The sequence below is a fragment of the Globicephala melas genome, chromosome 3 (genome assembly GCF_963455315.2).
Source record: "Globicephala melas chromosome 3, mGloMel1.2, whole genome shotgun sequence".
Taxonomy (NCBI): Eukaryota; Metazoa; Chordata; class Mammalia; order Artiodactyla; family Delphinidae; genus Globicephala; species Globicephala melas.
Genome location: NC_083316.1, coordinates 135,532,526 through 135,676,704, shown reverse-complemented (window position 1 = coordinate 135,676,704; position 144,179 = coordinate 135,532,526). Strand labels below are relative to the sequence as shown.

General features: G+C 41.5%; 2 protein-coding genes and 1 pseudogene across 6 annotated transcripts; 2 read left to right on the top strand and 1 right to left on the bottom strand.

The window, feature by feature from the left end:
• The first annotated feature begins 28,319 nt into the window (after window positions 1–28,319).
• On the top strand, window positions 28,320–61,490 carry PWWP2A (PWWP domain containing 2A). Of its 4 annotated transcripts, XM_030841226.2 has the most exons (4): window positions 28,320–28,999; window positions 46,224–47,185; window positions 56,663–56,782; window positions 59,267–61,490. In XM_030841226.2, exons 1-4 carry the CDS (start codon window positions 28,404–28,406, stop codon window positions 59,278–59,280), a joined length of 1,692 nt encoding a protein of 563 aa, XP_030697086.1. In that variant the 5' UTR covers window positions 28,320–28,403; the 3' UTR covers window positions 59,281–61,490. The 4 variants fall into 4 exon arrangements, with proteins under 4 accessions (XP_030697086.1, XP_030697089.1, XP_030697081.1 ...); XM_030841229.2 differs by lacking the exon at window positions 56,663–56,782; XM_030841221.2 differs by lacking the exons at window positions 56,663–56,782; window positions 59,267–61,490 and having other exon boundaries at window positions 46,224–48,886.
• A 7,256-nt stretch (window positions 61,491–68,746) lies between these two features.
• On the bottom strand, window positions 68,747–142,076 carry TTC1 (tetratricopeptide repeat domain 1). 2 transcript variants are annotated; one of them, XM_030841233.3, is made up of 9 exons: window positions 141,923–142,076; window positions 121,832–122,045; window positions 120,360–120,724; window positions 89,696–89,756; window positions 88,351–88,463; window positions 84,857–84,893; window positions 80,139–80,287; window positions 77,859–77,913; window positions 68,747–69,375 (listed from the first exon to the last, which is right to left on the bottom strand). In XM_030841233.3, the coding sequence occupies exons 3-9, from the start codon at window positions 120,690–120,692 to the stop codon at window positions 69,242–69,244; spliced, it is 882 nt and encodes a 293-aa protein (XP_030697093.1). In that variant the 5' UTR covers window positions 120,693–120,724; window positions 121,832–122,045; window positions 141,923–142,076; the 3' UTR covers window positions 68,747–69,241. The 2 variants fall into 2 exon arrangements, with proteins under 2 accessions (XP_030697093.1, XP_030697092.1); XM_030841232.3 differs by having other exon boundaries at window positions 121,806–122,045; window positions 141,923–142,075.
• LOC115844279 (large ribosomal subunit protein uL13 pseudogene) lies at window positions 107,451–108,062 on the top strand (annotated as a pseudogene).
• Window positions 142,077–144,179: the final 2,103 nt, after the last annotated feature.

Here is a 144,179-nt window from a genome sequence, read left to right as displayed (position 1 = left end):
TGAGCCTGTACTCTAGAGCCTGCAAGCCATAACTACTGAGCCCACATGCCACAACTACTGAAGCCCACGCACCTAGAGCCTGTGCTCCACAACTAGAGAAGCCATCGCAATGAGAAGCCCGTGAACCGCAATGAAGAGTAGCCCCCGCTCGAGGAAACTAGAGCAAGTCCGCGCACAGCGACAAAGACCCAACACAGCCAAAAATAAATAAATACATAAAACTTCTTAAAAAAATGTTTAAAAATAAAGGCACTGTCCTTCCTAGCTTGTCATGGGTCCTAGTCAATACTCAGGTCATTTGGAGTCCCAAATCATTCAGTCCTTTAAAAAAAAAAATGACCTTTGTCTAGAAAGAAAGAAAGGAAGGAAGGGAGGGAGGGAAGGAGGGAAGAAGAAAGGAAGGGAGGGATGGGGGAGGGAGAGAGATGAAGGGAGGAAGGAAAGAATGAGTAAAGACGCTCCACTTTTCCCCCAGTTTCTGCTTCTGAGCTGCTGTCAGAAGAGAGGTCTTGGCTGGCCTTGCCTCCATTCTCAGGGCAAAATTTTTTGTCTTGATTCTGTCCTTTTCAGCTTCCCCATGTGGCTACTTGTCCAAGGCCCTGCTTTGGCCACCTCTGGGAATTCAGAGCCAGGTCTAGCAAGTGTGTATCCTAGATACCTTGGAAAAAGAAAAAGACCGTGATGAGAGATGAGCTAGAAATAGCAGAAGTGTTCAGTGAGGGAGCAGGCAGACGCAAGCAAAGGCCACAGCTGCTTTTGTATGTCCTCTGGAGAATGTTCATCGGAAAAAGCTAGAGCCTTATTAGAACAGTCTTTAGACTGAATTGCAGAAAGGGAAAGATTGATTAAAGAAAGGAAACACTGTGTTGTATGCCTCCTGCCCGGTATGATGCATCATGGGAGATTGTTTCATGTATATCAGGTCATCTAATCTTCATAATATTCTTGAGGGTGATAATTACTAGCCTACATAGCAGATGGGAGAACTGGAGTCCACAGAGGATAAGTGATGGAGCCAGGATGTAATCTCAGGGGTACCTTGCCTCTCTCTGATGGCTGGTGCTTGGTCATGTTGCCTGGATATTCTGTTCAGGCCTGCCCAGGCAGGCATTAGCTCTAGTCTCCAGCAGGTGAACTGTGGGTGTGGCTGCTCCACAGGCCATTAATTAAACCATCAATCAATCAACCACCATAATAGGAATTAGTCAAGAGTTTCAACTATGGAGCTTGACTGCTTGGGTTTGAATCTGGGCTTTACAATTGACTAGTGTGGTGGGTTTGAGCCTTTTCGACTCTTAAGTGACCACTTGGTCTTTCTATGCCTCAGTTTGTTCATCTGTGAAATGGGAATTAGGTCGTTGTAAGGATTAAGTGAGTTAATATCTGTGAAGTGCTCAGCGCAGAACCTGGCACATAGTAGGAGGTCTATAAAGATTAGCTATAATTTACTGAGCACCCACTACATGCTAGGCCTGGGGCTAGAGTTTGGAGATAAGCAACACAAGGCCTAGTCCTTGCTCTCTTTGGTCCAGTGCAGGGGGAAACAACAAATAATAATCACAAGTAAGGGGCTTCCCTGGTGGCACAATGGTTAAGAGTCTGCCTGCCAATGCAGGGGACATGGGTTCGAGCCCTGGCCCAGGAAGATCCCACATGCCACAGAGCAACTAAGCCCGTGCGCCACAACTACTGAGCCTGTGCTCTAGAGCTCACGTGCCACAACTACTGAGCCCACGTGCCACAACTACTGAAGCCTGCGTGCCTAGAGCCTGTGCTCTGCAACAAGAGAAGCCACTACAATGAGAAGCCTGCACACCGCAACGAAGAGTACCCCCGCTTGCTACAACCAGAGAAAGCCCGCACACAGCAACAAAGACCCAATGCAGCCAAAAATAAATAAATTTTAAAAATAAAAATCACAAGTAAATAGGAAAAGCTTTGTGGGAAGTTGTGATCTGAGAGATGGAGGGGTATATGCTAAAGAGGCAAGGAGGAGCATGCAGGGTTCCAGGCTGAGTGAAAGGTATATTCCTGGGCTTGAAAGATATTATTAGATCATCTGGGTTTTTGAGACCCTTTCTGTTAAGAATCCTCTGAGCTTGTGCGCTGGTTTCCATTACTCCAAAGACAAAGTCACATCCTGAAGGCTGATATTTGGACCAAAGTCTTCACAAAGATCAGCAATGGTTCTACCAAAGATTCTTCTAGGGAAGTAACAAAATATGATTAGTACTGGGTCCAAGCCAAGTGAGTGGTTAAAAAGGTGAGTTTGGATTAAGACCAAACTGGGCCTAAGTCTTCAACTTTTGGTGGGTTTCAGGTCACCTGTGGAGACTTTTCAGTCCATCCCAGGGCCAGACTCTGGGAAATCCTGAGTTGGTGACTTCAGGTGGGGTCTGGTAATCTCCATTTTCTCATGCTTAGCAAGGGATGAAAACCATAATGCTCTCACTTTGGATGCCACCTCCATCACCTGCCATCTGGGTGACCTTGGGCAAGTTTTGTAACCTCTTTGAGACTCAGTTTCTTCAATTAGATTAATAATATCTACCCATAGGGCTATCATAAAGATGAAATAATATTAATACACAGAAACATTTCTATTAACACAGTCCTTGGCATGTGGTAAACATTCCAAATATGGGAGTTATTTTTATTTTTAATTTTTTTGCGGTACGCGGGCCTCTCACTGTTGTGGCCTCTCCCGTTGCGGAGCACAGGCTCCGGACGCTCAGGCTCAGCGGCCATGGCTCATGGGCCCCGCTGCTCCGCGGCATGTGGGATCCTCCCGGACTGGGGCACGAACCCGTGTCCCCTGCATTAGCAGGCAGACTCTCAACCACTGCGCCACCAGGGAAGCCCAGGTGTTATTTTTATTAACATTTTTGGCCAACAGTGAATTATTCTTTTTAAGCTTGGCAATGGGCATGGGAATCCTGATCCATTGCAGGCTGTCAGTGGTTCATATACCAGTGGCCAGATGGATCAGAGATATTTTTATATTACGTTCTTGTCCTTCCCTTCTCAGTTTCTCTTCTTTGAACTCCTGACTTGAGTGAACATAACAGCACTCTGGCCTTAGGGGAACGTCAGGGCAAGAGTGAATTCATTCCTTCTACAAATCTTTGTTGAGGCCTACTGACAGCTAGAGACTTATCTAGGTGCAGGGGTGGGGACAGTGGGGGAGGGGTACAGAAGAGACAACAATCATTTCCTATAGTGATCAGTGATGAAAAGAAAAGAAAACAGGGCTTCCCTGGTGGCACAGTGCTTAAGAATCCGCCTGCCAGTGCAGGGGACGCAGGTTCAAGCCCTGGTCTGGGAAGATCCCACATGCCACGGAGCAACTAAGCCCGTGCACCACAGCTACTGAGCCCACGTGCCACAACTACTGAAGCCCACATGCCTAGAGCCCGTGCTCCACAACAAGAGAAGCCACCGCAGTGAGAAACCCCTGCACCGCAACGAAGAATAGCCTCTGCTCGCTGCAACTAGAGAATGCCTGCGCGCAGCAGCGAAGACCCAATGCAGCCAAAAATAAAATAAATAAATATTAAAAAAAAGAAAACAAGTAAAGGGGAGTAAGTAAAGAAAGGAAAGGGGGAGGTGCAGAGTCAATAAATTATCATGCTTCCTTCAAATTAGTCACTTTGAGCTGCTTTACACTTAGTCCAAAGATATTGATATTATTCATTATGATTTTCCTTCTCTTGGAATAGCTTTCAAAGACCACAGCACATACTTTTGAATACTCTTTATAGTGGCCAATGTTTATCCATTAAGGGAAAAATATCCTTATGGAAAAAAATTTTTTTAATTGAAGTTTAGTTGATTTACAATGTTGTGTTAATTTCTGCTGTAGAGCAAAGTGACTCAGTTTATATACATATATATATGTATACTTTTTAAAATATTCTTTTTCATTATGGTTTATTCCAGGACATTGAATATAGTTCCCTGTGCTATACAGTAGGACCTTGTTGTCCATCCATTCTGTATGTAATAGTTTGCATCTACTAACCGCAAACTCCCAATCCATCCCTCCCCCACCCTCCCTCCCCCTTGGCAACCACAAGTCTGTTCTCTATGTCTGTGAGGCTGTTTCTGCTTTGTATATAGGTTCATTTGTCATATTTTAGATTCCACATATAAGTGATATCATATGGTATTTGTCTTTCTCTTTCTGACTTACTTCATTTAGTATGATTATCTCTAGTTGCTGCCATGTTGCTGCAAATGGCATTATTTTGTTCTTTTTTATGGCTGAGTAGTATTCTATTGTATATATGTACCACATCTTCTTTATCCATTCATCTGTGGATGGACATTTATGTTGTTTCCATGTCTTGGCTATTGTGAATACTGCTGCTATAAAGATAGGGGTGCATGTATCTTTTTGAATTAGAGTTTTGTCTGGATATATTCCCAGGAGTGAGATTGGTGGATCCCAATTATTTTTAGTTTTCTGAGGAACCTCCATACTGTTTTCCTCAGTGGCTGCACCAACTTCCATTCCCACCAGCAGTGTAGGAGGGTTCCCTTTTCTCTAAACCCTCTCCAGCATTTGTTATTTGTAGACTTTTTAATGATGGCCATTCTGACTGGTGTGAGATGGTACCTCTTTGTAGTTTCGATTTGCATTTCTCTAAAAATTAGCAATGTTGAGCATCTTTTCACATGCCTATTGGCCATCTGTATTTCTTCTTTGGAGAAATGTCTATTTAGGTCTTCCACCCATTTTCGAATGGATTGTTTTTTTGTTGTTGTTGAGTTGTATGAGCTGTTTGTATATTTTGGAAATTAAGCCCTTGTCGGTTGCATAATTTGCAAATATTTTCTCCCATTCTGTAGGTTGTCTTTTAGTTTTGTTTATGGTTGCCTTTGCTGTGCAAAATCTTGTAAGTTTGATTAGGTACCATTTGTTTATTTTTGTTTTTATTTCTGTTGCCTTGGGAGACTGACCTAAGAAAACACTGGTACAATTTATGTCAGAGAATGTTTTGCCTATGTTCTCTTCTAGGATTTTTATGGTGTCTTGTCTTATATTTAAGTCATTAAGCCATTTTGAGTTTTTTTGTGTGTGTGCATGGAGGGAGGGTGTGTTCTTCATTGATTTACATGCAGCTGTCCAAATTTCCCGGCAACACTTGCTGAAGAAACTGTCTTTTTCTCATTTTATATTCTTGCCTCCTTTATCAAAGATTAATTGACTGTAGGTGTGTAGGTTTATTTCTGGGCTCTCTATTCTGTTCCATTGGTCCATATGTATGTTTTTGTGCCAATACAACACTGTTTTGATTACTATAGCTTTGTAGTATTGTCTGAAGTCTGGGAGGGTTATATCTCCTGCTTTGTTCTTCTTCCTCAGGATTACTTTGGCAATCCTGGGTCTTTTATGGTTCCATATAAATTTGAGGATTATTTGTTCTAGTTCTGTGAAAAATGTCATGGGTAATTTGATAGGGATCATGTTAAACCTGTATATTGCTTTGGGTAGTGTGGCCATTTAAAAAATATTAATTCTTCCAATCCAAGAGCGTGGGATATCTTTCCATTTCTTTGAATCATCTTTAATTTCCTTTATTCATGTTTTATAGCTCTCAGCATATAAGTCTGTCACCTCCTTGGTCAGGTTTATTCCTTATGAAAAATTTTAATCATGCAGAAAAATAGAAGAAAAATTACAATGGCTTCTATTTCTAACATTCAAATATTAAATATTCAAATGTAAAATATTAATATTTTAGAGTATTTATTCCCAGGAATTTTTATGCATTTAAACATTATCGTAGTACTTTCTATCCTTTTAGACTTATGTCATAAGCACTTTTCATGTTAATGCAAATCTTTATGAATACAACTTTTAAAGTTGCATAATATACCATTGAGTGGCCATATTATAATTAATTTACCAAACCTTGTTGGTGAAATTTAGGTTGTTCCTTTTCCCTCCCCTTTAATAAAGTACATAGTGAGGAATTTCCCTTGTGATCCAGTGGCTAAGACTCCACACTCCCAATGCAGGGGGCCTGGGTTCGATTCCTGGTCAGGGAACTAGACCCTGCATGCCACAACTAAAATACCCCGCATGCCGCAACTAAAAGACCCCGCATACTGCAACTAAAAGACCCTGCAAGCTGCAACTAAGACCCAGTGCAGCCAAATAAATAAAGAAAGAATTTTTTTTTTTAAAAGCTGCCTCGGACTTCCCTGGTAGCACAGTGGTTAAGAATCTGCCTGCCAATGCAGGGGACACGGGTTCGATCCCTAGTCTGGGAAGATCCCACATGCTGTGGAACAACTAAGACTGTGTGCCACAACTACTGAGCCTGCGCTCTAGAGCCTGTGCTCCACAACAAGAGAAGTCACCACAATGAGAAGCCCACACACCGCAACAAATAGTAGTTCCCGGGCTTCCCTGGTGGCGCAGTGGTTGAGAGTCCGCCTGCCAATGCAGGGGACACGGGTTCGTGCCCCAGTCCGGGAGGATCCCACATGCCGCGGAGCGACTGGGCCCGTGAGCCATGTCTGCTGGGCCTGTGCGTCCAGAGCCTGTGCTCCGCAACGGGAGAGGCCACAACAGTGAGAGGCCCGCGTACCGCCAAAAAAAAAAAAAAAAAGAGTAGTCCCCTCTCGCCACAACTAGAGAAACTCGCGTGCAGCAATGAAGACCCAAAGCAGCCAAAAATAAATAAATAAATAATTTTTTTAAAAAAAGAAAAGAAAATTAAGGACTTTGTATATATTATCAAATTGCTATTCAAAAGGGAAACATCAAATTGCAGAGGCTTGAGTGCCTGAAGGAAAGCTCATCTCACTCACATTTGATATCATCATTTCTTTCATCTCTACAAGTTTGCTGGCGAAGGCATGGTCTCTCATTTTTGTTTTAATTGGAATTTTGGCCCCATCACTTACTAGCCATGACATGACCTTGGGCAAACTAGTTTCGAGTTCTAAGCTTTGGAGTCTGATAGACCAGTTTTGGGGTCTTGGCTCAACCATCACCAGCTGTGTGACATGGGCAAATCACTTCACTTCCCTTAGCCTCAGTTTCCTCATTTGTATGATGAATAAGAGTTGCCATGATTCCATGATGATTCCATGTTTGCAAAGCATCTACCAAGCAATAGTCATTATAATCACAAGCCCAATATGACTAAAAGACATAAGGGCCTACCCTTATACTTGTGGCTTTAAAATGCTAGCCTCCCTAATCACCCACCCTGCAAATCTGCAACTTCAGGATTTGAATTTGGAGGTTAATGCCAAGCAGGTTTCCCCTCAACTTTCAACGTCAAGTGTGATCTCCCTGAGGGCTGAGCTCTGAGAGCTGAAAGCCAGAAGGTGGACAAGTTAGAAATCAATTGTTGATCAGGCATGGGAAGCTCGTTTCTAAATCCCCTGTCAGGTGGAAAGAGGGCTGAAGTGGAGTGGCCTCCAGGGCCAGGCACTGCCTGGAAGGATGCGGATGAAGCCGGGTGTGAAAAAGAGGCAGGCAGCCCAACTACAGCCTGGACTTCTCTAGAGCTTCCTCATCAGAAGGGAAAATCCAAAGGGCTAGTTAGATAGAAATCCCTCTTTCATATTCATGCAGGATGAAGGCAGAGGTGTTGATTTCCTTTTAAGTACATGTGTCACTTCAACTGTAACTACCTTTCTCCAAATTCAAGTACAGACTGGGCTGGGGAGGGAAAGGATATAAATCTATAATGGAATTCAAAAAAAAACAACAACAACAACAACAAAAACTCATCAAACTTACAACCTAACGCAAACTGCAATCACTTCCTAGGACAGTTATGGGGAGGTAGAACTGATAGAGAACAGGCTTTGGTTGACCAGATGTGGGTTCTCATAAAGGAAATTCATATATCAGGACCCACAAAATGGAGGCTGCCCCAGTGGCCCAGCCCAAGTCACAAATCTAAACCTAAGTCAGCCCCCATCTTTTAAAAACAATCTATCCCGGGCTTCCCTGGTGTGCAGTGGTTAAGAATCCGCCTGCCAATGCAGGGGACACAGGTTCTAGCCCTGGTCCGGGAAGATCCCACATGCCATGGAGCAGCTAAGCCCGTGAGCCACAACTACTGAGCCTGTGCTCTAGAGCCCACAAGCCACAACTACTGAAGCCCATGTGCCTAAAGCCCGTGCTCTGCACCAAGAGAAGCCACCACAATGAGAAGCTCGAGCACCGCAACGAAGCGTAGCCCCTGCTCGCTGCAACTAGAGAAAGCCCGAGCGCAGCAACGCAGACCCAACGCAGCCAAAATTAATTAATTAATTAAAAAAAAATAAAAACAACCTATCCCTCAGAGTGAAAAACAATATAAAATAGTGGGATTTTCAAATAAGGTTCAATGAGAATACCTTTCTACTTTGTGACTCAACCTCTTTCGAGTTTAATGGGCTAAGATCTTTGATCTAAATTACAAGGACAAGGGGAGTTCCTTGGCGGTCCAGTGGTTAGGACTTGGAGCTTTCATTGCTGTAGCCCCAGTTTCAGTCCCTGATTGTGGAACTAAGATTCTGCAAGCTGAGCGGCCAAAAAAAAGAAGAAAAAAATTTACAAAGGCACATAAAGGTCATGCCCGATGGAGAAGTAACCCTTGAATTCCCTGACCAACCCGAATCGCAATTATTATGTGCTCTACAATTTGCTATAGATAGTATTGAAGATGTTTCACCCTAGGAGTTTTCTGGAGTTCCCCAGAATCTGTGGGCAAATTTATCATCAGACATTGGAAAATCAAGAGTGCTGAACCCATAAAAATACACTCTACCAAACCTTTGCCTAAATCGATTCAACATCCACTAACATCAGAGGCTACACAAGGACTCATCCCCATTGTTGAATCTTTAATTTTACAAGGGTTAAATTTTACAAGGGCTGGCTGCACCAGCCCTTTTAACACTCCCATCCTCCCAATTAAAAAGCTAAGTGGGTGGGGCTTCCCTGGTGGCGCAGTGGTTGAGAATCTGCCTGCCAATGCAGGGGGCACGGGTTCGAGCCCTGGTCTGGGAAGATCCCACATGCCGCGGAGCAACTAGGCCTGTGAGCCATAACTACTGAGCCTGCGCGTCTGCAGCCTGTGCTCCGCAACAAGAGAGGCCGCGATAGTGAGAGACCCGCGCACCGCGACGAAGAGTGGCTCCCGCTTGCTGCAACTAGAGAAAGCCCTTGCACAGAAACGAAAACCCAACACAGCCAAAAATAAATATAAAAATTAAAAAAAAAAAAGCAAAGTGGGCAAGGATGGCGATTTGTCCAAGACCTAAGGGCGATAAATAAAATTGTGATTCCTCATCTTCCAGTGGTACCCAACCCAAAGACGTTATTATCACAGGTCCCACCAACTGCCAGTGTTTCACAGTGGTAGACTTCAGCTCATCTTTCTTCAGCATCCCTCTGGACTCAAATCACCAACATTTTTGCCTTTCCTGGAACAATCGGCAATATACTTGGACCATAATGCCTCAGGGACTTACTGGAACTTACACATATTTTCCCAAGCCCTCTAGCAAGATCTGAGCACCCTACATTCCCTAACTTTTACAGTATGTGGATGATCTGTTGCTGTGTTCTTCCACACAGGAAGACTCTAAATTAGACTCAATATATTTACTCCAACAGTCTGCAAGCAAAGGTCACAAGTCCTCAAAGGAAAAACTTGAGTTTTGCGATCAGGTTATTTGCTATTTAAGACATGATTTACAGCTCTAAGGGAGGTTCTTCCCTGGTGGTGCAGTGGTTAAGAATCTGCCTGCCAATGCAGGGTACACGGGTTCTAAGCCCTAGTCCGGGAAGATCCCATATGCTGTGGAGCAACTAAGTCCGTGTGCCACAACTACTGAGCCTGCGCTCTAGAGCCCACGAGCCACAACTACTGAGCCCACGAGCCACAACTACTGAGCCCACAAGCCACAACTACTGAGCCCATGTACCACAATTATTGAAGCCCGCACTGTAGCACCCAAGAGAAGCCACCACAATAAGAAGCCTGCGCACCACGACGAAGAGTAGCCCCCGCTCGCTGCAACTACAGAAGGCCCGTGCACAGCAACGAAGACCCAAGGCAGCCAAAAATAAATAAATTACAAAAAAAAAAGCACTAGGGGATTTCACTTTTCTCTAAAGTACATACAATGAATACAAAACTGTCCAAAACCTACCACAAAAAAACAACTTAGAGAGGTTTTAGGCCTGGCAGGATATTGCAGGCTTTGGGTTCCTAATTCTTCCTCAAAAGCTTCCCTGCTTTATGAACTCACCAAAACCACACCAGAACCCCCATCATGGGAAGACAAAAACAAACAAGCACCTACTGACCTTAAGACAGCCCTCCAAAATCCTCCGGCACTGGGTCTACCCAACTATGACAAATCTTTGACCATAGTCATCCAAGAAAGGAATAATCAGGCTTTAGGAATGTTAACTCAAGACTGCAGTGGAAGAATGAGACCTGCCGAATATTACAGCAGGCCGCCAAACTCAGTAGCCAGAGTTGACCCAAATCAGCTTAAGGCAGTCGCAGCTGCAACTCAGTTAATAGAAGCCTCAACAGATCTGACCTTAGGAGAGGTATTTATCTTCCAACATTTTCTGCTGTTGTTCTAAGATCAGCATCTTTCCTCAAGTAGGCCCACTACTTATGGACTCCTCCTTTGTTTTTTTTTTAAGGTCTTTATTGAATTTGTTACAATATTGCTTCTGTTTTATGTTTTGGTTTTTTTGGCTGCAAGGCATGTGGGATCTCAGTGTTAAGCCAGGTTCTCGAGTTCGTGTGCCCGACTCCTAGTGAGGTCAAACAAACTGAAACGTGGGAGTTTGGAGCAGAGAAAGGTTTATTGCAAGGCCATGCAAGGAGACCAGGTGGCTCACGCCCTGAAAACCCTCGAGCTCCCCGAAGGGTTTTGGCAAAGTATTTTTAAAGGCCAGGAACGGGGCGGGGTGGGGGGCGGGGGTCGCAGGGTATGTGACCAGCTTGTACCCAGTTCTCTGATTGGCTGGTGGTGAGGCAGCAGGGTGGTGTCACAGGGGTTAACATTATCAGGCCTTAGGCTCCAGGAGGCCTGGAGCTATGTGCTCATGGTCAAGTAGTTCTTCCATTTGGTGGCGGGGAGTGGTTCACATCTGCAAAACAACTCAGGAAATGTGCATCAAATACTATTACCTAGGTACTTCAGAACAGGGCTGAAGCAGAGGATGTGGGGAAGCACTGTCCCGGGAAGGCCCCATAGGGTCCTGCTCGCTTATATTAGCTCCCCGACCAGGGATCGAACCCGCATCCCCTCCACTGAACGGTGAAGTTTTAACCACTGGACCACCGGGGAAGTCCCTGGACTCCTACCTTTTTTTTAAAAATATTTTAAACTGCTTAGTTCGTAATATGTATGTATGTATGTATTTATTTTTGGCTGTGTTGGGTCTTCGTCGCTGTGTGCGGGCTTTCTCTAGTTGCAGTGAGTGGGTGCTACTTTTTGTTGCGGTGCGCGGGCTTCTCATTGCAGTGGCTTCTCTTGTTGCGGAGCACGGGCTCTAGGTGCACAGGCTCAGTAGTTGTGGCTCATGGGCTCTAGAGCACAGGCTCAGTAGTGGTGGCGCACGGGCTTCGTTGCTCCACGGTATGTGGGATCTTCCTGGACCAGAGCTCGACCCCGTGTCCCCTGCATTGGCAGGTGGATGCTGTTTTTTTTTTTTTTTTGCGGTACGCGGGCCTCTCACTGTTGTGGCCTCTCCCATTGTGGAGCACAGACTCCGGACGCTCAGGCTCAGCGGCCATGGCTCACGGGACCAGCCGCTCCGCGGCATGTGGGATCTTCCTGGACCGGGGCACGAACTTATGCCCCTGCATCGGCAGGTGGACTCTCAACCACTGCACCACCAGGGAAGCCCGGCAGGTGGATTCTTAACCACTGCACCACCAGGGAAATCCTGGACTCCTGCTTTTATGTCCATCTAACATACATCTTAAACTCTGCGATGTTTGGGGGTTTTTTAATTAATTAATTTTAAAAAAAGGTTTTTAAAAATTTTTTGGCCTTACCGTGAGGCATGAGGGATCTTAGTTCCCCGACCAGGGATCAAACCTGTTCCCCCCTGCAGTGGAAGCACGGAGTCCTAACCACTGGACCGCTAGGGAATTCCCTTTTCTTTCTTTTTTGAATTTTATTTTATTTATTTTTTTATACAGCAGGTTCTTATTAGTTATCTATTTTATACATATTAGTGTATATATGTCAATCCCAATCTCCCAAAGGGAATTCCGTTTTTAAAATTTTTTTTTTTTTTTTTTTGCGGTACGTGGGCCTCTCACTGCTGTGGCCTCTCCCATTGCGGAGCACAGGCTCCAGATGCGCAGGCTCAGAGGCCGTGGCTCACGGGCCCAGCCGGTCCGCGGCATGTGGGATCTTGCCGGACCGGGGCACGAACCCGCGTCCCCCGCATCGGCAGGCGGACTCTCAACCACTCTGCCACCAGGGAAGCCCCCCTTTTTTAATTTTAATTTTTGTTTAATTTTTATTTTTGGTGCAACGTTCTTAATCCTCCTGCCTTACTTCCCTTATCAGATGCGGAAAAAGAACATGTCTGTGAGACCGTCACTTTCCAATTAGTTACCCCACATCCAGATCTAAAGGACATAGGCCTACATAACCTAAATTTAATTCTCTGTGTAGATGGGTCTTTTACCGAAAATAAACAGGGAAAATATCAAGCTGGTGGTGCAGTCCCTACTCAATATGAGTTCATTGAACACAGACCTTTCCCACAAGGTAATTCAGCACAACAGGCAGAATTATTTGCCTTGACCAGAAGAGCCTGCGTGATCGCTTGAGAAAAATTAGTTGACATTTACACTGATAGCTGCTGTGCCTTTGGTGTGGAATATGGCTTTGGAATGTTATGGAAACAAAGAGGTTTTCCAGCTTCAAGCGGCACTCCTATTCAGAAGAGGGTATAAGTAGAAGCACTTCTCTCTGCCATTCTCCTCCCTTCTAAACTCGCTCTCATGAAGATCAAGGCTCACACTAAAAGAACTGAGCCCGAATACCAGAGAAAGGCATAGGCAGATTTTCATGCCAAAGCCACTGCGTCCGCAGAGATGGATGAAATTTACTGCGTGGTTCAAATGTCCATTAATATTCTAACTCAGCCTCCAACATCATAGGTCATCATTTTACAACACACTTCTTCGCCTCCTGGGGAACACCGATACTGGAAATCAAAGGGTCTTATATAAGTAAGACCTCCAAACTCTGGGAGAGTCAGGATGGCCACTTGGTTCTCCCATAATCTCTCAGGGTACCACTTCTCCATACCTTATGTTCCATGACACACCATGGGAACAGAAAAAAGCTTTTACAAGGTATCAGCACGTTTCTCACTTGGCATGTCCACTTCTTATAAGAGAAAGAATAAGTTTTTTTTAAAGAATTTACCTATTTCTTTTTCTACAAGGAAAACTTTTCTAAAGTTATTTATTTATTTATTTTTAATATTTATTTATTTGTCTGCACTGGGTCTTAGTTGCAGCGTGCAGGATCTTTTAGTTGCAGCAGGTAGTATCTAGTTCCCTGACCAGGGATTGAACCCAGGCCCCGTGCACTGGGAGCGCAGAGTCTTAACCAGTGGACCACCAGGGAAGTCCCTTTAAAGTTTTTAAATGTAGCTTTGATATGATACTGTAAATGGAATGATGAACTTCAAAGTGCCTATAAAGTTAAAATTGAACTTATGATATTTATTTTTTGACCGTTAAAAAGTTTTCTTTTAATAACGCAACAGGTAAATAAAATTCAGACCTTTCTGATTAGAATAAAGAACTAATTTACTGGGGGGGAAAAAGGTCCAAATTATGCCATAAGGCTGTAACTATAGTTTTTTTTTTTTTTTTTTTTGTGGTATGCGGGCCTCTCACTGTTGTGGCCTCCCCTGTTGCGTAGCATAGGCTCCGGATGCACAGGCTCAGCGGCCGTGGCTCAGTGGCCATGGCTCACGGGCCCAGCCGCTCCGCGGCATGTGGGATCTTCCCGGACCGGGACACGAACCCATGTCCCCTGCATCGGCAGGCGGACTCTCAACCACTGCGCCACCAGGGAAGCCCTGCAACTATAGTTTTTAATCGGTGCTTAACCTGTCAAATTTATAATCCTAGTAAAACCATCCAAGTTTCGGGGGAATAACTCCACCCCCAAAAGTACAATTTGAACATTTGTAACTCCCCTCAATTTGTATTATCGAACCAAACAGGAATTACCAGGAGGCATTCATGATTCAGAATTCCCTTCCTTTAGCAGATCCCTCCTCCTCTGGCTTGAAGTAAGTGCAAAGGAAGTTATGATCAGGAATCTTTCCTTAACTCCCGAAGACATCACAGAATCTGCTGCTAAAGGAATAGCTGTCCAACAAAAATCCCTGGACTCCCTGGCCAAAATTGTTGTTAACAGGATAGCCCTTGATTATCTTTTAGATGAGCAAGGAGGTATCTGTGCTGTGCCCAACACCACTTTCTGCACTTGGATTAATAGTCTGAGGAAGTTGAGACTCAGCTACATATCACTGAGCAAGCCATTTGGTTTGTGACTCCTTCAACAGGGTCTTTCTTTGATTTTTCTGATCTGAGTTGGTTTGGGTCATGGCACCTTGGCCTCAGAGTCAGAGTGCCCTCCAAATGTTGGGTACCATCCTGCTTATAATCATTCTAATAGTCTCCCTTGTGTGCTATGTTCTCTCAAAGGCTATAAATGAATGCATGCAGCCGCTGGGGACCAGACAAATGATCTCCCTTTGCCTAGAACGCCAAAAATGGCATGAATTCCAGTCAGAGATCCAACCTGACACCAGCATTCACAAAAAGCAGTAGCTCAGAGCTGAGTTAACACCTTAAATTTTGATCAATACTCTAGTACAACTGAGAGTATTGATCAAAAGTGGGGAATTGATAAAGGACATTCCTATATCGGTACCCACAAAATGGAGGCTGCCCAGTGGCCTGGCCCAAGTTACAAATCTAAACCTGAGTCAGCCCACATGGACTGGAAACACCTCACTGTCTAGGAAACCTAACTACACCAATAACAGCTAAATCCAGTTCACCTTATCCTAGAAAACAGGACCTGCTGGCCTTATAAGGAATCCCTGACCTCCTAGCCAATCATGCCCTGTTTCTGCATTGCCTCATCTAATGCTCTGTAAAACTCGCTTTTGCCCAGAATCCCTCAGAAGGAGTGCTGCACTGCTTGTGAGGCACTGTGCTCCCCCAATCCATGGGTTGTTTTCCCTTAAGTAAAGGACATGATACTCATTACAAAATTGTATTATTTTTGTCATTTGACAGTTCAAATCCTGTTACCTGAAAAATGGGTTTGCCTCTTGGTGGGTGTTGAACCAAAGACACACCAAGCCACAGGTGGTGAGAAGGACGGATTTATTATTACTTGCAGGAAGTAAGGAGATCACTGGGGATCTTTCCCAAAGCAGTGTCTCCCCAACAGCAAAATTGGGGAATTTTCAAGCTAAGTGTACATGCATATTCATGAAGGGGCTTGAGCAAAGGAGGATTCACTGTAGAATTGGGGCCAAGGTCACAGAGTCTAAGCTTTAGTTGATTGAAGTCAGGAGGGTCAACATCATCATTCCATTCCCCACCTGGGTGGAGGCCTTAGTTCTTGAAGAACTCAAAGATATATTGTTATGTATATCCCTTGAGGAGGAACTAGGACTTTGCTTTATCACTGCAGTGTTGTTTGACTGCCTTTTCTCTGCTCCTGCATTCCTTTGTTCTTGAAGATCATTGATTACTGAGACCTGTTCAAGGGCAAGCATTGTGGCCAGGCTTAGATTACAAAATGGCTTAGGCCAAAATGGCTTCTCTAACGTCAAGAAAGCCATTCCCGGTTCTCTTTCTCCAGGGACCCTGTAACCTATCTTCTTAAAATCCTACAGCCAGAGCCTCAGTCTCCTCATCTGTTAAAGGGTGATAATAGTACTGACCTCATAGATTTTACAGAACTGAATAAGATGAAGCATATATTATCCCAGTGCCTGCAAAATAATAAACTTTTAAATAAACACTGCTTTTTTTTTTTTTTAGGGGAGACAGTTGTGGGCGTCAATGTACTGTTTTACATAGTTGAAACTTTCAATTTTATTCTTATTAAAGACGTCTTTTCTTTATGAAATGATGATAGTACATAATAATAGTGATTTGGTGACCTTACCTGGGAAAATGAAGGGTTGGCATCCCTAAGCTTGTCCTCCACCAGTGAAATGTAGATAACGATACTTTCCAGATAATGTTGTTGTGATAATTAAGCGAGAGAAATGTGAGGAGGTGTCCTGCGTAGGTCAGCTGAGCTGGAATTAAAGTTTTCTATACTAGCTCAGCCTTAGAGAAATACAATGTGAGCCACATATATAACTGAAAATTTTCTGGTAGCTGTATTAAAAACATCGAAAGAAATGGGTAGGGGACTTCCCTGGCAGTCCAGTGATTAAGACTTCACCTTCCAATGCATGGGGTGCGGGTTCAATCCCCGGTCATGGAGCTAAGATCCCACATGCCTTGGGGCCAAAAATACCAAAACATAAAACAGAAGGAATATTGTAACTAATTCAATAAAGACTTTAAAAATGGTCCACATCAAAAATCTTAAAAAAAAAAAGAAATGGGTAAGATTAACTCTAATAATATATTTTATTTTTAAAATTTATTTATTTATTTATTTTTGGCTGCATTGGGTTTTGATTGCTGCTCCGTGCCCCACAGTGGAAGCACCGGGTCTTAACCACTGGACCACCAGGGAAGTCCTAATTCTGCATTCCTAGATCTAGGTGCTAACAGTTACTGAGCTATGCTTACTATGATTTTGGTTCTGTGTTAAGCACTTCATATATGTTATATAATTTAAAAAACAAGTCCTAGAGGAAGGTAGTTATTATTTTTTTAAAATTTATTTATTTATTTTTGGCTGCGTTGGGTCTTTGTTGCTGTGCACGGGCTTTCTCTAGTTGCGGCGAGCAGGGGCTACTCTTCATTGCGGTGCGCGGGCTTCTCACTGCGGTGGCTTCTCTTGTCCCGGAGCACGGGCTCTAGGCACGTGGGCTTCCGTAGTCATGGCACGCGGGCTCAGTAGTTGTGGCTTGCAGGCTCTAGAGCACAGGCTCAGTAGTTGTGGTGTAGGGGCTTACTTGCTCCGTGGCATGTGGGATCTTCCTGGACCAGGCCTCGAACCCGTGTCCCCTGAATTTGCAAGCAGATTCTTAACCACTGAGCCACCAGAGAAGTCCCAATGTATTTTATTTAAAATATCATTCCAGGGACTTCTCTGGCAGTCTAGTGGTTAAGACTCCCTGCTTCCACTGCAGGGGGCATGGGTTTGATCCCTGGTCAGGGAACTAAGATCCCATATGCCACATGGTGCAGCCAAAAAAAAATCATTCCAATGGGAAATCAGTATAAAAATTATCAATGTGATATTTATTTTTTAAATTTAATTGTTTATTTTTATTGAAGTATAGTTGATTTACAGTGTTGTGTTAATTACTGCTGTACAGCAAAATGATTCAGTTATACATATATATACATTATTATTATTATTATTATTATTGTTTTATTGGTACGCGGGCCTCTCACTGTTGTGGCCTCTCCCATTGCGGAGCACAGGCTGCGGACGCGCAGGCTCAGCGGCCATGGCTCACGGGCCCAGCCGCTCCGCGGCATATGGGGTCTTCCCGGACCGGGGCACGAACCCGCGTCCTCCGCATCGGCAGGCAGACTGTCAACCACTGTGCCACCAGGGAAGCCCTATATACATTCTGTTTTTATATATTCTTTTCCATTATGGTTTATCATAGGATGTTGAGTATAGTTCTCTGTGCTATACAATAGGACCTTGTTGTTTCCAATGGGATATTTTATAATATTTTTCTCGTACCAAGTCTTTAAGATGCAGTGTGTGTTTTATATTTACATCACATCTCAATTTGGACCAGGTACATTTCATGTTTCCAGTAACCACACGAGGCTGGCGGCCACCGTGTTGGGCAGCATAACTCTGGAGGTATTAGCAGCAAGGCTATAGAAAGATACAGATTTCCACTCTTCCCTTGTCTGAATCTTTTAAAAATGTGAAATCAAGCTATGAAAAGCATCTTTCAAATTCACCTTCCTCTCTTTGGAATGTCATTTTTTTCAAGTGCTCTGTTCCTTGGCTGACACAAAGGAAAGGCTTTGGGCTCTGGGTGAACCTGGAAGAGGGGTGTAGATTTTCTCTTTTTGTGTGTGACCAGAAGTTCTAGCAGGAGAGAGTACTTTCTAATTTTGGAATAACAGAAACCACTTATTAACCCTCAGGCGCAGTGCTAAGTGATTTACATGCATTACTTTATTTAATCCTCACAATGACTTATGAAGTAGGTTCTATTATCATGTTTTTACAGATGGAGAACTAGAGGCTCAGAGAAGTTAAGTAACCTGCCCAAAGTCACACAGCAGGGAAATGGCAGTGAATCTGAAGTCATTTCCTGTACTAATGAGCTATTGTGCCATCCTTTATCATTAGTAAATTGCAGAGTTAGCATTCAAATTCACCTGACTCCAAGTTTACCCATTCAAACACTCACTGAAGAGGCAGGTTTCTCAATTTAAAAGGGAATAATAAGAGTCACTTTGCAGGGTAATTTTAGGGATTAAATGAGCTAATTTACTTGCAAATCTGTACTGGAAATGGAAGTGTTTTGTCTCACTACAGGAACTCTAGTTCTAGACTTTCACTAGGGGCTCATCACGATCTGATTACCATAAATTCCATAACGTTTAGTAACAGTCCCAGAAAGTATGCCCAGTGCTTGGCACAAAAGGCCAAGAAGTTAGAAAATCTGGGGTGAGAACATGGGCTGTACGTGCACCCCGATGATGGAGTGCAGTGAGCAGTTGGCCAGGAGTCAGGGCTGTCATATTCCAGTCGTGGCTGTCTCTCGAAGGGCTGAGAAACCTTGGGCAAGTCCTTTCGCCTCTGTAAACCGAGGGGACAGAACCACAAGGGGTCTGAACCCCTCTCCAGTTCTGAACCTTCCCTGTGCACGGCAGAGGACCGCCTGCCCGCCATGCGCCACCCCCCTACTCTCCTCCCCCCCCGACACGCCCTGACTCCCCCCACCCCCGCCCCCCGTCCCGCAGTTTAAAGGCCCAGTGCGTCAGCCACATGCACTTGGTGCCTGTTCCGCAGTGGGCGGAAAACGCAGAGGTGGTCTTATTATGAATGAATATCCAGCAGAAACCATTGGGTTGAGGTTTCAGAGAGAAGTCACTATGGTGACCAAAGCAGAGAGAAGGAGCGCAGGCTCCAAGAGCCCTTCAAGGTTTCTAGTCTTTCGTTCTCGGACTCTGCCGGGCTCCCCCCACGGCTAGCTCTGCTGAGTTAAGTGCCTCAAGGTCAAGGGAACAAAGAGAGGATGACAACTAAATTGGCTTGTCTGTTCCCTTCTTCGTCAGCATCCACAGACCTGGGTGGAGTGGGCTGAGTCTGGAAGGAATTCGGATTTGGATACGGGGGCCAACACTTACAGAAGAGGGTCGCCTCTGAGGGTTCAGGGACTGTTGGGGGGGGGGGCGGGGAGGGCGTGGAAGCGGCACCACCTCCAATGCAGCAACGTGAAGACAGCCAAGGTCTGTGAGCTCCCTATGAATCATTTACAATCCTTGAAAAACACTTTTGGGACTTGCTTCTTGCTTTCACCCAGTAAACACACGAGAGCAAAGAAACGATGTCTTGTGGGCCAAAGGAAAACGGAAAGGGCAGGCTGGTGGAGCCTCTGGCTTCTAGGATGGGGACTCCTGTTCCTTCTCCCATCAGATCCCAGGCAACGGAGTCATGCACACCCTGTCCAGGCAGCCCATGTTTGAAACCTTCCTATTACAAGGCTACCCAGGCTCCATTTTATTCACTTATTTATGTATTTATTTGCTGAAGTAAGATTTTAAACATTTTCCGTAAGAAATACATGTTCATTGTAGAAAAATGAGAAAATTAGGATAACTGGGACATGTAGATGGGCAAAAAGAAAAAAAAAACCCACAGTGATCCTACTTCCTAGAAATAACCATTCATTTAGTCATTTGTTTATGAGTCCTACAAATATTTTTGAAGGCCTACTGTACTCCAGGCACTGTGCTCTGTAGGAGAGGTGCAAATGGTGCACAAGACAGACATCACAGGGTTTTTTTTCTATGTCTAGCTGTACATACATTCCTTCCTAAAAACTCTCTGCTGTTTTAAAAACAAACAAATACAAATAAAACAGAGAGTAGGAATTTGGTATAAAAATGAACCAAAGCTACTTAGAACTGAATATTCAGTTCATTTTTCATTTGCATATATAGCAAGTGTGTAGTGAGAGAAATTACGGGGGGTAAACACTGAAATAGCTGTGTGGAAGTGAATAGCCATGAACCAAATGTTAAGACCAGGGCCTGGCCTGCAGCTTCTGGCTCAGAATTTACACTGGACTAACCAAATGACCTCCATGCTCCCGCCCAGGCCTCCAGACCTTTGGGAGGGATAATAAGAATAGTTACTGCTTCTTAGACCTGGTCCAGTTTTTTTGAGGTAGAGATGATTATTATCATTTGATGTAGAGATGACGAAACCAAGACAGAGAGAAACTGTGATGACACAGAAGCAATTCTGTCAAAATGATCATGCTTTCATGGTTTTTCAAGAATGGATGGCATATCACATGTACCTCTTTAGCTGAGGTTTCCACCCATTTTTCAGAAAGCTTCACTTAAGTCTGTCAGAACAAATGATAGTCTTTCCAGAAAAAAACACAGGGAACTCTTTAAATGAGCAAATAGATATTACTCTTTGGTCCCTATACTTACTAGCTGTGTGACCTTGGGCAACTTACTTAACCTCTCTGTGCCTCAGTTTCCTAATCTGTAATGGTGATAATTATGCGATGTACCTCATAGGGATATAAAAGGCTTAATTGATTTAAGGCCTGATGTGAAGTAAGCACTTGATAACTATTAGATATTACTTGTCCCAGCATTGTGCTAAGGAAGCTATAAAATAAAGTTCTTACTTTACAAGGGTCTAAAAATCTAATAATAGCTATCACATTTGAAATGATGGCAGAACCCAACCTAGAGGAATGTCAAGTAAATACAAGTTCTTAGAATTTTTTGATGGGGTGGGTACAATCAGGGGTGTTTAGAATCTAAGGTCAGGTTTTGTTTTTGTTTTTTCACATTTTTTATTTTTAAGGTCAGATTTAACCTGTGGGCTTGGAACTAGAAGGCTAGACACAAAAATGCACACTGATATGCCATTTACCCAAGGATCCTGTCCCAGGGGATGTCTGAGGAAATACAAAAAACAGCCAAAAGATCTAAGTTGCTGAGAGCACATTCTTTGGAGACTGAGGGGCCCAGTCTTTAGCTTTGGAAGCTTTCTTTAACCTCTCCGAGACTCCCTTTCTTGCTGGGTTGTTGCAAAGATCAGGGTTCATTTCTGCAGGACATGAAGCATGAACCCTGACCAACCATTAGGGTTTGCCTAGGACTGTCCCACTTTTAACACTGAACATCCTGTGTACGAGGAAACCCTTCAGTCACAGACAAACTGAGATGATCAGCTTAGAACTACTCCCTCCCTTGGGGTCCATTTTTAAGGAACTACGTTGATATGGTAGCTGTTGAGAATATACAGAGAGGGGAGGGGAGCATGTGAAAGGACACTCGAGACCTTAGAGGAAGATGTCTCAGGACAGTGCCCACCTTTGATGTGCTTGATCCCCCCCCCAGGCTCATCTGGCTGCTGTCTCAGCCTGACACATAGTAGGTGCTCAATAATGGTTGGGTCAATGATGGCTCTCCTTATAGGGATTGTCCTCAATACCGGGATTTACTTCTGTAATATGATGGCCTCTTCCACCTGCCAGTTTGAAGTGAGGATCTGTTACGAGGGAGCAGGTAGCGTGGGGTGGAAAGCATCCACATCGAACAAGAGGCTTTAGCAGCGTCTGTGGATGAGTATGTTGGGGTGGGGGGAGGTTTGGGGAAACATCTTGAATACTTTTCCTTTTCATGTTTTAAAAACTTGAAATGATGTGACCCTTAGCTCCCAAGGATCCCTGCCTCTTGGTATTCATGCCCCTGTATGATCTTCTCCCCTTGTGTTTGGGCTGGATCTAGTGACTTCCTTCTGAACCGAATACAGCACAAGTGACAGGCTGCCTCTTCTGAGATTAGGCTATAAAAGACTGTGACTTCTCTCTTCCTTGCATCATTTCTCTCTGGCTCTTCTCATATGCTTGCTCTGATGAAGCGAGCTCTAAATCACAAACTGTTCTATGGAGAGGGCCACTTGGCAAGCTGAGCACAGCCACTGAGGAACTGAATCCTGCAAAGATCATATGAATGAGCTTAAAAGTGGGCCCTTCCCTAGTCAAACTTTCAGAAGAGACTGCAGCCCCTGCTGGCATCTTGATTATAGCCTGGAGAGAGACCCAAAATAGAGGACCCACCTAAGCCATGCCTGGATTTCTGCCCCGAGACACTATAGAATAAATATATGTTGTTTAAGACACTTAGCAGTAAAAGATAACTAATACAAAACTGTACACAGAAAAGCACATATGTGCACAGCTTGATGAATTTTTATAAGCTGAACCTTCCTGTATAACTAGTGAGTAGATGAAAAACAGAAAATTATCAGAATCCCAGAAAACTCCACTCGTATTCCCTTTTAGTCACTCCCTGTACTGCCCCCCTCCCCCTGCCTAGAATAACCTCTATCTTGACTTCTAACAGCATAAATTTGTTTTGCTTGTTTTCATATTTTATATAAATGTGATCACACAGTATGTAAAACATAGCTTTTTAGCGGATTCTTGGAGAGATCCCTCAATACATTGAGAACTGCTGAGACACATGGAGAGAGAGCCAGTGATTGACATGTCTGTTAGTAGTTCTCTATCACGATCTTGGTCTGGAAGTGGGCGATCTGATTTTAGAAGAGAAATATTGGTTACTTGGACAAAAATAGGCCTAGAACAGGAGGAGCAATTTACTCGGCACTGTGGCTTCTCAGCCACGTGCTGTCAGTTAGTTCCTTTTGTCCTGAGTCTCCACTACCCATGCTTTGTCTGTCGATAATTTGATTTCCTGAGAGTCCAGGCCCAGAAAACAAAAACAAAACCTACTAAGCCATAAGTAGCCATTTATCCCTCTTCATGTCACCCCAGTGTCTGGGTTTTTACTTAGTCTCTCACAAGTTTGGTTATTGGGAGTCAGAGCCCCTGGAGTACGATCATCCCCAGATGCAATGATAATTCTGCATTTCTTTTTTTTTTTGGCTGTGCTACACAGCATGTGGGATCTTAGTTTCCAGACCAGGGATTGAACCCCCGTGCCCCACAGTGGAAGCACCGAGTCTTAACCACTGGACCACCAGGGAAGTCCTAATTCTGCATTTCTGGATGTAGGTGCTAACAATTATTGAGCTATGCTCACTATGATTTTGGTTCTATATTAAACACTTCATATATGTTACATAATTTAAAAAACAAGTCCTAGAGGAAGGTAGTTATTATTATTATTTTAAAATTTATTTATTTATTTTTGGTGCATTGGGTCCTTGTTGCTGCGCACAGGCTTTCTCTAGTTGCAGTGAGCGGGGGCTACTCTTCGTTGTGGTGCGCGGGCTTCTCATTGCAGTGGCTTCTCTTGTTGCGGAGCACAGGCTCTAGGTGTGCGGGCTTCAGTAGCTGTGGCACGCGGGCTCAGTAGTTGTGGCTCACGGGTTCTAGAGCGCAGGCTTACTAGTTGTTGCACACAGGCTTACTTGCTCCGCGGCATGTGGGATCTTCCCGGACCAGGCCTTGAACCTGTGTGGGCCTGCATTGGCAGGCGGATTCTTAACCACTGTGCCACCAGGGAAGTCCTGGAAGGTAGTTATTATTAAGACATTTTATAAATGAAGTTAAGCAACTTGCCTAAGATTATGCCCAGATCATACGCTAGTCAGAGCCCAACTGAGGAGTCACATACAGGTTCATTCGTTCTACTTTCTGAGTTTTTAGCCACCAACCTGTAGTATGCACAGAGCTCAGAGATCAAAGTCGGCTTGTGACAGTGAGGATGCACTTGGGTAGTCAGCTGGATTCCTTATCCCTGCCATTCATCTATCCACCCCTCCATCCACCCTTCCATCCATCTATTCAACGATTTGTCCAATCAACCAGCTGTTCATCTGTTACAGTCTGAATGTTTGTGTCCCTCCAAAATTCATTTGCTGAACTCTTAACCATCCAGGTGGTTATTAGGAGGAGGGGCTTTTGGGAGGTGATTAGGTCATGAGGACAGGGCCTTTATGAAAGAGACGAATGCACTTATAAAAGAGGGCCAAGATGGGCTTCCCTGGTGGCGCAGTGGTTGAGAGTCCGCCTGCCGATGCAGGGGACACGGGTTTGTGCCCCGGTCCGGGAAGATCCCACATGCTGTGGACCAGCTGGGGCCGTGAGCCATGGCCGCTGAGCCTGTGCATCCGGAGCCTGTGCTCCGCAACGGGAGAGACCACAACAGTGAGAGGCCTGCGTACCGCCAAAAAAAAAAAAAAAAGAGGTCCAAGAGAGCGCCCTTGCCTCCTTCTGCCAATGAACATACAATAAGAATTCTGCAGCCTGGAAGAGGGCCCTCACCTGACTGTGCTGGCACCCTGTTCTTGTATTTTCAGGCTCCAGAGCTGTAAGAAATAAATTTCTGTTGTTTATAAGCCACTCAGTCTGTGGCATTTTGTTCTAGCAGTATGAATGGACTAAGACATCATCCAACCTTCCAATCATTCATGAAAACCTCTATCCATTCAGCACCAAATATCATGTGGCTATCCATTCCACAAATACCAAGGGCCTCTTCTATGCTGATCCTATGCCAGGAGGAGACAGAAGGCAGGAGAGACTAGGATACAACAGCACATGTAAAAGCTGGGGTCCCAGTATATATGGAACCCTCCGAGGACAGAATCTCATTTTTGTATTTGCAGTACATAAAATATGATTTGACTCCTGTCTTCCTTTCCAACCTTATCTCCGCTACTTATCTTCTTGCTTATGCCTCCTCAACCACATTGGTCTCTTCCTGTTTCTGGAGTAAGCCAAGCCCTCTTTTGCCACAGGACTTTAGCAATTGCTGCTCCTTTTAACCCAAGTGTTCATTCAACAATGTCAATAGCTGGCTCCTTCTTTTTTTTTTTTTTTTTTTTTAATTATTTATTTATTTATGGCTGTGTTGGGTCTTCATTTCTGTGTGAGGGCTTTCTCCAGTTGTGGCAAGCGGGGGCCACTCTTCATCGCGGTGCGCGGGCCTCTCACTGTTGCAGCCTCTCCTGTTGCGGAGCACAAGCTCCAGACCCGCAGGCTCAGTAGTTGTGGCTCATGGGCCCAGTTGCTCCGTGGCATGTGGGATCCTCCCGGACCAGGGCCCGAACCCGTGTCCCCTGCATTGGCAGGCAGATTCTCAACCACTGTGCCACCAGGGAAGCCCAGCTGGCTCCTTCTTATCCTTTGCATTTTAGTTAAAATAGCTTGTCTTCAGAGAGGTCTTTTCTGACCACCTTATCTGAATGAGACACTCTCTGCCCCTCCCCCAGCTATTCCCTATCACCTCACCCTGTTGATTTCTTTTATGGCATTGCTCATAATCTGTGAATCATGTTATTTATTCACTGCTTATTTTCTAGCTCCCTAACTAGAAAAATAACTCCAAGGAGGCTTTCATGTTCTTTCTGCATGGCTTCTAACTGCCTAGCCCAGTAACTGACATATAGTAGGCCTTGAATATTTATCTGTGGAATAAATCGATGAAAGATCTTCCCAGTATTAGAAAGCTTGAAGAATAGTAGAGAACAGACCTTGAAAGATAAAGTAGGAACAGAGAGGGCCTTGAATGACAAGCAGAAGAGGATACACTTGATGTGAACATAGGGAGCCAGTAGAGGATCTTGAGTTGCAGGCTGAAAATGGTGATTTAGAAGGGTGACTTGATATGCCACCATCTGCTATAAATCCTTAATTTAAATGATTTACTGCAGCGTCTTGCAATGAATTACTGCAAGAGGTAATCAGGTCGTAGGACCTGAACTGTATTTTTCTCCATGTGGGATACTATACAATGTGGGAACTCAGTATGGGTCTACACGTTTCATAGGACTATGTGTTATGTTTAATTAATTATGTTGAAATATAGAAAATTGATCATGGCAAAAACTCTGTAAGGTGGGATCCATGGCTGTTTTCTGCAGGCATCTAGCCTGCAGGGGATAAATTATTTGTTCAGTGAATGAGTGAAACAATCATGTACTTGGAAAGACCTGGGTTCTATAGGATCTGCTGCTAGCTATCTGTGTGACTGACAAGAAGACCTTTAACCTGGCTAAGGATCAGTTTCCTCACTTGTAAAAGAGGGAGAAGACTTAACTCACAGGATTTTAAATGAGAGCTTATGGGAAAATCTCTGGTACAGAGTGGACACTCAGTAAATTTATTTCCTTCTGTTACTTTGCAGATGCTGATCCTGCCCTGACTGGGATTTCCTACGTGCCTTTCCCAAGAGCCCCAGGGCTTGAAATAGAGCATATGGTAATAGTTACTTTTTCCCATTTTCAGTCCTTTCAATGTAAAACTGGAATTTCTTTTCTTTTTGCTATTTTAGTTTTTTAATTGAAGTATAGTTGATTTATAATGTGTTAGTTATAGGTGTATAGCAAAGTGATTCAGATACATATATATATATATATTCTTTTTCAGATTCTTTTCCATTATAGGTTATTACAAGATATTGAGTATAGTTCCCTGTGCTATACAATAGGTCCTTGCTGTTTATCTATTTTATACATACTAGTGTGTATCTGTTAATCCCAATCTCCTAATTTATCTCCCCCCCCAAAAAAAACAAAAACAAAACTGGAATTCTGACTATGCAACTTACTAGCTGAGTGACCTTCAGCACCCTTTATGTGCCTCAATTTCTTTATTTATAAGATGGGTATAATAGTACCTGCCTTATAGTAGTATTGTAAGGATTAAATGAGGTGTTATACTAAATGTTTGTACTAGTGCTTGGCACATAGGGGGTGCCCAATAAATGTTGGCTGTAATTAGTCTTTAGAATTTCATTTTTTACTCCCCCTCATGTTGGCAACTTTTCTCTCCTCGCTCCTGCACGCATTCTCAGTGCTTACAATCTCTTCTGGAGAAAAGGCTCACTCTGAGTCTTTTGAAAGAAACAGGTTCAGCAGATTCTTCCAGACAAAACAAATCAAGAAACTTAAAGTGGGAATAGAGAAGTAGAGGCATTAGGACGATGCAGAGGCTTTTTGCACCTGTGGCAGACGAGCGGCAAGGAAAGATAAAGGCTGAAGCAAGTAACCAGGTGCGACCACTTTCCAGTGAATTTGGGTTGAAAATTGGTGTTCACTTGGAAGTTCAGCAGTGCCTCTGTACTGCTCTCTGGAACATTCATCAGCTTAATCCAGTGTGCATGGTATCCTTCCTGTTTTCATTAGCATTTTCCTACTTTGAAATAAGTAGGTACATTGTTCCTAGAAAGTGGAGAGAACTCAAGGAAACACCCCTTGTGTGGGAGCTGAAGTGGCTGCCATGAGGTTATGGAGAACGTCTTGCACATCATTTTATCCCCAGCACCTAGCACAGTGCCTAGCATAGGAGGAGCTCAAAAACTGTTTGTAGAATTATCTTCAAACTTTAGTTGTCCTTCCCAAAGAAGCCTGTCGTGCCCACACGCGGCTACAAGCAGGTCCGCGCCCAGAAATAACATTTATTCTAAGGACCTCTGCGCAGAGATTCTTGGGAAGCGGTTCCCCTCCCTCATTACCTCGTTACTCCTCCCCTCCGTAGCCTTTGAAAGAACAGGCACGCCACGTGATTCCCTCCTTTATCCCACCTCTGAAACCCTGGCTGATAATGGGCAGGAGCATAGGCCAACCATAAGACTACATTTTCTCTTCCATCCAATAGAAAGAGGCAATAAGTATAAGGCTCAGCTTTTTGACTTCCCCCCGCCCCCTTTGAGCCCGCCCCACACTCCTCCTCTAAGATTCGACATTTGACAACTAGTCCGGCCAATGAGAAGTTCCTACTCTGTATGGGAGGGATGGACTGACTGGATGATAGACGTCCCCACCTGGCCAATGGAATATTGCAAGTGCGGGAGGGCTGTAGGACAGAACCAATGGCGCGGTGCCAATAACAAGCATCGGGGTAAGGGCGGGACAAAACTGTTCGCTGGAGGGAGGGGAAGGCCCAGGGAACCTAGCAGCGCTGCCGCCGCCGCCGCTGTAGACTGACTGAGTTGGAGGAGAGAGAAGCCAGGAAGAAAATGGCGGCCGTAGCTGCAGAGGCGGCAGCGACTGCAGCGTCCCCCGGGGAGGGGGGCGCCGGCGAGGCCGAGCCGGAGATGGAGCCCATTCCCGGCAGCGAGGCCGGCACTGACCCCCTCCCGGTCACGGCCACTGAAGCGTCTGTGCCGGACGGCGAGGCCGACGGGCAGCAGTCCTCTCCTCAGGCCGACGAGCCGCCGTTCCCGCCGCCGCCGCCGCCGCCGCCACCGCCGCCGGGGGAGCTAGCCCGCAGCCCGGAGGCGGCGGGGCCGGAGCTGCAGCCTGAGGAGAAGCTACCCGCCCGGGTGGTGGAGCCGGCGGCAGCCGCGCCACAGGAAGGGCCTGGCCTTTCACCTTCCCCTGCATCGCCGCCCGAGGAGCCCGCGGCTCCCGAGGAGCGCCAGGAACCGCCGCTGCCCCAGCCCTCAGCCCCGGCGCTCGTGCCGCCGGCGGGTGGGGACTCCGCAGTGTCGCAACTGATCCCCGGTTCGGAGGTGCGGGTCACGCTGGACCACATCATTGAGGACGCGCTCGTCGTGTCGTTCCGCCTCGGGGAGAAGCTTTTCTCCGGGGTCCTCATGGATCTGTCCAAAAGGTACCGCTCCCGCCCCCAGCACGCCCCGGTCCGCTCGGTCCCCGGGGAGGGAGCGAGCCCGGGCGGCCCCTTCACGCCGGGCTCCCGCCTCTCCGGCGCCCAGCTGCCTGCGCCGCCCTCGGGTCCCGCGTGGCGCGTGGCGCGCGTTCCGAGTGGGGCAGGCGCGCGGGGCTGTCAGAGGGCGGTCCCTGCCCCAGGTGGGCGCCTGCGAGGCAGGTGTGCCGCCGGGTGGGGGGGGGGGCCGCGGGTGCTTGACGGGCTCGCGGGTCTCACCCCCACCCCCCGGCAACCCCGGCCTCCTTCCGTGACCTGGCCCTGGCTCACCCACACTGCGGCGGGTGGGTCAGTGCAAAACGCAGAAGGATTTTCGCAGAGAACGCGGTGCTGGGTACGGGAGATTGCGCTGTTCTCAAATTAACCTTTAACTTTAATGAGGTCGGAGAAAGGGGTGTGAGCATTGGGGTTCCCAAAAGGTTAACTGCCGCTCCTTATAAAGGGAAGAACGTTTATTAAAAATGAGCTCTTCGACTGTTATTCTTACGGTTAGAACTAATTCCCCCTAGCACATTTGGCTAATTGGCTAATGATAACTTTAAGAAAAGTCTAAAGAAGAGATGGGATTTTTTATTAAACCTTTAATATCAAGATGGTGTGGTATAAAAGTGTCAAGATACTGACTTCTAAAACTGTAGATACAGTTTAAATGGTTGAGTTCACCCACAAACCTCTTGTTTTAGCACATTTTCATTTTTAAATTTAAATTGTTTATGGGCATTGCTTTAAACAGATGAAGATACTCTGTTCTAAGTCTAGAGTTAACCTTTTTATTCTCTTCTTTTGCAGATATGAAGTGCAGAGACTCCCATTCACGGCTCTCCATTCTGTTTCCTGCAACAGCACACACTCTGATGGTATCTCACCTGTTGAGAAATGGCTTATTTTAGTACGTTTTACTTGTAACTGCTTGCCCTCCCATCAAGACACAAGAATCTTCTCATTTGGGGAAGAAAGCCATTTAAAATACATAATTGAAGTATGGGAAAAGATGGCAGCCTTTACAGTTACTTCAAATATTGTTAAATCTCAAAAAAATTTTTTTACTTAGTTTTTTTTTTTCTTTAAAGAATTTTGGGTTAGGACTTTTGCACTTTTTTTTTCGGAATTATAAAGCAGAATAAGACCAGTACTGATGTATTTAATAATAGCAAGAGAGAATGTATGTTCAGTAGTGTGTATGCTATTGAATCAAACAGAAGCGAAGGCCAGTGATTGTGTGAGAATCTGGATTTCAAATCTGCAAAAGGGAGGTGCAAAAAGGTAAGTTGTTTCTGGAAATGGAATGGACAGTGCTGTCCTCTTTTGAAGTGCTCATTGTCTTGGTGTTTTGTTTTTTAAAATTTTCTTTCATAGGGAAAGCCATTCGTTTTTTGAGTTTTGGTCTGTTTTACCTACAGTGCTTATAAACAGCAGCTTCTTTTGTTGGGGGTGCTGTTCTTATTATGAACCTTTTGCAATTTAATGTTTTGAAGTGAAAGGATCCTGTCATTAAAGTATTTTTTAAAACGCCATTAAGGGAACCATATCAACTTTTCATTCAACAAATATTTATTGAGCACATCTGTATAAGGCACCCTCCTAGCTATTCTGAATTTTATATGTATGAGACACAGTCTGTGCCTTCTAGAAGTTTATATGGGAGTCACACACATTGTGGAAGTGGTGAGGAAATAAAGCAGTGGTTTTAAAATTTAGCACTTCAAGGAATTATTATTGGACCAGTGATTGACTAGTTCAGTATCTTTTTTTCATAATTTAATATAATTTGGAAAAATAGATCTGCCAATATATTTTGTAATCTGTGCTTACGTTGATTGCATACTTTCATGCACAGTTTTGGGGTTAACCGATGATCCAGGAGATAACTCTTTACAGACTTTACCAAGACCGTGACTGTAGTCATCAGTTGCTTTAAAAATAGTTTGTATCAGGAATTCCCTGGCGGTCCAGTGGTTAGCACTCTGTACTCTCTGCCCGGACCCAGGTTCCATCCCTGGTTGGGGAACTAAGACCCCGCAAGGCGGCACAGCCAAAAAATAAATAAATAAAAAATAAAATAATAGTTTGTATCCTATTTGAATTGGCCATTGAATGAAACCATTAGGTAGAAATAACGAGGGCTTCCTCTTATATGGGAAAAGAATATGAAAAAGAATAGATATATGTATATGTATAACTAAATCGCTTTGCTGTACACCTGAAACTAACACAATATTGTATATCAACTATACTCCAATATAAAATAAAAATTAAAGCAAGAGCTTCCTACTGAGTGCCTGTTAAGTACCAGGCTTTGTACCGCATGCTTTAACCTCCATAACTCTGGTGGTATTTTTCATTTATATAGGAGGAAATTGAAGTTCCTTCAGTTTGGCTAGCTTGTAAATGGCAAAGTAAGGGCTCAGATGTAAGTTGGATCTGATTTTAAAGTCTATGCTTTTTCTAATTTCATATTAGGAAGGTAGTTGGGCTGGCAGATTTCCTGTTAAGCAGTAAGTAAAGAATTGCATATTTCTGAAATATAGTGCTTATCTTGATGTTAATAGCTATATGGGATAATACAGAGGTTGTGTATGGGTGTTGGAGCCAAAGAGATTCTTTAGTCAGCTCATAGCCATAGAAGCTGCTCTGGAGACTCCCCATTTCCTTAGCTGTCTATTGGGAATGTAGTAGGCTCTGAGGTCTTGGTTCTTGCCTCTTCAGTGAGATAATCAGGAAAGAATTAACATTTGGGAGGCTACTAGGTGCATCAATGTATGTGTGCTTTTCTCCGGTCTTCCAAGGGTCCAGTTACTGCTTTTATTAATTTTTTTATTCTGACATCATGCACGGTACAGAAATGTCTTAGGGTTGTCCAGCATGTAGAAAAAGTGTTGGATCTTAGAGTACAGGATTTCATATACATGTGGATTAATCAGGAGTTTGCTTTTGTAAGCATTTGTTGGACATTCTTCACCTTCCTGTTATTGTATTATTTTTTTGCCTTATTTTTAGAATTATTTGATGAACACATTTTGAAGAGACTCTTTTTGTGGAAAAAAGGAGCAGGACACATGTAATTTTAAGAAAACCAAAACCTAAAGAGAAGAAAATGGTACTAAATAGTAGATTGATCTGGACAGTGTCAGGGTACTGGGTGCTGACTTGTAGCACCTGCCTCTTCAATTAACACCATGACTTTGAGCAAATCTCTGTGCCTCGCTGGGCTTCAGTCTCTAGTGTGTATGAGGCTAATTCATTTTGAGTTTAGGCAGTTCACTTTAAGCACAAATAAGCAAACAAACTTAATGCCTCAGTTTATATAGATAAAGTGAATAGGGTGACCAGGTGGTCTGGTTTTCCTGTACCATCCTGGTTTGATTCTTACCTCCTTTCTTCATTCAAAGTAGCTTGCTTTGGCAAATAAATGACTTGGTCACCTTAAAAATGAGGATATTTGAATATCTGTTTAAAAATGGATTTTATGTAGTGGAGTATTTATTTGAATGCTTTTAAGTTGAGGTATGCATTGCATTCTCTAGTTTATTCTAGGCCTCTCCACTATTGTTTTATACGCAGCTCTCTTAGGTGGTTTAAATTACCTGCCTACTGAATTCATTAGCAATGTCTAATGAGAGTAGTCTAATACTAGTAGATAAAGTAGATAATCAACTAACTCACAAATTCAGTTTGGTCTTCCTATTCTCTTTTGTTCCTTAACCTTATGCTTTTGAAATTTTGACATAGGTACATTTGTTTCTTCATTTAGCATTATATAATAAGCATTCCTTCAGGTTGCTAAACTATCTTATTTTAGACAGAATAATCAGTGGTTGTACCATAATATTTGTTTAATTTTCTTATTATGGTAAATTAACATCCATGTATAATATATTATGGTAAATGAATGTCCCTTGCTTTGACATTTATCAGCTGTTAGCCAAATGTGTTTCATCGTATGCCCATCTCCAATGGATTATTTTGAAGCAAATCCTAAACATATAATTTTACCATAAGTATTTCAGTAGAGATCTGTAAAACGATAAGAACTTTAAAAATTCAATTGTACTACTGTTGTCACACTGAAATTAATAGCAACAATTCCTTTACATCATCATGTGCAGTGTCTCAAAATCAACATCTAAGTTTTGTTCAAATTAGAAATCAAGTAAAGTTTATGCATTGCAGTTGTTTGAGAAGTTTCCTGAGTTTTTCATCTGTAGTTCTCCTGCCATTACTTTTATTTCCTTGCAGTTGATTTGTTAATCCATAGACTTTTTTTTTTTTTTTTTTTTTTTTTTGCGGTATGCAGGCCTCTCACTGCTGTGGCCTCTCCCATTGCGGTGCTCCTGACGCACAGGCTCAGCAGCCATGGCTTACAGGCCCAGCCGCTCCACGGCATGTGGGATCCTCCCGGACCGGGGCACGAACCCGTGTCCCCTGCATCGGCAGGTGGACTATCAACCACTGCACCACCAGGGAAGCCCTCCATAGACTTTTTTTGGTAGAATTTTCCACATTCTGGATTTTTTTCCGATTGCATCCCCTTGGATGCATTTCCATAACGTTTTTAAAATAGGCCTTTTCCCTCAAGAGCAAACAGAAGGGACAGCTGTAGTCCCCTAAGGGCCTTGTTTTGGGTCAGTAGAAATGGTACGATATCTCTTGCCTGCCTGCAAACTTCTAGGCCTATCCCTTAAACACACCTCCAACTTTAGTAATTCCAAACCTAGAAGAATTTAACCAGCCTTCAGCCCAGTCCTCTGAAATGGTAGTTTCTCAGTCTTCTCAGTCTATTCTTGAAGGGACATATTTAATGGGACCTGTGGTTGCTTCCTACAAGAGGGATCATTTAAACTGTTTGTTACTGTTCTCCACATCTTTAAAGTTATAAAGCTGCTTTGAAATCCTGAGAAACCTTTCTGATTCCATTTTTTTGGTACGTGATACGAATTAAGGGATCATGAAGTAAATGCTTATGCTTAAAAACCCTTGTGCATTTTAATTTTGTGGTACATGCTTATTAAAGGTTGTAGCTGGTTGTATTTCAGAATTGATCTTTTACAAATACTGCCTTTTCTGTGTGTGTATGCGGGTTGCATTAAAAAGAATTGAGGTGATTTCTTTAGAAATCTTCAGATTTCACTAAGTTCTTAAGACAAGTTGTAGATTTACTTGTTTTTTTAAGGAAATATAAACCAAGACAATGATTTTTTTTCTTTACAGAGATCATGAAACGTATGGTGCAATAGCCCTACTTTTGGTGGGAAAAATATACAGCCATTCTGGTGAAGCAGTGAGTAGTGGTATGAGTAGCTTATAGTAAGTGTCCAGGTTGAGAATTTAGGCCCTCAAGTAGTATGCTTGAATGATTGTGTTGAGTTGTACCTATTTAAAACACTTTTAATATTTTTTGATGATTATTCTGCTTATACCCCAAGATGTTGATAAAGGGTTTCCACAGTGAAATAGCATTGAGACAAGTGCTAATCACCTTCTGACCCAGGCAGCTTTAGGACACCTACTGCTGTACTAGTATATACAGTATTGAGAGTGAGCTGTTCATCACTTGTTGGACTGCAGTGATTTATTTTTTTTGGAAATGATTAGTTGTTGGACATTAAAAGTCTAGTTTGAATGTAAGGACTCTGTGTAACATCACAGTATTAAATAAATTTCATGAACTAGGTAACTAGATGTGTTACACACAAATTATTCCAGGCATGTTTTATTGGAGTTGGGTATCTAATAAGGTTAATTTTCAGCCTTTTATGTGTAAATAAGACCATACTTCACAGTGTACTGTTTTAAAGCAAAGCTCCTGATGAAACTAGGTTTAATCTTCATAAGATCAGTTTTTCTGTGGGGGGCCATTAAAGAATTTGTGTATTATGTGTTCATCTTCTCTGTTACGGCTGAGTTAATTTCACATTGATTAAAAATGAAAGATGTTCTTAGTAGTTATTTGTGCCTCTGAAGTGCATCCTTATTTCTTGATATTTATTCGTCCTGTTCTACCTTAATTCCCAGATTAATTCAGGCACACCAGCAGAACAGAGCTTGCTATAGTGGCAGATCTTGCAGGAAAGTGGAGGTTAAGTTATACTCTGGGTGCATTTAATATAGAATGTTTTGGCTAAACATCTTTTGGGCAGTTGTTCTCAAAACAAATGTGCTTAAGATTTCTGAGCTCCACTCTACCAGTTTGTTTTTAACAAGGTGATTCCGATGCAGATGATTCTTAGAGCATATTTGGAGATAACTGACTTAGGGGATAGTTTTGCCAAAATAATGGGACCGTAAATTTGTTAAACCTGTTTTTTAAGTTGTTGGGTAATTTGATTGGAATGTAATTGTAAAGTAAGCAGTACATATGGAGATGGGCCACTTGGGTGGCAGATCCAGATACTTTTTGTAGAACTGGTAATTAGACTTGCAAATTGTTTCTTAAATCTGGCTGCCCGCTAGAAATTTAAGTAGTCCATAATTTTTGTCTCTCTCCCTTTGTACCAAGTGGCCTTAAAACAGAATAATGTTTTTTTAGCTTTTTAAAACACATACCTTCTATAGTATTTGACTTCACTTTTCTGCCTATTCCCACCATCTAGGAAGGTTGCCAAGTTTTACTTTGTAATTAATAATAGCTACTATGTATTTCCCACTCCTGTTTTAGGCACTGTGCACTTTGTGTACATTGTTTCATTTTACTCTAGAAAATCGAATGAAGTAAATTCTATTAATACCCATTTCACAGATAAAGACAGGAAAGCTCAGAGAGATTAAATTGCCTAAAACTATAAGTGGTAGATATTAGTAGGTGTATCGAAGATGCCTTTTTGCTTATGGAATAAGATGAACAGCTGGGAGTCACAGCAGTTTGTGAGAGTTACGTTTTGTTATTTGACTAGGAAAGCACTGAGAAATTGAAGATGCTTTTCTGAATGATGTACAATTCTCTAAGGTTTGATAACAACCCTGTTCTAATACATTTCTATATTTTGCCATTACCATGTAGCTTATGATTTTGGTGGGGAGTTACCCTGGTAGGTAGAAATGGCAGAGCGCTCTGTTCCTCACTCAACCAGGAATAGCTGCTTGGTTTTAAAATAAGAATTGCTCTTCAGTTCAATTTAGTGAATTCTTCAGGCATTTTTGAAAATGGGGTTTCTTCTTCATATATGGTCCTAGGTCTTAAATGTTTTGCCTTGGTTGGCCTGGCCCTGGCAACAGTGGAGTCCACTTCATCATGGGAGGAATCACAAAATGTCAGATTTGAATTTTGTTGAGCTCGAGATCAGCATTAAGTGCTGGATGATTGAATTGGAAAAGAATTTAAAGACTAACATATAGTAAGTTGTTGGACAACCTGTTTTTGGTAAAATAGAAATAGTGAAATAAATTGAATAATTTGCCTTTTAGAAAAAGTCCATCTGTTGAGAAATAACTTAGACCTCTGTGTGGTAGACTCTATTGGACATAATACAAAAGAAATATCAAAAGTACATAGAAATCATACTGGAAACATAGAGAACGTAAAACTGCTTATTGGTGTCTTAGGGCCAGGACCAAGGGAATTCTTTTCAAGTGTTTGAAAGCTGTGATGAGTATTTATGTTAATAATTAAAAAGATTCTTTTATATCAGTGTTCATTTTCTTGGGAAAATGTCAAGTATCTTTCTCTAAGTGATGTTGTACAAAAGTGAAGTCAACATCTGTCTGCTCTTAAAAGTATTTTGCCACTTTGTGGTCATTATTTTCTTGGATGGTTATTTTAAAAGAAGAATTTACTGTTAGGGAGTTAAATAGTATGAGTACCATACAGATGTTGTGACTATTTTTGCTTTTAAAAAGGCTGAAGCGTCAGTGTTTTCTCTATAGTTGTTTCCATCTTTATTTCCAAAATATCCAGGTAAGTTGTTTTTAGAGGATTGTTTGAAGGTACGTGAGTGGGAGCTTAAAATCTGAATTATTCAGGTTTAACTTCTTTTTTCCCTCCCTCCAAAAGCAAAGCTATATTTGTAAAAGGGGATTGCATAGACTTTTTAAAAGATTGAGTAAATTCTTATGGTTACAGAGATGTTCTTTTAAGACTTTTATGCAGCCCACCCTCAGTTAATTTTAAAAGATACTTCCTGGCATTCTTGTTCATAATTGGTGGATGTTTTGTTTGTATGTTGATAAAGTCATCCTCCCTCCCTCCTCACCCATTTGGGTACCCACAGTCCCTGCAGATTGCCCTTGTAATACTTGGGGCTTTTAATTAAAAACACCATCCATTCACTTAGTTAACAAAGTTGAGTATGTTTTAATTTTACTCTAATAATAATTACCATGTATCATGCCTGCTTACTGTGTACTAGGCTGTATGGTAAGCAATTATGTATATTAATTAATCTTGAAGTTAATCTTGACAATTCTGTCAAGTTACTTAACTGCAATTCCAATAGCCAAAAAGCTCTGAAAACTGAACTTCCTGTTAATTTTTTGGTGGCAGACCCTAACCTGACTGAAATTATGTGAGCATATTGTATGTATTTATCCCATTTAGCGTGAATGTTCTTTCATTTCATTTTACTGCTGAAATAGTAATATGCTTGATGATAGGGTGCTTATTATCTTTTGAAAACTGGGAAAATTCTGAATTCTGAAGCCTGTTCACCTCCATGGGGTTCAGAAAAGAGTATGTGTACCTGTCAGCTCCTCCACTTCCTTAGTGGGGCGTGGAGGTGGAGGGAAGGGCGTTAAGTAACTTGACGTGAGGGAAGCAGTAATAGTAGTAGTAGTGGTTAAGAACCTGACTGGGCCGACTGCCTGGGTTCATGTCCTGGCTCTACTGCTCACTAGCTGTGTGATCTTGGGAAGGCCACTACATTCTGTGCTTTAGTTTCATCAGCTATAAATTGTGATGATTAAATCAACTGATGCAAATAAGTACGTATTTAGAATAGTGCCTGGCACATAGTAAATGCTATGTAGTTGTTAGCTAATAATACTTCTATGAAGTAGCTACTAAGTGGCAGCACTAAGATGACAGCAGCTATTATAGTCACTTAAATGGGTTTGCTTGAATAGCCACTCAACCTAAATGTATTGTGGCCTACAGTATAATCTGCATCTTCAAAATACCTTGAAAAAGTCTGTGGAAGCTTCAGGTAATACTGGTGAAGTATGACTTTTCCCTTTTAATAAGGAAGGATGACATATTTTACGAGAGAATGAGATAACTAGGAGTTTTGTGATGGATGGTAGGGGATGTGTCTCAATCTTTTCTTCCCAATACCCCTTGGGGCAGGTGGCTTATGAGGAAATTATGGGCTTTGTCATGAAGAGAAAGTTATAGTCTCATTAGGGAAATTTAGTCCTTACAGTCTCTCTGCTTCTTACATGCTTCTAAATCATAATTGAGGGACTTCCCTGGTGGTCCAGTGGTTAAGAATCCGACTTCCAATGGAGGGGACTAGGGTTCGATACCTGGTCGGGGAACTAAGATCCCACATTGCCGCAGGGCAACTAAGCCCTCGCATGAACTAAGCCCGCGAACGAACTAAGCACGAACTAAGCCCCGCACGCTCTAGAGCCTGCCGGTCACCAACTACTGAGCCCGTGTGCTCTGGAGCCTGCACGCCACAATTAGAGAGAAGCCCTCGTGCCACAATGAAAGATCCCACGAGCCACCTAATACTCGATGCATCCAAATAAATAAAAATTAAAAAAACCATAATCGAGAAGGGCTCACATTTGAGAATGACATACTTCAAAGTTAGGGAAAGGAAGATGTTTTTGTGTTCTTTGTACTTATTAAATGGTGGAAACAGACTAGTACAGCTAAACTTTTTAACAAAGTGATGTACACTTTTGGTCCCATCACTATATTTAATCAGAAGCCTTCACTGGTCTTGTCTTTTTAAGAGACTAGTATTTTTTTTTAACATCTTTATTGGAGTATAATTGCTTTACAATGGTGTGTTAGTTTCTGCTTTATAACTAAGTGAATCAGCTATACATATATCCCCATATCCCCTCCCTCTTGCGTCTCCTTCTCTCCCACCCTCCCTATCCCACCCCTCTAGGTGGTCACAAACCACAGAGCTGATCTCCCTGTGCTATGCGACTGCTTCCCACTAGCTATCTATTTTACATTTGGTAGTGTATATATGTCCATGCCACTCTCTCACTTAGTCCCAGCTTACCCTTCCCCCTCCCTGTATCCTCAAGTCCATTCTCTAAGTCTGCCTCTTTACTCCTGTCCTGCCCCTAGGTTCCTCAGAACCATTATTTATTTATTTATTTTTGAGACTAGTATTCTTCATCCATCACACTCTTACCTAACCCTCCCTTAATACACTCACCAACATGCCCTCTTTTTCCACCAGATGGTTATCTGTATTTTATTGCTTGTTTAAGTCTCTGAATCCTTACCTGTCTCCTGTGGAGGGGAGCTGTTTGCTGACTGGTAATTCCTACGCTGCATCTTTTCACCTGTTGGCTTTTCTGCACCTCAGTGTTTCACTTTTTTAAACTAACTTAAGTTGGTTACCAACATTCAGAAATGGGCAACCACTCTGCCTCTACTGTTTTGCTTAATGTGCTTGGACCCTTCCAGGTGTAGTCAGTTTCCTGCAAAGCTCATTGCCTAATCACTAATCCTCAGTGCTTTCTTTCCCTCTAGTCTATAGCCTCTTTTGGCAGTGACTGTGGTCTCACCTACTGCAGTTAGGTCCTAGGGTTGGGACCTAGTTTTATACTATGTGACTAATTAGCATACTTGTATTTGAATAGATTTTGCGCTTAGTGATACTTCAGGTGAGTTTGCTGGCATTTACGCTTAAGTAGAACAAATCTTTTTTATATACTTTCTTTGCTTGAAAGTTTTTTTTTTTTCTTGGCCATGCCACAGCATGTGGGATCTTAGTTCCCCAACCAGGGATCAAACCCGTGCTCCCTGCAATAGATGCCTGGAGTCTTAACCACTGGACCGCCAGAGAAGTCCCTCCTTGAAAGTTTTGATGGAACTGAGGTGTAACTAAATTTAAGGTTATACTTTTAAAAATAATTTTTAAACTTTATTTTGAAATAATTTCAAAGCAGAGAACTCAAACTCTTTATCTAGATGCACTGATTTTACTTGAGTATTTATTTCCCAGGATGAAAGATATTCTCGTACATAACCACAATATAGTTTTCAAATTCAGGAAACATTGATAAGAGAACTTTTATCTGTTTTGTAGCCCATATTTCATTACTCTGTCAATTTTCTCAGAAATGTCCTTTAAAACTTTTTTCGTCCAGTAAAAGATCATGTATTATGGCATTTAGTTGCAATATAATATAGAATATATGTAATGGGGACTCTTTCTCAATTTAGGGTTGTCTGATACTTGCTTAGGAGAGGCTCAGGTTATACACACAATGTTGTGTGCTCAGGGCACCATATCTGTGGGCATGTGATCTTCATGTGCCCTCATTGGTGAATGTTCACTTGAGTCCTTCCTCAGGTCAGGGTGTTGTCCTGTTATTCTCCAGTGTAATTACTATTTCCCCTGGACTAATAATTCCTTTACTATCATGGAAATACACTGCTTCTCATCAAACTTGCCCCTCTTCATTAGGTAGATAGACAATTAAAAACATTTTTAATTGTGGTAAAAAACATAAAATATACCATTTTAATCTTTTTTTTTTTTTTTTTGCGCGGTACGCGGGCCTCTCACTGTTGTGGCCTCTCCCATCACGGAGCACAGGCTCTGGATGCACAGGCTCAGCGGCCATGGCTCACGGGCCTAGCCGCTCCGTGGCATGTGGGGTGGCATGTGGGATCTTCCCAGACCGGGGCACGAGCCCGTGTCCCCTGCATCAGCAGGCGGACTCTCAACCACTGCGCCACCAGGGAAGCCCATTTTAATCATTTTTAAGTGTATATAGTTCAGCAGTGTTAAGTACATTCGCATTGTTGTGAAGCAGATCTCCAGAACTTTTTATCTTGCAGAGCTAAAACTCTATACCCCTTAAACAACTCCTGATTTTTCTCTCCCCCAAGTCCCCGGCAACCATTCTACTTTTTCTTTCTATAAATTTGACTACTTCAGATATCTTATATAAGTGGAATCATACACTATCTTTTTGTGATGGACTTATTTCACTTAGCATAATATTTTCAAGGTTCATACATGTTGTAGCATGTGACAGGATTTCTTCTTGAAGGCTGAATAGTGTTGCATTGTATGTATGTACCACATTTTGTTTATCCATTTGTCTTTTAAGAGGCATTTGGGCTGTTTCTACGTTTTGGCTATGGTGAATGCTACTATGTACATGGGTGTGCAGATATCTCTTTGAGATCCTTTTTTCTCAATTATTTTGGCTATATACCCAGAAGTGGATGTGTGGCTTGTATTTTTAATTTTTTGAGGCGTAGATATACATTTTATTTTGTAAAATTTTCTATTGTGAACTAATTTCATTTGTCCTGAGATTAAACTCTGCCATAATAACCAATCTTGCAGAGATGCAATGTGAAACAGGATAAGCTTGCTTCACAGTTTTCCCTCCTTTATGATTGAACCTGTTGCTAATTTAAGGAGGGAGGTAGTTTCTGAAAACATCTGCTTGAAATGAAATACATCTAGATTTTTTTTAAATGAGTTAGTTGCATGTAATTTTTTCCTACTGTAGCTTCTTTAAGAGAAAAGAATTAAAGAGAGGGAAAGCTTTCTTTTTGTCTTTCCTTGATATATTTATTGGAGGGAGGTTTGGTCCAGAAAGAACATTGGGGCCTGTCTCAACTAACACGCCTGAACTTTTTTTCTGAGCATTTGTTTCCCATTTACATTAGCTGAAGATTCTTTTTTCTTTTTTTTTTTTTTTTTTGCGGTACGCGGGCGTCTCACTGTTGCGGCCTCTCCCGTTGCGGAGCACAGGCTCTGGACGCGCAGGCTCAGCGGCCATGGCTCATGGGCCCAGCCGCTCCGCGGCATGTGGGATCTTCCCGGACCGGGGCACGAACCTGTGTCCCCTGCATCGGCAGGCGGACTCTCAACCACTGTGCCACCAGGGAAGCCCGCTGAAGATTCTTTTTCACAGTGATTTTCTCTTGCTTTGACACAAAAATAACTAGGAAGCCCCAGTATTCTCCCTCCTCAGAATTTTGACACTCACTACTCCTAAATTATTAAGATGATAGCTAGTTTTAAAACTTTTTATAGATTCACAGGAATTTGCAAAAATAGTGCCGAGAGGTCTCATATATTTTACCTAGTTTTCCCAAAAAGCTATTTTAAATTAAGCCATAATACCTGAGTAATTTTCCTTTAGAAATTTTGGGTACAAAAAGTTGTAAATGGGTAAGGGTTAGAATGAGTCACTAATACATTAATAAATACACTCATGCTGCACAAAGAAGGGGAGGGGAAGGAGCAGAGATAGTTTGAGTCTTACTACTCAACTCATGGAGTATTTGTAAAAAGTTCTTTTAGGAAAAGCTCAAGCAAGGGACACTAGTCAGCTTTGCACATCTCCACTGATCATTAAATTCTTCCTCTGCTGAGGTCACTCTTTGGTGAGCATTCATATGGGACATAAATATCTTCACCTTAGAAAAAGCTAAAGCAGACATGCTTGCTAAAAATTTAGATCCTGGGTTCCACCCTAGGAGAGTCTTACCATTCAGTCTTGGGGCAGGGCTTAAGAATCTCCATTTTCAAACATCACCGAGTGTTGTTGTGTTGCAGATTTCCCCGACTATATTTGAGAAATTAGATTTTAGGGGTTTTAGGAGACCATAATTTGGTTGCTACTTTATATTCTTATTAAGGTAATAGTTTCATAAGTCAGTGGCTTTCAAACTTTTGAGCATAGTTACAGATATATTTTATCTGTAGACTCCTGTATATACATAGATACATGAAACAGATTCATTGCAGTTACATACACTTACACTGTTTTTTAATTTAAATCATAGCTGTGACCCATGAAATTGGATTTCGCAACCAACCTCTCCACAGTCAGTTTGAAAACATGGCCATGGTATTAAATGTTTTCCATGGAAGGGAAACAGAATGATTACTAAGATGGAGTGGGACACTGATTTCCCTTTTCCTCTTACAATAATTTATCCTTCTGGTCTTTGAGGAAGTTTTATTATTAGTTAAAAATATTTTTCTACCTAGAGTCTGTCATACAGAGTGAAGTAAGTCAGAAAAACAAATACCGTATGCTAACACATATATATGGAATCTTAAAAAAAAAAAGGGTACTGATGAACCTAGTGGCAGGGCAGGAATAAAGACGTAGACACAGAGAATGGACTTGAGGACACAGTGGGGGGAAGGGTAAGCTGGGACGACGTGAGAGTAGCATCAACATATATACACTACCAGATGTAAAATAGCTAGTGGGAAGCAGCCACATAGCACAGGGAGATCACAGCTCGGTGCTTTGTGACCACCTAGAGGGGTGGGATAGGGAGAGTAGGAGGGAGATGCAAGAGGGAGGGGATATGGGGATATATGTATATGTATAGCTGATTCACTTTGGTATACAGCAGAAACTAACACAACATTGTAAAGCAATTATATTCCAATAAAGATGTTAAAAATGAATTAAAAAAAATTTTTTTTCTGCTTTTGCCAATCCACTACCCACAATTACCAGTCTTTTTATTTTCCCTTTTTCTTTTGGTGCCTGCAGTTTCCATTCATCATTACACAGTTAAGTGCCTCCCTATGTTATTAAAAACATTTAATCCTTGTATTTTATATTCTTAAGAAGGAAAGGCAAGGAAGAAGAAAAACCCAGAAGTGATATTAATGTTCTTATTAAACTCCATGAAGGTAGACGTATCAGATTTCACAGCTTATTTGATATAAACAGCTTTAAAGTAATTGGCTGGATCATCCTCACATTGAGATAATGAATTAGAGTTACAGAAAGGATCCCAAACTCTGGTAAATTATTAGTTGAAAGTAAGATCATATTACTTAAATGAAGTAAATTAAATAAAGTTTAGCCAAGAAAAATGGCTAACATTTGTTGACCTATTAATCCTCCCCTGAATTCTCTAAGGTAGGAAATAGTGTTACTCCCTTTTACATATGCAAAAACTGAATTTAGAGAGGTTTAGTACTGCTTCAGGATACAAAGTTGGTAAAAAAACCTTTAAGATGCTCGAGGTTTAGTTATTCCTAATAAGAGGAGGAAATTTATTATCTCAGTTATGGAAACAAGTGAAAGTGTAATGGGACAAAATGATGGCTTCTTATACAAGTTAGAAAATTTTATTGTTAATACAAATAGTGGTCTCATCTCATAAGTTATATTGTTTTATGTAGCTCTAGATGAAAACACAAGAATAACCTTTGTCTTCCTGTCACCTTGAAAAAGTGGTTGTTGAGCACCTCCATATAAGCTAAGGCCAGATGCTCAAAGTGCCTTGCAGTTAAGTAGTCAGGAAGCAAACACTTGGGTACGAAATACGATGCTAGAATAGAAAGCTATTTATTTATTTATTTATTTTTAATTGAAGTATAGTTGAATTGAAAGCTACTTTTTGCAAAGTTTGGTATAGTGAGGAATGTGTCCTTCCTTTGTGGATTAGCCCAGACCCAAACTTGTCCCACTCCAGGTAAAAAGGCTTTCCTCTTCCTTTGTGGTTTGTATTTGCTAAAAGTTGTTGGTTTGTGGTAGCCAAGCTAACAAGACTTAAAGAAAAAAACCATTTAGGTGTTGGAACCAGATATCCTGGTGTTGGCTCTTCCTATATCCCTAACCAAGTTTAGGTGTATCTGCAGCCCTAAGAACTTAATCTCAAGATTTCTTTCCAACAAAGAATTCTGTACCTTTTTGGGGACGTAAAGACATTTTAGAGACTCTGAGAACCAAGACTCATTGTCCAGAAAAAGAGAACTTTACAAAACATTTGCATCTAATAATGTCAGGGGTTCTACCCGACTACTTGAAGCCAGTCCTTAGGTTCTAAGCACCTCTGCTTTAGAGGATTGGTGTTAGAATTGTATTGTGTTCAGTACTGTTTGACTCAGTGAGTGCCTAAAATTAGCATGTTAGCATGTACATGATGAAATCATTTGGTAGTCTGATTTTATTTTTATATGCAGGAATCTGAGTATAGCAAGTTTAGATTTAAGGGTTCTTGATGTTTAGCCCAGGCAGATTAAACCACAGTTATTTCTAAGTCTACAGGAGAAACAAGGTTATTTGACCCCTGTTTTATTAGAAACTGATAATTGTAGAGATTTGTGTTCTATACCAGTGCTTTGCAAACTGGGTCTGGACCTGTAAGGGAGTTTTGAAATCCATTTAATGCATCTGACTAGCATCAAAACAAATGAAAATAGACCAGGGTAGAAAAAAATATAATTATGTATCACATAATATAAGGTCAAGTATTTAATGAAACTTTTGCTTAAGTGTGTGTATTTATGTGCATGCATGTATACATGCATAAACATTTTATTGGATTGCAATGTGAAAATATTTCTTAATGTATGATGTGATTTTAAAAAGCTAGAAAGCTATAGCCTTATAACTGTCTGCTTTTGAGGTTATTTGAGTATCTGAATTTCTAGTATTTTTGTGGTTTTTTTCTTGGGGGGGTGGCTGGGTTGGATGAAGGCCTTAAGACTTAGTTAGGGTAGAACAGTAGAGAAGCAAATGCCTTTGAATCTTTATAGTGTTTAAACAATAAAGTTGAGTTGGAATTTTACTGATTCAATATTTTGGGGTAGTTAGGGCTATATTTGTTTTGTGAAGCTTTTGAAAGCCATTATAACCAGAGGAAGATACGTATGTTACAAATTTATAGTTGCATTTACTAGACATGTTGTCTATAGTTGAGCGAACATTATATCAAATGATATTAACTATTAAGCTATCTGATAGAACATCCTTACTGATTCAAGACTGGAAAGATCTATTTTAAATAACATCAGCTATTATGGCATTGCTTAGAGCAACTATTGAGTATTTCTTTTTGAGTGTAGACCTAAAATGTAAGCCCCCCAAAAATGGAGGGCTTTAGCACTCGGGGAGGTTGTCTTTAGGTTTTTGGTTTTGTTTTTTAAAGTGAAATAGTTTTCAGGAAAGGTCATATAAATAAACATTAGGTGGTGTTTCAAGAAACTGAATTATAGATACTAACTTAATGGCTTCTTTTCTCCTTTCATTTCTTTCAAAGGTTTGGGCCCCATGGGATCCCTGTGACAGTATTTCCCAAAAGGGAATATAAGGATAAACCTGAAGCCATGCAGCTCCAAAATAATACATTCCAAGGGACAGATGTCAAGCGTGACGTGAATGGTGCTGTTCCCGAAGACCCTCCTCCTGTCCCGCCTCCTGAGCTGAGCTTGGCCGAAAGCCTGTGGACTTGCAAACCACCACCTCTCTTCCATGAAGGAGCACCTTATCCTCCCCCTTTGTTTATCAGGGACACATATAACCAATCAATACCTCAGCCACCTCCTCGGAAAATTAAGCGACCCAAACGAAAAATGTACAGGGAAGAACCTACTTCAATAATGAATGCTATTAAACTACGACCCAGACAAGTCTTGTGTGACAAGTGTAAAAACAGTGTCGTTGCTGAAAAAAAAGAAATTAGAAAAGGTAGTAGTGCAAGTGACTCTTCTAAATATGAAGATAAAAAACGGAGAAATGAAAGTGTAACTACTGTGAACAAAAAACTGAAAACTGACCATAAGGTGGATGGGAAAAACCAAAATGAAAGCCAGAAAAGAAATGCTGTGGTTAAGGTTTCAAATATTGCTCACAGCAGAGGCAGAGTAGTCAAAGTTTCTGCTCAGGCAAATACATCAAAAGCTCAGTTAAGTACTAAAAAAGTGCTCCAGAATAAGAACATGGATCATGCAAAAGCTCGGGAAGTGCTGAAAATTGCCAAAGAAAAGGCACAGAAGAAGCAAAATGAAACCTCTACGTCCAAAAATGCACATTCAAAAGTCCATTTCACACGTCGATACCAGAATCCTAGCTCAGGTTCCCTTCCACCCCGGGTTCGTTTAAAACCACAGAGGTACAGGAATGAAGAAAATGACTCTTCTCTGAAGACAGGACTGGAGAAAATGCGGAGCGGCAAGATGGCACCAAAGCCCCAGTCCCGCTGCACCTCTACCCGCTCAGCAGGTGAGGCCCCTTCAGAAAATCAGAGTCCCTCCAAAGGCCCTGAAGAGGCCAGCAGTGAGGTTCAGGACACAACTGAAGTGCTTGTGCCTGGTGAGCAGGATGAACCACAGACACTGGGCAAAAAGGGCAGCAAAAGCAATGTCTCTGTTTACATGACCCTAAATCAAAAGAAGTCTGACTCTTCCAGTGCTTCAGTGTGTAGCATTGATAGCACAGATGATTTGAAATCCTCCAACTCTGAGTGTAGTTCTTCTGAAAGCTTTGATTTTCCTCCAGGCTGTATGCATGCACCTTCCACATCCTCTACTTCCTCCTCTTCAAAGGAAGAGAAAAAGCTCAGTAATTCCTTGAAAATGAAAGTCTTTTCCAAAAACGTCTCTAAGTGCGTCACACCAGACGGCAGGACCATATGTGTAGGGGACATTGTTTGGGCCAAGATATATGGCTTCCCCTGGTGGCCAGCCCGTATTCTTACTATAACTGTGAGCCGGAAAGATAACGGCCTTTTAGTCCGACAGGAGGCCCGTATTTCATGGTTCGGGTCTCCAACAACATCTTTCCTGGCTCTTTCGCAACTCTCCCCCTTTTTAGAAAACTTCCAGTCACGCTTTAATAAGAAGAGAAAGGGCCTGTATCGCAAGGCTATCACAGAGGCAGCTAAGGCTGCCCAACAGCTGACCCCTGAAGTGCGGGCTCTGTTGACACAGTTTGAAACGTGAACATGGACAGTAAGGTAGGCAAGAACCTTTGGAAGGTGCCACAGATTTTCTAGTCTAGTTAGGGGTAACTACGAGATAGCTTGGCCAAATTGGGGAGAGAACTTGCACTCAGTTGGCTGCTTTTTTATACTTAACCTTACAGCCATTTTTAGACTGAGAAGCTTAAACTGAACAAGCAATCAAATTTTGTCTTAAGGAAGTGAGATTTTAGTATTTTTCAGTTTTGAAGTCTAAAACCACCCCAAGGCATAGGAGCCATAGCCTCAACTGAAAATGAATTTTTGCAGGGACTGTTAATTGCCATTTGTACCTAGTACTGTGTGTATGTGTATACGTATATACACACATGTAAATATATGTGTGTGTGTACGCATAGATACATGTATCAAATAAAGCCTGTCACTATGTGACACAGGTTGCATATCTGGGATCATAGTAAGGGCGGGTGAGCTAGGGGGAATAGTGAGGATATTTAATGACTACTTGTTTTTTAATTAATGAACACTTAGCCTTTCTATGTGCATAATGGCATGGGAGTTTGATACGTAAGATGTTTGACAAACTGAGATGCTTGCTGTTGAATTGCACGCTGGGGAAATAGCCCAGTATTTGGGATTAAGACTGTCAAGGCTGGCTAGGTCTGAATCATCGCTCTCTCTCTTGTCCAGTGGGGACTTAACAAAAACTTTCAGACTTCTGGTTTGGGACGTTAGATAGGTTTGTCTTTGGATATGTAAATAGGTGATTGCTAAATTTGGTCAGATTTCTCCTGACTGGCTCTTCCTAAATTCTTAGGATACGTCCTGGTAAATTACACTTTGTGAATTAATTGTCATATATGTAATTGTTGCATTTTGGATGTACCTAGTTTGATAATTTTTAAAAAATATTTCCATTTAAGGTATCTGTTTGCAGGTCAGAAAATGAGAAAATGTAATTGTGTAATGCTCTGAAATGTAAAAAAAAACAAGTTGTAAATAAAATCGACTAAATCCAAATTATTTGTGTGTGTTTCTCAAAAAGCTTTGAAAAATTTCAAGATGGTAGAAAATTATTCTTTGTAATAGTGTATAGAGGAGATGAAAAAAATCACTTATTTTCCTATTTGCCCTATCAGGGAATATATAATCTGAGCATGATAAAATTCAAATAAGTGACTAATCAATATATTCTTAAAATGAGGTTTTGTAGTATAGAGGTCTGATATACTTCTAGACTTGAGACCCTCCTGCAGCCAATTTCTCATATAAGTGTATGGATTTTAATTATTTCATTTTTAGCTTTAATATTTCATCACATGCTTCTTTTTCTTTTTTTTCTTTTTTTACATTTGTGTAATTAAAATCAGTCTCTTCTGCTTTATCTTCTGCCTCAGGTATCATTGTTTTTGGGGCTTGTAACTTAGCTCACTATTTTTCTACATGGTCCATCTGTCCCTAAGATTTGATTTCTTATTTTCCATTTTTAGCTTTGTATTGTTAGTGAAAAATCTGATTGATTGCCTGTGGAGGCAAGTTTGTCCCAAGATTTTTTAAGTTGCTTTCATATTTTAGGCTCCAACTTAGCTTTTAAATGTGATACAATGTCAGTTTGACACTTTTGGAAACTTGGAACTTTTAAAGAGAGCAACTTTTTATGGATTTCTAAGTAATGCAGTTGAAATATCTTAGTTACTATGGAATTAATTATGAAAAGATTAATGGAGATTGAAAATCAGTAGTCTTCGGTCAGCTTCCTTAAGGTAATGTACCAATTTCTGCAAAAGCAAGTGGAATTTCTTCTGGGGAACTCAGTCAATGCTTTTTGATTATAATAAACACACAATTAAAAAAAAATGTTTCACTTGAATAGAACATATTCTTTCCTGCAAACAGAAATATAGTATTTTAAAAATTCTTTGATTATAACAGGTTGAAAGAAGTTCATAGTGTGATTGAGGGGTTTTAAGGAAGTATCTTAAAAGATTTTCAGAGAACTTGTTTCAGATTAGTGAATTTGTTCGTGCAGATATTTTCGAAAGTTTGAAATCTAAGGTTCAGGAAGATTTAAACCAGGCAAAGCAAAGAGTCACCTAAGTTATGTAATTCTAAGGCTTTGGGTAATGATCCAGGTGAGTTTTATCCTAACATAGAAATGGTTTTGACAGTGGATACTTCTGATGTAGTTAAGTGCTTGGGCAGATGTGCTCTTGTGGGATAAACTAAATTTGATTTGTTTCAGAAGCCATGGAGAAAAAGAAGAAAGAAAAAGATAAAATCATGATTGTTGAGTATAAAAGTAACAATTTGATATAGTCCATACCTTTGAAGAAAAGGTTGAAGCATAATCACAAATGTGCATGATCTCTTATGCCAAATAATCCCTCTGTTTTAAACCAGCAGTCTGGCATATTTCATCTGAAGTTTCTATAGGGAAACAAGTTTGAAAGAATTTCTGTAATCTTAAAGATGTACTGTGTGTTCTAAACACTAAACCAATAGCTGCATACTAAACAGTGTTTTCAAACAGAAATTTCTTAAGCAGCTAAGATATATTTGTCCAGTATCCACTGTAGATGGAGATAGAGTTGAATTGGGTAATTGTAGCCATTTTTCTCTTACATTTCTCTTTAACAACAACAAAAAAGGAGACACTGAACTCTTTATATGGAGACAACCAAATGGGTATTTGTTTTCCCCCTTGCAGAGAGAAAACTAGGCTTAGGCCAGATCTCTAGTGGTCTAAGAAAAGTGATTAGAATAGGATTAGCAAGGGGGAGAAACTAAGGGAAGTAAGAGCTGTGAAAGCTAAAGATGTCTTTATTTCTAGAAATCTTTGGAAATGTAAAGCATCAGAGTGTTTTTGTCTTTCAGTTTTCTAGAATTTATAGACCAGAAAAGGTCTCTTCTGTAAGTTTGGAAGGGACTCTTTATAGATGTGGAACCAGAGACCTGAGATATCAGTGAGACCAAGAAAGTAGAATTCACTAGTCTGAAGCCTATTTACAGGACTAGATGGTGTGTCCCTACTTGGTTTTCATGGGGAAAATCTATAAATAGTAATTTTAGATTGGTGCTAAGTAGCAAAGACAACAGACAGGAATATAGATATGAAGATGGACTGTGGGCAAAGGATATGGAACTTACTAAAATCAGCTAAATGAATATCTTCATTAGCGGGTCTGAATTTCTAATTTAAAAAATAGAGTTGCACCCCTATTTGAGCAGGTTGTACTTACTATTGGTTATGTTGAAGATACACATTTAAATTCTTTTATATACATACATATTCTTTAATATAAAATAACTGAATTGAGAATTGGAAATACCTTAAGAAACCTATAATTTGGATCTAAAATTAGATTTTTCCTTTTAAGTTGTGAATTTTTTCTATAGCTTGTGCTGCACTGGTTCACATTTGGTAGTACTCGTAGCAGAGAAGAGATTGGCAGATGTCTAGAGAAGTTGATAATGTTTAAATTCAGGTCAGTGTTTTGATCTGTATCCGGTGATGGCCTCCAACAGGGAATTTGCCAGAGAGAATTCTGAAGACCCTGTTTCTAAGTTGGGACAAATTTAGTGTTTGCTTTGGAATTGTATTAATATGGTTGCTATTAAAACAATTAAAATGCCTGATAGAGGGAATTCAGAAATAGAACAGGAGGCTGGTGCCTTGCCAATAGCCAGGAGAAATAAAACAGCTAAGCTGCCTTAATTACTTTTACCTGGTTCTGACTTAGTTACTAGGCTCTTAATATTCTGTATTTACAGTTTGTGTACATTTACTGTACTCCATTCAACAAAGAATGAATAGAAGTAAAAAAAATGAAAGTTTCAGTAGTTTAAGTCATATAGGTGATCTATATATTTTTAGTTTTCCAGGATATCTTGGTGTTTTTACCATGGATAGTTGATACTGAGATCAGAGGAGAAACAGCTCAACTCATTTGTTTATTCTTCACTCAAGAGATTTAACCTTTATAGACTCAAACAGGGTTTTTTTCCGGTTTACTTTCTTTGGGACTTTAGGTGGAAATCATTTTTTCCCTTCATATTAATAGAGAATTGTAATTTGCTGGTTTGTTTTTTTTGGTATTTAAAAAATTATTAAATATACCTAACATACAGTTTACCATTTTTACCGTAAGTACAGTTTTGTGGCACTAAGTACATCCATGTTGTTGTGTAGTCATCACTACCATCCATCTGTAATTTGTTTTTTGATAGAAATCTTTTAAGTTTGGATGGTATTGTTCTGGCAGCCTGGCTTCCAGCATTCCTTCCTAATCAACCTGCAGTCCTGCACAGGGCTAATGGTGCCCCCCATTTTTTTTTTTTTTTTCTTTTTTTGCGGTATGCAGGCCTCTCACTGTTGTGGCTTCTCCCTTTGTGGAGCACAGGCTCTGGACACGCAGGCTCAGTGGCCATGGCTCACGGGCCTAGCTGCTCCACGGCATGTGGGATCTTCCCGGATCGGGGCACGAACCCATGTCCCCTGCATCGGCAGGCGGACTCTCAACCACTGCGCCACCAGGGAAGCCCGGTGCCCCCCATTTTTAACAACTATCCCTACCTCTTGGTAAAATTTTTAGGTCTATTAGTATGACTGCATTTACCTATTAAATACTCTTTTAACAGTAGGTTTTAGGTTAAAACCATCACCTCCTAATGACAAAAACAATTTTGTGAATATGGAAACCATTTAAATGATTTTAGTAATGGAGTTAATTAAATTAGTTTCCAAAACTTTATTTATTTACATACCATCACACTCTTTACCATATTTTCACATGTGTACCGTTTTTCCACTTTTTATGTCAGTACTACCAATGGAAAACAAATATGCCTTGACATGTAGATAATTCTGTTAAAATTCTAAGATCATCTTGTATACTACACTTTGGTAGTAATTTGAATTTTTATATCATGCCTTAAAATCCATCTTGGATAGAATCAAATTTTAATGTATCTAATCTCTGAAAAAACTAATTGCCAAACTTGAATTTTTTCTTATAGATTCCTATGTTAGCATAAATTAAAGATTGGTTGTGGGGATATGTAAAGGAAATGAAGAAAATAGACTCAAAAGTTACCAGGATTTATCATAATAGTGAATTTCTGAGTCAGATTCTCATTTTCAACTGAATAAATTACATGGCTGTAGTATATGGTCTAAGCTGTGGGCCTTCTTCCGTTAGACACTTTGGTTTGTAAAACAATTTCATAAAACTTTGATGTTGAAAACTGGCCAGTTCTAAAATTAACTTGTCTTAAAAGTTGGTTTAAAAGTGCATGAAATATTTCTTCTTTAAATTCCTGATATTTGTAAGATCTCGTTAAAAATAAGTTGAAAACACAGCCATTATTTAAATATGGAATTTTCCTTGTATCATAAGAATGTGACAGTTAACCTTTTGTTGCCTTAGAAGTCTTAGTGCCAGAAACCTCCTTATAATTTTTTCTATCCAGTGTGGTTATCTAGAAGGAATACCAGATCCCCCATAGCCAAAGTGTTAAGGCTGTGTTATAATCACACTTTTTCCTTTTCATGTAAACTAAAAAACTTGTAATTTTAACACATATCAAGTTTTAGCAAGAGCTTGTTTTTTAAATATTTAAGATAATTTTGTAACCCTCAGTATCCCTCACTCAGTTTTCTGCAGCACAAAGATTCTCTTAAAAGCTACTGAAAAGTCCTGGAAGGAATACATTTTTCCCCCCAGGTAAAGTATAATAGGGGTTTTTTGGGCTTGCCTGGGGAGACTTTTTTTTTTTTTTAATAGAACTGTGAGAGGATCATCCTGTTCAGTGTAAATGATAGAAATACTTATGAGAATGTAACTTGCCAGTGATGCAGGTGAGTTGGAGTGTCCGTTAACATTTTTGCACTAATAGTCCTCGGTATCAGTCTTTTTATTGAGCAAAGGATCACTTTTTGTTCACTTTTCAGGCACATGGTTGAAAGTACAGGCTCTTGAGCCAGATTTCCTAGGCAAAGCCTGACTTGGATCTGCCACTTACAAGCTGTGTGATCCTAGGCAGGTTACCTCAGTGTCATGATCTGTGAGATGGGGGAGAGAAGTAGTACCTCTTCAAAAGGTAATTGTGAGAATTTAAATGTTTAAAACAATACAGTGCCTGGCGCAAGACTTACGTATATACTTGCTGTCATTACCACAACTAGCGCTGTCTGTATGTGGCATAGAAATTTCATTCTGGTAGCTTTTGATAGTATCTTTCTTCAACATACACGCAGTATAAATTTAAAAAATGTTACAGCGACGTTATTCTTATCTGAAATTTCCAATAATCATAGTATGCTGATCATCCACAGATATCTAGAAGTAGGCATGGTCTGACTAGTCCCAACAGGCATTTGCGGAGGGCAGCTGGGTTGGAGGTCACGGGGAATATGGTGAGGGGAGAAGTCCACTGACATTTCAACTCTTGAATGAGGAAAAGGAATTATGATTCAGACACTTACGTACTAATGATCAGTAACCATCTGAGAAGCCCAGCACACCCCAGATCCTTTCAAAGGCATGAGAAGTATCTGAGCTGGCGGGGCTCAGTGGAGTAGAGGTCCCTCTTAGGAGGAATTTCCAAAGGTATTAGAACCACAGAGCTGTACTTGTCAGCTTCTAAGTAGTGTAAATAAGCTTTTTTGTACATATACTTGTGTTTTCCTGGAACCCTGGTGTTTTATTATTTTAATATCTTGCCAAATGGTGAAAAAGTGGACATTAATTTGAACATCCCCTTTTATTGCCACTGGTATGATTAGATTGTTTCCCATTTGCAGGAGGGAAATACCTCACATTCCAAGGCCTTGATCTGTGTGCGTCGTGGCCATATTTTCCAGAGGGTAGTCATTTCTACCCATGGCTCCTGTTTGAGATGCTGTTGATTACAAACCTATGATTTCCCCTCACCGTTTAGTTTTTAGCAGGGAATCCGGCTGGGAGTGGCACATCTTGGTGTTTGTCCTGGTATGCTGGGAAGAACTATGTGCAGTTTGTCTAAAACCCTAACGAAATAACTGGTTAGAAAAATAGCATTAGGGTGGAAAACCAGAATGTCTATTGTAAAATGAGGCACTATCCTTTTCCTGGTTGTTCATGTTGCATCACGCTACATTGTATTAAGAGAAAATTTATATTGAGTGTTCAGGAAGATAGTAATCTTAATTCTTTAGTTTTTAATTCTGGGCTTTGCTCTAAGAGTATGACCTCTACTTCCTTCTTTCATGCACTCTACAAAGGAGACTGAAGGTTCTTACCGTGTTCTGATTTGCCCCTTTATATCTCTGCTGCCTCCCAGGAGTAGTTGCCATTGTTGAATGTAAGCTTTCTCTTAAAGGACAAAACAAGTAATTTCCAGTGAAATCACTGCCTTTCATGAGGATCTCCTTCCATTTACTGCCTCACTGCTGGGGCTTCCTGGCACTTCCTCATGGATCCTGCAAGTGTGGTCAGTTTCTAAAGAAAAACCTTGAGACCCTAAAAAGCATTGAGGGGATACTCATCTTAAACATTAGCACAAAAGACTCATGGGCCAGGCTCTGTGGACTGGGGTCTCGCATGTTACCATTTTACACGGCATTTCTGGGCACTGGAGGGGTAAATGCACAGGAATAAGATCATTCTTTGATTTGACTCTCCTCTTGCCTAGAAGTGAAAAGGAGATTCTTTAGAATGATTGTTGAAACCTAAGTTTTAACCATGGAGGGGGAGGTTCAAAAGATGAATTCTTTGTGCGTTCATATTTCTGGTTTTCTTGTGTGACAGCTGTTGGATTGTAGCTAATAGTATATTTAAGTTTTCCCATGAACAAAAGGGTAAATAACCTCATTATTAAACCACATTTAAGAAAATTGTTCTCCTCTGAGTTAAAATTCAGAAGTAATCATGTTTCTTTATAGATCAGGTGTATAAAGTTTCTCCTTTTCAGTGTCAGAAAAGCCTTTTTTTTTTAAGGTTTTGATTAGCTACTGCTTCTGATTCAGCATTAAAAAAATATTACAGGGACTGGACATTATCTAAATCAGTGATCCCACAGTTGCCTACACTGACATGATAGATGAGTTTTTTCTTATTTATACTGTACTTAAAGTAGGGAAAGTAAGGAAACAAGCAAATAGGTTAATAAAAAATAAGGCTTAAAATAGTAATCCTTCATTTGCTTAGTATTTGAAGTCTCTGTTCTGAAAGCCTAAGAGAAAGCTTACCTTGTCAAACTTATTTCAAGTAGGTGTTACCTCACTAAGTTCAGGTGCTGAATAGTATGCACAGGTGCCATTGGCATTAAGGAGAAAGGGGAGGGATTCAGGCAGTTTTGGTGATTCTTCAAAATGGTGTCTCTGAGCTCATTAATGATATGATATAGATAGGGATGACAACTTTGGCCCTTATTGAATACTGAGAAGGTCAGGACTACTCCATCACTAGGCTAGTGTTAGGCCAGTAAAAATTTTTTGTCAGAAGCATTAAATTGTGAGTTAGCATTGGAGGGCAACATCTTCATGAGCCTTAAGGCATTTTGCAGCTCAACTGACTTGGGCTGGAGAGTGCCCTCTCCTGGACAAGACTGGTGTGTACACACCTCGTCTTCCTTTAGTACCAGAGCTTCACGTTGTGTGAAGCCAGCAAGTTATCTAGAATAAATTCATTATAAAAATTCACCTGAATTTTGGTCTTATTTTTAAATTTTTTTTTTTGGTAAAATGGGTGAAAAAGAACTCAAATGCTCTATTTTTGTTAACTTGGTTTTTTCTACCATAGGTCTCAACAAATGGCAGCTATTACATCAGACAGTGACGAGTGCTGCTGCTCCCTTACAGTGTCTGACAGACCACTGTGGATTCAGACTGGGAGCATTGACGTTAACAGTGAAACGGGCAGGTCTGTCTGTGTTAAGCCCTGCCACAAAGTGAAGAGGGCTTCATGTCATCACTTACCATTCCCAAAGTAGATTAGGCTAGACGTAAAAGAATGCACTAGTTCTTTTTCCTTTGTTTTCACTGACCTTGGTAGCTGGGTGTACCTCATGTTGGTGATAATTTTCATTGAGTGAAAATAGCTTTCAGTCAATATTACCTGTTGTGTTTAAAAAAAAAAAAAAAGGTAGAGCCGGCCTCCTGAGAGCTTCCATAAATCCAGAGGAATTTCTCGTAGGGTGGTAGAAGTTGGGTGTCAGATTGCAGAATTATGTCAAGTAGCAACTGAGTCTCCATGGAAAGTCAACTAGTGGATTTATCTTTTCACTCTCTCAGTCTTTCTTCGTCACTTTTATACTCATCACTTTAACTTCTCAGATAGTCATTACTTAATATAAAGAATATATATGTATATCGGTATATGAACATATATATATTCTTAATTAAATCAACCTCAAAACCATTGTCATTTACATAAGGCATGTCAAAACTTAGAGGGTGGCAAAAGATAATGCTGAGGTGTAGTTGTAATTAAGTACATTTGTTAAAACCTCCTTAGATAATGCTCAGAATCCTTATTTGGGGCTCTTACATGGCAGGAAGGGTTTAGGGATTTTTGTTGTGCTGCTTTTTGAACTTAGGATCTTTTCTTTGCTTTCTTGAAATAAGGCTATTTAACTCTGGTGTTTGAAGCTAGTGAAGAGCTGTAATTGGACTGTATCATTGTGTATGAGCTATAATTTGCAAACTGGGTCAGAATGGCACATTTTGGATCAGAGATTAAGGCTGGGGTATTTTGGACTCTTAGCTCTATAGGAGTTGTAGCTACCTGGTGACCCCTTGAGGGAACAGCATTTTCAATTTTCTGCACCTCCAACAGGAGTAGTAGTAAGATCTGCTTCAATCTTTGGCTTTTCTGCCAACTGGAATAGGCCTCACTAAGGTTGAAGCCAACTATTGAAAGTCATAAGCAGAAGGAAATGGAGTTGTACATGGAACTGGCTGTTTACCTTTTCTTCTCTTTCAGTTTATAAAATGGGGATGTTTACTTGCAAATTTCCATATGAGTCTAAATTTATTAGTATTAATGATCATATAATATCTTACTTTTAGAAAAAAACTTTTCTTAGCTCAGTGTCAAATTTTAAAACCATGTTAATGATTCTGTTGCTTTAGTAATAAGCAGGGACTGCTGTTGTTTTGATGTGTGCTAGAAGCAATTTTTCATTGCTTGAGAAGAAATGTGATAGAATGCCCTGTGAAATTTATTTTATAGGCCTTGATCCAATAAGTGAATGAAATATGGCAGCACTGGAACGTTAACATAAGATCAAGAGTTCTATCAAAGAATGAGAAATACATCTACTTTGAAGTGTTTCATAGTCAAATATTGGGAAGGATGGGGGTGGGTTTTTTTTCCTTTTTCCTTTTTGCATTTTTGTTTTGTCTGTTATTATTCCACTGAAGATACCATATCTTTGGTTTAAAAATACATTTGACCAAAAGTAATCAATCATTATTCTTTCCACGGATCACCTCTTATAGAATTCAAACTCTTATTGGTACTTAGGCTCCCAGGTTTGAGAGGCATAACCAGGGATTGTAGAGCGTTTTAGTGGGATTCTACTACTTCTTGATATCAAAGGGAGGTCGGTAATGTTGGGCATTCTGGTCATGCTACTTGGCAGTAACTTCGATAAGCCTTGCCCTTTATAAATGTTCTGCTCAGAGCCCGGCTTTTTGTTGAAGTTATGGTGCAGAGTGCCTCTGCTGATAACTTGGTTTGCTGTTGTAACAAGGGACACTGGTCAATGGAACCAGTGTACCTAAGTTCTCTTCCAGTAACAAAATGGTGCTCTTGATGCCTTCTGATGTGCTGTGTGTGTCTACCTCTGGGGAGGCACCCTCCACCCCCCCCCCGTTGTGCTCTTGCACATATGTAGACAGTGTCACCTGCAGCTGATTTTTCCATAGTCTGGTTTTGTATATAAATTTGCTTCTTAAGACTGTGCTAGAGGAAGGCTGCTGGCGTTTCATAGTCCACAGCGGCGAAGCTGACTTGCAGACTTTTACATTGTTACTTACTTGTGAAATGGCAGCATAAAGAACAAAGCTAAAATTCCCTTTATTAGGCAAATATTCATAAAGTATTTATTTAAAAAAATACACTCAAGTGCAGATTGATTACGTGAAGGTGAAAACCATTTTATTTGTGTTGGAATTTGGCCAGATATACTTCAGAAAGAACATGAATGCTTCTGCTGGTTTACAGTGGCAGTAAGTTGTTTTCTCAAAAAACCTACACGGGTCAGGTTTAACTGATTTAAAGTAAAAAATCAGGTGTGATCCCACAGTCTATATAGGGCTTAATTTAAACAAGGACATCATTTTTCTTATATAATTACTTGTGCTTAACTACATTTTCTTCCTTTTCTTTACTGTATTTCAGCACAAAGACATTAGCAGGCTGCTGGTTTCATGGACCTGTACCACAATGACAGAGAACACCAGAGCATCAGGACTGAATGAAATTGGAGACTCAGATTTTTAAAGCTGCACTAAGAAGTAAATATGCAGGCAGTGGTTAAAACCAACAGTCTATAAAGGGGCACTTGCAAATTGTGCTATATTAAACCGAAGAAAAGGTATTAGGGGAATATTTTATAAAAAAACTATTGCAATAAATTATGCATGAGATGAGGAGAAAAGTGATGTGAAATACGCAAAGAACTCTCTTGAATTTTATGTGTGAAGAATCACTGACAGTACCTTCTTTTGAACATGAAGTTCTTCTCAGTACAGTTTGGACACGCCTGAAAGGCATGAGATGATGACAGAAATGCTGAATTATTTTTCATATTAAAACTTTGTGCTTTCTCCAAGGTTTAATCAGCTCAGATATGAACAAAGGTATTTCTAAAATGGCTCTTCTAATGAAACAGCAATAGTCACAAATGCCGAGGCCAATGTTTCCTTCAGGATGCCAGTGGAAACAGAAAAGATTATCTAACAAACACATCCTACTAAAAGGATGGCAAAGTGTCCCCAACCCACTAAGAAAACTTGGATCTTTAGTAAAGCAGGGCTATATTATCTTAAATATACATTTGCTTGTTAGAACATATTAAGATGTATTTATTTGCCACCAGTATTTAATATTTTGTGCACACTTTCATAACTACATTCTTACCTTTCAAATTCTGACTCAAAGTGGATCAGGCTAGTGTTGATCTTGGAGTGAAAATGTACTCTAAGAGCCAGTTCTTAATTCTGCTGAGCTGGAAAGGCTTGTACTATTCTCCCTATCCTTACTGATTTCTGAACTAGTTCAGAAAAGGTGATAATATCTGAATTTTGATGTTGACCTCTCTCCACAGAGAGCCTCTCTTTCTAAGTGCAAGAAATCCTCACAGGTGTCAGATGGGACTTGACCCTGGGGAACAAGCAGCAGGAACAGACGCATAAAGATGGTGAACTTTTCATGCATAAAGTATGAATTCTTATTAATGGAGACGGTAATGTTCTTCTTGTCTGTGAAAAATACATATTATGAAAAACCTTAATTTTTCTTTTTTAATGAATGGAGAAAACATTGATGAGAAAACCAGATGGACCTGTTAGTACTACATTTTTAAGGCATTTTATATTTGATGGTGCCATACTTTTAATAATAAACCTGAAGTTTTTTAGTGGCAATACTGATTTATTTTTTAAACCAGAAAGATAATCCATATTGATTACTTAATACAAAAAAAGGAGAAAAATAGAAAATGCATTTGAAGCAACATAACTTGAGCATTTGGCTCAAGTGTTCAAGCTTTGCATAATCTTACAGTATAGGTTTGGAATTACTTATTAACCCCACACTCAAGAGTAACAAAAAGTTCTGGGTGAGTTTTAGAATATTTACTATACCTGACTAGGATTTGTTTTACAACTCAAGAAAAGGTAGGCAGTCTTGCTTCTAGCCAGTTAATGCAAATCCTAATTACACTGTAAGTAACTAAAAGTCTAGACTGCATTCTGAAATTGTCTTTATGGAAAATCATTGATCATGAAGTCATTACACATTTGATCAAGTCTGAAAAAGCTCAGGAACTGTAGCAGCAGGGCGTTCTAAAGATGATGCACACTTCAGTGGCGCCCTGCTCTCTGGCCCCAGAGCTTAGGCTCGGGTCCCTCTTGTTCTTTCAGATATGTAACCCAGCAGTACCTTTCAGGCTCACTTCAAGAATCAGATAACTCCCAGGTCATAGCAGATTTTGTGTAATCAAAAATTCTAATTGCAGAGTGATGGAAATGACCAAGAAGTAATATAAAGGCAAAAGAACTGGGAGAGATCAGGTTTTAAGTATCTAAATATTTTTTAAGACAATTCTCAGTGGTGTTTGTTTGTTATAAACCAGATTTTCATTTTTTTTAAAAATGAAACTTGGTGGTATTTAAAATCTAGACATACCATGTTGCTATTTCACTTTCACTGCTTTAGTTGCTTAATATTTAAGCTTTGCTTCATGCTTCCTTTGTCTGTATTTCAAATCTTCACAAGCCTATTTCATTTTGTAGACCTGAATGACAAAAATTGTTTCTCACCTAAACTATGCTGAGACCTAAATGTTAAAGAATGTTGTGCAACATTTATCCAATAAAGTCTTGATTTTTTTTTAAATTTAGTTATTTAAAAACTATTCATTTACTTTTTAGGAGTTAGTTAGGTTTTAAAGGTTATTTTTTAAATTGTTAAAATTCAACCACTTGTCCTTGAGGGAGCTGTTTTAACTAGCACTGCTTCCTTAGGAGAACAACCTGTAGTTTTTAATCACTGGGAGATTCAGTGGGATGTCTTTATGAGGATAGAGGATAGAGGAAAGGAGAATAGTTTAACTAGGAACCTGTGCACCAACATTACTGTTTTCTTTTCTGATGGAAACGAATAACCCATCATTCAGAGTTGGATGTAATTAAACAAACATCTACTGCTGGGCTTGTCCTAATTTTAATTAGCCTTGCCCTTATGGATAAATGGTTACTTCTTTAAAAGCCCAGTACATCCAACGTTAGGTCAAGTGTTTGACCAGAAACACTCAGTTGTCAGGAAAAATTAGCCTCTTGATACCTACCAGACAGTTGAGATTTTTTTAGGGCTGACCCAGAAACTTCAGTCAGTGTACGTTTTTTTCTTTTCTTTCCCCATTTGAGTAAAGCTATCCTTTAGAAGGCTGCCTGTTATTCCAGAGTATCATGGAGTCTTTAATCGCAAACATTCTCCCATTTCAGTTTATCTAAATGAGCATAAGAAGGAGGCCACTGAAATCTGGCTCCGTTAATATCTTTTTTTTCCCCTCATGTTTCCCACAAATGAAAATGGAACGAGAGAACCAGGGAAGGTAAACAAGTCATGTGCATATTATCTGGGAAGGCCTTAGAAGAGACCCCCTGCAATACCATTCCTAACCATCTTGTATACATGTCAGTATATTTATAGATACAACTCCTACAAGATAGAGGGAATGAGTAACAAAAGCCACAGATGGCAACTTTGGGTGCTGTCTTCAGATAACAGCATAATTTAGATCCATGCCCTCAAATCACGTTAAGGCTGTATCAGTGTCTCCCTGCACACGCTGGGCGTGTCACTGCACGTAAAAGTTAGCCGTTTTCTTGCTTTTATACCTGACAGCTCGTCTCTACTCTTTCAAGTAATGAGTCTTCCCTCAGAGCTTTGAATAGAGCATACTATGTGTTTTTTAAGCATACTTTCTTCTAGTGATGAGCATCCTGCCAAATCTTGCCTTACTCACAAAAAAATTTCACAGCCTAACTCCTTTGATATCAAGAAGGCAATGACCCTGGGATGAAAGAGAATACCACTAAGGAAGGCATCCTGTGCCCGAGAAAGAAAGAGCTGGCCAAACCCAATGCTAGGTCACTGACCTGGAGAGTTAATACTTCTAGGGTTAGACCTTTCTTCATTCCCTCCTGAAGCCCATTTGTAGAAGCAACTTTCTAACATAAAGGAGGGAAAGAGAGTGGGTGATATTATGATGACGCTTTTATCTGAATAACTTGCTTTATTTAGTCTAAGGTAGAGACATGGACTCTAATCTTAGTTCTATCAGTTACCTTACCAACAGAAGAATCACTTAGTGGCCACACTGGCCAAAATGGGGTATGGAAAATAAGTGTCTCACTCAACTAGCTCTTTAGTTCCTACTCAGCCAAGGCCAAAAACATGGGCAGCATCAGGGAACCTTCTTCCCCGAGTGAAATCTTCTATAATCTTATGTTTCTGAACTCTGTCTGTGCTCAGTGCCTGACTCCTTTGGACACTGAGCAGACCACTCAAACCTGTGATCTAAAGGAGGTGAGTGAATTCCGAAATGGGAAGGGCCCTGAGGTAAAGGGGAGCCTGATGTGTCACTGCCCTAGGAAGGCACAGCCAGGGGCTTCAGTGAGACACAAAGCAACTTTACAAGATGGTGATGGGGGTGATTCACATGTTTAAACGCACCTTGCTTTAACGCCTGTAGAAAGGGAGCGGCTGGAAATGCACAAGCTGAAGCTCTAACTCCTGGTCTGATGCCAACCAGCCAGTGGCAGAATCCAGTCAGTGTCACAGAGCTCTAGGAAATTACGAGACCTTTTCTCCCAGTTAACTTCCTGAGGCAAAGTTGCAGACGGCGTATTCTCCTTTGGGGCAGTCAGACCGTCCCTACAAAACAGTCTAGTGTACTTGACAACAAGGACCACAGCGTCCACCAAAGCCTATATCCTTTGAAATTTATCAATAAACACGCCCCACCTCACTCCATTCCCTTGCTTCCCCATCCCTGGCCTCGTTCTGTCTTCAGTTTGCTTGATGACTTTCATGTTTGTGGATTTCCGACTTGCTGAGTTTGGGAGCTGGAGGGCACCTGTGTGCTTGGCGGCACAGGGCAGCTGCCTGGTGTGAGTCGGTGGGGTGTCTGATACAGACATCAGCCTAGCAAAGCACCACACCAAGAACAATGAGGGTTCACTATCTGCAGATCTAGCTCCTCACACGTTTGGAACTAAGGGCTTCCTAAGGAGCCTCTGGGTTGACTCCCTTCACATCTGTCATGATGCCTGATGGCTGAGGGGTCCAGTGCCTGATAGGAGTTGCCATCTGGGTAGGCTGTATTTTTCAGCAAGCCGGAACTAGCAGCTGGGACTGAATCATGGCCAGATTATTAGCTGTGGGCTTCCTTGGCAGTGGGGTAGCAGGCTCTGCCATGCTTTAGCTAAGGGGAAAATGTGAGCTTACAAAGTTTCCCCTTGAGTGAAAGGAAACGGTGTAGGGAGTCATTTCTAGTCTGGCTGAATTAACTTCTGTGTGATGGAGCTTATTCCTAGCTTATAGCCCTCAGAGGGTTGAGAAATTAGAAGAAAATGGAATATTTTTATCATAGAATATTTCAAACATTTGTAAAGGTAGAGTACAATAAACCCCATATACCCATCCCTCCCTTCAACAGTTACCAGCTCTTAGCCAGGAAGATTGAAATTTTTGATACTTTGAAACATGAGGACATCCTCACTAGTTTTCATAAACTGATTTTATCATTAAAATAAAAGTTTCTTTGATTGCCCTTTGAAGGGTCTTAAGCAGTCACTCTGATGTTCTGCGGTTTATTTTAGCCCCACCTCTTGGACTGGCTGGTAGCAAGTAGTCCATTTCTCATTTTCAGCAATATTAATGGACTTGGTCTAGTGTGGGCTCAAGGCCGCTCTCCAGACAACAGAAAGTGACTGGAAACCTCCCTTCTCTGCGTAGCTGTGCAGCACCCTGAAGGAACAGAATTTTCAGCCACTTCTGGAAGTATGTGGTGGAATGTCCACATACTTCCTTTTTTAAAGGAAATCTAGGTGATGGAAGGACTAAGCTTGTTACTACTGAAGTGCAGAGGGGGCAGGCTGAAAAGAGTCATAAACATCTCACTGAAATTGCTTCCAGGAGATTCTACTAAGGTGTGGGGTGTGTATCGAGTACACAGCATACACCCACAGGAGTAGAAGAGGAAGAGTACAGCATCTTAAGGAATACTGGAGGGACGAGGCAGGGAGGTGAAAAAGGCAGGGTCAAAAGCAGAAGTGAACAGAGAGCAACACCGACATAACAGTGGGCTGGTGGCGACCGCTGGGCTGCAGGCTCAGTCGCACCAAGGAGACTGAGCTCGGGCAGCCGCAGGCTTTCCCTTCGCACAGCGAAAACGCACAGAGAGCCGAGAGGGAAAGGGCAGGCGCTTAATTAAGCTGCTGATTTCTCCTGTCCTGTGCCGTGTCTCAGATTTGCACTCTGGTCTGGAGGGTTATTGGGCCCTTCTTTAAAAATCTTTCTCAAGATTAAAGCAGCCATTAACTTGCATGGCTGTTCCTATCCTCCTTGGTCTCCTATCACAGCCTTCCCTTTTGACATTCCAAGTTTGCTAAACCAGTTATAAAAGACAGAATTTGCAGGTCTGCTTATTTAGCCCTTGGGAACAACCTTCCAAATACACCTTCCAATCAGGTTCACATTTAACAGCCGCTGCCGGCTCCCCATTCCACAGCAGTCCAATCAGACTGGAACATGCTTCCGTAAAGTCCCTGTGCCTGGTCTTCCTAAAGCAGTCTGGATTTTAGCTTGAGAGCTGTGTGAGATGTAACAGCGATAGGCTTGGAAACCACCACAGAGACCTGAGGAGCACCAGAAATAATCACCAGGCCCAGCAACATTTCCTAAAGCAGTTCCCTACCTTCAACTACACAAAGTGTTGTAGGACTCAACAAACATTCACGCCTTTGACTGTACCTGAGTAACTCTGGAGGTCCAGTGTGTGAAGTCTTGTCAGTTTACTGAAGCTCACACGCGGGCCCCGGGCTGCAATGTTCAGGTCATTAGCTAGCAGGCTTGGCCACTCCCAGCCTCCACATCGCGGCATGGTGTTAACATTCTCTAGGCCTATAAGCACAACAACGCAATAAGAGACGTTTGGGTGGGTGGGGGCGGGGGGGGAGCTAAAGGGCAGGGGAACGAGAAACCAGCTGCAGTGCTTGTGATGGGAGGAAGATGCGTGTGGAAAGTCACAGTTCTTAGAAAAAGAGGTTGGATTTTAAGACTAGGATTCAACCATGATGTATGGAAAATGAACTAATCCACAGTACACTCTGCACAGAAAAACTACCATTTCAAGTGTGAATTTGTTGTAGTGACAGTGCCATATCCTGGGCAAGCCTTCTGCAGAGGCTCCCATGAATGGAAAAGCTGCTCATGTGAGAACTGGGAGACGGTGTGGAAACATATGGAGAACACAAGATGACCTGGGAGAAGGAGGGGAGCCTGAAACTAGAGGAAAAGTTGGGGATTTCTGAAAGTCTCAACACAAATCCTTGTAAATATACAAGATGCAAAAATGAGAATTTAAAAACCAGGAGGCAGGGCTTCCCTGGTGGCGCACTGGTTAAGAAGCCGCCTGCCAATGCAGGGGACACGGGTTCAAGCCCTGGCCCAGGAAGATCCCACATGCCGTGGAGCAACTAAGTCCGTGCGCCACAGCAAGCCACCACAGTGAAGAGTAGCACCCGCTCCCCGCAACTAGAGAAAGCCCGTGCAGCAATGAAGACCCAACGCAGCCAAAAAAACAAACAAGAAAACAGGAGGCATATGTTTACAGGCCAGGTTGAATGATCACCATCTGAGGACATTCTACGTGGCTGCACAAGATGCGCTCGACCAGCTTAAAGGGACTCTATGTCTTTTTAAGCGTCAAAAAAACAGGTACCAAATAAAGGCCACAGAATCTAGAGACGTTTGGATAGAATGGTGGTTCACTTTGAGACCACTTCTCGTGGAACATCCTTTAATACCAATTTACTAAATTTCTAGTAAAGCAGTAGCTACTGGTGCTATTAAGAATATAAATATGGCCCTTACCTTCCAGAAGCTCTTGGTCTATTCATGGAGGCAGATAGGGAATAGATCATAGTATTTTTAAACATGTGTTTGAGCCTTCAAGGAAATTCTAGAAGGAGATTCCAAAATTATTTTGATCCATTGCAATGTCACTGGCATAAGTATATAATACGATGTCACGGTGTGATTACCTTAAAAGTAAATTCTGTTATACCTTTTTTGTGTGTGTGAGGGAAGGAAGGCATCACAGAATTTTAAATCATACATCTTAGCAACAGGCCACCTTCCTCCCTCGTACGTACACTCTTCCTACTTTTCAACCCTTTCAGGATTTTTCTGTAGGTTTGAACAAACATTTTCAAAAGGTTTGAATCTATCTTTTCTTCCAGATTTTGGAAGCAGAAAAGTAACAGTGATACAAAAACCCCTTGGCTTAAGCAAACTCACACCTACTTAGGTTTCCTTCCTTACCTTTCCAGGTATATTACTTGGCCCAATCACTAGAAGCACTTAATATTCGCCTTGTTTGGCCTCCTTTAAGATTTCAGCGAGGAAGTGCGGAGGAGGAGGAAGGATGCCTAAGAAGCAAAACCTCTACCCCCTGCAGCAATGGTATTGTCTTAAGAAAGGCTGTTTCCAGGCAAACAGGTTTATTTCCTATTCCTTGGAGACTCAGATAGCCTTCAGGAATCTCAGCCCTGACCATTGCTTAGTCTCAGCAACTGAGGTCAAAAGTCATAATCTGACAAAGTGGTTTTCAAGGTGGTCCAAGGCTTCCCAGGGGTTCCTGAGACCCTTTCATAAGAGGTTATTTGCCTCATTCTGTCACAAGTACACAGGTATGCAGAATTTTCCAGGCTACATGACATGTGATATCGTGACAAAACGAGTACGTAAGCAGATTTATCAAGCCACACGTTAAAGAGATTTGCAAAAATGTAAAACGGTGTCTCTCTTCTTACTAAAATGTGATTTTTAGATTTTTTCTAAAATACTTGTATTAACATAAAATGTATTTTGTTGTTTTTAAAGGAATTAATATTTAAGAAATTTCTGTTTTAATTTCGAATACAGTAAGTATGAAGAGATGTAACCCACATAAACCAAATCGCTCTTTAAATTGTTTTGAGTGTGGAGGGGTCCTGAGATCAAGAGGTCTGAGAAGGGCTGCTCCTGCTGGAGCAGCAGTGCACAGCACCAGCTGCCCAGGAGGCACTCATCACCGCTGGGTGGGCCACACGGCTTTCAGCTAAGCTTTCTGTACAACTTGTATGATTTCTCACACACACCTTTCGGGAAAAATCAGATGCCGGATTTATCATAAAGATAGCAGAGCAAAATTAAAAACCACATTCTCCTTCTCCCTTTCCCCTTATAAAGTGTGTGAGGAATTCCATTTCAATCTGGGATAAAGGCTTCGCAAATCACAAAGTGTGGATACAGCATATGACTCCACTGCCTACCAACACACGCTGAGGGGCTCTGAGGAACAGAGCAAAACAACAGCACGATTCTTAACACTGGGAGCATGCCTACTGCATGTCACTTACAGAATTATACGTGTACTTACTTCATTTCTAAGATGAAACCTGCACGTCACTGCACTTGACACTCAAACCATAACAATTAAAAGCTTTTCACCAGCACTGATGACTAGAAAAAAAAAAAATCTACCTTTGAAACTTCTGGGTTCATGGAGTCTAAAAGAACATGGTTTTGTTCTGGGATTCACATACCACCATTCCTGAATGAAGCTATTTTAAGTTGAAATTACTAAGATTGATACTTGGTCAAAAACACTGATTTCATAATTATCTGCACAAACCTGGAGAGGCCCGGGACAGCTTGTAAGGTGGAGTTTCTGAATCCTAATACATGGTAGGATGGTCAGCTCTTCAAGATCATCTTCAAGGTGGCAACTAAGACTCTGGGCAGATTTGTGGAATCCAGTAACACTGCTCAAAACCAACACTGCTTTAGCTGTTGTTATGGGGACAAAATTCACAACCCAGCTCAGACTGTCACAGAAAGCGTTTATTACCACAGAGGAAATTAGGAGATGTTGGAGCCCACGCAGGGCAGCCTGGGCAGTGCGTGTGATCGGGGCGAGGGAACAGCAGGTGGGGACCCCATCGATCGTGGTTGGGCAGTCTCCGACCAGCAGGTTTGCTCGGCCCAGGAGACTCCAGCTGGGCTTGTTTTTGTGGAGCTCGGGGAGGTGAGCCTGGACAAGCAGGCTTTCTCCCGGACAAAACAAAGAACAGCCAGAACCAAGGCAACAGCTGCACAGACACCACCTTAAAATGGAAATCAAATTAGGCTCATTACATCAGGAACTGCGTTTCACCCTGATCATAAAACAAGGGGGAGAAGGGAGCACTGGCCTCTACTAGATAGCCTGTCTTTGAGATAAGATGCTGTTAAACGTTAAACACTGGCAGGGCCTTTCCCCTTGCTAACACAGGCAGCATACAATTTCCAAGCCAGCTTTAAAAGCCATTGTTATCTTTGTTATCTGTTATTATCTGGATTTTGAACAAAATTGATGGAGTAGGAGCCAGTAGAGGAATCCTGTTTGATCTGGAAATTCTCTGTGGAGAGTCCAAAAGGCCGAAGAACCAAGTTCCCAAGATCTTTTAGTTTACCTGCAATGTAAAAGCAAAAAGTCCAGTAAATACAGGGAGTCAGCAGAAGCAGGAAGACCCCAAGTGCCTCACTATCTGATTACAAGATAAAAAGAGATTCTCTGCAGTTAAAAAGAAACTCCTGCTTTTAAAATCATGAAACTCTCAGCCCCCAATGTACAGCAGAGCAATCACTTCAGCGCCGTCCACCCTGAGCCATGGCTTGCGTAGGGGAGCACACGGGAGCCCTGCCGCGACAGCAAAGCCTCCTGTCCAGACTGGCCAGAGGCGCCAGGGGACAGGCTCTGGGATGAGCGATGGGCTGCTCTTCCTGGGGCCTGAAGGCCAAGCCTGGCGGGGAGGGCCAAGCCCCCCCCCAAGTCTGTTCTCCATGGAACAGCAGAGCGACTTCCTGAACCTAATTCCACTCTGCGGGTTTCTACTGAACCTGGGTTCAAACACAAGAGCCTCCTGCTTTTGCAAGTCTTAGCTTCCACACTGAACTCATCATTTCTCAGGAAATGGGAGATCTTGTTCTCTTGCACAGCACCATCACCTCAACAGCCCAGTCTCCCTCCCCAAGTTTCAGGCTTTCCTTGTTAATCACCAAGTGAGTTCATGTCATAAAGACCAAATGAAGACACACAGTATAACCATGGATTTTTATGCTGATTCTCCATACAAGAGGGCCACGGAGTTTATACAGAAGTTGGAGTTTCCAGGACATCTGAGAGATTTACAGGGATATGTGGGCAACAGGATGGAATATCTGAAGCTAGGAGTGTTTTGGAAAATCTTGGTGAGGATGGGTGAATACGTATTTCGACCATTTCTACACTGTTCTAATTTTTCTTGCAGGTCTGCTTCCAATGGAGATGAGGATGAGGGTAAAAGGGAAAGAAACCCCAGATCATCAGAGGTACAGGTTCCTTCCCACCTTGCCCTTGTTAGCAGCTTTGTCCCTTTGAGGTCTCCCACCTTGAAATAAACCCCAGGTAAAGAACTTAAAGATGCATAGCCTTTAAATGTCAAGACCTTTTCTAGTAACTCTTGGCAACTTTTGGACTCAGTCTAAGATTTAGCCCCCTGGCAGCTCACCATATTCACAGTAAGTTCCCAAAACCCAGACTGACCCCTCTCCAGGCAGGCTTCCCAAACTTAAACCTGGAACACATATGCTCAGTGCTGCTGATTAAGGAGAATCACCGGCACAGCCCTTGCCCCTGCGCACAGGTGGCAGCACAGAGAGGCCCAGAGCACTGCTGCAGGTAGATGGATGCGTGAATAGGGGATCGCAACAAGCCAAGAAAACAGAGGGGCCCCCCCACCAGGAGAGCGTGAGTCAGCCAGAACTTGGGCAGTCTGTCTGTCTTGGGGCTGAAGAGAGAGGAGAGAGGACAGCGAGGAAACAATCATTTAAAGAAGCCCAATAAAATGTCACTGCTGGCACAATTCTTGACTCTTCTGACACGGAGTGAGTAAAAAGTAAGAAGAAGCCTCAAGGGCCACTCACGTCACAGTCCCCAGGAAGAGCCTGTCCCAGGGCCACTGTGGACTGTCGACCAAGCCAGGGGCCACCACCTGGGCTGGAGGGATCACTGCAAGTCCACCTCGACTGCCAGAACAACAATTTGAAGGCAAATGTACATATGACTTGATATCTACTATAGGAGGCACTGGGATCTAAAGAATACAAGTTATTCTTGGCTTCTGAGATGCTCACAGCCTAGTGGGCACCCAGACACAAGACTGAGGTGAGCGCAGAGGAGCTCGCAGGCCCGTTCAGGGGTGTGAGGAAGGCATTTCAGGAGAGACAAGGCTCTGAAGGACGGGGAGCAGTTACTGAAGGTGGTGAGGAGGCCGCTGCACCTGGAGACGGCGGCAAAGCAAGGGCACAAGTATTCAAACTGCAGATGGAGAGGGGGCAGGGGGCTTTGCGCAGGCCCAGACTTTGCCTAACTGGTTGGAGGACCTGCCCGCCACAAGGAGCCCTGGACCTTCGCTTGGCTGATTCTGTGGAGTGGCAGCCGTGAACACGTGCTTCTCCAGATGCAGGGAGCACAGTTCCCTCCATGCAGAGGTCGAGGGTCCCACGGCTGTCCACAGTCAGTGGCGGAGCAGGGCAGGGACAGAGCAGGGGCCCCTGTGACAGGTAACTGTGGCTCCCCAGTGGCTTTGCTGAAACGTCCCTGGCACCACCCTGCAGTGCAGGACTTCTCCGAACCAAGTCCTCCCTCTTCCCAGGGACCTGACGCGGCTCCCACTCACGTCCAGCTCCTGCCCCTCTGCCTCACTTTCCCTTGCAGGTGTTTCCTCCAATAAATCTCTTGTGTTTCTTTTTTTTTTTTTTTTTTTAATTTATTTTTGGTTGTGCTTGGTCTTCGTTGCTGCGCGTGGGCTTTATTTAGTTGAGGCGAGTGGGGGCTACTCTTTGTTGCAGTGCACGTGCTTCTCATTGCGGTGGCTTGTCTCTGTTACGGAGCACGGGGTCTAGCTGCACGGGCTTCAGTAGTTGTGGCTCACTGGGCTCAGTAGTTGTGGCTCGCGGGCTCTAGAGCACAGGCTCGGTAGTTGTGGCGCACAGGCTTCGCTGCTCTGTGGCATGTGGGATCTTCCCGGAGCAGGTCTCAAACCTGTGTCCCCTGCACTGGTAGGCGGATCCTTAACCACTGCGCCACCAGGGAAGTCCTCTCTTGTGTTTCTAATCAAATCTTGCCTTCTGTTTCTCCAAGGACCCAACCTAACACATATGGCATCATTCTTTTTTCCTTTTATTCTCATATCTCTGCCTTTATAACATTCCACAATAGCTTGACTATTATCGCCAGAACAGTAGAACAGGAGATGGGAAGTCTGCTTGCTAAATAGACAACGTACATGAAGTCCCTGGAAGGCAGCAGACACGTAAAAAAGACACATGATTAAATAGTCTCCCCATTAGAGAAGACCTGAGGTTAACCTGACTTGAATTAATTCAACCAACATGTACTAAGTACATATGTGTGGCGGGGATGCAAAGATACAGGACACTGTCTTTACACCAAAATAAGCTTAGATATGATAGAAGATAAGACACACACTGAAGCCAGTTCACATGTAGCTGAGATATAAAATGCTATGAGAGTCAGTAAGAAGAAGATGCCCTCCAGCTTGGGCAGGGAGGAGGGAGATCTGGCAGAGCTTTGTGTGTGAGAGTCTGCATTTCAATCACCACTAAAGGACAGGCAGGACTGCAACCATTTGAGATAGAGGGAGTGGGCAGTGCAGGCAAAAATGGTAGGATCAAATGTACGGAGACAGGCAGGCAAGGGTGGGCAGTGTGTCCAAAGGGCTGAAAGGGAGGTGGCAGGGCGCGGCAAAGGCCATTGATGGTTTGAGAACAGCTTTCAGGGTTAATAATGCTACGGGGCAAAGTGAAGAATAAACCACAAGAGGAGAGCCTGGAGGTGGTTCTGACAGAAAGCTGGTGAGGCCTAACGGGAAAGAGGCCGTTTATTCACTGAACAAACATTTGATGTTTACACTGTCAGGTGAAGAAGCTCTGAAATTAGGGGTATGGAAATAACAGACACAAACTATATATATAAAATAGATAAGCAACAAGGATATACCAGGAATTATACCCATTATCGTGTAATAACCTCAAATGGTGTATAAACTGCAAAAGTACTGAATCGCTATGCTGTGTACCTGAAACTAACACAATATTGTAAATCAACTACGCTTCAATTAGAAAAAGCTCTGAAATTAGCGTAGGGCCAATGGGAACATAAGGAAACAGAGCACAACATTAAGGTACAACCAACAAGTTTCGGTGTCTGCAAGATTCACCTTTTACTGTTGATGATGGTGGCAGAGAAGCACCTTCAGCAGAGGTCATGCTCCTTCCTAGCTCTGTACACACACACTCACCATCTTCCTGCTGCTGTTCACAGTCAGGGTGGGCGCTCAGAGACAAGGGCAGCTTCGCTGAACCCAAGACAGGACCATCTGCCAAACTAGCCTATCTGCCACACTTTCCACTGGCCGCCAAATCCCACCCCTCCCCCGACCTGGGCAGTATTAGGTTCCTTTATTTCCACTTGTAGCAAATCTGACACCATGACTCAGCCTGAATGTGCCCACATGCCCCTAACTGTTAGGATCTCATCTATAAGAGTTCCCATGGCAAAGAGAAGAGTCCAACACTGCTTGTGCTCAGACAAGAACAGTTATGACACGAGATCAAGGCTTGGCACTGGATCCAGTTCTGATAAATATTAACTTCCGCGTCTCCAAGTAACACTGTATTATAAAAACCCAACTGACTCATTACACATAATTTCTCTTCAGAGATACTGACTGTGCAGTAGTCAGTTTAGCATCAGGAGAGCCTGGAAGGCCATTTGTTTTCACCTCCTTAAGATCACTGAGGTTGGAACCAGTGGAATAGATCCTTTAGGACTTTCTCCTATTAGGAGAACCAAATTGCATCCAAGTGAATCTTGACACTGCATTTCCTCTTATGAGGCAGAAAACTAAGCCATGAAGCTGTGACTCTTGCTTTCCTCTGAGCAAAAGGCAAATTAAGAGGGCACAGAATAGAGAAAATAAAATTCACACTCAATTCAAATGCTTATATATTAGTCAGCTCTTGGGTGAACGTAGAAGTGGAAGGAAGCCTTACCAAGAACTATCAAAGAGGAGAAGCTACAGGAGCAGCAACTAGGTAACGAAGCAAAAAGCAGGGCATCGAAAACCCAAAACTGACATTCCCTACTGAGGGGGTGACAGCAACACGGAACTGGCTGAGAGAGTCTCCAGTGGCCAGAGCACATGGCATGGCAAGTGCACAGTCTGTAACGAGTATCAGGCAGGGCAGCAGGAAGAGAAATGTGAAAAAAGAGCCTGGATTTCCATACCCACATGTATGGCTTCAGCAGTTTTAAGGGACAGTAACAATTTCGAGGCTCTCGTGATATTCGGCAAGGGAGCTGATTCTAGGCCCCTCTATCACTTGCAGAGAGGCACACAATGCACAGGAATAGCCAAAAAAGACCTGTTGCATCCTCACAATGACAATGAACAAGTTACTTCCGGCTCCAAATCTAGCTTTTGAACATGGAACATACAAGGTGGTATTCTTAATTCAGTTCACAACTATACACTCATTAGGATGCTAATGGCCAGGAGTGAACACCTGAGTAACTTCAGGAATCAGGAGACCAGCAACACGTTCCAAGAAGGTGGAAGGAGGGCATGGTACAAGTGGAAAACCTGGGCTGGATGCGGAACAAGGCCCCTGTGTGTGCCGAGCAGCTGTGTGCCAGTGAAAGGAAGGTAGGGTTTCTGGGGCAGTGCCTCACCCACGTCTCTTGATCCTTTGGGGGAATCAAAGAGTTTCATGTCACAGCTCTAGGTTTTCCAGGTCAGGACAGCCTCTCGACTGAGGCAGGAAGAGCAGATCCCCCGGAATTGTTGGAACAGAAGCTAAATGCTCTGAGTCTCTTGGGGTGCTCTGTCCAGGACATCTTTCCCGCCTCATCACACCACTGACTATACCCTTAAGTCATTCCCTGGCTATAACAGCCACCAGGCTATCTTCCCAGAGGAAAGGACAAAAGGAAACACTCCAGTTACTGACTCCTTTCCTCAAATCTAAACTCAGCGTGATTGTCCCTCTCTGGCAAGGACTGTGGCACTATGAGTGACTGCCACCCTGGGTCTCCACTCCTGCTCTAAGGATGACATTTATAAATGACAGACTAAGAAGAGAGGAGCAAGTATGTTCTACCCATTTATAATTCCAATTAGAATTTTTTTTCCCAAGAAGGGGGGTACGTAGCTCTTCTTTCTAACAACAAGGAAGTCAAGTTACAGAGAGAAAAGGAAAAGCAAGGCAAGATTATCGAACAAACTTAAAGACAATCTCATTTTGTTAAATTATCACATAACGTAGTAAATGCCAGTGACAAATGGTGCTAAGCAGTTTTAAAAATCTTTAACTGCCAATCTTCCAGCAGAAGCCATCATTCCCAGAGAAACCAGCACTAAAAATCATGCAGTCCACTGCAAAAAGCTTGCTCAGAACTTCTAAGCAAGTGACGTTACTCTGCGCTTCTAGAGGGACCAGCCTCCAAAAATCTCAAAGCACACGAATCAAAGGTGGTTCATCTGTAACAAGGAAGGAAGAACACCAGAAAGCTCTTGTGGGGCGGAGAGTGATTTCTCCCTTTAAGGCTCTCCTACGGGAGGTGACACCCAGAACCAATTTTTATTCATGATCCTTATATTCATTAAGAATATAAAGGAAGGGGCTTCCCTGGTGGCGCAGTGGTTAAGAATCTGCCTGACAATGCAGGGGACATGGGTTCAAGCCCTGGTCCAGGAAGATCCCACATACCGTGGAGCAACTAAGCCCGTGAGCCACAACTACTGAGCCCATGCGCCACAACTACTGGAGCCCGTGTGCCTAGAGCCCATGTTCCACAACAAGAGAAGCCACTGCAATGAGAAGCCCACGCACTGCAATGAAGAGCAGCCCCTGCTCACTGCAACTAGAGAAAACCTGCGTGCAGCAAGGAAGACCCAATGCAGACAAAAGTAATAATAAAAAAAAGAAAAAAAGAATATAAAAGAGTCCAGCCATTCAGACTACTGATGTGTAACAACAAACTGACATATTACTTACCAAGCAACTTAAGTTGTTTATGAAGGGAACAACATAAGTAAAAGCCAAAGCCACAAGACAGGAAACATCAGCTCATTAGAATTTAGAGTGACAAGGACAGATGGAAGTTTTGATTCCATCTGGAACTGACAATGGCAGTAAGATTCAATTTACACCTATCTCTTTATTTTCCATATTGGTTCAAAACAAATGGACCCAGGGACCAGTGCCTAAGTGTCTTTTCCAAAACCACAATGCTCAATCACCAAGTCATCTCTTTCAGCATGAAATCCAGCTCAGCTAAATGCAAATTCTTTCCTTCCTTTTTTTTTTTTTTTTTGCTAAAATAAAGCGTCATTGTGAATAGGTAAGAAAATGCTCTCTTCCCTCTTCTTTGAAGAAAAAGTACCTCCAAAATAACTTTTCTGCTCAAACATGGTGTCAAATTTAATTAAATATGTAAATTAGGGAAAGAGCCAATTTTGGAAAAACTGAGGAAGGCTCCAGAAATCTCCCCAAGTCTGAAGCATCTCCCCTTGGAGTCTGAGTCTATCCAGCAGGGGCGAGGGCTTTGGATCGACTAGGTTAGTGGCTTCTTCTCAATCAACTTTGCTATCAGTGATCTTTGGGGAAATCTGTCTCATTCTCTGGATACTAATGCCTAAAGGCCATACATGGCCAGGCTCAATTTATTTTAAATGAGTTTCCTTTAGTCCCATGTGATTGCAATTCACAATATAGATCTAGAAAATATTCATAAGGAAAAATATATAGGAGATCCTGAACAGAGAACTATCAGACAGGTTATAAGCAGACTATGCTGGGCAGGTCTCTGTCCAGGAACCTTTACTCCCCTTCGTCAAGCAGACTGTTCATGAGAGGAATTCTGTAATTCCAACTATAAACATGCTTTGGCAAACACAAGAAGTAACTAAAACACGGGTCAAATGAAACCATTTCCCCGACCCCCAAACCCACAGTCTTTTCCCCCTTCCTATTTACTACTAATTCTTGCCCTCGCATGTGTTCTCAAACACTAAAGGGACTCTGAACGCCATTTTCAAAACAAAAGTCCCCTTGGTTTTGACATGGTATTGGCTTGTACTGATTGCATCCTAATGGAACGTAAAACCTGAAGCTGGGACCTCCCTGGTGGGGCAGTGGTTAAGAATCCGCCTATCAGTGCAGGGGACATGGGTTCTATCCCTGATCCAGGAAGATCCCACATGCCACGGAGCAACTAAGCCCATGCGCCACAACTACTGAGCCCATGCTCCACAACTACTGAAGCCCGGGCGCCTAGAGCCCGTGCTCCACAAGAGAGGCCACCGCAATGAGAAGCCCACGCACCGCAATGAAGAGTAGCCCCCATTCGCCACAACTAGGGAAAGCGCACACACAGCAATGAAGACCCAGTGCAGCCAAATATAAATAAATAGATAGATAAAAAACACAAAACCCAAAAAACCTGAAGTTGTTTACTCAAATGAAGAAATTCAACTGTTTTTAAGAAATTCATGATCTGAAATAGAGGTTGGTGGCAGCCCAGGTTGGGAGTTAATTATGTTTGCATTCTTGAAGGGAGGAAAATTTTCCAAAAACAAAAAAACAACCCCACAAAATGGAAGTTTAGTTTTTGAAAAGCTGCTATCCACTCTAAACCACACTGCTCCTTCTAGAGTTAAAAATGGCTAAGAACTCACGAGCCCCACGGTACTGGTGCCCACAACAAACAAAGGGCCCCAAAGCTATTTCTAACTGCTGTATTCTCCTCTAATGAATAAAAGTACTGATGGCCCCATCCCCGGCTTCCTAGCTATTTATGGTCAAGAGAAGGTAAGGGAAGCAGACTTACCTAACATATCTTCCTTTAGTCTTTCATTACGTTCCTCAATTTGCTTAGGTAACCTCTGAGGGAAAAAGCACCAAAACATGGGTTGTGAAAATCTTTTGGCTTTATTTTGAATTTGAGAAACATTAAAAACCTCATGTGAAAGCGAGACCAGGTTAAGTACCTATACATGAGCCTATTAAACATAGAGAAGAACAAATGTCTGTCTGTGGGGGAGCTACAGAGACTGGAGTTTGGTTTGGTTCAATGCTATATTCCCAGTTCTTAGCAGAGTGGCCCAAGGAGGACCTCAATAAAAACTTGGTGAAAAACACACACACACACACACACACACACGCACACGCACACACACACAGAAAATGTCTGAAAGGATACAAACCAGATGTTTACAGGAGTATATTTAGGTGGTGGGATTATAGGTGATATTTATATTATTAATTTTTTTGCTCATTTGTATTTTTTAACTTGAAGTCCTTTCTTTATATAATCTAATTTGTTGAGAAAGCATCAGATCGTTTCAACCTTGGCACTACTGATATTTTGGACTGGGTAACTGCTGTAGGGCTGTCCTGTGCATCGTAGAATGTTTAGAGCATCCCTGGCCTCCACCCACCAGATGCCAACAGTACCCTCCCAGTCATGAGAAAGTGCCTCCCCACACTGCCAAATGCCCCCTGGAACCAAATCACCTCCAGCTGACCTAGATTAGAGTCTTCTATGGTCCCTTTTAGCTCTGTAATTGCCCCCAAGTACTCTGGGAGTCCAGTATTAACTCAGTTGTAATAATTCAATATAAAATAAATTCTTTATGCATATAACAGCTAGCTTTAAAAAAAGGCTCCCTTTCATGGAACTCTTAAAACTAATTTGACAAGGATAAAGGCTACCAAGAATTTAGCCAAGATTTTAAGAACTCTATTCCCTTTCCTCATGTCAAATTTAAGTTAATCCTAACACCATTCAGAGATACGTTAAAAGTCAGATAAACTGCTTTCAAATTGCTTATGTATTTTAATTACCCAAACGAGCCCTTCTCCCATTATTCAAAAGATCTGTTGTTATTGAAGGAATTCACCTCAAGTGGGTATAAAAACAAAGCAAAACAAAACCCAAACCACCTAGAATATTAGTGCAGGGAGAGGAGTCAACATTTCTCAGGTCCGCTTGGTGGAATAACAGTCCCGTGAACTAGACAGGAGCCTGTATAGCAGGGGCTCAGATGCCCTCAGGGGCCAGAGGGGCAAGGTAGTAAGTAAGGCAAGAGTATGGGCATGCTCACTGTGGAATCGAGAGCGCCAGCTGAGCACCGGCATGTGGGAGCTCAAGGAGGAGCCAGCACGTCCACATCTTCCAATTTCAAGAGAAGCCCGACTTAGATTTTCATCTAGTAAAATCTTTCCATTTGTAAATGTTGGCAAGTGCCCTCAATTCCAAAAACAAAACCGAGAAGTCTGCCTTAAATAAAAGACTCCTGTAGCTCCCCGGCTCCTGCCACCTCTGTGGCATACTGGGTTCAGAATGGACCTCTCCATCCTAATGGCCCTCTGAAAAGTCTGGCAGCAAAGAAACCTGTTTGGTTAAAGCCAGTGTTTGTCGAACTTACTTGAACACGCATTATTTTGGGGCAATAAGATATACACATCCAATACTGCAGTATATCCTTCAGAGTGTATGTTGCTCTGTGCGTTAGAGATAATCAAAGAGTGGTGCTAAATCTGGAGTTATTTTTAAAGGGAGGAAAACCAGTAACACTTAGTTAACTTACAACTGACATAAAAAATATTATGCCATTTAGAAGCAAAAGGATTGTTAGTGCCAAGGACAAGAACTAGAGTCATTTTAAGAGAGATAAGAAAGTTAGTTTAGGATATATTCAATTGGAAATGTGCTGGCCATATAACAATGAATAGAAACTTGGTGACTGAGTAAGGAAAAGGATGACAAGAAAACCAGAAATGTGTTACCTATAATATTAAGACTCACTTTCAACTAAACCAGGCACCTACAAGTAGACAAGATTTCCCAGTCCAACAATGAAATAAAGTTCTTGTCAACCTTAGAGGTTAGAGGTTTACAAAGATAACACTTTTAGAATGAAGATTAAATAGTACATGGTACAGTGGGTGTGTGGCCACCACTTCAAAGTTCTATCTCCCATATATTCTGATAAGCTTCTCAAAAGCTTAGAAATGGCATATAGTTGTGTCTCTAAGGATCATTTAACATTCACCGAGTAGCAACACAAGGAATAGAAAATATTTTTGTAAAAAAAATTATGTTTACCATACAAGCCTCTCTTGCTTGATGTACTGACGGATCTTTTTCTAGTATGGATTTATAGTCTTCCAGGGCTTCATCCAGCTTGTCAGTCTTCTCGTACAACTCCGCTCTCCTCAATATTGCCCTGATATAGCTGGGGTTTAATTGAATTGCTATAAAAAGAGAAGAAATAATTGTCACCATGAGGAAAAAGGGCCTGTACATCCTCAGCTATATCAAGTTTATTATTCTCCATGGGTCCATAAGGAAAAGTTTTTGGCAAAGGACATACCTACAGTTGGCAAACTTCTTCTGTAAAGGGCAGATAGTAAAGATTTTACACTTTGTGGGATAGACTGTCTGTTACAACTACTGATCTCTGCTATTGTAGCATGAAAGCAAGCATAGACGATGCATAAGCAAATAAGGTTAGCTGTATCACAATAAGCCTTTATTTATGAAGACTGAAGTCTGAAGTTCATAACTTTTATGTGTCTTGAAATATTACTTCTCTTTTACTTCCAACCATTTAATGTAAAAACCGTTCTTAGCTTGTAGGCTGTAAAAAAGCAGGTGGCATGCAGGCTGGATTTGGCTTGTTGACTGTAGTTTACCAAACCCTGGTCCACACCCAAGTCCTGCTTTCCACCTACTTGTCCTTCACCCACTTCAGAACAGACCAAAACACAGAGCTCAAGGCACAGTGAAAACGTAAGAGGGAATTTGAAGGCACATATTAAAAAATTGAGGGAGAACTTTGGTGGCAGACTCTGCTATCATTCTCTCTTTTCTAGGCCTCAGCTACTGTGGTCGTGCCTTGACTCCTGAGGTTACATTTTTAGCTAAATCCTCACTGTTCCTTCAAACTCCTGCTCTAACACCCTTAGATCACTGGCACATAATATCCTCTCCTTTTTCCAACAACAACCCTTCCAATAATCCAGTGCCCGCGTTTTGGTTCAAGTATACTACATTCTTGTATTCTTTTTTAAGTTGTTTCTTTCTCTGTTAGAAAGCAATATCATGGCTCTAGAACTTTTTTCTTTTCAAGTGATATACTCATTTTTAAATTCACTCATGCTTTCAGTAACTATTTATTTAGTACCTAATATATGCACCTAGTGCAGTGTATCTCTGGAGTATAGTAGTGGCAAACAGAACAGACTACGTCCACGTTCTCATGAAGCTTTAAGCTATTCTAGGAGGCAAGAGAAGATGGCATACAAATAATTTCAGATAGTTTTGTGCTGTAGAGAAAAATAAAACAAGGTGATGTAAATTCAGGTGAAGAGGGGAATAAGTAACTTTAGAGAGTGGTCAAATATGAAAAAGGATTATTTGAGGGAGGCCAGCCATTTGAAAAGCTGAGGAAGAGCATACAGGAAAAAGGACTAACAAGAGTAAAGGCTCTAAAGCAAGAATAACTTTGACGTGTTTGTTGGTGACTAGGTAAGGGCTGCGGAAGAGATGAGGCTGAAGATACGCAACAAGCAGGTCATGGAGGCCTTCCTGGCCAGGGAAAGGAGCTTGGACTTTTTTTTTTTTCTTTTTTGTGGTACACGGGCCTCTCACTGTTGTGGCCTCTCCTGTTGCGGAGCACAGGCTCTGGACGCGCAGGCTCAGTGGCCATGGCTCACGGGCCCAGCCGCTCCGCAGCATGTGGGATCTTCCCGGACTGGGGCATGAACCCGCGTCCCCTGCATCAGCAGGCGGACTCGCAACCACTGCGCCACCAGGGAAGCCCTTGGACTTTTTCTTAAGTGTGATACGAAGCCACTGGAATGTCTTCAAGCAGATCAAGACATAATCTGATTTACAGTTTTAAAGGATCACTTTGGCTACAGTGTGGAGGGGATGAGGGGAAACAGAGACAGCTGGGATGTCACTGCAATGGTCCAGATGAGAGAGGATGCTGACTAAGCTGCTAACAGTGGAGATGAAAAGGAGAGGCCAGATTAAGGAAATGTCTTTGAATCAGAGCCCAAAGGATTTGCTAATTAATTAAGCCATGTGGAATGAAAGAAAGAGTAATCAGGGATGACTCCAAATGTTTTAGTTTCAGCAAGTAAATAATGGATAATAATGCCATTCATTAGAATGAAAAAAACTAACCTCAAGTTGTATTCACGCATGCATGCGTGCGTGGGGACTGCGGAGGCACCAGAGTCTGCTCTGGGCACGTTAAATCTGCAATGCCTACTAGACATCCCAGAGGAGATGTCAACTTTGCAATGGGCTACAGGGCTCCAGGCTACAGGGCAGAGCCAAAAATATAAACTATAGCATAGAGATGGGTTATTTAAAGTTGCAGAACTAGATGAGATCACATAGGGAGAAAATATAGAGGGAAAAAAAAAAGAGGGCCCTATAGATGAAGAACTAGGGACTTCCAAAATGATGAGGCTGACAGAGAAGCCAGCAAAAGAGACTAAAAAGGAATAGCCAATGAAACAGAAGAAAATGAGGAATGACACACTGTGTTAAATGCTTTTGGGAAGTCAAGTAAGATGAGGATAGAGAAGCAACTACCGAACAAGAGGAGGGTGTTGGTGACCTTTACAAGATGGGTTTCAGGGGCATGAATGAAACAGAAGTCCAATGGATGTGTAAGGAGAGAATGGGAGAAGACAAAGGAGACACAGTAGGTATAGACAATCTTTCAATGAAGCAGACCAGAGAAATGGGACAGGGGTTGGAGGGGGATACTGGTTCAGGAGAAGGTTTTCTGAAAGAACCCAAACCTCAACATTTCAACTTTACATGCTGTCAATCTCCGCTTAGTCCAGCACATCATATTCTCTTAAAATATTCCCAACTACATAATACTCACAGGAAAAAAAAAAATACTCCAGTGACTTCTACTACATCTTTTAAAAAACAGAACCCCCTAATTTACATTTTAACTCAGATACTGCCCCCTTCTCAACTAGTGGATAGCTTCTAACAATGCAAATATGTATTGAAGAGAAAGAATTCTTCCCATGATTACTTTTTTTTTTTTTTTTGGCCACGCCTCAAAGCTTACAGGATCTCAGTTCCTTGACCAGAGATTGAACCCGGGCCCCGGCAGTGAAAGCACCGAGTCCTAACCACTGGACAGCCAGGGAATTCCCCATGATTACTTTATAAAAACCTCAAATGTCAACTTTTCACTGTAACTTGTGATTTTCTTTCTCAATCCATATAAACAGAATTAACTTAAACTTTATTTATGCCAAGGCTAAAAGACCAAAGGTGACTAGCATTAAATATTGTTCCATATAACTGGTAGTAATGAGCTCCAAATATGACCTCAGAAATAAGTCCTTTGCCAGGGTTTAGGCACTGAGTGGGCATGTGTTTGGGGGGGTTAGTGGGAGGAGAAGGGTCCTTAATACAAATAACCATACTAGTGTCAACGTATTTGGCCTATGGGTTCAACAACCCATATGCAGTCCATAACAACTAAGTATAAGCACATGAATACTGATTTAACCAAATCCAAAAACAAATCTGGGAAACACTTTGGTTGGAAACACTTTCCTTCCCCTTCCTCCCATTTTCTTGGCTCCTACACTGAGGGTTACAGCTAGAAATGAATTCTCTTTCCTAGTGTATACCCTGCTAATCAGGCTTACAAGGCATTTTCTCACCGTTTGGTTACAGAGAAAAGAACTGAAAATCAGAATCTTGTTCCTAATTTAAACTCTTCAAACCCACACATCTCACACAGATTAAGGTTGAACACCTTCTTCCAAACAAAACAGTACATTCAGAATTAGTTGCAGTCCAAGATAAATAGATCAGAAGAAGTTTGTTAGATTCTAATGTAGTAACAGATACGTTACAGATACACCCTTCAGATACTCTATAGAAATACCAAGGATGAAGAAAAGAAATCCAGTAGAGAGGGTGACTAATTCATGTTAAAAAAAAAACTAAAAAACAAAACAGAAGAGGGAATTCATGCTTGGTCTGAGAGTGGGATTAGATAATATATAAGGTTCTTTCTAACTCTATGATTCTCTCAGAGAAAATATTATCCAAAGGAGGAAAATGGAAAAAAACCCAACAACAACCCACAAATTACAAGAGTAGTAATTAGCTAGAAAGACTCATGAGAGTAGCAAGATGCAAGGAAAATGACTGCGTGTTCTCCACACCAAGACAAGACAACCGTCTGGCCTATCAGGAAATCTGTGGAAAAAACAATGGTGATCCTATGTCTGGGGCTGTCTCTATCAGTTGGTAGAACGAAAAGACCACGATGGAACTCAGATAGCAGAGGCTTGATTCACTGTGTGGAACCTGAAAGGATAATTAAAATGATGGCAAGGAGGTTTGGATTAAGTACTACATCTGAAGAGAGTACCAATTCCCTAACAGCAACTGCCCTTCCAAACACACAGATTCAGGTGCCCCAACAGCAGCTAACTAAGACCTTCAACTTCAGTTTCAAAGGAGAGTAATTTGGACATACAGGGAATAAACTCTGTTTCTGTGGCCAAGGTAGCTTGGAATTATTCTCCATATATTTACCAATACAGGATAAACGGACTGAACTATCCATGCAAAAGCATGCTTACACTAAGACAACTACTGTGCAGTACCTCTAAGAAAGGCAGAGAGCTTCTTCTTTAACTGCCTCAGAAGAAGAGTACATGTGTACAAGTAAACACCTGACTGAGAGCCTCCTTATTTGCTTGTCTAGCTGAGGTAATGCTTTTTGTATGTTAACATGCAACAAGACCAAAAAGCTGTACCTTTGCTGCAGTCACTGATGGCCATCTCTTTCTTGTCCTAAAACGAAATAGATCATTAATATGTCACCCTAATTCTGTCTCAATAGCCCAAAGGCTCAATGACATATGCTGATCATTAATAATTGCTTATGGAGATGCAGAATGCTTTTCAAGGAAATAACACCAAAACACGCGTGTTACTTCCAAGCTAAAATTCAAACTATGCTCACAGCTCTAACTTGAAAGCCTCCTGGTGACAAATTATTCAAGTAGCTTCTTCCTAAAGTATCTTTAAAGACTGTTGCAATTGACTTGTTATATTTGCAAGACACTTTACATTAGAATGTTACAGTGAGAAAACTTTGTGATCAATTAACAGGGCAAATGACTGATATATGAATAACTGAATTAATAACCCTCCTCTTTGGCTAGCTGTTATATATCGCACCCAAAGTGGTATCTTGAAAATGTATACAGATGGTCCATCTACAGACACTGTATGGTTTGTCGTGTAGTCTCAGTTATGAACCTTAATTTATCCACTGATGAAACAAAAATACCAAACAATTCACTAAATAAGATATCTAACTAACATAACTTGCTGAACTGCGAAGCATGGCACAGTGGAAAGAACACAGGATATCAAAAGAACTAGTTTCAGCTCTGACACTAATCTGCTATTTAACTTTTCTAAGCTCTAAATGTCTATTTTCCCCAAATTAGAAATTTTCTACAATGTTAGAGAAATGTGAGTTCAAATAAACATTCAATACTTCCATAATGGCTACTGTAGGAAATGCCAAATATTCTGCAGAATATTTTAGAGCAATGTCTACCAAATTGAGTTTCAGGATTCAATCAGAAACAGTTCCAGGATGGGGAGGGAGTGACTGCTTAATGGGTTTCCTTTTAGGGTCATAAAAAAAACTTTGGAACCAGGCAGTGGTGACGGCTGCCTAACACTGTGAATGTATCCAGTGCCACTGTGAATGGCACTGAATTGTATACTTTAAAATGGTTAAAATGGTCAATTTTGTAGCATGTGTATTTTACCCACAATAAGCAAAAAAGGTCCCAGAGTCATTTGGGAAACACTAACTATATTATCTCTTCCAATGTTCATCATAGCAATTTACATATTAAAAACTCTAACAAGAAAGAAGTCCTGTAGTAAAGAAATCTGTAAGTCAGTATTTCCCCAACTTATTAGATTTCTATAAATCTAAGATACAACTTCATATTTTAAACTGAAATAGGAGTAAATCCTTATAACTTTTAAAAATAATTAATTAATTAATTTATTTATTTATGGCTGCACTGGGTCTTCGTTGCTGTGCACGGGCTTTCTCTAGTTGCAGTGAGCGGGGGCTACTCTTTGTTGCGGTGCGCGGGCTTCTCATTGCGGTGGCTTCTCTTGTTGCGGAGCACAGGCTCTATGCACACGGACTTCAGTAGTTGTGGAATGCAGGCTCAGCAGTTGTGGCTCATGGGCTCTAGAGCGCAGGCTCAGTAGTTGTGGCGCACGGGCTTAGTTGCTCTGTGGCCTGTGGGATCTTCCCTGACCAGGGCTCGAACCCGTGTCCCCTGCATTGGCAGGCAGATTCTTAACCACTGTGCCACCGGGGAAGTCCCAGATCTTTATAACTTATGTTATAAGTTATACTTTGTGCCCCCAAGTAACTACTTTTAGAGCCTATTTTTTTAGGGCTTTGTCTGCTCTTGTGTAGTCAGGCCTAGAGCTGAAACTCTGTCCTAACTCCAGTTTGCCTTTTCCCTCTCCAGACATGAAACATAAAGCTTGCCCAGGCACACCCAGTCAGGGATGCTGAGCCTGCAAACTTGCCTTTCAGAAATTCTTAAAGCAGTTAACCCATCACTTCCTTAAACTCAGAACATGCTCCTTAAATCACTTCAGTACATTAATTCTGAAAGTCTCCAAGTCTATAATTTTAGGATCTTTTAAAAATATTAGGAATGCAAGTTAAAAGAACAAAACAAACAAAAACCCCACTAACAAACCTATCCTTTGTTCAGGAAAGAGTCACAGAGCAACTCTCTTTTGAGTTCTCCTCAGCTGTGACAGACAGAAGACTAGCAAGGCCATACATTTTCCTAATTCAAGAACCAGCTGATCATACCAGCCTAACACTAGCAATGCCAGTAACTTGGCAATTGTGGGAACAAAGAATCCCAAAACCCAGGAGCCAAATGGGTATGGTACAAAGTTTTCTCTGACACTGAAGGTATCCTTGATCTCACTTCACAATGACAATTTCCAGTCTAAGAATGTGGCTAGATGTCTCCAAGAGGCAAAAGTGAAAGATCAGAATTTTCCAGCTAAGTGTAAAAACTATTAGGTGTGAATTCTGATCAATGGTAAAATATATTAATGACTGTTGTTTTAAATAAACTTAAAACAGTTGTTTTATTTCCCCTAATACAAAATGTTTGTTTGTATACTCTAGAATGATTCCTTCTCTCATGCCACATGAATCACTCTAAAAAACTTCACCCTAGACACTGAATCCAATAATAAAACGTATGAGTCTGGGTTGAAATAAAACTTTTTGCACGTCCGAATATTCAAGCACACCCCCACCCACCTTTAAAAACCCGGGCCATCCAAAGTGACTTTGGTAGAAGCACTAGAGAATTCCAGTCAACATCAAAAAAGAAAGTGATGTAGATACCTGATCTAAAAGAACAGAAAACCACTCCACCCAGTCTTGGGCCTGCTTCGTAGCTGCTTAGAGGTGTGTTAAAAAACCTATCCTTTGTGCTTGGAATACAAGTAGTCACAGTTAAACAAGTGGTATTGTTTTTTTCAAGCTCTCATCATTTCAATCTGGCAAGATTTACTATGTTGACTAAATAGGAATATCAGACAAATCACAAATCTAACTTTTGGTATCCAGCACGATACCAAACAAATATATTTACACTCTCATCTGTCCTAAATTCACCCTGTTACACCAGGTTCTCAATCCTTTGGAAATATAAAATACCTTTGAACTTTCCCTGACACCTACTTTGCATTTAAGCGTACCTCTCACCCCAACTCTTGGACGTTTCTCCCTATGTCCACACTTTCAACAGAAAATCAGAATCTCAGGGATAAGCATCTTGAAGTTCAGTTTTAAGCACTGTTTCCTGTCCCTTTGGGTCTTTATCTAGAGTTCCAGAGGCCTAAAATAAGCAGCTGTAGCTATTCTAGGAGATGCACTAGGCTCTTTGCTTCATTAACCTGCCCTAGTTTGGCGGAAACTTTGCCAGGCTTCCTTCCATGGAAGTGTTCACTCAGCCACTTTAATGAGGAATGTGAACAGTAATCTGACTGAAGTTTTTCAAAATATTTTTTCTATCTTCCCCATGCCCTTTAAATCAGGGAAATATATGGGTAGGAAAAGAGAGGCAGCAACTTTAGAGCCCCTATGCTTGTTTCTGGAGAGAAGCTATCCTATGAAAACACTGTAAGTTCATGTGCTTCTTAAAAAGAAAAGGTCAAAGATACATACCTGTTTCATCCTTGCGGCAGCTCTATTTGAAAACAGGATAGACCTGTCTTTCTGGAAGGAGGATGGACACATCTGAAGGGCTCGACTGTAAGTACTTTCAGCTTCTACATAATCTGAGGATAAGGTAAAATATGAGAGGTCGTTATGATTTTATACCTGATATCACTGTATTCCAAAAGATCTCAGAATGCATCGTTTTCCATTCACGGGACAAAGGTCTCCAACAGAATGCTCTATATGTTCACCTTTAATTTGGCTTATCAATTTAGTAAAGAGTTTTGAAAGGGGATTAGGGAACTGGACAGATGAAAGAGACTGAAATCTGGGATTAATGGCCCGGAATGAAGAAAAAAATTCTATGTATATATTTTCATTAAAGACATTGTGCTTTCATGGAGTCAACCCGGCTAAAACTGCTTCCATGAAATGTTTGGAGAGACATTTTATAGAGCCAAAAGCACAATGTAAAAATCAGCAGTTGACTAAACACCTTAAAAGAGAAAATGGTGATAAATTTATATATTCATTGCCACACAAAGAATTATGGTCAGGGTACTAAAAGAAAAATTGCCTACTCACTCCTTTCTCAGGTTTGAAATATTTAATACTAAAATACAAGGAGATACGCTTTCAGAGAAGCTTTAGTTTTCTTAGAAAAAAAGAAGTGATGATTGCTAAACCAGGATATAAGAAAAAAAATTTTTTTAACCTAAAAGTAACTAGGGGAAGATGTTACTACTCCTCGATTTCTAAAGCATGCACACTCTGAGATGTGATAGAATTTGATCATAAGATCAAATAGTTCCCCCAAATTATAAGAACGAACCCCACTTATTCCTAAGCAAATATAGGAAACGCAGAAGGAACATCTCTCTACTTAAGGCATCCACAGAAAAAGGCACATGAAAGAGCAACCAAAGTACAAGGAAAATCCTTCCCTCGGCCACACCGGATGCATTGGGCCAGTATTCACAGCACTGTCACAAGTAACGGGGACAATCTTTTTACAGCAATGTAGCAAAATAGCCTTTTAACATTCCAGTTTAGAGTTTCCCAAAGTAAAAACTCAAGAGTTTTTCCTTCTAATCTCCGGGTTTATAGACAGTAGATTACAGAAAAGAAAAACTATGCCTGTGCCTAGAGACACATGGTAACTGGTCACTGTCACTTGAGAATAATTTGGACCTGGTAAAAAAACAAAATTCCAAGGTGTTGGGAGGCAACAGGGTATTATTAGCAGTTTAGATCTGCTAATTGTTTCCAAATGTTCTTTGGTGTTTCTTCACAGAATCTACAAAAGAATGAGTCAAGACGCCCAGCATCAGTGCTGAAACAGGTATCTTACCTCCTTTCTTAAACTGCTCATTTCCCTCCTCCTTTAGTCTAGAGCTCTCTTCTCTCCTTCTCTGAAAGAGATCAGAGGATGACATAAATTCTCACAATATTATGATAAATGAACAAAAAGGTCAGCTTTCATTACACATTATGCTATTCAACAGGCAGCAGCTTGACTTTTGAGAACTGGGTCAGTTTTATCTAAATCTCAAACATACAGAAAAAAACACATGACATCTGGATTATCATCAAGTGAATTCTTGATGTTTTAAAGATAAAACCCAGGTTTTCTATGTTTCTAGCTTTTGCACGGAACAGTAATTTCTATTTACTAAAAATGAAACTAAGTATACCCACTGGTACGCTTACCATTATAATTTCAAATTCTAGATCTGCTACTTATTAATTGTAGAAGATCCTGGACAAGTTCCAGATCGTTTTGAGCCTAGTTTCTTCATCTAAAAATTAAGGCTTTAATAGATTTATGGATTAATGTGATAATTTATGTAAAACTCCCAATACACCGACTGGCAAATAAGTGCTCAATAAATATGAGCCATTATTTTTCTGTAAAATAAATAATGTAATACTTACTTAGCTACAATTGCAGTTTGTGTCATAAAGGAGACATACAGTAGCCACCAGAGCGCATTATGGAGGACAAGTCTTATTTGCAGGGGCAGGTAGTATGCAGTTAGCAGGCTAACACAGGGAAATCTGAAGAAACCCAGAGAAACCTCTCTTTTCTTAGCTTCTTCTAACAACTCAGAAATTAACACAGATGGCCAAGCACTCTTTGAACTCAAAGGCAGAGTGAATGTTATTCTGTAGAGCAAAGATGACACGTGCCGAGTCCCTATGTGCTTTCAGCCCTGAACATCTTAGCAATATGGTCGGCAGAAGCAGAACTGGCAGCAGTGTCTGCCTGCCACCTTTTTTTTTTTTTTTTTTGCGGTACGCGGGCTTCTCGCTGTTGTGGCCTCTCCCGTTGCGGAGCACAGGCTCCGGACGCACAGGCCCAGCGGCCATGGCTCACAGGCCCAGCCACTCCGCGGCATGTGGGATCTTCCCGGACCGGGGCACAAACCCGTGTCCCCTGCATCAGCAGGCAGACTCTCAACCACTGCGCCACCAGGGAAGCCCTGCCTGCCACCTTTTGACAGCATTTTTAAAAAGAGAGAATCTCCAAAAATCTCTTCCTTCATTCTTGAAGCTTCTGACTAAATAAAAACTTCAAAGGGAGGAAATAAAGTTAGCAGGGTTTTTCATCTACAGTACAAACTGGGAGCCTAAACAATTGGTACTCTTAAGATTAGGAACTAAACTAAAAATGTTATGTCTCTGGAGAAGATCTGTAAATGAGCTGTTGAGACCAGGGTGCTTTCCAAATACCTTATTACTATACTCTGGATGAAACAGAACACTTGATGAATCTCAATAAAGAAACTAAAAGGTAGGTATAAACTGAATTTAATTTTTATGACATCTATTAATGTTCAGCAGACACAATAATAATTCATTTTAAGATACAACATATCTGAAGAAGGACTACTCTAAGGGAATACAGGAAAAAATAAAATGGGTAGTGGTGATGGCAATCAAAACACAAAAATGTGGCCACATTTACCTAGTACTACCCAGGAAGGAGGTGCTTGAATTATAATATCCTCTATTGTACTGGTTAGGATTTTTGGATGCTAGCAAAAGGACTATCTTAGGCAAAAAAAAAAAAAAAAATTACTGGAAAGCTACTGTGGGGCTCACACAATCAAAGGGAGGCCTAAAATACACACTTAGAAAACAGGCAGGACTCAAGTCAGCTCTGTTAAGTCAAAAAGCAAGAAAACGTAAGTGTCTTTTAGTGGAAGAATCTGGCCAAGATAGGACTGTAATAGCAGCCAATAAATCCTAACCATTCCCCTTTCTTTGTCCTGATCCAGATTTAAAGTTTTGGTCAGAAGCATCCAATGAGCCAAGCGTAGGTCACATGCCTTGGCTGTCAGAAAACAGAGTGAGGGAATTGGGGGATTGACTGGCACTCAACATCATTACAGCACAGGGGAATTTCCTCTACATGAGAAAGGGGATTTGATGCTGGAGGCCAAGAAAACCCCATAACAAATCCAGTTAAAAGTTATTTCAAAAAAAAAAAAAAAAAGTTATTTCAACCCCAAATAGATAAAGCAATCTTGAGAAAGAAAAACAAAGCTGGAGGCATCATGCTCCCTGATTTCAACCTATATTACAAAACTATAGTAAGTAAAACAGTATGGTATTGGCATAAAAACAGACACATTGATCAATGAAACAGAACAGAGAGCCCAGAAATAAACCCACACACATGGTCAATTAATTTATGATAAAGGAGCCAAGAATATACAATGAGGAGAGGACAGTCTCTTCGATAAGTGGTGCTGGGAAAACTGGACAACCACATGCAAAAGAATGAAAATGAACCCTTATGTTATATTAGACACAAAAATTAATTCAAAATGGATTAAAGACTTGAACGTAAGACCTGAAACCATAATACTCTTAGAAGAAAACTAAGGCAGTAAGCTCCTTGACATAGGTCTTGGTAATGATTTTCTGAATCTGACATCAAAAGCAAAGGCAACAAAAGCAAAAATAAACAAGTGGGACTGCATCAAAATAAACAGTTTTGGACAGCAAAGGAAAACATCAACAAAATAAATGGAAGAAAATATTTACAAATCATATACCTGATAAGGCATTAATATCTAAAATACATAAAGAACTCATACAACTTAACAGCAAAAAACCTCAAACAATCTTATTAAAAAGTGGGTGAAGATCTGAATGGATATTTTCCCAAAGAAGACATACATGGCAAACAGGTACATGAAAAGACGTTCAACATCATTAATCAGCAAGGAAATGCAAATCAAAACTCAATGAGATATCACTTCACACCTGTTAGAATGGCTATTATCAAAAAGACAAGAAATAACAAGCATTGGCAAGACTGTGGAGAAAAGAAATCCCTTGTGCACTGTTGGTGGGAATGTAAATTGGTAGAGCCACTATGGAAAACAGTATGGACGTTCCTTAAAAACTTAAAAATAGAACTACCATATGATCCAGCAATTCCACTTCTGGGTATTTATTTGAAGAAAATGAAAATACTAACTCAAAAAGATATCTGCACCCCCATGTTCACTGCAGCATTGTTTATAATAACCAAGATATGGAAACAACCTAAATGGCCGTCAATGGATGAATGGATAAAGAAACTGTGGTGTTACACACACACACACACACACACACACACACACACACACACCCACCCACCAGAATATTATTTAGCCATAAAAGAGAATGAACTCTTCATATTTGTGACAACATGGATGAACCTAGAGGGCATTATGCTAAATGAAATAAATCAGTCAGAGAAAAACAAGCACCACATGATCTCTCTTATATGTGGAATCTAAACAAAACAACAAAACAAAAAACACCAGGCTCATAGGTTGGGGCCGGGGGGTGGGGGTGGGAGAATGGGTGAAGGGGTTTAAGAAAAACTAAAAAAATTTTTGAATTCTAAAACAATTTCAATTAGGGTAAAATCAAAACCCTATAAATATTAGGGAATTCATTCGATCAATTTTAAATTCACTCAAAACCACACACACACCCATGTATCACTGGCTAATAAAGTTGTAACAATGAAAAGTTGTTTTCACATTAGAAAATATATTAATGCAAGGTAGCATGTTAATAAGTTAAAAGAAAAAATTATAGGATCACATGAATAAATGCATTACAGGTCTTAAAGGTCTGGAATATATTTAAAAAAAAACAGTTATATCAAAAAAATTCTTTAGAGAAGGGCAACTCATCAAGTTATTAGAGTTTAATGTCCATACATTAACAATTTCAATCTATTTTAACTCTAATTTCAAGCTACTTTCTGGTTTATAATCTGTTATCCAGTGCCAACTTATCAGGAATGTTCTATGAACACAGATGAGTCTTTCAGACGGCCAGATCAGGCTCTTGTGAAGCTCGCATGCATGTGCCTGCGTGCATGCATGCGTGCGTGTGTGCCTGTGTGTGTGTGTGTGTTTTAAGAGCTTAATCATTATTTGGTAAATTTAGAACATTAACATTTCAATGAGAAAAGCCTAGATCCAAGGTACACCCAGAAGGAATTATTGATAAGGGGCAGCCTGAGCAGGCAGCCTGAGAAAAGCTCACGGTGTCTTTATAACTAGGCCTAAAAGTTGAACTGGCCAAGAGGTGAGCTCCAGAACGTATTTCAGAGGCCAATTATTCTAAGGAAGGAATTTTATTTTTTCGTCTTGATAAATCACAACTCAGTGACCCATTAAGCAGTAAACCCTGGAAAAAGAGCTGCTGCTTCCACAGATTGTGTAAATTGAGGATTAATTCAAGTATCAATATCATGCTGAATATCTCCTTGGCAACAGCTAAAAATAGCACTTTGAAGAGAAAGCTGCACTATCTCCCAGCTGTGCCAGGAGACTAACTTGATCCCAGTACAAAGACTAGGATTTATTCTGCTGCCGGAACATACTCTTTTTTCCAAAGGATGGCACGCACACTGTAATGTTACGGAATCCAAGGACAGATTTCATCGTGTATAAGTCTTACTTAGCATGCTAAGTGCCAGCAGTATTCACACATAAGTGAACTGGTAGTGCTGGTATCCTGCTGCATTACTGGGTGCAAATCTTCCAGGTTCTCATCTAACGTGGTTAGGAGCCCTCTCACATTCCTCCACAATGCCTTTTAACACATTGCAGAGACCTCACACAGTAACATCTGTTTTAGAATTGTATTTGCATAAGAATGGGGACCATTCTTACAGGGCTCTTAACTCAGTAGTCCTCCCCATCACTAAAAACTCAGGGAGAAATAGTGACATTACCTTGCACTGTAAATCATCACAGGAACTGCCAAGGAAAACCTCAAAAAGACAATGCCCTTGACGAATGGAGTTTATTTCAACAGTTATTACCACAACTGCAAACTTTTCAGCCTGGCACTCAAAGTTCACTATAACTTATACCAGTATAGCATTTCATTGCTTAACACCTGCTGTCACATACATTAGCTCAGCTCATCTGCTTCCCAAGACAATTCTGAAAGATGGGCATGGAGGTATCTACATATTTTACAGGTTAAAAAAAAAAAAAGATTCAGAAATCTTTTATTCTTTGCAACAAACTTCTATTCCAACCTACTCAACCTAATCTCCCATTACTACACAAGTCATCTCTTCTAGACAGCTGGCTCTCTTATTCTTCACTCCATTCTTTTGCTTACCTACCCACCTTGGAATGCCATTGTTTTTCTTCTAGATTTCCCTTCCAGCTGCCCAAACCAAATTTGCCTGTTTTCAAAGTCTAGCAAAAACCATATCTCCTCCCCAGGACTACCTTTCACTTCCTTCCCCACATGATCTTCCTTTGAATGTAGACTGTACATAATGCCTCTAATTGGGCAACTCAATTCTACCTCACAGGTTATTTTTAAAAATTATAAGAGGACTTCCCTGGTGGCGGAGTGGTTAAGAATCCGCCTGCCAATGCAGGCGACACGGGTTCAAGCCTGCTCCGGAAAGATCCCACATGCCGCGGAGCAACTAAGCCCGTGCGCCACAACTACTGAGTCTGTGCTAGAGTCCACAAGCCACAACTATGGAAGCCTGTGCACCTAGAACCCGTGCTCCTCAACAAGAGAAGCCACTGCAATGAGAAGCCCGTGCACCACAACAAAGAGTAGCCCCCGCTCACCGCAACGAGAGAAAGGTGGCAAGCAGCGAGGACCCAACGCAGCCAAAAAAAAAAAAAAAAAATTATAAGAGAATTAAAAAAAGCACTGCAAAAAGTCTGGAACGTTATAAAATGCTCAGATGGTTTCATGGGTTGAAGAACACTGTACATTCCTTAGGCGTGGGCAAGAGGGGCCCGTCAAGGTCCTCTTCTGACCGCACCCTTCCTCCCGTGGGGCCCCTTTAGACCATGCTCCAGATTTTTTACCTAAGTTTTCTTAGCCCACTTCTAGGATCTGCGTAAACCTTTGCTTGGATCTATCCCCCAAGGGTGAACTTTGCTGCAGGTGTACATTATATTCCAGGTGCAATACTTTGTACTCTGCCTTCCTCATACCTGGAATCAGCCATTTCTCCAAGGAGTCCTGGATTCTTTTAGTGGGGAATGGCACTTAGAAACCAAGATCTAGGTGTTACTAGGGAGTCACTGCTTTTAGGCCCTCTCAGTGAAGATACCCATGAAAATACATCTTAAATAAAACAAAAATCCCAGGAGTCAGAGAATACATACAAGTGAAATCTTCTATGTATGTATTCAAGTAAGTGAATACCACACCAACTCCCACAGTGAAAACTCTAGTTCCCAGTAACAGCAATATATTTACTCATTTGCTCTATCCTAAAATAAACAAAAATGTTCAAAATTACTATATGATTATCACTACCTATAACCTACTACGTAAAGTTCAAGATTTCATTGCAGTTCTTTCCGACTTTAGGATATATTCTACTAAGGGTATACAGTCAGAATATTATGTCCAAAGTTATTGGAATTATCTTCTCTATGTAATCAATTTGATATAGTTATGTTAACATGTAATCAATTTGATATAGTTACATTAATTTGTTCCTCTTTGTAATCCATTTTAGGCTTAATTTTCCTTATCCTTTCTGATTTAATTTTAACATTTGAATGTGTAAAATGTTTAAACAGTTCAAAACTCAATACTAGGTGGGACTTTTTTTTTTTTATAAAGACACGATTTTTTTTTTTTTAATTAAAAAAATTTTTTGCTTGTGTTGGGTCTTCGTTGCTGTGTGCGGCTTTCTCTAGTTGCGGCGAGCGGGGGCTACTCTTGGTTGCGGTGCACAGGCTCTAGGCACGCGGGCTTCAGTAGTTGTGGAGCACGGGCTCAGGAGTTGTGGTGCATGGGCTTAGTTGCTCTGTGTCATGTGGGATCTTCCCGCATGCCTAGGGACCAGGGATTGAACCCGTGTTCCCTGCATTGGCAGGCAGATTCTTAATCACCGTGCCACCAGGGAAGTCCCTAGGTGGGACTTCTGATGTGTCTAAATGAGGAGGTTTACAAACCCTCTAACCCAAAAGCAACTACAAAACTGGACAGAAAGATAAAAAACAACCATTTCAGTGTCCTGGAAATTGATTACAGGATTAACAACAAAGTGAGTAACACTTATTTCAGGAAAAACTCATTTAGGAAATAACAATGAAAATCTGTGGCATACTTGCTAGAGACTGCTCCCCTTTTTCCTCCCATCATTCAATTTGGTAATTCTAACACCGCAAGGTAGGTTGTGAATAACCAGCAGTTTCACTGACTTGATTCAAAGAAGGTGAAATAATCCATGCCCAGTGGTGTTGCAATCTGAGTGGCTAGCAAACAGGGAAGGCCAGGGGTTCTACTAATCTGTGGTAGCAGTCCTGGTTGGGCAAATAAGGGACCCATGGGTCAGACAAATGTAACAAGATACAAAGAGACAGTCATAGAGGCACTTGACAAGCTCTTCAAATATCCTGGCTGACTGGAGTTGGTGTGCACACTTGAGAAGGATGGAGAGGGCTGAAACTATTCATGCATCCTTGTTCTATTAGAAGCCTGTGCACATGTGCTGAGGAAATGCAAGAGGGTCCAATGGGGCAGACCTGAAAACTATCTGAACTTAGAACACACTTCTAAATCCACACATAGATCCAATGACAGCAGGTGGAAGCCGTATCGATTTGACATGTTTGAACATAATCTCTGACCAGTACTGCATGGCCACTAAACTGTGTGGAAACAGAAGCAACCTCAAGAAAGCCAGACTTAAAAATAAAAACAGGAACAAAACCAAAAACCAACTGAGCAGAGCCATCAGTGGCCACACATCCCAGAGGAAATGAATCACACAGCTAAGTCCAGGTAAATTACTAAACAAATAAGCAGACAGGCAAAATAGCAACAACAAAAATAATTGGGGGGTGGGGGAAGGTCAGACTTTAGAGTTGCTCCAATATTACTTAAAATGCCCAGATTCAACAAAAAAAAAATTGTAAGACATGCAAAGAGGCAAGAAAGTTTGACCCACAATCGGGGAAACAAGCAGTCAACAGAAACATGAGTATATACAGATCATCTGGGGAAGCCCCCTCACCAGTGGGGAGATCAGCTGGGACAGAAGGGGAGCTTTGGGGGCTTGGAGGTAGAGCCCAGCAACCGGTCTGTGGCAGGTAGGACAGAGTGAGATCTACACAGACGGTGCATGCCAAAGCCCTGAGCTCCCCAGGCTGAGACGTGTGTCTGCTGGTGCAGATGGGGGCTGAGTGCTGGAATGTGGGGTCTGGAGAGCAGACCCAGGTAGAGGACTGCTGTTGGCTGCGAAGAGACAGCCTGAAGGGATGGGACTGAGGAGCTCCGCAACGTGGAATGTTTGTGGAAGAAACCTGGGCCGCCACAGAGATGCAGCTCCATGGCTGAGTGGTGCATCAAGGGTGGGGCTGCCACTGCAGCCTTTCCCCATGCACCGGCCCCTGCCTCCACAGGCACTAGGAGGGTCTCCCACTTGGGTGGACTTGCTGCCCTGGTTGCCACCTTGGCCCCCTCCCGCCTGGGCAGGCTCATGTGCCCCAGGGCAGCCTCAAGAGCAGATGCAGGTGGGTGGGTAGCCCACACGCAGAGGTGGGGCTGAAACCACAGCTGAGCCCCAGAGGCCGTGCAACTAAGAAAGAAGAGCTGAAATCTCTCCTCACGGCTGTGTGAAACATGGATTTATATCTCCCGCTGCCAGCTTTGTAAATTCAGCGCCTGCAGAACATCCAAACAGACGAGGGCTCCTGCAGCTGAGCCACATCTAGCTCTAGCAGCCGTGGGCTTTGTGGGCACATACACACAAGGGGTTGGGCCAGGCCAGAGTCTGGGCTGCTTCCATAGCTCCCACAGAGGGTCCAGGTGCACGATTACTGCAGTCCTATGACCTGACTTCAGTGGATCTCTGCGGGTGTCCTGGTGAAAACAATGCCTCAGAGACACCAGAGCCAATTGCCAGCATACCCACAGTTAAGGCGAGGCCGAGAGCAGTGCCAACAACAGGGTAATTTGTGAGTGCGCACAACTGGTGAAGGGTGACGCAGCAGAGCACACTCACAGGTGAACAGCTCCAGAGGAGGAATACTCAGTGGCTTCTCTCCCAATGGGAGTGCTCCAATCCTGCCTATCTTGCACCACAGATCAGAAACACACCTCAGAAATGGATCTGGGGGCTTCTACTTCAACAAATGGATAGCAGACCCTGCCCCTGACAGGGCAGTGACAACCACAGAGCCAAGGGGAGGCCCTGCTCAATATCCAGTGCAGGCTCTGGCCACCACAACATCAGTCACACCTCCTATCAAGGGGATAATAGCCAGCATACACTGAGGAAAGAGGTGGCAGACATTCATACAAAAAAAAGCCCTTGCACCAAAAAATATTAAACCCACACAGGCTACACAGGGATGCTCCCACATAAAAACAGCCCTCTAAGACAGTCTGAGGGTCTGGCACCAGGAGGAAGAACTCCATGGCATTTGGCATTGAACGCCAGTGGGGCTTGAGCGCAGGAGCTCCACAGGGCCAGGAGCTCTTGGAGGGTGCACACAAGGTCTCACAAGCGCTGGGACACAGCACAAAGCAGGGAATATTGATTGGTGGCCCCACCCAATAGCCTGCAGGTTCCAGTGCTGGGATGCCTCAGGCCAAACAACCAGCAGGATAGGAACACAGTCCCACCCATCATCAGACAGGCTGCTCCCAGCCACCTCAAAACACACCCCTTCACACGGCCCTGCCCAACAGAGGGACAAGATCCAGCTTCGCCCACCAGGGCGCAGTCACCAGAAGCAAGAGGAACTACTATCCTGCACCCTGTGGAAAGAAGACCACAAACACAGAAATTCAGACCAAATGACATGACAGACGAATATGTTTCAGGCAAAGGAACAATATAAAAACTGACAGGATCAACTAAATGAAGAGGAGACAGGCAATCTATCTGGAAAGGAAATCAGAGTAATGATAGTAAAGATGATCCGAAATCTCGGAAAAAAAACAGAGGCACAGACGGAGAATCTACAAGAAATGTTTAACAAGGAACTAGAACTAAAGAGCAAACAAACAGAGATGAACAATACAATAACTGAAATAAAAACTACACTAGAAGGAATCAACAGCAGAATAACTGAGGCAGAAGAACAGATAAGTGACCTGGAAGACAGAATGGTGGAATTCAATGCTGCAGAACAGAATAAAGAAAAATGAATGAAAAGAAATGAAGACAGCCTAAGAGACCTCTGGGACAACATTAAATGCAACAACATTCACATTACAGGGGTCCAGGAAGGAGAAGAGAGAAAGAAAGGACCCGAGAAAATATTTGAAGAGATTATAGTCAAAAACTTCTCGAACATGAGAAAGGAAATAGCCACCCAAGTCCAGGAAGCACAAAGAGTCCCATACAGGATAAATCCAAAGAGAAACACACCAAAACACACAGTTATCAAATTGACAAAAATTAAAGACAAAGAAAAATTATTGAAAGCAGCAAGGGAAAAATGACAAATAACATACAATGGAACTCCCATAAGGTTAACAGCTGATTTCTCAGCAGAAACTCCACAAGCCAGAAGGGAGTGGCATAATATACTTAAAGTGATGAAAGGGAAGAACCTACAAACCAAGATTACTCTACCCGGCAAGGATCTCATTCAGATTCGATGGAGAAATCAGAAGCTTTACAGACAAGCAAAAGCTAAGAGAATTCAGCACCACCAAACCAGCTGTACAACAAATGCTAAAGGAACTTCTCTAAGTGGGAAACACAAGAGAAGAAAAGGACCTACAAAACAAACCCCTAAAATTAAGGAAATGGTAATAGGAACATACATATCAATAGTTACCTTAATCGTGAATGGATTAAATGCTCCATCCAAAAGACACAGGCTTGCTGAATGGATACAAAAAACAAGACCCAATATCCATATACATGCTGTCTACAAGAGACCCACTGCAGACCTAGGGACACATACAGACTGAAAGTGATGGGATGGAAAAATATATTCCATGCAAATGGAAATCAAAAGAAAGCTGGAGTAGCAATACTCATATCAGATAAAATAGACTTTAAAATAAAGAATGTTACAAGAGACAAGGAAGGACACTATACAATGATCAAGGGATCAATCCAAAAAGAAGATAGAACAATTATGAATATATATGCACCCAACATAGGAGCACCTCAATACATAAGGCAACTGCTAACAGCTGTAAAAGAGGCACTCAACAATTTAACACCTCACTTACACCAATGGACAGATCATCAAAATGAAAATAAATAAGGAAACAGAAGCTTTAATTGACACAATAGACCAGATAGATTTAATTGATATTTATAGGACATTCCATCCAAAAACAGCAGATTACACTTCCTTCTCAAGTGCGCATGGAACATTCTCCAGGATAGATCACATCTTGGGTCACAAATCAAGCCTCAGTAAATTTAAATCATATCAAGCATCTTTTCTGAACACAACACTATGAGATTAGAAATGAATTACAGGGAAAAAAACGTAAAAAACACAAACACATGGAGACTAAACAATACGTTAGTAAATAACCAAGAGATCACTGAAGAAATCAAAGAGGAAATCAAAAAATACCTAGAGACAAATGGCAATGAAAACACGATGATCTAAACCTATGGGATGCAGCAAAAGCAGTTCCAAGAGGGAAGTTTATAGCTATACAAGCCTACCTCAAGAAACAAGAAAAATCTCAAATAAACAACCTAACCTTACACCTAAAGGAACTAGAGAAAGAAGAATAAACAAAACCCAAAGTTAGCAGAAGGAAAGAAATCATAAACATCAGAGCAGAAATAAGTGAAATAGATACAAAGAAAACAATAGCAAAGATCAATAAAACTAAAAGCTGGTTCTTTGAGAAGATAAACAAAATTGATAAACCATTAGCCAGACTCATCAAGAAAAAGAGGGAGAGGACTCAAATCAATAAAATCAGGTGAAAAAGGAGAAGTTACAACAGACACCGCAGAAATACAAAGCATCCTAAGAGACTACTACAAGCACTCTATGCCAATAAAATGGACAACCTGGAAGAAATGGACAAATTCGTAGAAAGGTATCACCTTCCAAGACTGAACCAGGAAGAAATAGAAAATATGAACAGAACAATCATAAGTAATGAAACGGAAATTGTGATTAAAAATCTTGTAACAAACAAAAATCCAGGACCAGATGGCTTCACAGGTGAATTCTATCAAACATTTAGAGAAGAGCTAACATCCATCCTTCTCAAACTCTTCCAAAAAACTGCAGAGGAAGGAACACTCCAAAACTCATTCTATGAGGCCACCATCACCCTGATACCAAAACCAGACAAAGATACTACAAAAAAAGAAAATTACAGACTAATATCACTGATGAATATAGATGCAAAAATCCTCAACAAAATACTAGCAAACAGAATCCAACAATACATTAAAAGGATCATACACCATGATCATGTGGGATTTACCCCAGGGATCCAAGGATACTTCAATATACGCAAATCAATCAATGTGATACACCATATTAATCAATTGAAGAATAAAAACCATATGATCATCTCAATAGATGCAGAAAAGACTTTTGACAAAATTCAACACCCATTTATGATAAAAACTCTCCAGAAAGTGGGCATAGAGGGAACTTACCTCAACATAATAAAGGCCATATACGACAAACCCACAGCAAACATCATTCGCAATGGTGAAAAACTGAAAGCATTTCCTCTAAGATCAGGAACAAGACAAGGAAGTCCACTCTCACCACTATTATTCAACATAGTTTTGGAAGTCCTAGCCACAGCAACCAGAAGAGAAAAAGAAATAAAAGAATACAAATTGGAAAAGAAGAAGTAAAACTGTCACTCTTTGCAGATGACATGATACTATACATAGAGAATCCTAAAGATGTCACCAGAAAACTACTAGAGCTAATCAGTGAATTTGGTAAAGTTGCAGAATACAAAATTAAGGCACAGAAATCTCTTGCTTCCTATACACTAATGATGAAAAATCTGAAAGAGAAATGAAGGAAACACTCCCATTTATCATTGCAACAAAAAGATTAAAATACTTAGGAGTAAACCTACCTAGGGAGACAAAAGACCTGTATGCAGAAAACACTGATGAAAGAAATTAAAGATGATACCAACAGATGGAGAGATATGCCATGTTCTTGGATTGGAAGAATCAATATTGTGAAAATGACTATACTACCCAAAGCAATCTACAGATTCAATGCAATCCCTATCAAATTACCAATGGCATTTTTTATGTAACTAGAACAAAAAATCTTAAAATTTGTATGGAGACACAAAAGACCCTGAATAGCCAAAGCAGTCTTGAGGGAAAAAAACCGAGCTGGAGGAATCAGACTCCCTGACTTCAGACTATACTACAAAGCTACAGTAATCAAGACAGTATGGCACTGGCACAGAAAAAGAAACACAAATCAATGGAACAAGACAGAAAGCCCAGAGATAAACCCACGCACCTATGGTCAACTAATCTATGACAAAGGAGGCAAGGATATACAATGGAGAAAAGACAGTCTCTTCAATAAGTGGTGCTGGGAAAACTGGACAGCTACATGTAAAAGAATGAAATTAGAACACTCCCTAACACCATACACAGAAATAAACTCAAAATGGATTAAAGACCTAAATGTAAGGCCAGACACTATAAAACTCTTAGAGGAAAACACAGGCAGAACACTCTTTGACACAAATCACAGCAAGATCTTTTTTGATCCACCTCCTAGAGGAATGAAAATAAAAACAAAAATACAACAAATGGGACCTAATGAAACTTAAAAGCTTTTGCATAGCAAAGGAAACCATAAACAAAATGAAAAGACAACCCACAGAATGGGAGAAAATATTTGCAATCAATGTGACCGACAAGGGATTTATCTCCAAAATATACAAACAACTTATGCAGCTCACTATCAAAAAAACCCCAAACAACCCAATCAAAAAATGGGTGGAATATATAAATAGACATTTCTCCAAAGAAGACATACAGATAGCCATACTAAGTGAAGTCAGAGAAAGACAAGTATCATATGATATCACTTATATGTGAAATCTAATAAAGAATGATACAAATGAACTTATTTACAAAACAGAAACAGATTCATAGACACAGAAATCAAACTTATGATTACCAAAGGGAAAAAGGGGGTAGGAAGGGATAAATTAGGAGTTTGGGGTTAACATATACACACTACTATATATAAAATAGGTAACTAATAAGGACTGACTGTATAGCACAGGGTACTCTACTCAATATTCTATGGTGACCTATATGGGAAAAGAATCTGAAAAAGAATGGAGATATATATATATATATATATATATATATAAATAAATAAATAACTGATTCACTTTGCTGTACACCTGAAACTAACACAACATTGTAAATCAACTAAACTCCATAAAAATTTTAAAAAATTAAGATGCTGATGTTATAAAATAAAGCAGCTATAAACAATTTGTTGAAAAACTAAAAGGAATGTGTTTAAAGACTTAAATGAGCATGATGACAACGATTAAAAAAGAGAATCATGAAAAAGGGACAGAAATTATTTTTAAAAAACAGAACAAGAAAACAAAGACGAAAAGTTCAATAACTGAAATAAAAAATTCACAGATGGGCTCAACAGATTTGAATTGGCATGAGAAATCAGTAAACTTGAAGTTAGAGCAACAGACATCCAGTGTGAAGAACTAAAGGCAGAAAAAAAGATGGAAAAAAATGAACAGACCCTTCATTAATATATGTGATAAGAGTCCCATAAAAAAAGATACAGAACAGATATTTGAAAAACAATGACTGAAAATCTCAAAACCGTGGTGAAAAATGTTATCTAAAGATCCAAGAAGCTCAGCAAACCCCAAGTATGTAGATCCGTATCTAGAGACACCAGAGTCAAATTATTCAAAGACAAAGAGAAAATCTGAACACAATGAAATTAGAAACAACTTATCAGGTATAGGGGAACAGCAAAACTATTAATACCTGATTTCTTACCAAAAACAATGAAGGCCAGAGGCAGCATAACGACACATTCAAAATGGTAAAAGAAAAAAGACTGTCAATCAACAATTAGATATTTAGCAAGACCATACCTCAAAACAAAAGCAAAATAAAGACATTCACAGATAAAGACAGAGAATTTGCTGCTACCGTATCTGCCTTACCAGACATACTAAAGAAGTCCTTTGGACTGAAAGGAGATGGTAAATTTTCATGAAGAAATGAAGATCATTAGAAATGGTAAATACATCAAAGGTTCTATAAATACGTTATTTTCTTTCTTCTTTTAATTTCTTTAAAAGGCAGAAAGATTTATAAGATAGTAATTACAACACTATATGGTTGGGTTTACAAAATATATTGATATATGATGATGGTAGCACAAAGGAGGGGGGAGGAAATGGAGCTATACTGAGGCGAAGTTTCTATTTTTTACTGGAACTACGTAGCATTAAAGTAGACTGTAATAAGATGCGTAATGTAAACCATAGAGCAACCACTAGGAAACTTTGGCTAAGAAACAGATGGTTAAAAAATCAGAAGTATTAAAATGATACACTAAAAAAATTAACACAAAAGAAGGCAGTGAAAGAAACAGGAATAAAAAAGACAAGAGAGGGGCTTCCCTGGTGGTGCAGTGGTTGAGAGTCCGCCTGCCGATGCAGGGGACGCGGGTTCGTGCCCCGGTCCGGGAGGATCCCACATGCCGCGGAGCGGCTGGGCCCGTGAGCCATGGCCACCGAGCCTGCGCGTCCGGAGCCTGTGCTCCACAACGGGAGAGGCCACAACAGTGAGAGGCCCGTGTACTGCAAAAAAAAAAAAAAAAAAAAAAAGACAAGAGACATGCAGAAGACAAAATGGCTGATATAAGTATAACCATGTCAACAGCACAATGTGAATGGACTAAACACTCTAACCAAACAGCAGAGACTGTCAGACTGGAATCAAGAAGATCCAACCATATGCTATCTATAAGACACACTTTAGATTCAAAGACACAAATAGGGTGAAAATAAAAGGATGTAAAAAATATATCATGCAAACAGTTAACCATAAAAGAAAGAGTAGCTGTCTTAGTCAGTTTGGGCTGCTATCAACAAAAATACCAAAGACTGGTGGCTTATAACCAACAAACATTCTGGAGGCTGGAAGTCTAAGATCAAGGGACTGGCAGATTCACTGTCTGGTGAAGGCCTGCTTCCTGGATCATAGGGGTATTCTCACCATAGCCTCACATGCCAGAATGGTCAAGGGAGCTCTCTTTGATCTCTTATATTAGGGCACTAATCCCATTTATGAGTGCTCTACCCTCATGACCTAATAATTTCCCAAAGGCTCCATCTCTTAATATCATCACATTGGGAGTTAGTTTTTAAGATGTAAATTTTGGGAGGATTAAAACATTTAGTCTATAGCAATGCCTATAGAAGTATGAGACAAAATAGTTTTTAAAAAAAGAGATATTGCTAGAGCAAAAAAGGAACATTTCATGACGATAAAGGAGTCAATAACTCAAGAAAATATAACAGCTATAAATGTATATGCACTTAACGGCAGTTACAAAATACACAAAGAGGACAAACTGCCAGAACCTCAGAAACTTCCCATGTGCCCCTTCCAAATCTGTAATACCCTCTCTCTCACCCCAAGCTCATATCCCCAGGCAAACACTCAATTTGTTCTTCATAAATTAACCTGAAGGATAATTTATGGATTATTGACTGAGGTTAGCATAATTCTAAAAATTTGTAATATTCATTATGCTTTTTTTTTTTTTTTTTGCGGTACGTGGGCCTCTTGACTGTTGTGGCCTCTCCCGTTGCGGAGCACAGGCTCCGGACGCGCAGGCTCAGCGGCCATGGCTCATGGGCCCAGTCGCTCCGCGGCATGTGGGATCCTCCCGGACCGGGGCACGAACCCGTGTCCCCTGCATCGGCAGGCGAACTCCCAACCACTGCGCCACCAGGGAAGCCCGACAGGTACTATTATTATCCCACTTTACATCAAGTTAAATGATGGAGCTAGGACAGATCTGTCTAACCTTTTATGCTTTTAACCACAAGACTATATTTTCTTCCACAGGTATGGAAATAAAGAATTGTTCACAGGAGGAAGTAACTGAGCAAGGCACAGGAACTGCTATAAAAAGGTAATAAGCACAGAGCTTATATGTTTCACTGTCCTAAAGAAAAACTGACTTTAAATTCCCTTGCTACCAAGAATTAGGGCACTTGAAAAGAAGATGACACTGCTCTAGAACATGTCATCAAGTCCCAGAGATCTGATGTTTAGTCATTTTGAGGTAGAGGTTTATGTTAAAAATAAACCTCTACCTCACTGAATCAGGGACTTGCACCACAGGTCTTGGGTTATTCTTCTATAGTTAATCCAAGGCCATTTTTCACTGAGTTAGCAAAATGGATTCCTTGCAGAGGGATGAATTCAATCTGCAAGTGTTTAAAACTTATTCTTTGCCTTTACAAATACAGGGATGCCCGGGATCTTTTATTTTATTATGTTTTCCAGGAAATTATTTTCTTGTGTCATTGGGTAAAAGAAATTCACATGTTTTCCCAGGTGGCTGCTGAAGATGGTGGAGGGGCAGGTCCTGCTGCTCAATGGCCGAGGCCATCTCCTGGGCCACCTGGCGACCATCGTGGCCGAGCAGGTGCTTCTGGGTCAAAAGGTGGTGGCTGTGCGCCGTGAGGGCATCAACACTTCTGGCAATTTCTACAGAAACAAGTGGAAGTACCTGGCCTTCCTCCGCAAGCGTATGAACAGCAACCCCTCCCGCGGCCCCTACCACTTCCGAGCCCCCAGCCGCATCTTCGGGCAGACAGTGCGAGGCATGCTGCCCCACAAGACCAAGCGAGACCAGGCCACTCTGGACCGCCTCAAGATGTTTGAAGGGTTCCCGCCAGCCTATGACAAGAAAAAGCGTCTGGCGGTTCCCGCTGCCCTCAAGGTTGTGCGCCTGACGCCCACGCGGAAGTCTGCCTACCTAGGGCGCCTGGCTCATGAGGTTGGCTGGAAGTACCAGGCAGTAACAGCTGCCCTGGGGGAGAAGAGAAAGGAGAAGGCCAAGATCCATTACCGGAAAAAGAAGCAGGTCACGAGGCTACGGAAGCAGGCCGAAAAGAACATAGAGAAGAAAACTGACAAATTCACAGAGGTCCTCAAGACCCATGGATTCCTAGTCTGAGCCCAATAAAACTGTTTATTCTTCATGCTTGGCCTGGCCTGCCCTTCCTCCATCGCCACCCTAGGATGTGGGGGACCCCCAGGGGCTGCCATCCAGGTGCCACAGGCAGCCTGGGGCTTAGAAGACTGGATATAGCGAAGGGGCCTTAGCCACTCCTGTTTAAGAAAGGCCTTTTTAAAAACTTTTAAAAAGTTATAAGGGCTGTGCAGGCGTAATTTGCCTGTGACCTGTTCATTCATGAGAGTTTTAGGACATGGGCAGCTGGAACAACCAGTGCTGTCCTAATACCGGCAAAAGTGAGCTGGAAGACCTAATTGGAAGGGACCCCCCGTATCGCTTACAGGGAGTCTGTTTAAGCTTCCCACGTGGTCGGATACTATACTCTGCAGCTGTTAAGATGTGAGAGAATGCTTTGGCAGCATGAGTCTGGGGTTCTAAAAGGTGTTTATGGAAGGGAAGTACAGCCCAAGGGGTCACAGGCATAGCCCTTGTGTTAGTCTTCCCTATATTTTGTGAGCCAAACTAATAACTAATAATTTATTTTTAAAGAAAAGAAATTCACATGACATGGGGAACAGTACTTTCTTAAAGATGAAAGTATTGAAATATATCACAGAAAACCATCTCAACTGCATGCTTCTTACTTCTATACTAATCAATTCTCCAGTTATTTTGAAATTTTATTACCACACAAATCTCTGGTGTCCCAGTCTGAGTCTAAATGAGGTTCTCTGTTTTGACAAATAATGCCACTATAAACTAAGTTAGGTTTTAAATGATTATCTGACAAACAGGAAGAAGGTAAGCATTTCGGAAAGGATACAAACTTGGTCTTAGTTGATACTAAAATTTAACTAGATCACTGAGGCAAAGATGGACTTTTAAAAACAGCGCTGGGAGAAGTTGGTAGTCATTTGTAAAAAGATAAAATTAGATTGCTATGTCACACCATACACAAGAATAAACGCTAAGTGGATTGCAGACCTAAATGTAAAAAGTGAACCCATATAAGTACTAGAAAAAAACAGGTGAATTCCTTTTTAAGCTTAGTTGTTGGAATGGCTTTCTGTGACTCAAAATCCTAGAGAACTCCAACTGATATAACTTTAAATACTGGCGTAACCTGGCAAAAATGTCAGGTGTTCAACCATTCCCTTATCAATCATAAAACAACCACTCTCCACCAGAGACCCACTCAATGAAGTGGCTGGCTAGGGATATTCCCTATACTTTAGGTCAGTGAACACAACATAAACACACTTGACTTGGAACTTAAAAGTGTATATCCCTTCTATCATTATTTCATTATTAAATGATAAAAATTTGCACTTGCAAAAAATTTTTTACATTAAAAAAAATCTTCTCTTAACACGTTACTGACCGGGGGATTTTTGCAGAAAGTAACGCCTGTGGCCAGCAATTTGTTATGTAAGTGAACACTGAAACAGCCACATTTGAGTAAGTATCAACAAATTTTTGCACTTTATTTGAAACTTTGTACATGTCTTACTAAAGCATTCTAATATTTTGTTAGCGCGCGATAGGCAGTATAGCAGGCACCTCTGTGTAGGGGAACAGAACATCTATTACAAATATACCGGGTTTCACTGCACTTTCCCCTGGAAGAGCAGACTCTACACTTTCTGGAAGCATTTTTCTTTTTTCAGTCCTGTGGGTATTATTTCCTCTAGAATATGTTCTTTTATTTTACCTGATAGTCGACAAGGTGGATATTTGCGGGGGGCTCTTTTAGAAATGCCACAAGAAGGACTAGGTGCGGGACCACCACTACATTCAACAGCATGGTCAGTTACCCATTCCCTAGCTACTGCTAACAAAAATTGCTTGTAAGTCATTTCATTCTGTGCATTAAAGCTACAATAAATCTTAAACGCATTAAATAAACCACAATTACTCAAAGAGAAACCCACTTTCTTATACCATTTTCAAGTTTTCTGGAAGATACTGAAGTTTGCCAGATATGGATCAGGCTGATCAACTCCTTTATTTATTATACTCTGATATACAAGTGGGCTTAGTTATCTGATAGCCAGTCCTCCTGTCTTCCTTTCCTGTAGATGCCATGGAGGCGTCATGAATAGTTGTCACCATGTAGACTAACCTCTTGTCTTTCCATAGAAGAATCACTTCTCCCTTCAGTAAGAATGTCATTTCTCCCCTCTAGGTTTTTAGATATCTCCTTTAATTGGTTTGGTAGACCACGATTCTCTCTTATAGCCTCAAAAACTCTGGTTTTATTTTTCAACAATATTTCAGATGTGGACACACTGTTGTAAATCCCAAGGTTGCATATATACCCAGTTTCACTTTCCCTAACCATGCTGACCAGAATTCCATTATTTTGTAAGTTTTCTGGGATTACAGGTTTTGAATCTGCATCATCCTCTCCACTTTCATCGCCTCATCAAGTGATAGCTCTTGTTTGGGTATATAGATTGACTGGAACTTTGGTAGAAAATAATCCAAGAGAGGTTTAACTTTTGAAATTCTGTCTGCAGGAAGTGGAGTTTCCGAGGTATCGTTAAAGTGAAGAAACGTCATTATTTGTTCGAACCTTCTTCTCATCATAATCTTTGGAAAGATAGGTATTTCATGTTAAGGGATCAGTCGACCAATATTCTTTCCAGTGTGACTTTCTTATTTGTCCCATCAAAATTATTAATTCAAGAAACTTCTTCATGTCACTATTGGTCACATCAGTCCATTTTAAAGCCTCATCATACTTTTATATGATTTTTCATTCTGTTGGTGATTCAAGTTTGTTTGAGAAGCGACCAACTCGAAAAAGTCATCACCAAAAATTGTTATTTCACTAACACTTTGTGGGTGGTTATATTTAATAGTTACACCTGACACACCTGTAAAGTCTTCTAATTTTCGTGAAATGTTGTCTTCAATCCACTCTCCTGTAGAAGCAAAGGAGCATTCTCCAGCACCGTAAGTTTCATGTTCACTTTCCGTGTTAGAATCAATCACTAAGGTTTTTTCTCTTTTTATTGGTCTAATACTCACATCCTCTGAATCAGAACTATACTCTGAAGAACTATCATCTTCTGAGACACTAGTATATATGTCGCTCGGACAATCAGAGAAAGTATCTGCATAAAATTCACTGAAAAATTCTTCTTCATTCAAAACTTCACGATGCGTCATTTTAGAAAATATTATGGTAATAAACTTGCATTTATAATATACACAAGGTTGGAACAAAAACCTAACGGAGGAAAATGTGAATGATAACGGCAATCATAAGTTGTGTAATGAACCCTTGATCAACTTAAGCTCTAACAACTTAGCATGGTGATATTAATTAACTGTATCATTCTCTAAAAACATATTGATACGTCTCTGGTCAATAACATTCAGGTTACAAAAACGTATTAATATGTCTCTGGTCAATAATGTGTTAATTAAATAATTCTACAGTGACCATGTGTTTAATAGACAACGGAGAAAAACAAGAGGTTCACATCAGCAAGTTAACTTCCATACTGTAACTCTATCAGCAGCTATCTGCTTCCCCCTGCAGCTTTGTAAAGTAACTGCTACAAAATAAAACTTGGCACAAACTTAGTCAAGCACAGTAAGCAGAGATCAATCACACCTGGGTAAAAAGGATGATTAAAAAAAGCTACACACTTGCTAAAAGGCTGGAAAGTGGAAGCCTATGCAATAAAACTTTCTGCTTCAGTCCTATTTAGGTGGGATAAGGAAACCTCAAACTGAAAGGCCTAGGGACACCAGTCCTACAAATTATTCTGAAGGGAATTCTTTATCATTAAAAAGGGAACAAAAGCTTCAGTTTTGTTTTCTTTGAAATCTGACATCACTTGCCTTACAGATATAGACACACTTGCTCTTTCCACAAGTCATTTTTACTAGTCCACTAGGAGTTTGGAGGGAGAATCTCCAGATTTTGGTTATAGTTAGAACCTGACTCTCATTAAGTCTTACCCTTCTGAGGAAAGATGACTGATATTGAAAATACTTCCTTGTTTCTTAACTCAGAAAATCCCATCTCCCAAAACTCAATTTAACAGAAATAAATTTTCTTATTTTGGTACTGCTTAAATTCTGCCCAACAACTCTTTCTTTAAGTTTTTTAGACCTTGAGCACAGATCTGGGTAAAAGAAAATATCCTATTATTAAGCTCTTCTGATGCTGGATGGAGTCACTATACAGGTTAATCAATACTTCTTGTTTTGGAAGCTTAGTCATCTGTGTCCATCTAGCCCTCTGTCTCCCAAAGTGTGGCCACAGTTCTACCTGAACCAAAATGACCTGGGAGATAAGCAACAAGGATTTACCGTATAGCACAGGGAATTATATTCAATATCTTGTAATAACCTATAATGGAATATAATCAAGAAAAAATATAAATCATTCTGCTGTATACCTGAAACTAACACAATATGTAAATCAACTATACTTCAATTAAAAAAACCAAAAAAACCTGAGGATGCTTATTAACAAAGTAGATGCCACCTCACAAGTCTGTGGTATCAAACGCTTCTGAGGGCTTTGCATGTTTAGTAAGTTTCCTGTGATTCTTAGACACAATTAAGTTTGAGAACCACTGATCTACACAGAGAGATCTTCCTTATTAATAAACACCGGAAACACTGAATGCCACTTTAACTTCTCCATCAGCAGATAACTTCCAAATGTTTTAGGGTAAAACAACCCTTACTTCCCCTGGTTTAAACTCAGAATCAGAAATCTAAGGTCCCTTCCTTAGAGACTGTCATACAGAGTGAAGTCAGAAAGAGAAAAACAAATATTGTATATTAACGCATATATGTGGAATCTAGAAAAATGGTACAGATGAACCTGTTTGCAAGGTAGAAATGAGACACAGATGTAGAGAACAAACATATGGACACCAAGGAGGGAAAGCTGGGGGTGGGTGGTGGTGGTGGTGGTGGTGGTGGTGGGGGTGGGTGGTGGTGGGGGTGGGGGTGGTGGTGGGGGTGGTGGGGGTGGTGGGATGAATTGGGAGATTGGGATTGACATATATACACTAATATGTATAAAGTAGATAACTAATAAGAACCTGCTGTATAAAAAAATTAAATTAAAAAAAAAATCTAAGGTCCCTTCCAGTTCTTAAATTCTAGGATTTTATTTAATCACTTGCCAATAGTATTCATTAAACTCAATGCTGGTAAACTCTAAGAAATTGGTAAATATGGCAACCTTAGTTCAAAAGGATGCCCATTAAGGGAAACAAATCAGAAAGGGTTTTCTCATAAGGTTAACAGAATATGCAGGCCACTATAGAAAAGTTACTGAAAACTTTCTGGAAGCAACCAAGAGAATTGTTCCCTGCAAACATGTCCATTGTTACAACACTGATAAGATTATGAAAATATTGCAATGAGGCAGGAGAAACATGGAAATCAAAAGGATTATGTGGGATTTAAGAAAAATGAGAGCGACGGGGGAAAGACTGATATAGAACTTTGGCACTAAACCAATACTTCAATAATGGCTCCTGTTTAAAGACTACACAGGCTTAAAGGAAAAAACAATCCTTTACAGTTTCAGAACCTAAGGAAAACGTTTTAAAATCCCAGAAACCATATGTTGTGAGCCCACGCTCACCAAGCAACAGACTTTTGTATCTATTACTTAACTGGATCTACGCATTTGTAAATGAACACTATGTGCCGACAACTGGCACCAGGGAGCAAATCCATTAAAAGGACGAAATCTGCATTTGGGCTTACAAATAAAAAAGCTTTTTCATTTGCAAGCAAGAATTAAATCACCAGAGCCCTGACGAACTCCAAGTCCCTCCATCATCTCCATATTTGTAAAGGGCATCACCAGCTACCCAGTAGCCAAAGCCAAGAAATCAAGCTTATTTCTCACTCCAGCCCTCCCAACTGAATCCAGTATGTCTCGTCAACTCCACTTCCAAAATGCAGCCTGAAATCATTCACTTACCTTCACTCGATCCACAGTTCAAGCTACCATCATCTTCGCCCAGCTCGCCATGTTAGGCCCTAGCTGGTCCCCGTGCTCCACTCTGCCCCCATCCCCTGCGTTCTCTGCACAACCACCAGAATACTCTTAATAAGATGGAAATAACTTTCATCTTTCCGCTGGCTTAACTACCCATCTGTTTCCTACTGCACTTGGAAAAAAATTCAAATCCCTTACCATGGCTCACAAAGTGTTCCATCATCAGACCCTCTCTTATTTCATCCCCCGATTCTCTTCCTTAATCACTATGCTCCCACTAATGGCCCTTCCACTCCTTGCATGCCAAGAATACAGCCACACCTGTAGGGTCTTTATACTAACTGCTCCCCTTCTATGGAATATTTTCCTCTCAGATACACATTTGACTCCTTTTCCCGTCCAAGTCTTTCCCGAAATGGCACCTCCCCAGAGAGGCCTTTCCTGACCAACCAATTTTAAGTAGTCCTGCCCACGGTTCCAACTCCCATGCCTACTTCACTTCATCTTATCATTCCCCCCACCCCACCCATACCAACTAGAATATACATATGAGAGATGTGTGTCTTATTCACCACTGTATTCCTAAGTGCCTCAAACAATGCCTGGCATGTGGAAGAAATGCAAACATTTCTTGAATAAATGAATGATAAAATCTCTGTAATTTGTAAGACCAATTACTGGCCCTCATGGGAGAGAGAAAACATTATTCAGCTATTTAATGAAGGAAGACTATGTGCAAGGCCCCATGACAGTGGTCCTCAAACTTTAGTGCGTGCACAAGAATGAGAGAATTTATACGTGAGGCATAAGAACCCCATTTTGACAAGCAGCCCACAAAAGATGATTCTCTTACATCAATATCACCACAATGCAGTATATTCCATAGGTCCCCAAACTATAAGCATCTTTGTATCAGAATATTATTATAGCAATAATTCTCATCTGCTACCAGATATGTCTTCCTCAGCCAAGCCTTTAAGAATCACTTATTTGGGGCTTCCCTGGTGGCGCAGTGGTTGAGAATCTGCCTGCCAATGCAGGGGACATGGGTTCGAGCCCTGTTTGGGAAGATCCGACTATGCCACGGAGCAACTAGGCCCGTGAGCCACAACTACTGAGCCTGCGCATCTGGAGCCTGTGCTCCTCAACAAGAGAGGCTGCGACAGTGAGAGGCCTGCGCACCGTGATGAAGAGTAGCCCCTGCTTGCCGCAACTAGAGAAAGCTCTCGCACAGAAACGAAGACCCAACACAGCCAAAAATAAATAAATAAATTTAAAAAAAAGAATCACTTATTTGCTTTGCAGATCTAGTACATCTCAAATGTAAGCTAAAATCCTATTCCTCTAGGTAGTCATAGCTACATTTAAGGTTTCACAAACAGTTAAGATTGCTGCTGAAACAAACACACACATAGTGCTTTCCTTAAGAGATTTTGCCAGTTTTAAATGAATCTTAACTGCCTTCCTCCTCTGTTACTCTTGATCTGCTGAGAACTGGCACCCTCTTGAGCCTGGATCATCTTCTCAGCCACAGGGCAAGTCAAGTCAGCTTGAATAACAGACTTTAGCTTTTTTTTTTTCTCTTTCTTTTTTGCGGTACGCGGGCCTCTCACTGCTGTGGCCTCTCCCGTTGCGGAGCACAGGCTCCAGACGCACAGGCCCAGCGGCCATGGCTCACGGGCCCAGCAGCTCCGCGGCATGTGGGATCTTCCCGGACCAGGGCACGAACCCGTGTCCCCTGCATCAGCAGGTGGACTCTCAACCACTGCGCCACCAGGGAAGCCCCAGACTTTAGCTATTAATACTTGATACATTTAGTAATACATATATCCTATGATAGCATATCTTTCCCAAATCCTCGAAGGTCAGCTTTATGTGCTTTTTTCTTTAGTAGAAAGTCCACCCTGGTTGTAAAGAATCAAGTTTTTATTTATATTCTCAAATTGGAATAACTTTTATTGTTGTTGATCATAAATGTAATACATGCTTACCATAAAAAAAGCAAACATTACAAAATTATATTAAATATAAATGAAAACTTCCCAATAATCACACCCTTTAGAGCTACTCACTTTTTATAATTTGGTGTATATCCTGCCAAACTTTCATGTATAAACATATTTTCACACAGGTTTTTAACGTAAAAGGAATCATCACTGACTGTTCCATAACCCTCTATAAAGAGAAAACACCTGGGTGTCTCCTCTACTCTCAACACTCACTCTGAACACTTCTGTGACCAAATGTGTAGGAGTTTCTCCCCCACACCAAGCAACTCCAGCTCTGCAGTGGACTCCAGCCAATGTCCTACACTTTAACTCAATTCTGACACTATCTGCCTAGAGATAGGGTCAGACCCCACAGGTTAAGCACTGAGTTCCACAAGACTGGCTCCATCCTCACTTCAGATACCAACTGCAAGTCCAGGCTGTCATTTCTACTTTTTTTGGTCTGTTTATATATTTTTTCTTTTTTTCCTGTAGTTGATGTACAATATTATATGTTACATAAAAGGTGTACAATATTATATGTTACATAAAAGGTGTACAACATAGTTATCCACAAGTTTTTAAGATTATACCCCATTTATAATTATTATAAAATTTTGCCTATATTCCCTGTGTTGCACAACATATCCCCGTAGCTTATTTATTTTGCATATAGTAATTTGGACCTCTTAATCCACTACTCCTATCTTGCTCCTCCCTCCTTCCCCTCCCCAATGGTAACCACTAATTTGTTTCCTGTATCTGTGAGTCTGTTTCTTTTTTGTTATATTCACTAGTTTGTTTTACTTTTTAGATGCCACATATAAGTGATATCATACAGTATTTGTCTTTGTCTGACTTCTTTCACTTAGCCTAATGCCCTCCAAGTCCATCCATGTTGTTGCAGTCACCTCTGCTTTTGACCCATGGGCTATAAGTTGGCGGCTTCCACGACCACCTCCTCAGGTTCAATTAATTTGCTAGAGGGGCTCACAGAACTCAGGAAAGCAGTTTACTTATTAGGTTACCACTTTACTATAAAGGATATAACTCAGGAACAGTCAGATGGAAGAGATGTATAAGGCAAGGTATGTGGGAAGGGGCACTGAGCCTCCATGCCCTATGGATGTGCACCCTCCCACCACCTATATGTGTTCACCAACTACGAAGCTCTCTGAACCCAATCCTTTGGGTTTTTTATGGAGGCTTCATTAAGTAAGCATGATTGATTAATCACTGGTCATTAGTGATTACTGGTCATTAGTGATTAACTCAACCTTCAGCCCCTCTCCCTTCCCCAGAGATGGGGATGGAGTGGGGTGAGGCTGAGAGCTCCAAACTCTGACAACTAGACCTCATCCTTAGGGGCTTTCCAAAAGTCATCGCATTAACATTAACTCAGGTGTGGTTGAAAGAGGCTTGTTATGAGTAACAAAATGAACCTTTATCTCTTTCCACCTAGGAAATCCCACAGGTTTTAGGAACTCTGTGCCAGGAACTGGACAAACACCAAATACATGTTTATTATAAATCATATTATCACACCTGCTTATTAAGACATTTAACATTCAGGCATTACTCCATGCCAATACTAATATTTATCTCTTTAATGACTACATTGTACACTACCACATAAATATGCCAAAAATGTTTAAAGTAATACCCTCTGTTCAACATTAGTTCTAGTTTTCTAAAATTTCTAAAATTATGAATGATCCTGCAATGTATCTTTATATATACACCTATACATATTTTTAATAACTTCCTTAAAATAAGTGACTAGAAGAGAATCAGGTTTAAAGCTGTACTGTCTAATATGGTACTCACTAGGCACGTGTGACCACTTAAATTAACTGAAATAAAAAATTTAAAAATTCATTTTATCAGCTGTACTAGCTACATTTCAACTGCTCAACAGCCAGATGACTTAAAATGTGGCAGCCAATGGCCGGTGGCTACCATTACTGGACAGTGTAGATACAGAACACTCCCATCATTGCAAAAGGTTCCACTGGTAGCCCTGATCTAGAGAAATGTTCATATAAAAATTTGATATCTGTACCCCATAGAAATGATGTAGCAATCCAAACTCCCAATATCAGTACATGAATTCCTACCTCCTCTTCTTGTCAACATCAGATCAATGTTCTGATCTGAGAGATGAGACATGTTTTAATTTGCATTTAAAAATTATTAGTGAGGCTGAAAGTCTGCACATTTTGTGGCCATTTGTGTTTATTTTTGTTGTTGAATTATCTGAACTTTGTCTACTTTAAAAGAATCAAGCTTAAACATATCCTTTTCCCAATGACCCATAAAACCAAACCTTATGTGCAGCAAAGAGACATTTCTTCATCTGTTTCGCTGGTTTCCTAATATTAATTTCACAAAGATATTTATTAAAGCAGCATAAAAATAGCTAGTACTACAATTGGGGTGAGTTACCCAGGTGTACACAGTTGTCAAAACTCACTGAGCGGGACTTCCCTGGTGGCATAGTGGTTAAGAATCCGCCTGCCAATGCAGAGGACATGAGTTCGAGCCCTGGTCTGGGAAGATCCCACATGCCACGGAGCAACTAAGTCCATGTGCCACAACTACTGAGCCTGCGCGCCTAGAACCCGTGCTCCGCAACAAGAGAAGCCTGCGCACCGCAACGAAGAGTAGCTCCCACTCACTGCAACTAGAGAAAGCCTGCACGCAGTCACAAAAGACCCAACGCAGCGCCACCCCGCAAAAAAAAAAAAAATAAACAAAAAACTCACTGAGCTGTACACATCAGAGCTTAAACAATTTCACAACATGTAAATTATACCTTAATTTTTATAATGGGAATGGAGAGCAGAGTATGTAACATTTTGAGGCAAACCACTCAACTGTCAAACCGATGGCAATCCTCTATATCAGGGCAAAATATATTAAAGTATTAGAAAAGCATTGCTAACATTTTAACATAGAAGTTTTGTCAATGTTTCTAAAAAGCCTGCACCAGTGATGTGAAAGCTGAACCAAACACTCACTTTCTGGAAAATCATTGCCCTGATGTTACTGTACGGTACTTGATTTAATTTTCCGAGCCATTTCTGGTGAGGTCGTTCATGAACTGGGCTCATTTCTGCCCTTTATCCTTCTCTTCTGGTAGCACACACTAACACAAAAGCTAACATATGCATGTTAAAACCAACAGATTTGATCATGAAGAGTGCCTAAGGAAGGACACAGACAAGATGGTTTTCCTCACCTTCCACTACCTCCCCACTCCCATTCTTACACTGCACATTTACCATCTCAGTCCAGCACCAATCCATCATAACCTGTTCACTGAGTGAGCTCTTCAGAGGCATAAGCCACAAATCTCATTCACGTTCTTTGCAAACTCAGATATTACAGTAACTCTTCATGCGACCTTGCTTACGGGATCAGAAGGAAGGATATGTGGAGGACACTAAGCCTCTCCTTCCCAAAGTGAAGGCTTGCTCAGTTACTAAGCCCAGGGCAAAGTAGCAGGAAAGTATGCATTTTATTAGGACATCTGCTTTGTAGGAAGACAGCTGTTTTTGTTATTAAGTTCTACGTATTTTGGCTTTGGAATCAAGGAGATCTGGGTTTGAGAATCAGTTCTGCTATTTATTAGGTATGTGATTTCAGGCAAGTTACTGTACTACTCTAAGCTGTTCTCTTATAGGTTGTTAACAGTATATGTCATAGGCATGTTGTGAAGATTAAAACACAAGTAACATTTTAAGCTCAGTGGCTGGCACATTTCTGGTGTTTAACAAATGACAGCTACCATCACACACAATTCTGTTCCTCAAGAACGAACTGTAAATGACACAGGTCCCAGTCACTGCTCTCTGTAGCCAAATCATTACCACCAGGAAATCCAGGCAGTCTTTTTGCTAACAATGGATTAGCATAAACAAGCAGCATACCATAATTCTATAAAGTCTGACCAAAAAAATAGCCATTACAGGAATTTCAGCAGCCAACCATAGATCATTAAAAAAAGCTAAAAGGTATATATATATATATATATATATATATATATATATATGTTAGAAACAATTACACAAGATGAACGTAAGAACTCAAAGTTCACAGGAAAAAAAGGCAATTTCTTTGCTATGCAGACACACTCAATGCTGCCCCACCATGCCACTGATTTATCTCAGATCCATCACTACTAAAACAACAAACATACAGATGGGCAAGTCACTCTTTACCACAAATGAAGCAGTCTATGATAGAGCATCAGTCATATTTATTCACTTTAAAAAGCAGTTTACATGACAGATCATGCACAATAAACAAAACACTTACCTTTTTCTCTTCATCTGGCATGTTTTTTTCCAGTTCCATTAGGTATTCTTCATCTAGTTCAGAAGAATTCACATCATTATCAGGTTTGTTCTCAACCTTGCCCACTCCTGGCTCTTCCTTCTCAAATGAGGCACTTGCATCATGAAAGCACTCCTCTTCTTCTTGGTCCTCCTGGGGATGGGCCTCAACATCGCTAAGCAGCTTGCTCTGGGAATGGTGATCTTTGGCATTAGACACTGGAGGGTCAACACGCTCTGCTTCCTGGAGCTCTGTTACTTTCAAACCATTGAACAGATCCTCTGGAACCCTACAGTTTTCTGACTTCTCCCCCATGCTGAATCAGTGAGGGAGGTGAAGCTGAAACTCTGGGAAAGAGAAAACATGTTAGGTAATGGTATCTATCTATCAAATCCTACCTATCACACCTAAACAAACTTCTGCATCAAAGCCCAAATCACACCCTAACTTCCTTTCACTGGAACTAATGCATTTATATATTCATATATAAAGGGCATCATACGCCCATAAATAATGCCAAATGTAATTTTAACTGATTCCCTTTTCAGAACTTCTTATAAGCAACGAGACACCGATTTTAATGTGGTTCTTCCACTTTCCACTGCTCTCAGTTTGTCGGGGTAGCAAAAAATAGGCAGAAGCGAAAACAATGGCAAGAAAAATGAAGCGTCTCTAATAATTTTTATTCAGAACGAATAGCCAGATCATAAATAAGGAACCACGGCCTGTCTTTCCAGCACCACCACACGAAGCTCAAAAATAAGTTTCTGTTGGAGCTAAAAATACAATCCGTGCCAAAAGAATCATCATCAACTTCCCCCACATGCGTGTGGTAGAGCCAACGCAGGTTATAGTGGGAGGCCCTGGCTCAGGTGGCCCTAATCAGCATTCCCGAGGGGGTCAGAATCAGCCACGAAAAGCGTGGCTCTCAACCCTGGCTGCACAACGTTAACACCTGGGACGCTTTAGCAAGTTCTGCTGCCCAGATCTTATATTCCAGATTCTGATTTGTTGCTCTGGCGTGGAGCCAGGGCACCTGTATCTTTAAAAAGGCATCCGAGGTGATTCTCACGTGCAGCCAATTGAGAACGAGTGCTGTAGAAGCTGAGTCAGATCGTCAGCACCGCCGCCCCTCCGGTCGCAGTAAAATCACGCCAACGACCCTTGTGTTGCGACAAGAACCCGAATTCGCTCCAGCTCGTCCCAAGAAAACTTAAAACAGCACGATTTTATTACGGAGACTTTGCCTCCACAGCAACGTTTTGTTTCTCCCCGCTCCCAGGTCTAGTGGAAAAACACAGGGGTTTGAGGCCTCAGAGTTGTGGGGGCCTCAGGCCCCCATAGGGCCACCCCACCCTTCCTTCTCAAAGGTTCGTCCCGTAGCTGTGTCCCTCACCGCTAAGAAAAGAGACCTGTGGGGCTACTCACAGCTTCACAGCTCCTCTCGTCCTCACCTTCTTCGCCTCTGAGATCCTCTACTTCCGCTCAGTCAGATGCTCTTCCGTCGGCGCTGACCAATAGCGTCGCTGTTGGCAAAGCATCCTGGGAAATGTAGTAAAACCTCAGGGTGACAGGGCGTTGCTGTCGCTGTGTGACGTCATTGTCCGGGCTTAAATATGAGCGACGGTTACCGTCTTGGGTTACGGCAAGAGTCCGCGCTACTACGCACTGCAGGAAAAAAAGGAAAAGCGAAAGGCTGTTTCTATGATGTTCCTTTTACACCTCCGTTACGACCTCTTTCATGTCAGCTATGCTGTGTATAGTAGCATGAACCTGAAGCATGAACCTTGTCCAGAAATAAAGTTTTCCCTCTTATGTTTCTCAAAGTGTGTCTTTCAAGGGGTCTACCGCTAGATAAAAACAGTGTTGACAATAATACTAAGTTGTTATCTCCTTTTTCCATACTCCTTCTTTCATGAACGTACAATGGATTTTTCTAAAGGTTATGTGTCCTGTGATAGTGCAATGAACTGAACGCAGAAGGAGTGATGAGACTCCAGATGTCTTCTATTAAGGCAGAGGTTAGCAAAACTGTAAAACAATGCCACTCTTCTCACTATATATATTTTTTTGTTTTGGAAAACACAGTATCTATAAAAAGGTTATTTATGTTGCATATAATGGGTGTATTGTTATCTTAATGGACAAATTAACATAAGAATGTTTTCATTTCTACTAGTAAATATTGATAGGTATAACTCACATAAACAAAAGCTTTTTGTGGTCCTCAATAATATTCGAGAGTGTTAAGTGGTCCTGGAACCAGAAGTGAACTGTTGGCCTATACATTCATTCAAGAAATGTTTACTAAATGTTTATTAGACCCCAAGCATTGCCCACTAGGAATACAGAATTGAGATATCCCTTAAGGTAGCCAGACATGTTACCAGCAAGAACAGCAGGGTATTAGTTAGTTTTCTATAATTCACAGAATCTATTGCAGAGATAGCTGGGAGGGACTTTTTCCAGAAGGATATCAAATTTATTTCTTCAATTTATGTCTAAATGAGGTTATGCATACAGTTATATTTTTGTGTAAATGAAAAGCTTTAATATACTGAAAGTAAACATTAAAAATATATCAGAATTTTGGAAACCTTTTAATATTTCTTAATTTTCTAAATACAGCAAGAACTATAAAAAGGTAAGTGGTTTGGTCTTATGATCTTCAAGAAATCCTGTTAATAAATTCTGGTGTGATAGAAAGGCTATAAATTTCAGAGCAAACTAAATAAGTATATAAGTTAAATAAATGCATTACAATGTCACCTTCTTTACTAGCTGTCCAACTTTGGACAATAATTCTAGTAGCTAACCTTGATTGATTATGTGCTTACTAGGTGCTACATGCTGTGAAAAATGCTTTAGATGGATTATTTGATTATTTGATTTCTAATTCTGGCTCTGCCACTTGACTAGCTGTGTGACACTGGGACAAATTACTTAATGCTTCTAAGCTTAATATATAAATTTACCTCATACGTAAAAATTGGGATGGGTAACAATGGTTCCTCCCTCTTTAGTTTTTTGGCAGAAAGAAATGATATAATCTAGAAGACAAGGACCCACAGGACTTGGCACATAATATTTAATTAATGTGAGAGACAATAATAATATGTGACAGGGCTTGTGACAATAGCTGTGTACCAGAAACCTAATAAGAAACAGTCCCTGCCCTCCCCCATCCCAAGGAATGCACAGGCTAGTGGGGGAGGGGAAGGGGGGGATAAAGGCACTACTGAGCGTAAAGGAAGAAGCAATCCATTCTTTTCTTTTAACATCAAGAAGAACAAACATCCAGTTGGACCAATTTGGTAGATCTTCACTAATAAGATATTTGAGTTAGTCTGTTGAAAGAGGAATAATTCATTAAGAGGACAAAAACTGGAGAGGCTGAAGGACATCTTGAAAATATTAGGAGCATTCTGGGGAATGATAAGCAGTCGGATGTTGCTGAGGTAGAGAGCACAAAGCAAGAAACATTTTTAGACATGCAAGCCCACCAGTCAATTCTGGGAACCATGGAGATTTTGTCTCTTTGTGCTTACAACCCCTCTGTAAAAGGAAAAGAAATGTTTTTCATCTAGAGGGCAGTTCTGTTATTTTCCCAGCGCAAAGACCATGTCTGTCTTGTTTACAGTTGTAAGGGGTCAGTGAACATCCTGTTATCACATGGGTGAATGAACCTCTTTCAGGAATTTATGGCCAAAACACTGAGTAACTCAGTGCTCTGATGGGTTGCATAAGAAGATTTTGAGACTTCTGGAACTTCCTTATACCACTGTTGTAAGAATTAAACACAGAAAGTAAAGGGCTTAAGATAGAAAAAATACTTTAATATTAATAGCACTTAGCGTGGCAAGTGCCCAATAAATATTTGCTGTTATTGTAATCATTATTATTAACGAAGGTATTATAGTATTACCACTATTATGACCAATTACTAATAGTAATTTAATTATTACTTGTGTTACTAATGATAACCAATAATATTATTAATAGTGATAATATGTGTGAAGTTTTCATTCACACCCCCCCAGACAAGGGACTGAGCACCTAAGTTTGTTGAAAGAATGGAAGCTGAACATGGATGAATAAATAATGAATGAATGAATGCTAGGCAGCATACTAGACCCTGTGGTGGGTACAGCAATAAATCTGGAGAGTAGTAAAATAATCATTTACTCTTTGCTTTTCTCCCTGGGGGGGAGCAGCTGGGTGGTTTCTTAGTGGCACATGCCCATCTCTCAATCATAAGGAGTTGCCCACTTGGTCTGGGCCAGCTAGCTCTGGGCTGGGAGCAGAGCAGGGACTAGGAAGGGGGTAAGCAAGTCTCAGCAATGGGTAGAAGTGATGGAAGATATTAGAGAAGGAGTCTTATACTCAAGGGTGCTCCTCTGGGTCACTGGCATGGCAACGGGATTGTTGCCCAGTATGGTGGTTAAGAGTGTAAGTTCTAGTGTCAGACTGCCTGGGTTTGAATCCCTGCTCTGCCTCTTAGCAGCTGTGTGATATAATTTTGGACAAGTCACTAAACCTTAACACCTACCTCGGAAAGTTTCATGAAGCTTAAATGGGATAACGAACCTAAAACACGTTGTACAGACCCCAGCTCAAACTTTAACTGTATTTTAAATTAAAGCAATTTATTTTAATTGCTTTGTGGAGAATCTGCAGGCAGAGATGGAAATCACTCCTGCCTCTCCCAGTGACTTATTATGTACACACTGTACTAAAACTTTAGGAGGCTCTGTGCATCTGTGCTCCCTGGAGCTAGAGATTTAAGTCTATGCTACACTGATTCAGTCCTTTTTGTGCTCAATGTGAATATATTAATACCACAAGGCTACTGAGCCCAGCTTTGGGGACAAAGATTTACACTCTGGTATCCTCTAAGTCCTGGGCTCCTTCTCCCAGAGCTGGGGTGCTTGAATTTGCTAAAGCAGGGTCCAATATCCAGGAATAGTCAGGGATGTATATAAAAATATATAATTAACAGGTAGATCCTGTATTCTTATAGTGTTTCCAAGGGATGCTATGGCTTTTTTTTTTCCAGTTCTAATTTTCAAATTGAGATTTCTTGATAGGAGACATAATCAAGAGTTAACATCCTGTGCATTTAAATTTCTAGATTTTTGTTTCCCTGTGATCAGCATGTCCAATAGTAATAGATGTGAGACATGTATGTGTAACAGAGAAGAACAAACCTGACCCCATGTTAGATCTATTCCTTTAGCTCTAACCCTTGTGCTCTGTCGCCTGTGCTTAGTCATGCTGGCTCTGTACCTTTGTAAAAGAATGTTGCCTATAGCCTGCAATAGACCAAACAGCTCGTTCTCAAGGCTCTGACCTTTAAAGGTATAACACTTTCCCATTAAAAAGTTGCAGAACAGAGAATAACATTTGGCTTGTTGGAGGTTTATAGGAACATTGTGACCACATCTATGTGGACAGCTGCAAGAATAAAGGATTTCTGGCATAAGAAGTTTGCAACAACTAGCCACAACCCTCCCCTTTTAGTATGAAAGAAGCCTGAATTCTAACTCAGGTAAGATGGTTCTTTGGGACACTAGGCCACCATCTTTTTGGTCTGCTGGCTTTCTGAATAAAGTCGCTATTCCTTGCCCCTCGTCTCTCAATTTATTGGTCTGTCGTGTGGTGAGCAGTACAAGCTTGGATTCGGTAATGTATGCAATTTTTAAAGTTCTAGCAGGGTGCTTCCTTGGTGGTGCAGTGGTTAAGAATCTGCCTGCTAATGCAAGGGACACGGGTTCAAGCCCTGGTCCGGGAAGATCCCACGTGCTGCATAGCAAGTAAGCCTGCGAGCCACAACTACTGAGCCCACGTGCCACAACTACTGAAGCCTGCATGCCTAGAGCCTGTGCTCCACAACTGGAGAAGCCACGGCAATGAGAAGCCCGCACACTGCAACAAAGAGTAGCCCCCGCTCACCGCAACTAGAGAAAAGCCCGCACACAGCAACGGAGAGCCAACGCAGCCAAAATAAATAAATAAATAAATTTAAAAAAAAATTTGAATCTGTACTCAGATTTCATAAAATTTACAGTTAAAAAAATAGATTCATATATCCAAAATTTTCAAAAATACTTGCCAAATGACTGAGTCAAATACTAGTTTTTTAATTTAAATTTAATTAATATGAAATAAAACCATTAATATGGTTGCACTAGTCACATTTCAAATGCTCAACAGCCACATGAAGCTAATGTCTACAGTACCAGATAAGAGAGGCTTAGATCTTCCAGAAAAACAGCTAACTAACATTCATAGAGAACTTAGGTGTGTCAGGGGGTGTGCGCATTATTTTACATTTGTAATTGTACGTAATCCTTACAACAACCCTGGCCTCCCTACTTTCACCCTTTCTTCCTATGATCCCATCACCATGCAGTAGTAACCAGACTGATCTTTTAAACACACGAGTCCTGTTCAAGTCTTAACCATTTTCACTGGCTTCTCAGTCTGATTAGAATAAAATCTAAAATTCCTTGTCACGACCCATAAGGCCCATGTAAGCTGATCTCTACCTACCTCTCTGACCTCATCTTGTACCACTGTCCCTCTTGGGTGCTGACTACTCTCTTCCTTCCTAAAACACAATATTTTCCCCATCTCAAGACCTTTCTGTTCCACTTTCCCCCTGCCTGATGCCATTAACAGCTCTTCCCATGGTTTGCTCATTCTCATTCTGCAGGTCTTGCCTAAATATCACTTAAGTAGCTCACTCTATTACATCACCCGGTCTCCTTCATACCATTTATCACATCTGTAACAATCTTGAGTATTTATTTACTTGATTATAATAACTCCTTCTACTAGACTGTAAGAGCCACAAGGATTGAGCTCGTCTGTCTTCTTTGCTGTGAAATCCACACAGCCCAGCACAATGCCTGCTGCACAATAGAAACTCAAATATTGTATAAATGGATGACATTGAAAGGTATTATTATTACAAATGATAAGACTGACGCTCAGAGAGGTTAAAAGTTTTCCCCAAGGTCACACAGCTAGTCGAACAGAACAAGGACATAAAGCTGGGTCTAACCACAAAGTCTGTGCTTTTCTAAAGAACAAAAGGGGTGGGCAGATATAGTCACCTTAACTGTTAAAGGAGAAGTGGCTTTGAAGGTGATTTATATCTATAAAAAATATGGATATATACTTGGCAGGAAAACTCAGCAGTTTTTCATTGTCAAGCTAATGGCTCAGAGCCTGGTTAAAGATGAGGCCTTTAATGCTGGTAGTGGATGGATGAAGGTACCATATAAAATGGAGTCTGACAGTCTTGGAGGGAGTCATGCAGAAGACTGCCAAGGCAAGCATCCTGCACTCACTTGCCCTACTGCCCAACCCCCCTCTGCCCTCAATCTCTGTCATTTGGATCAAGAAAGGGAATTCGTGCCCCAACCACAAATGGAATGACTGAGCTAGGACATTTTTTTCCCCTGGGACTCATCCGCTGGACCAAACAATTTATTCTGAGTTAGGACACATACTTCCAACCCTCACTTTACTATATTAAATGTCAATGCCCATTTTAAGCATAAAGCATTGTGTTCAGGATGTATAAACCTTTGCAAGTTCAGGCAGCAGGCCAATTTTGGTCCAGCAGGTGTCAAGGACGGGAGTCAGAGGGAAGAAGGGATTGTTTGCTGAGTGCCAACTGGTTGTCAGGCACTGTGCTGAACATTTTCATCTGTCATTCCCCTCACTGAATCCTCCCAGGCTCCCATTTAAAGGGGGAGGAAATCTTTTCACTCTAGAAAGGAGACTGGTTTCTTTGTCATCCTTTGTTCAGGTCAAAGCAGAGCCAGTCGATATTGGGGGAGCTAAATAACCTACAAATTCCACAGCAAGAAGCTCTGTCCCAGGTTTCAGATCTCAGCTTGGAGGTCCCCTCTCCGGGGGCTCACATTTTAAAGAGGATGCCTCTAACCACACCCCACCACTCCAGTGATTCTCTTTCACAGGGCTCCATTTCATGAATCATGGCACGTTAAAAAATTATTTTCAATTATTTTACTTCCTTCTTGTCTTTTCTGCTACAGATAAAGCATAGCAGTTTTAGAGCAAGAGTTGGCAAACTTTTCCTGGAAAGGGACAGGTAGTAAATATTTTAGGGCCTGTGGGCCATGTGGTCTCTGCTGCAACTACTAGACTGCTATTATCACCTGAAAGCTGCCAAAGACACCATGTAAATGAATGAGAACATGTGTGTTCCAATAAAACTTTATTTACAAAAGCAGACATTGGGCTGGACTTCATCAGTGACTGTAGTTTGCCAATTGCTGTTTTAGAGCACGGATTGTGGCATCAGACTGGCTGAGACTGAATCCCAGCTCAGCCCCCGACTAGTCCTGTAAACTTGGACAAGCTCCTTAACTTTAATAAACTCCCCATTCCTTATCTATAATGTAACATTATCTATAATATAACTCCCCATTCCTTATCTATAATGTAACATGGGGTAACAGTATTTTCCTTCTAGGGTGATTGGGAAGCATAAATGAATTAACATAAGTAAAATACTAGAATAGAGCCTGTCTCTTAAAATTTTTAATGTTAATGACATTAGTCTTAAGTGTCAGGAGGGCAAAGTCCACATCAGTTGTGCTTGGCACAGTGCCTTGCAAAATGTAAGCGGTCAAGGAACACTCGTAAACAAATGAATGAGTAAATGAATGAATGAATGAATGCTCTCTCACTAGGATCATGAGAAAACCAGGGTTTATTCTCTGTTTTTATTTATATATATATATATATAAAAGTAGGCTTTTCTTTTTCGTTTTTAGTAGCATAAAAATTTCCCCTAATCCTAACTTTTAGCTGGGTTCTTCTCTATGAGGCTCAGACACCAGAATCAGACTGACATTTTCTCAAAGCCAGAAAAAAAGGGCAGCTTCCATTGTGCAAACCAGACATCCTCTGCGACAAAAACATCCCAAAGTATTTCCATGAATCCTTGGGGAAACCAATCAAAATACCAGCTTGTTTAGGAACCATCTTCCTTGGCCAAGCTGACTACCTCCCAGTATCCTGTGTCTTTGAGTTTAAGACTGTGAAAGCACTAAGTAACACCCCAAACATAATTTGAGGTCATTCCTAAAATATGATTTAGCAAGTTAAGATATTTGTAGATATTTACTTTGCTATTTAAAACATTAATTATGGGGGCTTCCCTGGTGGCGCAGTGGTTGAGAGTCCGCCTGCCGATGCAGCAGGGGACACGGGTTCGTGCCCCGGTCCGGGAAGATCCCACATGCCGTGGAGCAGCTGGGCCCGTGAGCCATGGTCGCTGAGCCTGCGCGTCCGGAGCCTGTGCTCCGCGGCGGGAGAGGCCACAACAGTGAGAGGCCCGCGTACCGCAAACAAAAAAACATTAATTATGGTCACCTCAGCAGATTTCTTGGATGAATAAATATTTGATAAATATTCACAGGTATTTTAAAGGCACAGATTATGAAACAAACCAACTTTCTCAATTTTCCTGTCATTTGTCCAATTATCCCTGTATTTAGAGATTACAGAGGAAATGACTGGCTGATCTATGATTTTTTCTTTTAACCATGGTACATTGGCTTAAGTTTTTCAGAGCCTAAGGTATGGAGTTATATGACCCATTGGAGAAATCTCATTTTATCTCCTTGTGTTCATAAGTAGTTCCATCCGAGTGCATTTAAGGTGCAATTTCCCCTTTATTATTGAATTTTATACTAGTTCAATCCCTCTCTGGCACTAGGAAAATATATGGCTGTCTCAGGACACTTGTCTAGAAGTGATAGAAAAACACCAGCATCTCTGGGAAATAGGTCTAAGGTTGGATAATTTAATAACCCTTATCATTTACTTAGTACTTCAGAAGTTGACTGTGCATAATTGAAAAGGCATAAGCTCTGCATCTGTGTGTGCTCACGTGCAGATTTCTCTGGTTCTCCTAGCAGTTCTTAATTAGATAAGGCAAGTATTATTCTCATCTTACAGAAGAGAAAACTAAGGAAATGGAGAGCTGAAGGGTCTTGTTCAGGATGACCATGATAGCTAGTGGCATAGTTTCATTTACAGCCAGAGGGACAAAGAGATCTCATATTTCAGAAGCTTTGTCTCATTTGTTCCATGTACTCCTTGGTAGTCTGCTGAAGGCTATGGACCCCTTCTTAGAAAATGTTTTTAAAGGCATAAAGCAAAATATACAGGATTATGAAGAAAATAAATTATTTTGAAATATAGTTACTAAAATATGAGAAAAAATTTGTAAGGTAGATCTATATAAATGTATGTCTCTTTATTAACACATTAAATATGGCAGGTCTAATAACTACCATAATTTTGAGGTAGTGATAAACATAAATGATAACTTAACATGTCTGAAACAACTATAATATGCAACTATAATATGCTCTAAAATATCTGTGATTTCTTTTGGTGAAAAAGTCACAGATTCTCCTAATATTACTGTGGTCTGTTGCCTACAGTCATAATAGAAGGAAATGCTAAATTTCAAGTAGAGGTTAGGGAAAATAGGAATGAAATAGTTTTCCCCATCCAAATTCACAACCCTTCTCCCTGAATTTTATCCATGGTCCCGACAAGGTTCTGTAGACCTTAAGTTAAGAACTCCTTCTCTAGTCTAGTCCTTCATAAAGCAGATGAGAAAACTGGGGGCCAGAGAGAGAAAGTGATTATTTAGGATTGCTTAGCTATGTAATAGCAGGGATAAAACTAGAACCCAGGGCTTCCCTGGTGGCGCAGTGGTTGAGAGTCCACCTGCCGATGCAGGGGACACGGGTTCGTACCCCGGTCCGGGAAGATCCCACATGCCTCGGAGCGGCTGGGCCCGTGAGCCATGGCTGCTGAGCCTGCGCGTCCGGAGCCTGTGCTCCACAACAGGAGAGGCCACAACAGTGAGAGGCCCGCGTACCACACACAAAAAAACAAAAAACCAGAACCCAGGGGTTGAAAAGGCCTTCCTTACAGGGCTATTATGAAGAGTAAATACAATAATATATGTAAATGCTGGCACAATATCAGGCACACAACAGCCATCTTGCAAAAAACATGGCCACCTGATGCAGTGGAAGCACACAGAGATGGGACTTTCTGGAAATCTCCTTAGATAAAAGGGGGACAGAGTCAGCTGTATGTGCCTTTTGCCCGTGTCCCTTTCCTTTTCCTGCCTGGAAGAGAGACATTGCGTCCACATTAGAAGGACAGTACAGGCAAATGCTAGAAGGGACACGGGGCTCTCCTCATGGTATGGAGCGGCCGCATTAACCCTGGGTCACCTACCCCCAGACTTCTCACACGACAGAAAAAAATCTGACTTGCTCAAGCCACTGCTACTTGTGTTCTGTTAGGTGCAGCCAACTCCCTCACTGACACACAGCTCTTGCTGGCCGGGTGGCTGACTGTCTCTGAGCTTCTCACTCTGTAAGCGCAACACCAAGGTTTTCTGGTGAGGATCAGACGATACGTAGAACTTAACGCAGTGCCTGGCCCAATTTCAAGTGCAGAGTTAAAGGCAGCTGTTGCTACTATTTCTGTTTCAGTGTCTCGCAGTTCAGTGCTCTTTCTTCCGTATTGGCTCACAGCTTCAAAACCACACTCACCATTCCCATCTACCCCCCACCTACCCCCTGCACCCTTCTCCCCTCCCTCTGGTACACATGCCTCGAATTCAGCCTTGATTAAATGCTTATCATGTCTCACAGAAAGGAACAGTTTATGAAAATGCTGACAGAGGCAGAACACCTAATAATTAGTGGGTAACAACCACAGACATGGAAGCAGTTAGGAGGTTTATATAAATTCAGGGGATGAAAGCAACTTCTCATTTATTCCTCAGATTTCTTGCACAAGCCCTTGAGATGTTATTTCTGCCAGCAATGCTGACTTCACAGGAAGAATGTGGGATGAGAAGTGAGTGGTTGTAGGGGGCTGTGAATACCCCTTCCACCCCGCTCCAAACACCCCTTCAACCCCGCTCCTGTGGCCACTCTGCTGGACCTTTACCATCAGAGCTGGGGCCCTACGGGTGGTACTCTTGGCCTATGGTCTTGTCAACAGGACGGCGCTATTTCCCCACCTGGTCCTTTCCTTCCTTGGACATCCCTTTCCCCAGCACTGATGGACTGGGGACCACTTGGGATGCTAATGCCTTCCAAACTAGGCTTCCCGAGCCATGGGGCCTAGAAGCGAGGCACATGGCTCTCTACACTCAGGGCTGCCTGGGCCTCTGTAAGTGTACTGGGCAGGCTAAAATTTGGCACCCCTTCCAATTAATATCCTCTTATCATCATCTGTTAAAATAATATCACTAAAAAAATTCAGGTAGGAGGAAAAAAATGTCGGTAGAAGAAATAAGACTAAATTGGAATCCCAGCACCACTCCCCGGAAGTGATATTAGCAACAGTTTGCTGCGTAGCCTTCCAGAAAATTTTCATACACTGTAATGGACTGAATTGTGTTTCCCCCCTAATTCATATATTAAAACGCTAACTCCCAATGTGACTATATTTGGAGATAGAGCCTATAAGGAGGTAATAAAGGTTAAATGAGATCATAATGGTAGGGTCCTACTCCAATAAGACTGATGACCTTATAAGCAGAGGGAGAGACACCAGGGATGCGTAGGCCAGAGAAAAGGCCATGTCAGGACATGGTGAGAAGGCAGTCATCTGTAAGCCACGGAGAGAGGTGTTGGAGAAACCTACGTTGCCAACACCTTGAGCTTAGACTTCCAGCCTCTGGAACTGTGAGAAAATAAGTTTCTGTTATTTAAGGCACCCAGACTGTGGTATGTTGTTATGGCCGCCTGGGGTGACTAATACTCTGACTTCATTATGTAAGTATATGGGCAGGACAATTTATCAAAATATTTCATTGTGCTTAAACTCTCTATTTCTTCCTTCCCCCTCTTACTAAGGAGGCAGTCGGCATTTGCAATTCCTTAGCTCAGGGGTGGCTGAAGTGTCTTCCTCCTTAAGAGGTTTTCTTTACTTCCATTCCCAGGAGTACTATACATGTTTGCCAACATTCTCTCCAAAAGTATATTGTCAAACTTTGCCCTTCAGATTTTGTTTAGTGGGGATGAGGATGAACAGATTTTCTACAAATACAAATGCATAGGGAATTCCCTGGCAGTCCAATGGTTAGGACTGCACTCCCACTGCAGGGGGCATGAGTTCAATCCCTGGTCAGGGAACTAAGATCCCGCAAGCCACGCGGCACGGTCAAAAAAAAAATACCAAACCAAAACACATAGAAATAGATTAACCACCCAGTAGGGCCTATTAATGTTCTAAGAAAAAAATCCACGGGAGCATCTCTTATTGTTCCATGTACTTATTCTCTTGTTAACTCTCTTTTGTGATTTTTCTGAATCAGACAACTTTTGGGGAGGTAGGTTAAAGGGTACAAAATTAAGATTATTTAACAAATTATCCAGTCCTCATAAACAGGTCCATTATTTAGTTTCAAAGTTTCACCTCTGGTGAGGTGCCCACTGATTTTGTGAGGCTAACTTCAATTATTTTCAGCATACTTTAGTTCTACCCCACCTGCATGCTTCAAATGAATTAATCACTCTTTACCACCAGGCACTTAGGAAGAAAACAAATTATTTTCTGGTGTGGACAAAAAGGAACAGCAAGAAGCAACGTCAACTGTCTACCTTCCACTCCTCTTTCGCCTGACTTCAGGGCAGAAGACACCCACAGATTGAGACCTATTTTCTAGGTGGAGGTCTCTTACCGAAAGTTTAACACTCCTTCTGGATCAGTGCGTAGAACTTGGGTCTCCCCCTCCTGTGTCTGGGAGTCCCAGGACAGGGCTGCTTGTGAGGCCATGTGCTGATGGATACATACAAACAGTCCCGGGGTTCAACAAGGACCCCTCCCATGCCTGACCTTCCAGTCTTGTCCCTTAGCTTCCTACCACCCATCTCTTCCAAGTTTGTAAACAGGACTTTTCTACTCTAGGAGCTGAGTTCAGTTAAGGAGGCTCTTCTTTTGTCTGGGTTCTGCTGGGGAGTTGTACAAAGTTATATCTTGATTTGTGATACCTTTTGAGCCAAAACATAATCATCATTTGAATACCTATTTTTTTTTAAACTCTGTTTTTAAAGGGAGAAGAAACATTTGTATGAGAATGTTCCCAGGCACAGGCAGAACTAGAGCTTTAAGAAACATACTCTTTGCCATGATTACCAATGTTTTGTTGACTCTGACCAAACACGTGCACTGTACAGAGTTAGGTCTATGTTAGGAAAGAGTGGATTCTAAAAAAAATCTCCCCATCAAGAACTGCCTTTTAGAGCAGGAATGAGACCAATTAACTTGTCCACTAATTTATCCCAGTGATGTTTTAGCATTTCTTATAGATCCTCCCTCCCCTCAGGAAGCTACAGAGCTGGTTTGCTATTTAACCCAGCTGTCTATGCTAAAGTCCTGGGGCTCTCAAGGCATCAGTTTGAAGGACATTGGAAACGCCTCAAAATGTTTTATCTAGGAAGATTTTTCTAAGAACTAAAGCACAGAGAGCTGCTTTTATTATACCTTAAAATGAACAGCCCTTTAGATCTTAGATTTAGAAACAGTACTTATTTGGGGGCTTCTTAGTAAACCCTGCTCTGAGGGGCTCCTTGAATAGGATGAATGATGAGAAGAAGTCTGAGTGCTTGTGGAGGCTGCCTGGAGAGCTATTATGACCTCTTCTCACAGGAACGGACTCTGCCAGTAGCATCCTCTTGTGAGGGTAACTGGGACCAGCAGGGTGAGTACAACTCATGAAGACCTGTTTCTAACAGATCCTCTCACTTCGGGAGGATGAGGTGGGGTTTGAGAAGCAGTGAGTCTGATCAGGTTGATTGATTCTTTTCACCATTCATCCATCCCTTCCCCTGCTGAGGATTTCTGTGAGGGAGTCACAGCTGAGTCCCCAGTTACCCTCAAGGTCAGCTTCAAGGGCCTTGGATGAGAAGCCAGTTCCTGTCTCCTCAGCTTTAATTTCCAAGCCACAGGCCTCCCTGGCTCACTCCCCTTGCTCCATCACAGTGACACAGTGACAGGGTGGGAGATGGGTGAGGGCTGGTACTAGCCGAGTCTTAGCCAGAACTTTGTCCACAGCCCATAATTTACACGGGTTTGATGGCCTCTAGATCCTGAGAAGTAGCAGCAGTAATTGAACACTGCACTGTTTCCCAGACTTCAGTCATTAGCATAGCCACACCATGATTTTTGCTATTTCTGTGGTCCTCTATTATTATAAAATACATATTTAAAAATAATTTCCCCACTTAATAATTTTTTTTTTTTTTTTTTTTTTTTTTTGCGGTACGCGGGCCTCTCACTGTTGTGGCCTCTCCCGTTGTGGAGCACAGGCTCCGGATGCGCAGGCTCAGCGGCCATGGCTCACGGGCCCAGCCGCTCCGCGGCATGTGGGATCTTCCCGGACCGGGGCACGAACCCATGTCGCCTGCATCGGCAGGCGGACTCTCAACCACTGCACCACCAGGGAAGCCCTAAAATCTATTTTAAAAGAAAAATTTTAGGTAATCTGCACAGTTGAAATACTAGTGCCACTTGCTCCAAAGAGAAGTTTTCAACAAAAGTAAATACAATGAAAACAAAACAATATGATTAAAATTGAGCTCTGAGGCTGCCTATCTAAAGGGCTGCGCCTGAGGTGTGCTTTCTCTGTACTTAAACAAGAGAGGGGGGAGGAAGAGAGAGAGACAGAGGTTGAGAGAAAGTGTTAGAGGGGTGTTAGGGCTTTACTAGTATCAAAGTCAGACTTTCAATTTGACGTAATGGGAAGGACTAAAAGACACTGAAAAGAGTACTTTCTCATTTTATGGTCTAATATTATTGCCTATTCAGTGTTTTACTTAAGTCATCCTGTGGGTGGTCAGAGAGCAACGTACACTAGCTGAGCAGTTATGGCATCTTAAAAAGTTAGGACCAGAAGCATGTAATGAAATCAACTTCCTTCTTGCATAGATGAGGGGATATGAGGACAAACTAAAATTTTTTATTGTAGTAAAATACACATAACATGAAATTTACTATTAGTGACATTTAGTATATTCACAATTTTGTGCAACCATCACCACTATCTAGTTCCAGAACACTTTCATCACCCCAAAGGCCTCCCTGTACCCATTATCAGTCATTCCCCATTTCCTCCTCTCCTAGCCCTGGCAACCACTAATCTGATTTCTGTCTCTATGGATTTGCTGACTCTAGATATTTTATATAAATGGAATCATACATCTGGCCTTTTGTATCTGGCTTCTTTCACTTAGCATGATGTTTTTAAGGTTCATCCATGTTGCAGCATGTATTAGTACTTTTCATTCCTTTTTATGGCTGAATAATATTCCATTGTATGGATATACCACATTTTGTTTATCCATTCATCAGCTGATATACATTTGGGTTACTTCCACCTTTTGCCTATTGTGAATAGTGCTGCTATGAACATTCATGTACAAGTTTTTGTTTGAGTCCCTGTTTTCAATTCTTTTGGGTATATACCTAGGAGTGGAATTGTCAGGTCAAATGGTCATTCTATGTTTAAGTTACTGAGTAACTGCCAATCTGTTTTCCATAGGGGCTGTACCATTTTACATTCCCACCAGCAATGTACAATGGTTCCAGTTTCTCCATATCATTGTCATCACATGTTACTTTCTGGGTTTTTTGTTGTTGTTGTTGTTGTTGTTTTAATTTTGGCCATTTTAGAGAGATGGACTGACTAACTAACTAACTTTGATGGAACACTAATTCTCCATTTCTTCTCTAATTAATTCTCCACTCAACAGCCAAATTAATCTTTCCAAAATGCACATCTGATCACATCACCCACTTTTTTGATCCCAATCTCTTAGGATGAAGACAAAAAAACCCACCTAAAGTCCTCCAGACCCTGCATGGTCTGGTCCCTGTCTGTCTTTCAATCAGCACCATGAACCCCGGCCTTTCAGAAAGCATCCTCTTGCCAGAGCATGGGCTGTTCCCTCTGCCTGGAATGCTCCCTTTCCCACCCTTTCAAAGCTTAGCTCAGGCTTCATTTCCTCAGGAAAGCCACCCCCCACCAGGCCAGGGGGCTGGTCCTCAGCTGCCAGAGCACTGTGCATCTTGCCTTTTTAACACCCCTGTCTGCAGTTACACATTTATTCATGTCATTATTTCATCCTGTCGGGGAGCTCCACCTTCACTCTGCTTGCAGAGCAGAGTCAGCCAATGAAGCTTTGGACATTGCTTGAACCTGGAGCAATTGTCTTTTCTCTTTTCCATTCAGTCCTCCCAATGAAGAAGGACAAATTTTTCCTTTCTCTGCATTCCTTTGCTCAAAGACCAACTTTTCCTCCCCAAAAGCCTCATCAACCATGCAGAGCTGTCTGCCGGGTTTGCTTGATTCTTAAATTCAAAATTTACTTATAGAACAATAAAAAGCATGAACGCTGTTAAGGAAATGAAAAGACAAGACAAACTGGGAGAAAATATTTGCAAAGCACATATATATTAAAAGAATTGGGCCTAAGATATATAAAGAGCTCTTAAAAATGAATAAGAAGATTTAAAAAAACAATAAGAATGAGCAAAAGATTTGGACACATGACCAAAGAAGATGTACAGTGGGCAAATAACACAAAAAAGATGTTCAATATCATTAGTCATTAGGGAAATGCAAATTAAAGCCACAAGGGAAACTATATACCTACTAGAATGACTAAATTTGAAAGGACTAACAATACCAGATGTTGGTGAGGATGTGGAGCTTCTAGAAATCTCACACATTCTTGGCAGGAATGCAAATGGTACAGCAATTTCGGAAAACAGTTTGGCAGTTTTGATAAAGTTACCATACAACTCAGCAATCTCACTGCTAGGTATCTACCCAAAAGAAAGGAAAACAGACATACATTCACACACAAAGACTTGTAGGCAAATGTTTACAGTAGTTTTATTAATAATACCCCCAAACTGGAAACAACCCAATGTCCATAAACTGGGGAATTAATAAACAAATTGTGGTTTATCCATACAATGGAATGCCACTCATCAATAAAAAAGAAATGAATTACTGATACATGCAAATCATGAATGAAAAGCATAATGCTAAGTGGACAAAGCCAGATACAGAAGGTTATATACATATGAAAAAGTTTTGTGTTTCAGATGCTAGAAAGACCTCCAAACAGCTCACAAGATCCCACTCTGAGAGACACAGGGTCTGGACACCAAGGAGGGGAAGCAGCGTAGGGTTGTGGCGGTGTGATGTATTGGGAGATTGGGACTGACATATATACACTAATATGTATAAAATAAATAACTAATAACAACCTGCTGTATAAAAAATTAAATAAAATTCAAAAAAAGAAGAAAGACACGGGGTGTGATGAGGCGACTAAGACTCAGGTTTCCCATATTTAGTTCCTCCAGGGAGGATTTCATCTGTATGACACTGGGGAAAACTGTAGGGAAGATCAGTGGTTTCTAGGACTGAAAGTGGGAAGAGATTGACTGCATAGGCGCATGAGAGAAATTTGGGGAGTGTTGAAAATCTTCTACATCTTGATTTTAATATTGGTTACACGAATGCATACGTTTGTCAAAATTTATCAGACCATACTCTTAAAAAAAGAGTTAAAAAATTTTTTTAAACCATTTAAAAAAAATTGAAGTATAGTTAATTTACAATGTTGTGTTAGCTTCAGGTGTACAGCAAAGTGACTCATATATATATATATATATATATATATATATACACACACATATATACACACACACACATATATATATATATATATATATATTCCTTTCCAGACTCTGTTCCATTATAGGTTATTACAATGCATTGAACATAGTTCCCTGTGCTATACAGTAGGTCCTTGTTATCTATTTTATACATAGTAGTGTGTATATGTTAATCCCAAACTCCTAGTTTATCTCCCCCAAGAGTGAGTTTTATTTTATATAAATTATACCCCAATAAAACTGACTTAAAAACTTACTTGAGGGGCTTCCCTGGTGGCGCAGTGGTTAAGAATCCGCCTGCCAATGCAGGGGACACGGGTTCGAGCCCTGGTCTGGGAAGATCCCACATGCCACGAAGCAACTAAGCCTGTGTGCCACAACTACCGAGCCTGTGCTCTAGAGCCTGTGAGACACAACTACTGAGCCCATGTGCTGCAACTACTGAAGCCCGCGCTCCTAGAGCCCATGCTCTGCAACAAGAGAAGCCACCGCATGAGAAGCCCGTGCACCGCAACGAAGAATAGCCCTCGCTTACCGCAACTAGAGAGAAAGCCCGTGCACAGCAACAAAAACCCAACGCAGCCAAAAATAAGTAAATTAAAAAATAAATAAATTTATATTAAAAAAAACTTACTTGAAACTCAACAATAAAAAATAATTTAATTTAAAAATGGGCAAAGGACTTGAATAGATATTTCTCCAAAGAAGATATACAAATGGATAACAAGCATGTGAAAAGATCCTCAGCATCACTAACCATTAGGAAAATGCAAATCAAAACCACAATGAGATATCACCTCATACCCATTCAGATGGTTACTATTTAAAAAAGAAAGAAAAACCAGAAAATAACAACTGTTGGTGAAGATGTGGAGAAATTGGAACCCTTGGGCACTGTTAGTGGGAATGTAAAATGGTGCAGTTGCTATGGAAAACAGTATGGCAGTTCTTCAAGAAATTAGAATTACCAGATGATTCAGCAATTCCATTTATGGATATATATATATATGTAAAAGAATTGAAAGCTGGGTCTTGAAGAGGTATTTATACACCCATGTCCATAGCAGCATTATTCACAAAAGCCAAAAGATGGAAGCAACCCACATGTTCATCGATGAATGAATGGATAAACAAATTGTGGTATATACATACAAAGGAGTATTATTCAGCCTTAAAAAAAGGAAACTCTGACATATGCTACAAAATGAACATTATGGCAGGTGAAATGAGCCAATCACAAAAAGACAAATACTGTACATGAGGTATCTAGACTAGTCAAACTCATGGAAACAGAAAGTAGAATGGTGGTTGCCAGGGGCAGGGGCAGGGAGGTGGAGGGTGGATGAACTGTTGTTGACCAAGTTTCAGTTTTGCAAGATGAAAAAGTTCTGGAGATTGGTGCACAACAGTGTGAAATGTAAATATATTTAACACCACTGAACTGTACACTTAAAAATAGGTAAGACGGTAAATTTTATGTTATGTGTATTTGACCACAATTAAAAAAAAAACCTTAGAGTACTTTAGGAATATATATATATATTTTCTATATACAAAAAAGCCAAGATAGGGAATATATGAAATAAAAAGAGAAGACCTTCTCTGTTCCTCTTTTTTTCCCTAGTACCTACTCTCATTCCCATTTCCGGCTGAGAATCATACATTCAAACATACAGCTTTAAAATGTATGTAAATGGAATGAAACTATATATATGGTCATGTAATCTGCCTTTTCCATAGTGTCCACCTCATTTTAGAGGTTTTCTATGTCAGTATACAGCCAGGGACCCCATTCTTGCTAACCACCACATTGCATTTCACAGCAGGGATGTGCATAATCTATCTAAGCGTTTTTCTCTGGATGGACAGTTGCATCATTTCCATTTTTCCCTTCTACAGACAAAGCTGCAGTAAACATCCTTGTACATCCCTGGGGGCTTGTAAGAGTCTCCCTGTGGGTCAGAGGCCTACAAATGCTCTGCTGAAGGAATGTTTACTTGAAATATTTCAGATATTGCCAAGCTGTCCTCCAAAATGTCTGCACTAAGATCACCCCTTAGCACTGTATGAGGTTGCCTTTGTCTTCACACTCTCAACAGATTATCAATTTAAAGAATATTTCCTGCTGTGCTTTCAGAGGCCTCCAAAACACCACAGCCACGCCGCCCACTTTTTCCACTGACAGTGGGGACCAGCTAGGTTGTGTTTCTGTTGTCTCTCCCTCTAGGAATACCCTCCCTTCCTCTCCCCTCCCTTCCCCTCCACTTTGCCTTCCCAAATCCTTCCAGGTGGGCTGCAGCTCCCCCTCCTCAGCAGTCTTCCTGGATGCCCCTGCCTCACCTTCTCCCTGGAGGCCTCCATGTAGTCAAGGCTTACCTAACTGCACTTTCCACTGCTTCTTCAACAGCTCCTGTTTCTTTATCTAGAGCTTCTCAGCTTTTCCCACTAAAAAATCCCTAACAGCAGGAGAGAGTGAATGCAGAACCCAGAATGTCTGGGGAGGTCAATTGCAAGTGGCTATAGGGAGAGGAAAATTTCTTTCAAGTCCCTTGTTTATCTTAAAATTCTAGTTTTATATTAAAAGTGTTTTAATTCTTGTCTCACCCCATAAAACTGGCGCTCCAGGAGATGCCCCACATTTATCCCATAGTTTTGTGAAGTCCCTGGCACGCCTCTGTAAAGCCCAGGGAGAAAAATGCAGTCTGAATCTGACCTTCCTCACTAGTCCCAAAGCTCTCCAGAAAGGGACTCAGATGTACACCTACCTGTCGGGTACAGGGAAGAAGTTCAGTAAATCCACTCCCTTGGTGTTTGGTGCACTTCCGTCTCTTTGACTTGAATCCTGGGGAGGCCAGGGAATTGCAAAGCAACTTGGTGCGTTCACACTCCCGTCGCTTAGGCGCGTTGGACGGCAGGTGGCGCCCGGGTCCTCCTCAGCGCCGAGCTTGCCCCACTCCCAGCACCAGCTCAGGGGAAGGGGCAGCGGAGCGGTCTAAAGAACTGTTTCCCCGTCTCTGCACGTACAGAGGAAGGCAGGCCGGCTCTGGGTGGCAAGGAGAGGCCCCGGAAGGCTTCATTTCTGCTGCGCGCAGACGGAGACGCGGCGGCGGCGCCCGCTCCGGGCGCCCGCAGGACAGCCCTCCGCACCTGGGCATGCACTGCGCCCCCGCCCGGAATGGCGAAGGTAGCTTCCGGCAGTTGCAGAAAACACAGAAACCGAACGCCAAATGTTTATGAGCCTGCAAGAGGAGGAAATTGAAACTTCCTGGTGTGACTGGAAAGGCATGAAAACAGCTGCTGTTTGGTTTCTGGAAACCGTGTCTCCGAGCTTGTTACAGCATCGCCCTTTTACCCCCTGGCCTAGCTTCTTCCTCGCTGGAGGCAGGGGTGGGGAGGTCAACAATCTGGGGCAGAAGGGTCAGATGAGAGGTTCCCTTTCTCTGAAGCCACCTGGGCTTAAGGCAGGTGGCAGACAAAAGTCAGTGACTAGGGGAGAGAGGAATGGCTCTTCCAACTCAGTGTTTACCCAAGTGGGTCCCCGAAGACAGTGGACCCTCTAGGGGATCTGGAGGGGAGTAAACTCTGATCCTTTTCCTGACGGGGTGCAGGTTAAAGTACAGTGCTTCTTAACATGTTGTCTACAGACCACCTAGATCATTTGCTAAAAATGCAGTTTGCGGAGCTTTACTAAATCAGATGGAGGAGGCCAGAGGTGGTAGTGCTGAGTCTGTGTTTCTAATAAGCCCTTGAGTAGCTCTTCTACTCCCTGAGTCAGAGAACCACAGCCCCAGCTCTGTGTACTAAAAGCTGGCAGCTCAGATACAAGAACCAGCCTCTGAGTGCCCATGTCCTTCCAAACTGGGCTAGCTCTAGTCCCACCGGTCAGAGGGTGCAAATTTGGTCATACAAATAAGTATACAATATTTCTGCCTAGTAAACCCCCATCTATCAAGCCTCAGGCCCTCTGAGTCTCCCCCAATATTTCTGGAGCCCCTGTGAGTTCCTTTTCTCCCCCCACCTCAGTAATAACTGCTTTCCGCAAGTTGCATGAAAGAGTAGCCGCAAGTGTGACCAGTGCGGCTCCTTCACCTGGTGCTTCCAGAGCTCACCCTCTCCTGTGGGGTTAAGTCCCCACCCGCCCAAAGCTGCAAACCCTCAAGGCCAGATGGAGGTGTCTTCCCTTTAGGTCTCACAGCACCCAAACCAAGCTTTGCTCCAAACAGAATACTTCCGTTTCTAACTCAGGATCAGATTTTGTCATCAGGGCCCAGAGGTAGTGCTGCTTGGGCTCCCAGTGTCCCAAAGATCTTTGAGCAAAGAGCTTCTTCAGAGATTAAAAGTGGTGTACTGGTAAACTGCTTTCCAAAAAAGAAAAATCAAAGCCCTGATTTGTCACGTTTACCGATTCCTGTGGTATAAATATTCCCATCACTGCAGATTTTAAGCAAAGTTGGAAAGAGGCGCTCATCATCAGTGTCACAGCTGGGAAAAGGCGTCACTGGCACAACACTCCCTGAGGGCTGGCCAGGGACCAGATACCAAAACATCATTCATTCATTCAACAACTATTTACTGAGTGCCTGCTATATGCCAGTTGCTATTCTCTGATCTGGGGATCCGGAAGTAAATACAAGGGATCAAGCTCTTGCCCAGGTAGAGTTCAGCTTCTAGTGGAGGAGACAGCCCATAAATAAATAAGTAAACAAACAGGCCAGCTCTTGATAAGTGCTATAAAATAAGGAAAGCCAGGTAAGGAGCTACAGCGATGGGTGATCTATTTTACAACCAGTGATCAGCAAAGGCCTCGTTGAGGTGGTGACATCTGAATTGAGTCCCAAAGGGGTGAAAACTGTAAATGTCTGGAGTAGCACAGGCAGAGGGAACAGCAACGGCAGAGATCCTGAGAAAGGCGTATCCCTGGTGTGTTCATCAAGGGGGCCAGTGTGTTTCTGGAGCAGAGGGAGGGGAGAGTATAGCAGAGGAGGTGGGAGAAGAAATGGGGGAGCAGAGCATTGCATGCAA

Coding starts and splice junctions, on each gene's coding strand:
- PWWP2A (XM_030841221.2), top strand. CDS start 28,404: ATGGCGGCCGTAGCTGCAGAGGCGGCAGCGACTGCAGCGTCCCCCGGG. Junction 29,000..46,223: donor CTCATGGATCTGTCCAAAAG/GTACCGCTCCCG, acceptor TTTCTTTCAAAG/GTTTGGGCCCCATGGGATCC.
- TTC1 (XM_030841233.3), bottom strand. CDS start 120,692: ATGGGGGAGAAGTCAGAAAACTGTAGGGTTCCAGAGGATCTGTTCAAT. Junction 84,894..88,350: donor CTGCCGCAAGGATGAAACAG/GTATGTATCTTT, acceptor ATTTCGTTTTAG/GACAAGAAAGAGATGGCCAT. Junction 77,914..80,138: donor AAGCAAGAGAGGCTTGTATG/GTAAACATAATT, acceptor TTTTTCCCTCAG/AGGTTACCTAAGCAAATTGA.